Here is a 110,681-nt window from a genome sequence, read left to right as displayed (position 1 = left end):
CCTCTTACTGTGTCACATCGGAGTATACTCTGATCCCAGGATATGGAAAACTCCATATCCCTTCTTACCTTGTAATGAGAACATCTGCAGTTTCCTTGAGGGCTGGAAATTCAAGTACCAGGATCTACTATATTGGGCTATCAAGAACCAACTTACAGTTTCACTAGGCTGATTTAGTGCAGCTGTTTTCCATCATTCCTGAGGGCCTATGTATATATAAGGCTGCATCAAACCCAGCTCCAGGTCTCTCACTGGAGACTTATTAAGACTAATGCTGGGGGAGCACGACTTTAGGAAAATGGCAAAAAAAAGGAGAGATGAAAGAACTATAAAGGAAATGGTTGCACCCTAAAGGTTTGCACTGTATGAAAGTGAAACATGACCTTGAACAGACAGAAAAACGAATGAGGTTAGATGTGCATGTGGTGCAAGTCAGCTATGGGGGGGGGGAGATAGGGATTTTGTTTCCTTTTCACTTGGTATTTTTCAAGGTAGCAACCACTTGTAAAGAAGCACAGTCATAACTACAGACATTTCTCACTGAAAAAATCCTCAGGCAAAGTCGAGGTTCTTCTATTATGTCATACAAGTGGAAAGAACCAGCCTGTATTAAGGAGTCATACTTTAGACAACAGTGTACAGCATCCAGTAGGTGCTGCTGTGAGCTCAGAAATACATAAAAATATGATAGTCACATATCAGAACTTATCAGAACGTAACAGCTATGTTATCGTTTTTTTATTTTAGAGCCTAACACAAAGAACATTTCTTTAGAGTGGTTAATTTACTGATGGCCAGTGTGCAGTCTGATTACTGTACTTAAGATATTACAGAATAACTAGAAATAAGGATGAAACAAGACATTATGATTAAACTCACATTAACAATGAAATCACACAAAGTCTTCCACATGCTGACTTATACCATTTTAGTTTAGGTTAAACTTTCGTAATTGAAGGGTAACCCCCAACAGGTTTACCTATATTTTCTTCTGGGCCAGCTGAGCCCTTTTTGGAGTCTCTTAAAATGGCAAAGTAATTTCGCACATCTTCACCTGATCTCCACCTGATCTTCCACCATGAATTAGGGCAGCTGATGCATAATGGCTGCCATGCGTGACTCAGGTGGGTGCCGCACTACAGTGCAGGATGAAATGTGTCCCTTCCTATATGTAAAGAGCTTTGGGATGAAATGCAAGCCACTACGGTGTTCCCATGTAGTAGAGCATCTTAAGGGTTAAAAGGGTGGTGGAATCAGGATATAGTAGCAGTCTCTATACCAGTCTTCTGTGAAAATAAGTATAATATTGTATTTATTCACCTTAAATATTTTATTTACCCATTGTACCCATTGCCTTTATACCTTACGCTCTGATTAAACACACCGTTTAATAAACGAGGACAGAGGAAATTAAAAATTAATATTCTGAAACTAAATTCAAGCATGGACAATATTGCTGCATATTGATTTATGAGACTTCTTTTGCCACATTCTGTTTCCGGCCCAACGAGTACTGCATCTCACCTAGGGATAGACACTTCCTGTTTGCTTAGGAAGTTACAATGTAACAGTATTATAACAATGGACATTGAAGTAGATTTTTTTAGGTAAAGGAAAAAAGGTATACAGTCTTGTAAACAGCAGTACTTTTCCCACATAGTGAAAAGGTCCTTGTGGGTTCAGTGCTGGGTCATGTGACCAGAATTCCACAAGTGGCTGCGTTCAGCCCAGGCTATAGGGTGGGATCGGAGGGCTGGGGCTATTTCACCGGCACCTGTGGCCTCCCAGGCACTTGCAAGCCTGTGGCACGGTCACTGAAGAACCTCCAGGGAAGGGGTGTGTCTAAGCTTGCTTGTTTCCATTATATACTTCCCAAACTAGCAGAACGACGCCCCTTTAAAATTCATTGTTGTGTTTAAGGTAATCATGGCATCCATAAAGTGTTTTCTTGCTTAGGCTAGGAGTGTGATTGAAAATAGATTTCTATTAATTATTTTTTCCCCTAGTGAACATCAATAAGTTTTAGCACTGTGGAAACGGAATGTGTTCAGATGTGATTCTGTTTACAGAGGCCATGTAACAGAAACCCTGTCGATTAAAGTGACGTTTTTATTATGGTATTTTGTGGCATAAAGAACAAGCCTAAACTATATCTTCTCATCCTAAAAATGTTTCATTAATTTATAAAAAGTGCGTAAACATGTTAAGTTGAATGCATAACATCAAGTTCTCAGTGTATTAAACAAAAATAAATCAAAATAAATTAAAAAAAAACATTGCTGCATTTCTGTTATAACCCAGATTTTCTGCAGTAGGTTTTGATCATTCACCATGTTCTCTTTTCAAGCATCATTGTGTTTCAGCTGAGCTGCTGTTCAGGAGAGGAGTTCTTTCTCCAATAGCGTGAACTACTTGACGAGACCTAGGATCAAGAAAAGCTCACTTATTTTTGACAGACAAACTTTTTACAACACGATTTGTTATTCTCCAAATGTCAGAAATTTACTTTTAAAGGTCGGAATGGCCTATCACTTTCAAGACAAGGAGGCACCCCACCTGCTGGGCCTACTCAGTGAAGTAACTGACTCAAGGGATCAACCCATGTTATTTTGTAACTCATGAAAGAAATAACGATGGTCAACTTCATTCCATGGTATGAAATTAGTAAAATGTTTAATGTTAACAATTAAGTTCAATTTCAGACCAGGGGTGCTATCTGTGTGGAGCTTGTATGGACTCTGCATGGACTCTCAGTTTCCTCCCACAGTCCAAAGACATACTGGTAGGTTAACTGGTTCTGGAGAAAATTATGTGAGTGTGTGTATATGTGTCTGTGACTATGTATGCCCTGTGATCGACCGGTGTCCTGTCCTGGTTGTACCCTTGCTTGCCAGTTTCTTGCCGAAATGGCACCAGCTTCCCTGTGACCTTGAAACAGTCAGAGAACGGATGGGTACTTGATCACTCGTAATTCAACTGTTCCATTGCTTAACAATAATACCTGCTGGACTGGGGCTTTTCAGGGCCATAACTGAATAATCTACAGTATCAGTGTGCAGAAAACATTTCTGCAGCAGCTACAATAAACAGGACACATATTGTAAGATCTCCAAAACTTGTTAATGTGATACAGATTTCCAAAATACATTTTTTTTAAATTACAACGTCCAGTACCCATTCGTTAACCTTTTTTTGTAAACAGACTGCTATTTTGCTTATCTGCCAGCAGGTGGAGTGAGTTTTATTAGTAACACGTAAGCTTTAGTAAGAAACAGGACCTAGATTTCACAGAGAGTTAAACATTGAAAAGGGTATTCTTATAGAATACTCTGCATGCTGGTTAAGTGATTATTTAAATTAAATTAGCATAAGGCTAATAAGAATAGTGCACTGTAACTTGTGAAAACTGTTCAACTGTAGTAGTAAAACATCTTTATGTTTACACATTGGAAAGTAATACAAACATTATTTTCCATGGTACTGTATATCATAAGAAAGATTATATTTGTTGTACTCAAGAGTGTGAGCATCAGGTAAAAAAAGGCATAACAACAGAAGCCAACTTGTGGTCTAGTATAGCAGCTTAAATAAAGTCAGTTGTATTTCAACAGACATCTAAACATGTTACCAAATAATTACTCCCTTTCTCATCCAGCTCACTACATCTTTCATAGTGAATCTTCCATTATAGGATTGGTACTCCTGAATAACACCACTGAACATGCTAATACAAACTGGATAAAACAAATCTTACCTTTTCTTCTTTATTGCCTCCATGAATAAATAAAGTCCCAATAAGAATGACTAAAAAAGCAAAATGTGAAAACATGTTTCAATATAAAAGGATCCAAAAACTCCCAAGTATTCCTTTTGGCATGAAGTTTTTTAAATTGGAAATGAAACATGGACTTCAGGCATCTATCAAAAAGCCCATGTGCTTGTGAACGTCTGCTATGAGCAGCGGTTTCTCCTTTCCATTCTTTTCCCCCTTCCTACCTGTACTCATTTTCGCAACGGACATTTCCCTTTTCCAGTTTTTAGTTTTGTATCTGGAAAAAGTATACATTTTTTGACATCTGGGTAAAATGCAATTAAGCCAATAATCTCCAAATGTCTGGAGTCTTCATAATAATAATAATGAAAACTACTTTATGCATCTGACAGTACACTTTGTCTGGAAATTCAAGTTTGCTTTCTTTTTTTTTTTAAAATGCTTCCCACCAGCTCCTGTCATCTCTTTCCAAAGGTGTTACTTTCCAAAAATTAATGAACCAATCATGATCATCTACACCACTCAATTTCTATAACATTTTGTACTTACAGCAAGAAAGGGTATTCCTCCTTGAATGACCGCAGCCCATTGAAAATTCAGCCTTTGAGTTGTGAAACCACCAAGTGTGGGGCCAATGAACATACTACATGAAGAAAACACATTTAACAATTAGTTTAGAACATTGCTGAATTTAAGCAAAGTAACACTGCATTTTTAATCATTTTGTAAGTTCAATCAATTATTAAGGTACACAGCCTGGACAAAAAAAAATTATATTATAAATTGCAATTGCAAACTTCATTTATGGCTTTAAAAATCATGAATTGAAAACAGAGGGTCCAACAGACTAGACTCATGTTTAAAAATTTACTTTTTCAGTCACACCAATGTCCACAAATACAACTATTAATGCACAGGGTAAAACGGAAATCACCAGAATCTGAATGCTTTTCATTTCTTTATCAACTACTGTAACTGCATTGTTTGTTGTTTAAATTTACAGAAGAAAGCTGTTCTCATTTAAAAACCTGGGTACCTTGTCTCATATCTAAGTAATACCACAATAAGAGCTTAACTGTTTGCATATTCAGATGAGCAAAGTAACATCCAGATCTGTTAATGGCATAATTCATGGAATACCAACATAAAATTAATTTTACCTACCCAGCAGACCACACTGCTCCAAACATTCCTGACACCAGTCCTAAAGTACTGAGGCCTTCCTCAAATCCATTTTCACTGAGAGAGAAGCACAAACAATTTACATACTGCTAAGCTATTCTAATTCCTTAAACCGATCAATGTTTATCTAGTTTTATAAACAACAGTAAATCTGCCTTGCATAACTTTTTATTCCTAATTATGAACAGAATGTAGGTTTTATTGTCCCATAAAAAATGTCTAGAAGCAATCTTGTACACATTTCAAATGTCATGAATTAAGCCAATTACAGTATGCATAAAAGTTCTTTAGCTGAGGATTTCCGCCTGTTAAATATTCCATCATCTCTGCACAAACTACTGGATTTAGAAAAAAGAACTTTCATCTTCAATGAAGATGAATCATGCCAAGCCACCACTGGAATTTGTCTACAACAAGTAAAGACAAGGAATTCCAGCACTTACTAAGCACATGTAAGGACCTCCGGGAATGTTGGAATGCCAGTCATTCCCAGGGAAAATCCAATAATGCTCAGCATCAGAACAAATAACCACAGCTGACTGAAATAAAAAAAAAAACATCTATTAGAAATTCCAACCAAAATAGACCTCAGCAAAACTACAGTACATTGTGGAGAAAAACAACCATAACCAACCTTTTGATGTGCAGAATAGGAGCAGGACCTAGTAAACAAAAGGCAATTGCTGTTCCTAGGCCACCCATGACCATCAGCCATCTTCTTACCAACTGCAACAGAGACATAATTAATGACAGTTAAAAAGGTATTTTCCAAATGTAATTGTTCACTTAAAGAAAGCTAAAGTTATTTTTTAATCATAAATATATTATCGTAACACACCATTGACAAGGTATTGTTACAAATACAGGGGTAAAGAAAACACAAACTGACAGAGCAGGATTAATAGTTAAGTAATTACAACCCTCAGTTCTCAGAGATATGCCAAAATATACCAGACTGGTTGGTAAAGTGAGAGGCACCCAAGTTCATTATCTGACAAAGCTCTGGTGGGAGAGTACTTAATCAGAGGCAAACCAGGATAAACAAATATTAACCATAACAAATACTGAACAACACAGTAAACAGCATACAACATACAAGTTACCCTTTTTACAGATAGGGTGCTTCAGAGGCCTGACCACCCAGAAAAACCCACACCGCTAACCCAGTATTTCTGAAACCCACTATACAGTAATGCCAAAACAGACCAACAAGAAAGTTAAGCCTACATCCTTAACAAAACAGACTACAACCTAGAGCTACACCTCCCTTCCTAAAAATGTAAATGCTGCAAAGTAAATTGGAATCCATCTCCCTGTTCTAGAACTGCATCACTGACAAGGAGAGAACATCTTTAGCCTGGGGATTCCTTTTGAAAACAAATCAGTTTCCTGAAAAAGAGGACTGCAAGCTCTCATGAACAAGGTTCCAACACTAGGCTAGAATCTGTTTTTAAAGGTTGATTCACTTATTCTCTCTGGCTTTTCCTTCTCTGTCTCTCTCCGTTTCTGCCTACTCCTTTCTATTCCGTGTTTCTGACTGATGGAGACCCTTTGTGATTTAACTTGGAGCTGATGAGGGTTAACCAAAAGATTCCCTTTGTTTCATAGTCCCTAAGGCCACCTGCAGCTCAAACAACACCTCGGTTCCTACTTGTTGCTTTGAAGTGCAATTGTTGACACTTCAATAGTAGTAATAGCATTTTTCATACTTACAGGCAGTTTATCACTAACAACCCCCAGTAGTGGTGATGACAGTGCATATGACAGTGCCTCGGCAAGGAACACAAGTCCCACATAACCAGCAGGTAGATTAAACTGCAAGAGAAGAGTGCATTTAAGAATGATACAGAACTGCAACTGATATACAGTAGTGACTAAATGTTTTGTTTACTGAAGGGTTGCTGCACACTTTTGTGTGCTCAACTTCACCCTTATCCTCTGTACTCTTCTAATGAAGTGAGGTATGATTTTTGAAGGTTAAATGTTTTTTTTTATTTTTGAAAGACTTGAAGTTTCCAAAACATACATGATGTACAATTAATACTGACAGTTTGCTTCAGCTGTAAGCAGAAGTCCCCAAGCAGTGTTGGGTTGAGAGGGCTTTCAAATGATAAAGCAGTCATGCCAGGAGTCAGCGTGGAAAGAGAGAGCTATGTAATTCCTGTGTAAAATGCCAAGTCTTCTGCAGTAGCCAACGGGCTTCTACTGCAGTCACCCAGGAGCAGCAGGACACTGTGCATTTCAAAGAAATGAACGGATATACCAGAAGACACAAAGTTTGAATTCAAAGTTCATACTATGACAACTAAAAAAACTGAGTTGATTTAGTGATGCATTTTAGCAACAGATGTACACTTGCTTTTAATTACTACACTGTCTTTTAAATGAAAGGCATATAACAGCTTGTCTCCCGTTTCTGAGGAAATATGATAAAAAACAGAATTACAATAAAGCCACTCAAATATTGACGCTTTTTTAAAAACAATCTGGGGTTATCTACTACTAAGTAGCAAAGAGGACTAACTAAAAAGACAGAGACATTATGCAGAAGCACGATTCCACAATTTAAAATGATTATATTAAATAAACTATATTGGTAATATGATAAAAAATATTTCGTTTAATCAAAATCATATAGTTTTGAAGGACTCCAAGACCTATTTTATTATTAATGATTAAAAAACTGTCTTTCCTACTTAAATCCAAAAACCTATAAAAAGAATCCGTATAAAAGTTATTTGATGCTAAATGGATTTATGGGAAAAAAATTACTTGAAACATCAATTATAGCTAACTTTACAGTGCTATAACAGAATTATATTATAATTATATTATAACAGAAATCATTTGTAATATAATTTTTTTGTTGAAAGTTAATATGAAGAAAAAAGACCTTGCATTTTACCCTGTTCTTCATGACAATTTGTATACAAAAATGCATGTAAAAAATACTTATTCAGCTGATACAATGCATGTACAATTCATGTTTTCTAGATCACAGCACTTCCCAAATTTTTTTTTTCCAGGACCACAACTCACCTTTTCCAAAACAAAGAGAGACATGGTTGGATCCAAAAAACCAAGACCTGAACTCACAGAAAAGAGTATGAAGCAGATTAAAACAATTTTTGGATGAGTGAAGAGTCTCCAGAATGAGTCTTTGCTGGGATTTGCATCTGGAAATGAATAACAAAGCTAATTTCAGAGATAATATCATTATCTCTGGGTAAAGTAGGATGGGTTACTACTGAAAGCACTGATAAAATATTATTACAATTTTTATTATTATTAAAAATTAAAATAAACCTTTTAGGGAACATAAAAAGTGATTCTGAACCACTCTATTCCTAAAACAAGTGAATAACTCTCTCTACACTTTGTAATCGAAATGATTTAAAAGTCAGTTTTTACGATTGCCTCTTGCATTGCTGCTCAAGTGTGTATCAGCTGATCAGGTAATACAATAGCAAACTGTCCTTCACCCTATCATGTCCTTTCTATTCCAAACAGTTTAATTTTATTAATAGCATGCATGCAGTTGTAGTTGCTTTTCCATTTTAGTATACACAAGGGCATTCAAATAGCTTTGAAACTCATATAGACTACCATATTACAATTAATGACTAATTTCATCTTCATATCTCCGTGCATGAATTAAGGTCTTTTGTTCTTTGAATCATGGGGTCATTAAATTAAATTAAAACCTCAGCAACATGGTATCATGAAATGTTTGTGCAAGGAAGAATGAGCTTCAGGCAAATGCATGGACATATCCAATTGTGGAGTTCGACAAAATAGGTGAAGGTGTTTGAATCCTGGTCTGGATGAACCTTGGATGCCACCAGATCAGAAACAACCTCTGCTGAGGAAAGTGTGATATTGTCAGCTGGCAAGTTGCAGAAATAGCATTAAGGACTTTTATCTATGAAAGTCATGTTCAGTGAAATGGTTCAGCCACATGAGAAGCCCCAAATTAAACTAATAAAATCACCAGAGCAGAGTTAAGTCAAGGGTGGCTGGAGCCCTTCTGCACTGATCCAGCAGAGTTTGGTTCTCTGTGCCATGAATTCACCACAGTGACGCTCAGATCATCACTGATTCAATGCACAGACTCAGCTGACAAGAATACAGCTAGCATCTTCTGGAATTTAAAGGCGTACAGCTCATTGACTACAATCATTAATATGTTGACTTGATAGGCCAGATTTAAAAAGCCATCTGCAAAAAATCAGAAAAGGGAATTGATCTGTGGTGTTGCACAACAAGTCACTGGTATGTAAGGGAACAAGTAATAGGTTTATTCCATGCTGAAAAAAAGAAGAAAGAGAACACAACGTTTCGGCCGTGGAGCCTTCTTCAGGTGTGAAGACCTGAAGAAGGCTCCACGGCCGAAACGTTGTGTTCTCTTTCTTCTTTTTTTCAGCATGGAATAAACCTATTACTTGTTCCTTTGCAGCCTACGCATGCTGACGCAGCTACCCACCTGAACTACTGGTATGTAAGGCCAGGGTATACAGTCTAGCATTTACCAGTGTTGGATTAAACAGCTGAAGCATCCATCCACCATCCCAAACCCAGCCTCCATTATCTTACTGTGAAGTTTTTTAGTGTGTGCTACACAGTACAATTCATCAACATGAAGATGCCATCAATTCCACCAAGAAATAAATGCTTATTTATTTCTATATACCTGAGCTGCAAAGCTTTTTGTTTGCCTCTTGTATAATAATTAGAGCTCTTCTTTTTCTGTACTTACTTTTAATCATGGCATCTCATTATAGTTACCATAAGCTAACTTGTTTTCCAAGCTTAAAACACTAAAACTCTGCTAATCACTAACAAGGCCAGCTGCTTTTCATTTATCATCAGAACTGTTAAGCAATTCCCTCATGCATCATTTGCAGGAGAGGCAGATCTCTAATCCTAGAGCCTATTTAACTAATTTCAGATCTGCAGTATCGCAACATAGCCTACAGTGGATGATGTTATGGTTGTTGTTTATTTTTGCCAGCAATTAAAACAAGAACATTTGATTAAATATCCTTCTTGAAGTAACAGAGATAAAGTGAGCAGCTATCACAACCACAATTTTCAGAATCATGATACTTAATAACAAGTACAAATTGCACCTAGAGGAAAATGAATACTTTTCACTACTTTGGAATCAAAGCTATCATTGGTTGCCAATTAGAGCTTAAGCAGAGGAAAGCAGTTTAAAAATAAACAACACAAGAGCCTTATACATTTTGAATCAAATGCAACCAGAGTCTGGGGCAGGGCATGCACCAGCAGACGTCCTGGACCTGATTCAATATTTAAAATATTGCATATGGAATTTTAAAGCAAAATTGTCTGGTTGCATATTTCAGGAACTGACTTCTTTGTCTCTGACAGGACTCAATCAAGCAAAAGACCTACCATAGTTTGGTAAAACACACATGTTAAATGGCACCATCACTAGGAGAATACCCCCCACACCGATAAAAGGAATCTTGTAGCCGAATGACTGATACAAAAATCCACCGATGGGAGGTCCCAGCACCAGGCCTAGCCCAGTAAAAATTTCCAAACTACCCTGAAAAGCAAAAAAAAAAACACTGTATAATGTTTTAACTTTCACAGTTCATTACATCAGAGCATGCTGTATGAAAACACACATTTTGTACAAATATGATTTCTCTTTGTAACAGTGAAGCGGCATACATGGATGGGTAATTCTGAATAACTCTTATGCATCAAAAATTCTTACTGTACATTAATAATGCTAATCCTCAATGCTAATCCTCAACTATCTCATATTAAAAGCTTTTCAGACATCATTTTTAAACCTTGGTGATAACGATAATTAAAACAAGGGCATGAGAGAGTACAGTGGCTTACAAAACAAAATCAAAATAACAATCAGAACCATTATTTCATATTTTAGTAATGTTTTCGAGTACTGTGGAATTTTTCTTTGGCAAATTCAACTTTTTTTCGCCTTAAAAATTGAGAAGTACATGACATGAGTTGGGAACATTTTGCTGGCTATCATTATCTTATTAGGACATCTGACAAGAGCAAGAAAAACTCCCCCCACAATGTCTTTATCAAGCTGGGATGGATTGCTCACTGATTAGAGCTTTCTAGGACAATAAAAATTGACATAATTAGAAAGTAAAGTAACAAAGCCAAAGCAATATGAATGAATAACTAAGGAAATATAAAATATAAAAGGTGGTATGCTGGCGCAGTGGTTAGCATTGCTGCCTTGTAACACTGAGGCACTTCTATTCCTGGAGTGCCCTGGGTGTGGAGTTTGCATGTTCTCCCTGCACTTGTGTGGCTGCTTTGGTTTCCTCCCACAGTCCAAAAACATACTGGCAGGTTAAACTGGCTTCTGCAAAAATTTGCCAATGTACTGTAGGTCTGTAATTGAACCCAGAGCCCCAGCACTAGAAAGCAAATATGCTAAGCACTCCTCCACCCAACTTTATTCATGGCCTTCATAAATACATTAGGTCAAAAACCAAACAAATAGATGTGTAAATTATTTCAGTAAAATATATATTATTTAGAGTATTTTAAGATTAAGTGCATGCACTTAATTTAGACTGAATTTAGTGACAAAATGTATTCACACTTCTGTAACACAGGAACAGTTTTATGTAAACACTAATATCTTAGTAGTATTTATTATTAAAATGATTAAATGATAAAAGTATCCATATTTAGATATTTCCCAGAAAAGTTTATCTTGAAAAGATATTCCTATATCATATGACATTTTTTAGTCATATAGACATTTCATAAGACCTCAGTCAATTTAAGGAAGGGTCTCAAAGTCAACTTTAATTGCCACTGGATATTAATGGAGGCCAAACACAGAAGGAAAACAATCAGGGCCACATCAGCATGGAGAAAAGTACATTGTCCCCCGTCCCCAAAGAGAATTGTTCAAAGAATGAACTAAATTATAACTTTGATCTTTGTGTCTTGTACTGGCAAAATCACAGTCTAAGTAGGAGCTCTATGTTAAGAGCTAAAGAATGGAGATCACAGGTGCAAGACAGACAACCTGGGTTCTGGTAGAGTAGTGGTCAAATATCCCTCATGCGTAGTTTAAAAGAGTACTGCTGGATTAAAGGAAGCACTTTCACAGGTTAATTATGTCAAAGGAGGAATTTACAAAATACCTGCTTCTATGGTATGAATATGTTTTGAGCATCCTGCATTTAAAAATATGTAATCATTTTTAGCAAAACTATTTAGTCAGGCAGGTACTAACTAGCTGTCAGGCAGGCTGCCTCACAGCGCTGGGGCCCTAGGTTCAATACTGGACCTTGGGCGCTATCAGCATGTTCATAAGTAATAAAGAGTTTAAAAGTTTTTATCAAGTTAAGTCTACGTTTCTAGTTCAGTAAATCCTGTGGCCTTGAAGTCCTGGGCATTCTGCCTAGTTCCCAAGTGCGTGACACCTGCACTCTTGTCTTATATCGGTACTTGTACTCTCACGGATCAAGCTCTGCTGCTTAGCAACCCTAACGATGAGAACTTTGTAACCTGCTCATTATAATATATACTGTATATATATGTGCTGAGAAGATCAGCTGTAGTTTGAGCTCCACTTTGCTATCTCGCTAAGTGTCTACTTCTTGTGTACGCAATAAAGACTCCTTTCCCTGATGGAACCAGAGTCAAGTTTCCGATTCAACAATATGTCCTCCCTATGTTTGATTGGGCTTTTTGATTGGCACTCCAGTTTCCTCGCACAGTCCGAAAACACATGGGTAGGTTAACTGGCTTCTAGGAAAACTGGTCCTGATGTGAGTGTGTCTGTCCTGTGATGGACTGGCATCCTGTCCAGTCCTTGCCGGGTTAGGCTCTGGCTCTCCCACAACCCAAAATTGGATGAAGCAGTTAGAAAATGAATGGATGCATTTAAGCCATACAATATTTATTTTCCTTAAACAAATAAATTTAGTGTCAGATTTTACTAAAACAAGCACAAATTGGAAAACAATTTGTTCTTAGGCAACAAAGTGGACTACATAATTCTGGTGCACCTATGACACATTAATGTTCAAACATTATCACATCAAAGGAGGTTAAATATGACTGTGTTCCATTATTTTAGTGAACTAATTAAAAAGCTTGTTTTCTTCTATTGCTGAGTGAGTACTGAGCTGGAGCCTCCTGAATGTACTAGAATAGTAGACAAGATATTGTCACGTGCTGCACAGATACGTGACTGTTGTCTGGCAACACTGGATGTTGACATGCCTGCTTCAGCAACTCAATGGCCCCTTTCCATCTACAGTGCCTTGTAGGAGTCATGGTAATTTGGTTCAAACAAGAATACTGCACATTTCCTTAGCTTTTTGTACCCAAGCTCACAGGCACAGTAATGTGAAGATCACCTCAACCTTAACTACATTTGCAAGTCTAGAAAACTATATGGTGAGTGAGAAATATGCAAGCAGCCATGACTAATTTTTCACATTTGGCCAAGTAATTGCTGAGATGTGAAATGAATGAAACAATATTTACTGATAATTTGTGAAAAGGAATATATGCTTTTGATGAAATACTGGAAACAACTGTTTGTGGTATTTATAATGCCTCTTAATGTAGCTAGATAATAAGTACAATATTACCCTAATTATCTAACATACTGCTCCTGTATACTATATTTACAAATACCGTAGGGTCTTGACTTCTGAGAATTCAGCATTAGCAAATTCACTTATTCGTGATTCAGTCTGGCCAACGGGGTCTTGTATGGAAGAAGAGCAGAGCAGGATGAAACTGCACTGAAGGTCATTATCCACAACTTTCAAATTAGCGGCACAACTGACTAGGATCATGAGACAAATCTAGCTAGTAATTCTCTCCCAGCCGCCTGGCCAAGTACCACCTACCCAGCATCCACATCTCAATGAAGTCTTGTTTTCATATTGTCTTAGACACTCCAGGTTCTATGTCCACAATGGGGGAGTAACAGTCTGGAGACATCTTTACAGGTCTCTGACAGTTTGATTGCCCTGTTCATTGCAGCAGGGTGTCACAAAGGCAGAGAGAGAAATGCCGGCAGGAGGGATTCACGTTGTTATTTTAGCTAATCACTATAAGTTTGTGTTTACTGTTTTTTCTTTTAGTTGATCGGTGGTATTGAACTTGAAGCCAAAACATTAGTACTTTAAATTGTCACATAAGGGAGGGTTACCCACTGTATGTTTTTTAACCATAGATACTATAAACTGTAGTACAGTACATTACGCATTATGTATAGGGGTGGACCGTTGATTAATTTGGCTTTTTGTGACGGTTCATTGCACCGAATCCTCACACACGTCGAGACCCTACTGTATTTCATGTTTATTTCGAAGTGTGAACACTTCCCTTACATTCTTATTCGTTTCATCAATGACACTGCAGGCATCTGCGTCAGGTCACAAAAGTCTCAGCAAGTAAGCACCCGTTCTCTAATGTCCGTGAGATATATCGTGCCAACAAAAGTCTGTCAACCCAAAAATCATTAGTTAATGTCTCAATACCAAACTGGAGCAATGGTCATCAGCAGTTTATTATTGTATGTTGTGTTTAAGCTATAAACAGTATATCTTAGTTGAAATAAGATATAAAGTTGTGCCAGTGAGTTCCCCTAAAACACATAAAGAAATGTAAAGAAACAACGTAGTAACAGAATTCACAAGAGAAAAAGCCCAGTAACAGGGCAACCACTAACAGACACTAATTCAGAGCACAGGGTCCTAAGAATCTATAAATAATTTTGGATTTCCGCTGTGGCTGCGATTCCCCCAAACAGCGATGTGCAAGTGCTTGTGATGGCCATGGGTTATGGCACAGCAGCCCACCTTTCAGAACCCTGACAGCGCTGAGCTGAGCACTTTACCCCTCAGGCATCCCATATGTGTGTGCGTTGAGGGTGCTGGTGTATGAAAATAATACAGTACATCTGTAATTCCAATTTAAGTAAATAAAGGTTATGTAATATATACAGTACACATTTTACATGAAAGCATGGCACATTAAATAAGTAAAAAGAATATCATCGCACCAACATCTCCATGACACTCAGCAAGTCTACTCACCAAAACAGTGGCTATATTGTTAGGAAAGGCTTTTGCGATAATTGCAAAGGAAGATGTCATAGCAGCAGCAAAGCCTATAGCATCTATAGACCGTATGAGAAAGCACAGCACTATGAAATCTGTTTTTCCCGCCACTTTGTCGAGCAAGCTGGAATTGTACAGAGCACAACAGTCAGTCACAAGACTTTGCTAATTTTGTTTAGAAATTACAGCCATTAAAAACAGGGGTTAAATGCATACCTTTAATTCCCACAAAAACAACAGTGTCTCCATTTTTCTGATAATGGTATATGTCTATAAACACTGAAGCACTTTATCATGCCAAGTTCCTTTAAATAATCATCAGATTCCACATTTCAGAGCCATTTACTAGTTTACAGTATAAGTCCTCAGAATCTGAAGCATCATGTATGGAATTATTTTTATTGACATTTAACTATTATCAATACTTCAATAAGAATTTAAAAAAGCAATTACACTAAACAATGTATTAATTAATATTATCAAAACTACACATACTGTATAACCTTGTGCACATTGAAAATTAAAGGACAAATGTCTCTATATATAGCAAAGCAAATATGACTGAGGTAAAAAGAACACAAAATCTTAAGAAAAGGGGTTCTGAATCCTGATCAAAAGCAGTAAAATGACAAAAGGACAGACTTACCCAAAAAGAATTGTACATACACCTGACACAAAAAGGCCAGAAACGAGCATAAATTTTGCTCCAATCTGAACAATCTGAAAATAGATATATACAACCATTTTAGACTTATTGCAGACATCACAAAATTGATAGAGCAGAAAGATTAATAACTGCTAACAGTCTGCAGACAGAATGTAACTTACATATCTCCCCAGTATTAAAGATCCCAACAAATTGAAAAAGGCATAACATCCAAATATCAGCCCAATTACAGTCTGACTTGCCCCCTTTTTCTCTGCCTGCAAGAAAAACACAAGCATCTTTCAAATCATAAAACTAAAATGTTTCATGATACAGCAAGACCAAATGGACACTTTCAGTGCAGCTTCTAATACCAAAAACAGACCACATCACTAGTGGGTATCCAGAAATACTGTAGCTCGTTAATTTGCTTTCCATCTTTAGCAAATGTATTTCTGTATGTTTTGCATGAGCGCTATTTTGTGCTACTATTGTGTTATTTCATTGAAATAAAATCATTTCTACAGAATTTAGAACAAATGCATTGTGCGGTATTGCGATGTTGTGTTCATTGGAAGCTTTGGCAAAAATAAATTGCCTCGAGAGATGTATTCTCTTTTTGCAACACATGGTATAAAAACAATGTGTTTATTGATTTATTTCTTGTACTGTATGTACAAAGTGGTTTTGTTCAGTAAACATCTGCTGACAATCTTTTAACAGAGGTGACTATTCACTATTTTAGTCCAGCAAAACAAAGCTGTTCCCTGATAAATCTGCAGAGCTCTCATCTGAACCTAAGAAGATACAAAACCTACTGTACCTCATTTGGAAAAAATGGTCCTAATATTGAATAGCAAATCATTGAGCTAAAATTTACGGATGCCATTGACATTAGCGTAAAGATCTTCTTTTTTGACATCCTTTGAGGTTCCCTTGTAGATTCTTCTTCATCTGCAAAGAATATACAGGAATACGAGTTATAAAATCTCGGTGCACAAAATTAGAAAGTAATTGCTATTATGCAGAAATAAAAAAAAAATCTAAATGGGTACGATACATTGCTGCTTTGTTCAGGTGGCAGAATAATGTCAAATTAACGTACAGTACACCTGGCCAATATTACACGCTCTGAGTATGCTAAAAACTACTGGATATTTTGCATATTCCGATAACTATATATTATGTATAAACTGAACTGCAAATGAAAGGGGAGAAGCAAAGTAAAAAAAACAAAAAATCCAATAATATCTGTATATTTAGAAAACATGTATCAGAATACAGGTTTATTAATTATTCTCCTTCAGTACTCAACGATTAGACCTAACATTCGTATTATCGTGGTAACACATTTAATAATGTTTCTTATATCATTAGGAACAACAAAGAAGACGCAATTATATTTATGTAACGACCTAAAAACATAAAATAACTGTTTTCAAACAGTATATCCTACGCATCACATAATAGCATCATACAAGTTTTAATATAAAAAAAAACCTCGAATACTGTCGCCGTTAGAGTCCGGATTGTCGTGGTTCATATCTGAACTGTACGGTGGCCGTGGATGCGTCCTCTACTTGCACTAATCTGCCACCACAGAAATTCACCAGGAAGTTTTCTTTCGCGGACTTTAAAGTTCATGTCTAGTTACAGTATTGCATAACTCCTTGCAATATAGTACTGTATTTCCTACGCAACTTGAATTGTCAAACAAAAGTACGGGTTCCTGAAAGGGGAGGGATTTGTTGTCTCTATTCGAAGCAACTCGTGCCTATTTAAAACCTTTCCGGTTGTTTTACCCTTAATTAAATATGTTTCTCTAAGTAGTATGTTTTAATAAAACAACAATAATAATTAACAATACCATTCATTCAAAGCAGTGGCAGTAAAAAAAAACTATCTTAAACTACGAACAAATACATGCAAAGCATAGCAGTTTAATTTGTCAAGGGTTTCCTTTAAGAAAGGTTGATGTAAAATTTAAAGTAAAAGCAGCACGGCCTCTCTACTCCAACACGCCTATATATACACTTGGCAAACCTTAAACTTTAAATGTAAAACCTTGAACCTTAAAGATTTTGTTTTTGATATCATCAGTTTGGTTTCTGTTAAAATTATATTACTGTACTAAATTATTATAAAATAATGCATGTTTTGCATTATAGACCCTTCTCTGATTTCCCATTATCGTGTGAAGACCTCCCTAAGACCAAAACTTTGCTTATGTTTGTTTGACCACCTTCCTCTATTACAGACAGCCATTAGTGGTTTTTTTTTTGTTCTAATGAAGGGTACATGTAACAGACACAATGAAAAGCACAACTTAAGGACATTAAAATCACTCATAATTAATATTTCTCTTGCCATTTCAGCTGTGGTGTGAAGAATTATATCATTAAGGCATCCAATTAAAAAAATAGTTCAGGTGGGTAGCTGCACCTGAAGAAGGCTCCACGGCCGAAACGTCGTGTCCTCTTTCTTCTTTTTTTCAGCATGGAATAAACCTATTACTTGTTCCAATTAAAAAAATGGCTAGCTAGAAGCTTTAGACTTGCTGGTTCTTTAACATGATGCAAAAGGCGAATCTTAAGTTCTACTTTTTAGTCTAATAACTAAAGAAGTTAAGTCCAGGTTTTCTGGGGGTTTTGGTAAAGGAAGCGGGCGCAGATGAAGCAACACTCTGCCTCCTGGGGAGTGGCTAACCTTCATGACGGGTGTTTACCTGCTGATCCCTATTTGAACCTGTTCTACAGCTTATAAGCTGTTTTTCTTCCAAATTTGTTACTGTGCTGCAATGGCTCTGACTATCTACTATTCCAGCGTCAGTGGCTCCAGAGAGGTAGAGCACCCATTCACCTTTTTGTGTACTTTTACTTTTATATAGATACAGCTTTACAGACTCAAGAGACTATACCTTTTCATTACAATCCATAATATGGATCTTGATTAGAAATGTTAGTAGGATACAACTTTGCTGTATTTTAAGAAATAAAGTGCGTGTCTGGTCCCAGTATTTCTAAATTTTTGCCTGTTATTTTTTGTTTAGATATGTGGGGGCATATTACCAGGCTGTTCTGCAAGACTGTCATGTCAAAATTAGTTTTGATGGTACTTAAGTCTCCCTTACACATTGTCTTTTTCCCTACTTACTGTAGGTAAAACAGCAACAAACTGAAATCTTTCAGTATCTGGACTCTATGAAAATGAAATACAAAGCTTTGGATATTGCTGTAAGTAATGACATAAAACAGGAAATGCGTCAGAAGACTGGCAATCCTACAGCAATGCCACCTCAGATCTTTAATGGAGAAGTCTATTGTGGGGTAGGTGACATTTTTTTCATTATATCGACCATTCTTCACAGATTATGCATGGAATCTATGTATCATGTAACCTGATACATACCTTTATTTTTAGAAAGGTGCTGATCTGTCTTGTACATACAGTATCATTTCTTTTACCTGCCACATAGAGTATATGTTAGCTAAAATAGTGAAAACTGAATAAAGACCAGATTATAAAAATGTGAAAGGACAAAAGACTAGTATTTCTTGTTCAGGCAAGTTTCCCATTCTGAGGTAATGAATCATATACCATGTCAAATAGTCTAGCAATGTTCTAAACTCTTTTTTTGTAAAACAGAAATAGTAATAGCTATAAAAATATTTATAAAACAATCTAGTTCTTCCTTAAATTTCCATTTCTTTTTGTCAGTGATTTACTTGGAAATGTACGTCTGCTTAGTATTTTTTTCCTCTCTCTTGTTTTTTCACTATTTTAGTTTTCTTTTATTCATCTGTTTATATAATTTAAACTTACATATAATTTATACTGTATATATATATTTTCCACTTGAAAAGAATGGCAGTATCTTCCCTGGTCACAAAAAATATAGGAATCAGCAGCTGCCAAAAAATCACTACAGTCAATCAATTTCAAGAGCTAAAGTATGGGATCAAAGTCGGGATCTGGTTGTAATACAGAATCTTACTGATTCTATGGGGAGCAATGGATCAGTGTTCCCGTCACACCTCCCATAACCAGGGAACCTAATGATCCGACTAGCAGACTATATTCTAAGAGAAGCTTCACAGGAGAGGAGTCTCGAAGAAGTCCCAAAGCCAAGCCAAGAAACGAAAATCACATCACTGCCAGACCAGCTCTCTAAATGTTGAGGGGCCTGTCAGCAGCCAAGCCACCACATTGAAGTCCTTGCTGCCCACCACACCGCTGTTATCATCTGCCTGCAGGAAACCCATAGGGGAAGAGATGAGGCAGGCTAACTCTCCCTCAAAAGTTATGACCTCTTATGCTAACACCCACAGGCAAAAATAGCCATGCCATCTGGAAACGACTACGTGTTCTAGCATCACAGTGACCGGTGGTTTAAGACTGGTCTTGGTCCATGTGTTGCCAGTCTCTCCAGATGGGGATCAGTGCCGCCCTCTTTGTTCCTGTGGGATGAAGCAAGCTATGCAGCACATCCTAAAGGACGGTCCTGACCACACCACTGGACCGGAAGCTATCGCCTAAATAAATACTGATTCAATACCCTCAATACATACTGTATACTGATTCAATACATGTGCTACAGTATGTGGTGCCTAAGGATATTCTTCCCTGATATCTTAATCTATATAGCCCATTTCATTTTATTTTAACACAAAACAAATTGTTCATAATCAAAGGCTTTTATTTTACTGCAACTATAGCATCTTTCCTCTTTTAAAATGCCTACATCAAGCTCTCTCAAAACATCTCTTGGAAGAGTTTCACAAGCTGGTAGAATCTTCACTTGACATAGAATTTGCTAAGTTCACACAAAACAATAAAACTGGTAATAAACCAAAAAAACGACACAAGTAAAATGGGTTTTTTATTTTATAGCAGTGAGAAGTGCTAAAACAAATTAGGAAAACAAATTTCCCAAATGTGACATTAAAGCTTGAACTGATTGAGTTGTAGGGCCTAGAGCGTCAGTGATTGAAAACTGCATGCACAAAATATATGATGTTTGTTACTTATTGCAGTCATAACAAATGTCTCTTGATGTTCATGATTTTCCTTATGTTGACAATGTAAATTTTAATGGTAAACGTGTGTGATTTCTTTTGTAGGACTATGCAATCTTCTTTCAAGCGCTGGAGGACAGGAAAGCAGATGAATTTTTCAAGCTGAGATCTTCATAAACTTGGCCCACATCAGGCAGCCTGAAAATGTGTTTAATTAGTGTCTAAATACGAGAATAATGTTCTTTCAGTGCAATGTTGCTTGAAAACAACAATACAATCAAATAAAACATTTGTTCATTTTTACTAAGCTTCTTCTTCTAAATCAAGTACTGCATTTTGTGCAAATTTTGAGTGAAATTTACAATAGGATACAATAGAATATTTATGCATGTTGTTTTTGAACATTGAACTACTATTCATATGGTTATGTGCATTACTGCATATATTTCTATAGTATGGTGGAAGATAAAAGTTCCTAGATGTCTAAGATAAATCACTGCAGCTTCCACCCTGGACAACAGAGTTCAGATATAAATGCCTTCAAATTTATGGGAGGGTTAGAAAGGATGAGGGGCTGATGGATTTTTACAAACTTGAAGAAAGGTTTAAGCAAAAAATGACCAAGAACCGAATTTCATAGAATAGATTGACAACATGGATTTTGATGCCATGAACTCTCTGATGGGCGGGATGGCTAATTCTGAATGGTTGCATCTTACTGTATGTTCTTATGCTCTTCTAATGTCTTTGTACAGGGGATATTTGTATACTATATGTATGAAATAAAAAGAGACAGTGTCTGTTGGCAGTGTTGGAAAAATATTCTTTCTAAAAAGTCGTCCATTGGTTACAGATTACTTGTGTAAGCGATTAAAATTAACAAAAAGCTGGGGTAAAATACATTTTAAAAGTAATTTGTCACGATTATAACTCCCTCCTCTTACGGGCGCTCCAGCTCTTTCTTGTTTGTCTTTGATTTTTTGCACCTGACTCCTGTTCCAGCCCCTCCCTATAAAAGCCAGATGCTCCTATCATTCTAGGCTCAGCTTTGGAAGACGGACGCCCAGAAGCCCGCCTACCAGCGGGTCCATGAGTGGCCTGATGTCACAGGCTTCACAACGCCGTCCCGACCATCTGGGTCCGAGGCTTGCAGAGCCTGGCCCCTGTTACCCTTTTTTTATTCCCCATCCCTGCACCCAATCCAGATCCCACTCCATGTCTGTCATGGATGGATCACCCGGCTCCGGACTTTTGCTCACCCTGGATTTCCCTATGGACCCCCTTTGGACTTCCACCTGGAGCACACCCCCCTGAGCACCAGTGCACCATCGACACGCCCCCCTGTTCATCTACCAGCCCCGTTTCTGGTCTTATCTCCCCCGTGTCTGTTTCACTCCCTTCTGGATTCTGCCGTCTGCATAGAGTCCTGATAAAGGCTTCGTGAAATAATTAGTTACAGTGATATGTGTAGTGAGTATATACACTATTTACTATGTAAAGTAAAATTACATCTTAAAGCAATTTCCTGTAACGATGCTCTGTAGAGGTGAAAAGGATCCGATGCAGATGCAGGAGTCGCAGGGAGGTAAGTAAACGTACCGAGCAAATCCAGGAGCTGAGCCGTAGTCCGAAGGCGAAGGTAAGTCGAGATCCGGTAAAGGCACTGGTGGCGAACAATCCAAAACGTGAGACAGAATCGTAGTCGAAAAGAGAGCTACAGGGTCAAATCCAAAACAGGCAATGATAACAAACAATCCAAAGGGCGAGACGAGATCCGAAGTCCGAAGGCAAAAGGTGCAGGCAGAATTCCAGGAAGGCAAAAGAGGGGTGAGAACGCTAGGCTGAGCAACAAGAAGAGAACTCAATACCGAGCAACGGGAATCAGGTACGAATGGTATAAATAACCCGGCGTGCCGCACGGTAGAGCAATTGCAGGTGTGTTAACTCGTGCGGCGGCGCTTGTTAGTAGTAATCCGCTGCTGGTGCCGATTGGCTCGCTTACGTGTTGATCTCCGCTGGCTGGTGGTCGTGACAGTACCCCCCCCTTCACGGGCGGCTCCCGACGCCCGAGACGGCCGATTAGGATAGTCCCTGTGAAAGTCACTGATTAGTGTAGGGTCCAAAATATCCTTCTCTGGAACCCAAGATCTCTCCTCGGCACCAAAACCTTCCCAGTCGACAAAATACTGCAGGGTACCGCGGTTCCATCTGGAGTCAATGATTTTGTGGACCGTATAAGCCGGGCGCCCCTGAATGCGACGAGGAGGTGGCGGGCGATGTTGGGGAGCCGCAAGGGGCGAGCGGTAAACAGGTTTCAGGAGGGAGACATGAAATGAGGGGTGGATTCTGAGGGTAGGGGGGAGAGCAAGACTGAAGGTAACCGGGGTGATCCGGGAACGAATCCGGAAGGGACCAATATATCTAGGCCCAAGCTTTTTGGAAGGCTGATGTATAGGTAGGTTCCGTGTAGATAACCAAACAAACTGTCCTTTCCGAAAACGAGGGGCTGGTCTGCGGTGTCGGTTGGCGAATTTGGCGTGGCGCTGGGTTGACTTAATAAGAGCTGTCCTCGCCATTTTCCAGGTCCTTCGCAGTTTGGCAATATATTGTTGCACGGACGGCACTGCCGTGAGTGGAGGTGTGACAGGGATGAGGGTGGGCTGATAACCTAAAGAACAAAGGAAGGGAGAGAGACCTGTGGAGGAGGAGGTAAGAGAATTGTGGGCATATTCTGCCCAGGGAAGTAGTGATGACCAATCATCCTGTGAGCTGGAGGTGAAGGCTCTCAAAAAGGTCAGGAGGCTTTGATTGGTCCTTTCCACCTGACCATTGGCCTCAGGATGATAACCAGAAGTCAAAGATACATGAGTCCCTAGAGTTTGACAGAAAGCCTTCCAAAAGACCGAGATAAATTGCGGTCCCCTGTCCGAGACAACGTCATCAGGCAAACCATGTATCCTAAAGACCTGTTGTACAAACAAAGATGCCATTTCCTGGGCTGTGGGCAATGCTGGGAGGGGGACAAAATGGGCTGCTTTGGAAAAACGATCGGAGACCACCATGATTACCGTATGACCCTGACTGTTAGGAAGGTCCGTAATGAAGTCAACAGCTATGTGGGACCAAGGGCGGTGTGGGATTGGAAGGGGGTGAAGGAGGCCAGCCTTCCTAGAGCGCGGAGTCTTGCTCCTGGCACAGACCGGGCAAGCCCGGACGTACTCTGCTGCATCAGATCGCATGGAAGGCCACCAAAAGTCCCTGGTGATGAGGTCCAGAGTGCGTCTGCATCCCGGGTGGCCGGCAAACATGTCCCCACTGCAAAACCGCAGAACGTAAGTTGTTCGGGACGAAAAGCTTATCCGGGGGGCAGCACAGAGGAACTGTAGTTCCGTTGAGGGCACGCCTGACCTGATCTTCAATGGAGCAATGAATCGCTGCCACGATTCTGTTAGGAGAGATGATTGGTTAAGGTGTGTCGTCCAGGTCTGGGGGGTCATGGAGCCGAGAGAGTGCATCAGCCCTCCCATTCTTCGAGCCAGGAGTGTAAGTGATAACAAAATTGAAACGAGAAAAGAAAAGTGACCAACGGGCCTGACGCGAGTTGAGGCGCTTGGCAGATTGAATATGACAGGTTCTTATGGTCCGTAATAATGACAAAGGGGTGCTGAGCCCCCTCCAGCCAGTGTCTCCATTCCTCGAGGGCCAGCTTGATAGCTAGGAGTTCCCGATTGCCCACATCATAGTTAACCTCAGCAGGAGAGAGCTTCTTGGAAAAGAAAGCACATGGATGAGGGAGGCGATCCTCTTCGAGGCGCTGGGAGAGGACTGCACCAACCCCATGGGCAGAGGCGTCAACTTCAACAATGAAAGGCCGGGAGGGATCCGGATGCCGTAGGAGAGGAGCGGAGCTGAAGAGACGTTTCAAGCGCAGGAATGCCTGGTTAGCCTCCGGATTCCATTTACCCCGACTAGGACGGTTGCGGGTCAGAGCCGTAATGGGCGCCACCACGGAGCTAAAGTTCCGGATGAATCGCCTGTAGAAGTTGGCAAAACCTAGAAAGCGTTGGATTTGCTTCAAATTACGTGGCACAGGCCAATCATTGATAGCTGCCACCTTGGCTGAGTCCATCTCGACTCCAAGAGGAGAAATAATGTAGCCCAGAAAGTGAATCTTAGAAGCATGAAAAATGCATTTCTCAAGCTTGGCGTAGAGCTGGTTGTCGATGAGTCTGGACAAGACCTCCTGGACGTGATGGACATGTTCCTGAGGGTCGGTGGAAAAAATGAGGATGTCATCCAAGTATACCAAGACAAATTTTCCAATAATGTCCCTGAAGATGTCATTTATGAAGGATTGGAAGACTGCCGGGGCATTAGCGAGTCCAAAAGGCATCACCTGATATTCATAGTGGCCGTGCGTGGTCATAAAGGCTGTCTTCCACTCATCCCCTTCACGGATCCTGATTAAATTATAAGCCCCTCGTAGATCTAGTTTTGAGAAAATGGAGGCTCCACGTAGGGACTCCAGAGCGGCTGGGATTAAAGGCAAGGGGTAGGGATGTTTAACTGTAATGGAGTTCAGGCCTCTGTAATCAATACACGGCCTCAAGGAGCCGTCCTTCTTCCCTATGAAAAAGAACCCAGCACAGGCTGGGGACGAGGAGGGACGAATAAAACCAGAATTCAGGGCCTCCTTGATATAATCCTGCAGGGCTTCATTCTCTGTCTGAGTGAGCGGGTAGATCCGTCCTTTGGGTGGGAGTGCTCCTGGAAGCAAATCTATTGCACAGTCATAGGTGCGGTGAGGGGGGAGCGATAGAGCTTTCCGTTTGTCAAAGGCTTGCTTCAAATGTGCATATTGGGGGGGAATAATAGAGTGTTCTTCCAAGAGGTTTACTGAAGCAGCAACCTTGAGTGGAGGACGACGACAACAGTTGTCACGACAGGCCTGGCTCCAGGCAATGATCTCATTCTTGGCCCAGGAGATGCGGGGATCATGCTTTTTGAGCCAGGGAAGGTCCAGGATCACAGGGTAAGCAGGGGAGTCCAGGAGAAGGAGTGAAATGTCCTCCACATGAGTGGCACCAACAGTAAGGGATAGGGGAATGGTCTGCCAGGAAATACGTCCAGGAGCGATCGGTGACCCATCCAACGTTTGAATGCAAATAGGGGGTGAAAGCGGAGCAAGAGGAATATCCCACTTCTTAGCAAAAGAGGCATCCATAAAATTCCCAGCTGCCCCTGAATCCACCAAAACCGAAAGGGAAAGGTGCATGTCCATCCAGGAAATCTCAGCTGGGAATAAAGGCCCTGAAGAGGATTGTGAAAAAACAGCACTACTGACACTAACAGTAGGCAGTGGGGGAGCTCGAGGTGGATGTGGGGGTCTCAAAGGACAAGTAGCGAGCAGGTGACCCGACGCAGAGCAGTACAGACACAGCCCCTCCTGACGGCGCCTTTCCTTTTCCTCCAAGGACAGGGGTGCATGTGGCAGGGTGGGCGCCACGAGGGGAGGACCCATGGGCCGCACAGGTCTGCTTCCTGGGTGTCTCTCCGCTCTCCGCAGCCGAATGCGAGTGTCCAATTCAACTACCGCAGCGATAGCCGCCTCTAGAGACCAGGTTGGTAAGGACATGAGCACCAGGTGGTCCTTTAGATCCTCCGAGAGACCCTTAGCGAAGAGGCAAACCAAAGCTTCCGGGTTCCAGGCAGACTCCGTGGCGAGGGCTTGGAATTCAGCCACATAATCTTGCAGTGGTCTGTCGCCCTGGCGAAGAGAGGAAAGCCGAAGGCAAGTCAAATCCGGGTTGCTTTGAGAAAAACGCGCCTGGAGACGGTCAGCGAAAAGCTGAAAGTCAGAGAACAGCTGCTCTCCTCTAGCAAGCAATACTGCAGCCCAATCCAATGCTTTGCCTGTGAGCAAGGAAAGTGCGAATCCGATCCTCTGTCGAGAAGTAGAAAAACGCTCAGGCTGCAGCTGAAAAGCCAGGGAGCACTGGGCAATAAAGCCCCTGCAGCCTGCAGGATTGCCGTCATACTTCTCCCGGAGAACAAATGGTAAAGTTGAGGGAGTGGTGGGCGGGGCCGCGGTGGTTGGAGCAGGTGTTTGTAAAAAAGGTGTTGTAGGAATCGGTGCGGGAGCCGGCGAAACAGGGGAAGAAAAAAGCCAGGCGACTTGGTTAGTGAGCAGTTGGAGAGAAGATTGAAGCTGGGCGATGGTCTGGGATTGCTGCGGGAGAAGGGAACGAAGGGTCTGTGCGTCTGCGGGATCCATAATCGGGCTCGGTATTCTGTAACGATGCTCTGTAGAGGTGAAAAGGATCCGATGCAGATGCAGGAGTCGCAGGGAGGTAAGTAAACGTACCGAGCAAATCCAGGAGCTGAGCCGTAGTCCGAAGGCGAAGGTAAGTCGAGATCCGGTAAAGGCACTGGTGGCGAACAATCCAAAACGTGAGACAGAATCGTAGTCGAAAAGAGAGCTACAGGGTCAAATCCAAAACAGGCAATGATAGCAAACAATCCAAAGGGCGAGACGAGATCCGAAGTCCGAAGGCAAAAGGTGCAGGCAGAATTCCAGGAAGGCAAAAGAGGGGTGAGAACGCTAGGCTGAGCAACAAGAAGAGAACTCAATACCGAGCAACGGGAATCAGGTACGAATGGTATAAATAACCCGGCGTGCCGCACGGTAGAGCAATTGCAGGTGTGTTAACTCGTGCGGCGGCGCTTGTTAGTAGTAATCCGCTGCTGGTGCGGATTGGCTCGCTTACGTGTTGATCTCCGCTGGCTGGTGGTCGTGACATTTCCCTTATTGTTTTCTTAAAGTAATCCCTAACATAGGTAATTTATACATTTGTAATGGATTGTTATGGATTACTTTTTAATATTCAATTCCCCATAGTCTGTATGTATTCACTATACTGACACCTTTTCAAAATACTTAAATATTTGAGCAGTTGCTATTATATATCAGCACAGTGGTGCATTTGCAGCCTTGCAGCGCTGGGGCCCTGGGTTCGATTCCAAACTTCACATGCTATCTGTGTGGAGTCTGTATGTTCTCCACATGTTCATGTGGGTTTCCTCTGGGTGCTCCGGTTTCCTCCCACAGTCCCAAAACATACTGGTAGGTGAATTGATGTCTGGGACAATTGGCCCTGGTGGGAGTGGGTGTGTGTCTGAAATTGATAGATGGGTCTTCCAACAATTAGCATGCCTTCCTAATTTTTAAACTCTCCACATAATTAAAATCTCACTTTGGTGTGACAGGGAAAGGGAGCTTCTAAATAATTGCTTATTAATACTTTATTGATCAGAGAGAGTATAAGCATAATAGATATATACAGTACATTAATTCATATAGGATAGTTTCAATGCTTAAATATGGGTACAACATGAATCAACAAAATATGAATAATGAAATTACAATTAAGTAAAAGACTTTTATTCATCTTTTCTTTTTTGGTGGTGTTGTATCTTTTGACATAGAGGCATTTCACAATTCCAACAATCACAGTTCCAGAGATGGGAGCTTCACAACATTAAGCTCCAGTAATTAATTTAATTTCTTAATTTTAAAGGCAACATACAACAAACCTGTTGTATCTCAACGTCACACGTTAATATACAGTATACTAAAGAGAATACCCAGATCTTTAACAAAAAGAGAAGGTTAAAGCTGAAAACCCAGGACTGTAGAAGAAAATTAGTTCCACACCTCTTTTAATCTTTACTGAAGATTTTAAAAAAACTAAGCCTGTGCTATTTTTTAAAATTAAATGGCTATTTCACAGAATAAGAATATACTATATTTATGCTGATATAAGAGCTATAGGAATATAAAACAGAACACATGCATACATGAAAATGTGCACTCAGTAAAAAGACAAGCCTCAAAAACACCCTTTTGCTCTTTGCTCATTCAGAGCAGCTGAAAGAAGTGCATCAAGATCATTCCTTGTGTTATTGGAGAAATCTGGAGGAGTTATCTTCCATAAATTACGGATATTATCAGCCTTGCAGGGATGACCGTGTCCATGGTCCTTAGTCACAGCAGAACAGATCTGCTTACTAAACATATCACAACTCTGTCATTGAATCCTGGCATAATGTTTCATTTTTTATGTCTATAATGCCATCACCACAAATCACCTGATACATGCTTTCATGGACATGACCTTGTGCATCAACATGGCATAGATTTAATACTTTAAATTAGCCATTTCTGTTGAAAAAAGCGAACCATATTACCAGGTGGTGAAAAATAGCATAGTCGATGAAATAGCATAGCAGGGGTCCTGTGATAATACTAGTAAAATATAATAAAGGAACTTTATGTACATAATTAAAAACTTATACTTCATTTAAAGTAGAGCTAACATATTTGTGCTCCATTTCAGAGTCATTTCAGAGCTTCACCAAATTGAAAAGAGATATTAAACCTGATTTATTATTACATATTACGTATAAGAGTGTGGCGGCAGGAAACAAGTAATGTACAAGTGTTACAACACTAGAGAAGTGTCCCTTACAGCACAGAAACAAGAGGTGGCAGCACTGAGTCATTCTTTCAATTCAATTATCATGCTAGAAATCGTTTTTATATAAACGTTTTAAAAAACAGACTTCTATACGATTGGTATTATTAATTTATTTGATTTAAATTTTTATGAAAAGCACCTTTTAATGTTAAAACTACCGATTTTCTACAGCTTGGTTTTTTTGGTAAAAATCAGGGTGAGTGCATGCTTGGGTCAAGCACGCAGAAATGTCTTCTCCTCGCGTTTAAGCCTACATTGTTTCTACGGGTTAAAGCATCTTTTCTGCTTTGCCTTAGAACATCGTGTACAATCATAGCTTACCCTTGTATGTCACTCCCTTCTTTTAGACTTCTTCCCAGTTGCTGCTGGAGTGCTGTAACACTCCTTCAAAAAAGTCTCTTAAGATCTAAGCTCAACATACTAGTTCATCCCTTAATTTTACCATCATGCTGTGTAGCTTATGATGTGGGATAAGACCCTTACATACATAATTCATATACACATTAAATAAAGTATATTCTTTACAGGGCTTTATACATAATTTAATAATGACATTTACAGTATGAAGTAACAGTTACAGCAAGAAGGCCTTTTAAAAAATATATTTTCCCTAAAGAGGGCTGAATTCAATCTGTCATGCAGGGAAATTTGTCCATATCTCAAAAAACTCAAAGATCAATGGTTTACATGCAGTCTCACCTTGACAACAGTTTGCATCCTATATGCTATCCCATAATGTTTGCATAGGTGTATTGACAGTACAGTATGTACAGTAGTTGCTAGTGGTGATACAGTGACATTACTGTTGTTAGTGCTTCCTCTATAGGTTAGCATCAACTTCCATCACCAGACCTATCAGTCAAGGAGTTCCTGGCTGCACTGATAATGGAGAAAAAAGTCATGCAGGAAAAAATTAAATAAGAAAACGTTAATGTGAGATGACTGGCTTACAGATGATTGATTGAAATCCAACTAGACTGGAGGCTCCAGAAAGTGGCTCCAATGCAATGCAAACTTCTCCTTTTGATTTTGAAATACACACATATTATGTGTCATGGATATGCTTAAGTATTAATCACATTTACCATGGTTTCCAACATGTTGCAGGGAGATTCCTTTTGTATGATAAGATGACCTTCGAAGTCTAACCTGATCAGATGACTTGATTGCAATATTTAAAGAATTGTAGAGTTTTGTTGGTTTGCATGATTAAATATTCTTCTCAATCAAGCAATACATGCATGCTGGTATAGTCTGGGTCTTTTTCAATCACTAGAAAATTCATAGATAGGATCACAATTTGTTTTTTTACCGGAAAAAAAACCTAGGGCTGCATTTGACAAAACAGAGGAGTGTCACAAATAAGGCTAATAATCATTGTCATGAATCTGTCAAGTTGAGGTTAACTCCATGCTGAAAACTGAAAAAACAACAAGCAACACCTAAGCCATGTGAAATAAATATTTAATGAGTGCATGAAGTCAGAACACTCAATACAAGCTTACCTGAACAGATACTGTAAATACATCCATTGATTTCCCACAGTGCCTAGGGTCTACTAAATTTTAGATGCCTAAGAAGGAGAGAAACACTAGTGAATAACGAAAAACGAGCTGAAACAACATGCTTGCGATCAACTCCAGGTGCTCCAAATCAATAATCATACGCTATCTAGCGGCTGTTCTAGAAACTAGAATCAAAGTGATGGTCACTCGACTCGCTCCATCAATCATGTGGTTTAGAATAGTTTAAAGTGCACCATGTCAATTGATGTAGCTTAATTGGTGTTCACCCCTCTTTTTGCACGTTTCGGAGTGGAAGTGCCTAGGGCCTACGAAACACCGGCCCTGTCGATCACTCTTCTTGTTTCTTTCACAAAGTCTTGGGTATCGTGGACAGAAGCAATACTATCCTGAAGGCAGCCACTGTATCATCATACAGGTGCAATTTTCCTCCCAGCTGTGTGTCTTTGCCTGGATCATATTCCACTGAATCAATATTACAGTAGACATTTCAGATGGCAAATCAGCATGCTATGAAGTACTAGGGCTTTAAAAAACATCCTCAGCACTCATCACAAGCCCTGGTTACTCCTTGGAATGCTTTGATTGTGCTGTCTAGAATATTGAGAACAGTGTATTTTAGGCTTTTTAAGAGCAGCAGCATCAAAAACCATTAAATGTTGTTTTCATCCCTCGCAGAACATAATGCAACCCTTTTGGACTATAAATATCCATTCATTCTCAACAGTTACTTTGCATTAATAATTCAGCACGGGAAATAACAATTGCTGTCTTCCTCCAAACAAGTGAACAATTCTGAAGTGGGAGTTTTATTGTAGAGGCAGACATTGTATTACTGTATATATACAGTATAATATATAATTTATATATACAGTACATATTGTAAATGAGCAGGAGCAGATTCTGGTTTGTCAGGATAGGGTCTTCACTAAGCTCTGAACATATACAGTAAACATGCCATCTGAAAGCTACAGTACATGACCAGCCCACATTAGTGTCAGTTCAGTCTGTTTTGTCTGGAAAGTTCACAATTTCTTTGATTGAAAGTATAAACTTTTTTTTAAATTAGATCACTCTTTCAAAGCTAATGAAGTATTACGATTAAAAAAACATGTTATCTCAAGAACATTTATGAATGAGAGTAGGCCATTCAACTTATTCGGTATTTAACAGCTAATTCTTCAGTTCGTGCAACTCTTGAAAGCAGCAGGGCTTTCCTTTTATATATCTTTTGTACCTAACAATTCTCACTGCCAGCTAATATGAATGAAAGCATGTGGACTGTGGCATCTAACAAATACTGTTATGTTGAAGTAATGACATTATTTTTATAGTTTTCAGTATGCAAATTCAGGCAGACACTAGAGAAAAACAGAATTATGGTATTAGGTCAACTAAAACGGATAACTAAGACCTGTCATTTTCATGTAGATTTCAGCTCTCAGAAAAATATTTCACCACAGGCAATGTTTACTACACAAAAAATCATCCTTTTTTAGAGTAAAGCATGAGCTTAACAAACTGCCACATTTACAGACATCAAATATGACTGTGCTCTGAAATAAACAGCAGAAACTGCCTCCAGAGAGAAGCAGATGAATAGGAGTGGAAAACAGAGGCTGTTTTACCAGGGGGAAGCATCTCTCTTCCTGTGCAGATTAAAAGAGGCAGATGATTCAAACTAGATATTAAAGTGACAATGCAGTTCACGATCACTTTATCAAGATAAGTACTTATACGCAATGCCCTGAAATATTAATTTAAAAACCACTAAATTCTCAAAATGGCAAACTTCCAGTTCTGAAAGACTTTAACAAAAGTGCCTTGGTCCCCAGTAAGGGCTGTCCTTCTCGTGATGAAAAGAAAATGATGTCATTCTAAATCTTCTTCATACATACTTGTCTCTACACAGCTGCATGTGTTTGATGGAGCTGCACTATTACAATGAACCTGAGTAAACCAGAAGAGTTGAGGATGACTTCTAATACTTGTGTTTGCCACCATTACGCATGCAGATTTGTCCATGAACATGTCAAAGTTAAACACAGCCAACAAACTGGAGAAACTGGACAGGAAATGTATCTGAAAGTTGAGGTTTCAAGTGCATGGATTCTAGCAATCCAGTCAGGTCTTCATACCAATGTGGTCGTCAAGCACAGTATACAAGGAACAGATCATCAAGATGATGAGAAACACAACATTTAAAACAGAAGTGCAATGTTATTTATGTGTGTGTATTATATAATATATTCTGATTTATTTTTTACTTAATTCATTGAACATACAGAACACGTGAACAGTCATGTTAAAAAACATTATGCACATAGGGCTACTATGCTTACTGTGCTAAACACTACAGTACCCAAGATATTGCACTATTTAATACAATTTATCTAGTTTCTATGATACAAGTCCTCCACATTGGCAGTCAGACCATTTACAAAAACATTAGTGGCACAGTACCCAAAGCTAATTAAAATATTACACTGCTGCTGTAATTCAGACAATGACACCATGTTTAAGGCACACAAAACGTTCCCAATATTAACAATGACAATTATGTACCCATATATGTATACATGCATACATGGTATGGACAACGTGAACTATTAAATTAACAGCCATACAGAATGCTGCTTACATGCAACACTGCACGAACAAGCCAAAGAACATTAAAGATACGAACAATTGTATATTGCAACTATTGTATATTAGGATTGCCGCATACAGGTTTTATAAAATCAATGAAATACAAATAACGTGTAAATAGTCCATCACCGTTCACAGCAACAATATATAATGCATTGCATATTGTGGTCTGTAATAAATATACACCACTGTATATATCATTACATAGTTTAGCTACTTTTATCAATAAACATGGAATACGGTTTATTTTTTATTTCTATATTTGTTAAAATTTGCACAGTGTGGTTAAACCATGTCTGGTCTTTGGTATTGTCTACAGGGTTATAAAAAATGTTACTGCTCTCCTATACTGTAGTTTTGAAGTACAGTCTCAGTGTGTTCTACTGCACAAGACAGAGGATTTTTTCTCACAAGAAAGAAATGATTGCAGATTCAAAATGCATCATGCAAACAGGTAACTGAACCTGGGGAAGATGGGGAGATGAGGAGAATGCATGGAAGAACATATTTAAGGCTGCAAATAAAAGGAGGTCATTTGGCCCAGAATGCTAACCAATTGCTATTGCTATTGCTATTAATGGCAATGCCAATACAAGGCTTTGCCCTGTGTGCCTGGACATTTCTCTTGACTACACGGATAATAATATTTATCTTTGAGAGATAAAGCTGCCACAACTGGGGCTCTCGTCTTAAGCGTCTCATAGGTGGGTCTATCAGTTTAAATCTAAACTATATTGAAAGATTTGTCGATGATCCATGAGGCAGTTAAGAGTTATGATCATACAAGTGGGCTGGCACAGCTTTTGGATGGTCCATTAGTTCTGCGCAGCTTTAAAGTTTAGGGGCAACATCTTAATGATCTTAACGACTATATCCATACAGCACAGCGGATAAAATGAGGAAACCTTAAGCACCTTGGAAAATTAAGAAAAACATGCATTGTCACTAACTAACCTGTGATGGTCTGTGATTCTATAAGAGAGCAAAATAACTAACTTTAAAATAACTTTTGTGCCTTATTGCTCCACATCACCACTTCCCAAGCAGGTGTGAGGAAGTTCACAACTCACTGGGACTGATATGTAGCTTTTATCACCCAAAGTACCTCAACATACAGTACTTTCTAGTTTATGGGGATTTTCCATACTTTATAAGTGGATGCTGCGATAAAAAAAACTGCAGGAAGTCATGAAGTGCTGCAACTGAGCGATTAGGTAAACTCCAATTTGGTCTGAAGAAAACTGGTGAGGGCCTCTTCTGTTTGTGGTAATCAGCAGTTCCACTGAGCAACCAGTCTGTACACAATGTGTGAACAATGGTGCTATTAGCGTTAGGATCTTATTATTATATGTTACATGGGAAAAGCTCAGCGGCCCTGAAATGTGTAAACTGAGTCATTCAACCATGACATTTTAATAGGAGAATGAAATAAGATTGATGGAAGCACGACAAGTATTTTCACTTTAATTTATGGCCTCTGTGTTAATATACTGCAGTGTACATTTGATACTGCCTACATTTTTTCAAACTGTTTTCAGTTTATTCACAGTTACACAACTGTGACTTCCTCGTTCAGTTACCCCAGATGGAAAATGCATGGCTACAATTTTGTCATACAAACACAGTTAACAGAAAACCAGAAACAGAGGACTTCATCCACATTCAGAGTAAATTGTAGAATTTGAACATCAGAAAAAATCTTTTAGCAATGTCTTTTAGCACCATACATTCTGTAGGTGACGTAATGGGGAGCTGCATCAGCAGCCAGGCTACAAAGGAACACGTAGACGTTAATTCCTTGCTGAAAAGTAAAAATAAAGAAAAACCAAGTATGAAAGTTAATTTCATATAGTAAATGTAAAGTAAATTTAAATGAAGTAAATTTCATTCAGTAAAATGTTCTTTTACAGTTTTCCCTTTGTGTTTAGATTTTAATCTTTTCATGTTCCAGCTTGTGCTTCTTGGAAACTTTTTTAAAAGGAGCATTAAAAAGATTTGAATGCACTCAGCTTTCAGAAGCAAAACGGACTCTCTTCTTGCCTATTTTAGTCGAAGCCCTGCTAACGTACCCTATAATTAGAGATTACACCACTGATTTAAGTAACAAAAGATCAAAAGATACTTTCTTGAGCCAAATCAGGTCCCTTATATAAGGCATGGCTTGAAAGCACTGGTGTTCAAGTTATCAGCAAAAAGCAAAGGCCAGATTCAAATAAAATAAGTATGAAGATCTGTAAAAAAACTCCCATCATCCATGGCAGAGCTCTGTCTCCCTCGGGCTTTTGGCAGGCAGAACATTGCAATGACATTTGGCAAAGCAGCAGTGGCTTGGTGATTGATCAGGTAGGAAAAGAGAAGAAATGCCGAAATCCCAAGGTCTTCAACAATAACAATTTCAACATCTAAGATTAAGAATCCTGTGGAGATAAAAATAGCATTAGATCAGCATTCATTCAAGCAACACAAAATATTTTCAAATACACAGAGTGGGGGAGGGTCTTGGTTTGGAAATTTGTCCCCCAACAAACCATAAAATATATAGAATAACACACATAATGCAGCACCTACTGTAACAACAGACTATTATTGTGCTTCTCCCAGCTGACATGTTTAACATTTCACGTCAAGTACTCTGGTTAAATTAGTGTTGAAACCAAATAAAAGTAGCCTTTTAAAAATAGGAATACTCACGTTTTTCTTCCCCCAAAAAACAATTATGAAAGATTGCAGTCTTAAAAAGACAAAACAAAAATAGCTTTCGAAAATGCAGCAAATGCAGGGGAGTACTGGGTTTCATGTAGTGAAAAATGTCTTTCTCCTCTACAAGGAAGTGTCAAATGTCAAATGGCTGGAAGTGCATTCAAATCAAATTTGCAGGACACACAATTTTTGTATGGCATTTTATAGACCTACAGTCAGCATATATAACTTTGGTTAATTCAATAGAACATCTTATGTACCCAGCATTGCTAGGATGAATCAGCATTCAACAAACTTTATTTAACAAAGTTTATTGAGAACGTTACATTCAAAAATAGGCATACATTAAAAAACAATTATACTGATAAATTTTAAAAAGTTTATTATACTGATCAATCACTTCACTTCAGATAACAGAGTGCCATTACGTGTCTGCAGCTATTTAGAAAAAAGGGCATAGCAATATTACCTAATTTTCAAAAGTGCAATTTAACATCCAATGCATTTCACATTTTAGTGTTCAGAGTAAAACATTCAAAGCAATATACAGTAGATCTTTTCCAGAGCAAATGCATTTAGGGTATTGGATTAGGGTAAAATAATCCAGAATTTCTGGAAGATGCCCTTTGTTCTCAAATTACTTTGAATGTTTTATGAATATCATCATGGCTCTTGAAATTCTACAGCGTGAAGTTACTGGAAATTGGGATATATAGCAATGAAGATATTGGAAGTTCCTCCACCATTAATTTGCCTGGCACCTTTACCCTAAGTGACATTTGTATTTTATTTATTATATTAACATTTATATAGCTGGACATTTTAGTGGATTAAGTCACGAGAAACACTTTTCTCAAGTGTACAGCAGCAGTGGGATTTTAATCCACAACCTGCCAGTTACAAGACCAAGCCCTTAACCTCTAACCTCTACTCCCACTCCTCTGTCCATTCATTCATTTTCTCAACTACAAATAATAGTGTTAAATGTGACATATACTGAACTTCTCATTCTGAAGGATCCCAAACAGCCAGCAGCTCATTATACAGCAGGCGGAGGAGTGAGAAATTATACGTTACTGTAAATTACACTACAAGGGCAAACTGGAAATTCACCTTCACCGACGGCTGGGAATTCAGTCCTAAGAATGAAAACACAGTGTTGTTCTCTTTCGATTGAAAGAAATCTTCATAGTCCTGAAATGACAGAAAAAATCTAAATCAAATGGCTATTTTTTAATTTTGTAGAATAAGCTAGTTTATTTTCAACGAGCTAAGAATTACACGAATACAAAAAGCTAAAAGGCATGATCATGACTTAAAAAGCCTAAACTCTTCCTACTACAGTAAATGAGCCATGTTAAGCGACTCTTAACTCTTGTAGATCAGGCCACTTTTAAACTCATGAATGGAGACATATTGTCCACCTAAATTGAATTATATTCCCGTCTCTTTAGTTCAGCAGCTAACTAGTCTAACTTGCCTTTTCCAGACACTAAACTCAGACAGGCCTGTTGAAACTGAATCTGGCACCAAAGAAATACCAGAGTTTAACAAGTTAAACATCTGCAGATAGAGTCATGGAATAAAATAACCATGTCCTGTCCTGATGTATTATTTTACAATTTCAACCATTAGGATTACAGCAATGATTTCTGTAAAGTGCAATAGTCTTTGGCACGCAACCACAGGTTGCAACTGTCTGTGCTGCATAAAAAACGCTTTGGGTCTTGTAAGACTGCTACAGATCACTTTTATAGTTGTCAGAATTAATGTACAGCTCCTGTGTTATCAGGGCACATTTGCCTGTCTCTGCATATGGTTTGAATTATAAGTATTCAGGTGAAATTTTACCAATGGATGTTAAGTCTACATGGTTTTAAAGAGACTTCAGAACACCTATAAGATCAGAAGGAGCAATAAAAAAGCCAAGCATGTACTGTACAGCGCCATCAAAAAGCACTGGAACAGTGAAGGCTAAACTGGAATTTTCACTATGAATTAATTTCAGATGAAAAAATGACTGATAAGTACAACGTCTAAGTATTTTATTTTTAATTAAGTCAATGACATTTTGCCCGTCAAATTGTTTGACGTTAAAATAACAGGTTTGACTGTTCAGACACTATCTGGTCTCCAAAAACGGATCAGAACAAAGTCCTCTCTTGATGTCAAAGGCAAATAAAGGTTTTATGACCCACAACTGGACACCTGGACTGTCGCATAATGTATGTATGAATAATTTCAGAATTATTTTCAGATGTTCATACGCTTAGAATCTTTATTGTATGTGTCATACCTGGTGGCATCGACTACCTTTTCCACTTCATTTCTTTTTATTTTGCAATTAAACAGGCTTTAGTACTTCTGCACAGAGGGGGTTAATGTTTTGGTGGCGTGCTCTGGGAATGACACATTGGACAGGACAGCCAGCCCTGCTTGTGCAGCAGCACAGACAACATACTGTTACAACTGTCAGATTAGGCTTATAATACAATACTCTTACTCAGCATTGATTCAGTGACTAATGCGATTCCAGTTCCCACATGGAACTTTTTAGAACAGCTGAAGGTTCATGATGAAAGACCATACTAACACCAAATTAATTAGTGCTTTGAAAAAATAAACAGAAAATATAACCACCACTTGTAGAATGTAGATTGTTGTTGGCTTTTATCAGTAGTTTATCCTCTCTGATTATTTATATGTGTTTTAATGTGGACAAAACGTTTTTATTGTCAGTCCTGGCTCCAGAAGGTATTTTTTGTAGGAGATGTCTGGCAATAAACTGGAAAGATGAACAGATTTAACTTTACATATTTAAGGTCTAGCAGTGTGTGACACTTTGGTATTGTTCTCAAGTGTTGATTTGAAAGATGCCTCTTTAACATTCTGCAACAGTGCAGTGCCATTCCACTGGAGGAAATGTGCTTAAAGTTAGTTTTACTGCTGGAAACCCTGCCACTAAAAGAGCTGACTATATAGGGAATTAAATACCCCCAGATAAATGTATTACTAGGAGTGAGTCTCATCAAGACATCCATTAACAAAAATATAGCTAAAAGATCTAGAGAAATTAATTAAAGTGATTAATGCAGAACTATGTTTTAGAAAGCAGAAAAGCATGACAATTTACCAACAGTTTGGACCCCAGGAATTCATCAGATTTCCTCTATATACTGTAGGTAATAACATTTCCTAAAAATAATAGGGAAATAATTTAAATAACATTAACGTTAAAGTCAGAACAGAAAGTGGCATTCAATATTATTTTTCTTCACTCTTGATTAGAAAAAATGAGCATACGCATATAAAACCCCTGCTTGTCCTCCATCTATAAGATAATTGATCAGGGTTTTGAGACAAGGCCACTGCATTTTTCAGTTCACCCGCTGTCAAACAGAAGGGCTCAGCTTGAAACCTAATCCTATTTCATTCTGGCACATGTCACTGCCTTGATCTCAATACGCTTAACTTCACTGCGGTGCTGGAACTATCCAAAGCAGGGCTCTGGGATTAAAATGTCACAAGAACAAGTCTCGGTTCCATTCGCTTTTCAGCCAATGATGTCTAGCCATGCAACAAGCCATTTATTTTCCATTTTCCTTGCTTACCCCACAGTACTTTTCGTCTTGAAATATCTGAGGTGGGAGTGGGTTCCCTTTCTCTGGGAGCTTCTCTTTGGGAATGTTCTTGTACATCCACAGTCTCTGTTCCTCCACCATGGTTATATCCACTTCTTCAAACACAATCTTGTTGGCCTCCAAGAACCCCACCACATCCTGCTGTCTCTTCTTGATCTGCGCAAACAACACATACAGTTCGGTCTGTAAGAGTTAGAAATTAGTTTCTTCCCCACTTACACATATGAACTCCAGCGTACTCTGGCCCTAGACTGACTTGTCAGCAAAGATATTTACCAACATTTTCATGCTGCATTTACAGAAGGGTGCTTATACAGTCTTATGTCTGATCTGTGTTAGGAATTAGAAAACGCAACCTGTGATATTATACCAATTGCCTCTACGTCAGTGGTTCTCATTCCTTTTCCTAGACAACCCTTGTGTCTATCAGTTTTGTTCCAGCTTTTGCCATTTTTTGGTTCGTGTAAACTAATCCACTTGCTTGTTAGGCCTTTTTTTCTGTCCTCAGACCATAATTTGAAAATTAACATGGCTACATACATTATTGCTAACACCTCCTAAACCTTATGTGGTCTCTCCTCAGGTTATTAGTCAGAAATAAGTTGCTCACTTATTTCTGACTAATTCGGTCTTAAAAGGCATCAGTTATTGATGACTAGACTGTGTTTTTGCTTCTGCTTAAATCCAGTTGGTCACATTTCAGCTAACACATTTCTGAAAGTCACTCATTCATATAGGCCTGATACCAATTACAAATCCCTTTCAACCTTTTAAGAGATGAAAGAAATGTTCAAATTAGACCTGAAATAGACAACTGAAATAAATTAGCAAATACAAAAACTTAAACGGTAAACTTTTAACTGTTTAACATGCTATTAAAAAACAAAATAACAAAAAATACTTTAAAGGATAGTTTAGTGTTACATTAAAGTTCTGGCCACTTCTGGATGCAGTCAACTTTCAGCACAACAAGGGCTATGTGGTTGTCATTACAGTGTCTCAAACTGGCTTTAAAGCAGTGAGTACAAACTGGGGTTGAAAAGAGGACTTCTCCAGATAGAAGAGCCAGTTGCTATTTTCAACTTCTCCAGACAAAACATGCATTTGCTTGTTTAGTTATAAAATCAACAGTGGACTCCAGCTTGAAGGCAATTTCCATTTTCCTTTTTTGGCAAACATTTTAATAAAAAAAAAAGGTCTCCTTTTTTGTAAATTCAAATGGAAATATACTGTATATACTGTATACATATATCTTTGTACAAAGTACAGCATTTTCTCTAATTCTTAGTTTTAGACTTAATGTTTGCCAGTCCATTCATACTTTATTTTTACAAGAGATGATCCTTCGAGATAAGTTCAGATGTCTTTGAAACAGATAGCATGAGATCCAAATAATTTCACATTTAGTCCTAAAACAAAACAGACACGTCTAGACATGAAACCAGTAACACACAGTGTCCTTAGCCTGTAGAGTATTATTTTATTGCTGCTGACTCAAAACAGGGAATTCAAAGATTTTTTTTATGTGGAGAACAGCTTGTGTTCATAAGTCAAATGCAATAAAAACTCTCAAACATTTACTTGCACTGCAGTAATACTGCAGTAGAGTATTTCTTTCTCACAGGTGGGGCTTGTGACAAATACGAAAGCGTTTGCCATTTGCTTTATGTACTGTACATCATGCTACAGATCCATAGAAGAAATCCCATCTTTTCCTTCAGTGAAGCAGTTTTACAGCTCATGTTGAGCTGCAAAATTTCATATCACCTCCAAAATCATAAAAAACAATTTAGCATCTTTCCTCAGCTGTAACAGAGGAAACATCAATAATTATTTGGCTCTATTACCATGACCAATTGAGCCATATTTTCACCCTCAAATAAACCAACCATTTTACTCTGTGGTTAGTATTTATCCTCATAAGGCATTGACAAAGTTTGACAAAGTTTTAATGTTGTAGGATTCAGTACTGTAGTGTATCACTACAATTACACTGAAAAGTTTTGTACATTATGCAGAAAGTTCCATGGTGTCTTATTCACAGTTTTAAGGTTATCATATTTATGAAGGAATTTAATGTTTCTCCAATCAAATTGAGAAATACACCAACAGGCTATACATGTCCCATAAGGCAAATATAATCAGGTCAGTACTTACAGGAACAAAAACTCACACATGCTTCAATTAATCTAGCAATGATTAACTGATCAATTAAATGATCATTTAAATGAGCACCATCGAACATGTTTTCTCCCCAAAACAAAATAAATGTAAAACAAACATTATATTAATAGCTCTTAATGGTGTCTTCGAAGCTGGCACATTCATATGAAAACCATTATTCTGATGCTGAGCGACACATGAATTCAGTGTTTAAACTCCTGAACTGGGTGTGTTTCCTACAATGCCAGTTTCAAGCAGTGTCAGCAAGAGAGTTAAGGATCAAATACAACTGCTTATTTCTGCATGGCTGCTCTTGATACATCAAATTGCAGAGCTCATATTGTGTTATTGAAGCAATCTACAGTGGATATTAAAAGTCTACACATCCTTATTGAAATTGCAGGTTTTTGTGATGTAAAGCCAAAAATCAAGATAAATAATGTCAGACATTTTCCATCTTTTCCAGGGTGTGCACACTTACTGTATGCAACCTGGGTGTTGTAGTTTTTTTTTAACTTCAGTTATTTTTCTTAATAATTATCTATTTGTTTTTCTCTTGAATTTTGTTGGTTGCAAGGTCACATTGCATACAATGTGACTGACCTACTCATATTATACGATGGATAAAACTGGACAATTGTATCCCAAGAAACCAAAATATTTATTTATTGCATCAATAATGCAAATGCTGGCTTACATACAGTGGATATAAAAAATCTACACACCCTTTTTACATTTATTACAGCAGTTTACTTCACAAAAACCTGCAATTTCAATAAGGGTGTGTAGACTTATATATGTAGACTTATATCCACAGTAAGAAAAGCTATTGACACAGATGTGTCTGTAACTGCACCTTCTGGTAGATCTGCACTGGTCCAAGCACCTGTGCTTTACCTTGTTAATGTGGATCTAGCAGATGGTATTTCTTCCCTGATTGGCTGAACCTCCACAAAGTGACTGAGCAATAGAGAGGTAAGGGGTGAGTAGGTGAAGAATTCACTATTCATTAATAATGGTACACAGTCATACACTCCTAAACAAAGTAAGAAAAGGCACTGCTGATCTTTAAATGACACCATTATTAAATCTAAATTTTTAATTTTATTATTTACACATATTGCACATCCTCATAAACTGGGATACATTCTTCATAGTTCTGCTTAGATATTTATTGGCCTTTTAATGTCACAATTCATACAGAATTCAAGGATTGTCAAAGCGGGTAAACAAGACTACCCAGGGAAAGGAGCCCCCCCAGTGTTCAAGCCCACTGTGAAAATATCACACCCCATGTAACGACTGTACACCACTCTCCATGTCGAAATATCTATTCCAGCTCAAATGATAGCTAACGACCTCTAGGCAGAATGGAAAAAAAAACCCACACAGCAGGATATGAAACAAATAAAGAGTTCTGTGAAACACTGTGAATGAATGACACTAAGGAGCCACAAGATATGTTCAAAAACTGTGAACCATTACTGTAAAATACAAAATCCTTTACTACGTATTGCATGGCAGGTGTGAAAATGATATTTTCTTTATGTTATATTTTTACCAGTATGATTCACAATTACTGTGTATTTAATGAGAGTGATTAATGTTTAGGATTGTTTTAGAATTTAACAATTTTGGGATTGCACTAGATGATAATAATAATAATAATAATTGCTTACACTTATATAGCGCTTTTCTGGACACTCCACTCAAAGCATTTTACAGGTAATGGGGACTCCCCTCCACCACCCCCAGTGTGCAGCCCCACCTGGATGATGCGACGGCAGCCATAGTGTGCCAGAACGCTCACCACACATCAGCTATCAGTGGGGAGGAGAGCAGAGTAATGAAGCCAATTCATAGGGGATAGATGAAAGTGTCTCCCTGATAATAATAATGGCTGCTGTGACTAAACGGGCAGGTAGATTTGATTTCTCATACAGCTGGTTGCTTCTCCTCTATACCTATCCTCTACCTCAGGGGTCCCCAATCCTGGCCCCGGAGGACTGTCCGCACTTTTCTACATCTCTTTAAAGTGGAAGAATCTGAAAAACTGGCAGAGGCTGTTAAATAGGTCCAGATAATCCTGGTTAAAAGCACACCACTACAGAAACCAGAACCACAACAACAATAATAGTTTGCATATAAACTAATTTAGGACAGCACTTTTTTCATCTCAAACCATGTTACTCAATCATCAGTCATTCACCTGCTTAATTTGCAGGGAGGTCACAGGGTAAACTGAGAGTTTTGTAAAATGATAAATGTAAAACAGAAATTGCATTAGTCTACCAACTTTGCACACTGGGATGGTAAATATTGTCAGCCATTCGTCTTGTGCTTTGGGTGTCAGCTTTGTGGAATGACCAGGATATTGTTGCCTCATGGACATTTTCGTCAATCTTGGCCAGGGAACTCTGTAGCTCATTAAGAGTTTCCATCGGCCTCATGATAACTTCCACTGTCTTCCTTCCTGGGCTGTACAGCAAGGAGAGTCAACCTGATTTGGAAGTGTGTGGGTGCCTTCCACTTAATAATGACTTCACCATGCTCAAGGGGATATTTAGGGTCTTTCATTTCCTTCTCCTTTTCTTCTGTACCTTTCTACATCTTTATACCCGGGTTGTTTTAATAGCACATGGTCAAATCTTTGCTTGAAATCCACTGGCTGACTGAGGAACCTGACAGAGACAGCCATATTTATTCAGAAATCACTTGACCCACTATTACTGTACTCAGAGGCCACTCAGCTAAATGTGTGACTTGGCAAAGAAATGTTGTGGCTTTGAACTAATTTAGTTTTGCTGTAGCGAAGGGCATGAATACTTATGCAATCAAAGTTGTAGTTTTTGATTCTTCTTCGCTCAAATTGAACACATTTATGGGTGAAAGAAATTAAATGTCAACTTTACTTCATTTAGATTGAACATATTCAGGTTAGAAAAACATTTATACGGCTTTTGCAATTTAGCAAAAATGGGCATTATCGAAAGGGAGTGAATACACTTGCTAGTGAAAAGACAAATTGGATTACTAAATCTCAAAGGTAATCTATGGTTTAGTTGCATAGACAGCAGGAATCCAGATTTCTCGGTGCTATTAGCAGGCACAGAATCTATTCCATTATTGACAACTGCCCATTACAGCTCATTAAGCTGTAAAGCAACAGCACATTACAGCCCCCACTTAAAAATAACCTAAGTCACCCACTAGACTCACCCCTGGTCTTTGCTGTAAAGAACACAGATAAATGCCATGTGAGTGCAAATTGAGAGCAAACAGATTGATTACTCTCTGAAAGATTTTTTTCTTATTGGTGTCTCATTCCCCTTTGAGATCACAGACCACTGGGGAATACCATCACATTAAGATGGAAAATCACAATGATTTTATGCAACCAGTAACATTTCCACTGTACAATAAGAGAAAGTAGAGGAAAGCAGTCTTTAAAAGGTGATTATGAGGGACATACGCTTTCAGTGGTTAAAGCTGATGTTTTTCATGTGGACACACTGCAGGCTCCACTGCTCCTTACAGAAAGGTGAAGCAACACATCCCTGCTAGCCTGCAGTCACCTGGGAAGTTGCAGGACTTGCTGTTTCACGGAGAGCTGAGAGAGAAGGTGCTGGCCAGCTCATCCCAACTCAACCTTGGAGGTGCCTGAAGGAATCCTCTACTGAAAAATGTTGTCTTCTGTAAATTCTCATGATAAATGGACAAACAAGTATTAAACTTGACAAAACTATCGTCTTCAATATGTCATATAACAAGTCTTTAACAGACAATCTGCCGGCAGCGATATCACCCTGCAGCTCACAACTGGCCAACCCACTACAGCTAAGAAGGCGTGAGCATGGTCAGTATCTTAATGGGAGACATCTTGGGAAAAACTAAGGTTGCTGGTGGAAGAAGTGTTAGTGGGGCCAATAGAGGGTGCTCACCCTGCGGTCTGTGTGTACAGTGATGGGACACTATACTGTTGCAACGCTCATGCGAAGGGCATGCCAAGGCACAGAACGGCGTCATGGCCATCCAGTGCAACCAAGGACCAACCAATCTTCAAAACAGATGAGCTGCACAAAGTACAACCGCCATCATCGGACATGACAGACAACCATCAATCAACAGACAATCTGTCAATATTCAAGCAAGAAACTGGGATGTTTTGTTTTTTACAGAATATTTACAGGCAGATAAAAACATGGAGAACTAGTAATATTAATTGCATCTGATCAGGTGAATGGATTATATACTGTCAGTATATAAATAAATAAAATCAGTACTGCTGCAGCTGGTTTACCAAACCCTATTGTTCTACTGTCACTGAAAACCCTTCTTCATCTTCATTCACTCACATCACCTGTTCATGAACACTGTTCCTCTCATTTAACTATGTAGCTACACATTTTAAATGCGTATTCTATGCAGAAATACATATAAACTTAGTCAACCATAGCTGACACCTTTGACACCAACTAACAGTGTAGATCTCTAGATCTGAAAAAACTAGGCCAAACTTAATAGTTGACTCTGGAGGAAGGTTTCCCATACTGATTATGAATCAATATACAGTACACTGTACATACCAACAAAGTCATTTGTCACAGCTCTTCCTAGAGGGCACGGACAGCATTGTTCAGCATCTTAATTAAAGCTAATTAGGTGAACCCATATTTACACGTTTACAAACGACACTGGTCTCTCAAAGGAAATTATGGATTCCATAATGTTAAATGGCCAAAGATGATATGATGTTTGCTTATATCTTTATAATGTATAACACAAAAAACAGCTTTCCTGAAAAGTACTGTAAATGTGGGGAATGTTTGTGTCCCAGGATTAGCATGTTTTAAACAGTATTCAACCACATATCAGAGAACTTTGCATTTCATTAAAGTCATGCTCCTTTGAGTATTCCAAGAGAATTAAAGAAGCTGAGACATAGATTTGACACACACAGCATCTGTTTTTACAGAATGCCGGTAAGCACTGAGCTTTCAATGTGCATTGCCAATTGCCATTAATAGTGTGCTTAAATGGAGGGTTTCAGGTCAATCAAAGACTTAAACTTAATTAAAAATAAAATTAATTACATAGGTTATTATTTTAACGTTGCGTGTTTAAGGGGATGGGCCTTGTCAACAAATTCCATCTCAAAAAGAAAATTCAATATTAGAAATCTTGTGGGATTTCTGCCCAGTTTTCGTATCAAAACATTTCCTCCATAGCCTATTTTTTTCCCTGTACAGAAGAACAGATTAAATCAAAAACAGTATCTGAACGTAAGGGAATTCATAAAAGTTGAACACATCCCAGTGCTACATAGAGTAATCTCAAACCCACAATTGTAAAAACAATATTTATTTTGTTAGATTGTTAGGACATTGAAATTACAAATATTTACCTTTAAGAAAATGTTGAATTAAAACATTTTCAGACAAATGAGTTGCTTATAATACTCAAACATCCAGATTATTTATTAGTAAATTGCATGTTGTTTTTTTCTAGAACTGTGTTTAAATAGAAGAGCCTATCTTAAAATGTGAAATATTAAGCTTTAATGGGGCTTATTTATTTTGTTTAGACTAATTCAAACTAAATGTGTAAACAACAAAGAAAAAGCCTGAATGCACTGTACATATTTGCTTTAAAAATGCTTTCAATTAATGTACAATAATTACCTTTCAGGTACTTGTATTAATTATTTGTAGACATGCTCAGTAAAATGCTAACATTAATGAAAAACAGCATTTTCTGTGGAGGAGCTGCTGTATTTAATGCAGTACCAATTTATAATTCAACATTAACATGAGCATGTCTGTGAAACTGGTTTCTTCAGACACAACCTGGTCCATATTCAAGGCAAAGGTGGAAGTAGTGAATATTTTCATATACTTCTTTTGTAACATATTTTTATAAATAAAATGAGGCAATCACTCAATCGTGGAAAACAACTCTCTTAATATGGAGAATTGCTTTCTGTTCCAGATATTACATGCAACATTGTCCCGTGGATATTAAAGATAACAAACAAGAACAAACCATTTACTGTATCTAGTGTTTGTATAACGCATGTTATAATGTAACGTCTCTCTTGGAACATCAACAAGCTGGCGGCCTTGTGAGGAAAAGGGTAACAAGGAAGCAATCAATTCTTTCTTTGCACACCTCTGATTCTGGTAAGACACCCTTGCAGACCTGGAAGAGGAAACGTTGATGATAGCAAGATCCTCACTATGGTCACTATCCTTATTCCTCAGCTTTCAGAAATCCATCCAGCTTCTAACCCCTTTATCCAATGTAGGGCTGTGGTAGAGCTGGAGCCTGTTCCAGCAAAGCAACAGGCACAAGGCAGGTTATACCCTGGACAGTCCATTGCACACCACTAACACATGCTCACACCAGGGTCAGTTGTCCCAGAAGCCAATTAAGATACCACGTGTCTTTGGACTGTGGGAGGAAACTGGAGCACCCGGAGGAAACCCATGTGAACTCAGGGAGAACATTCAAACCCCGCGCAGCTCCACAGGAATTCAACCCAGAGCCCTAGTGCTGCAAAGGCAGCAGTGCTAAACCCTGTAAGACCAAGCCTCCCTAACTTTCTTGAATCTTAAATGAAAAGGAAATGTATTGCTTTCTGAAAAACAAAAAAATTCCGGCCACAGATTAAAACCAACCATTTCCACCAGGCATAACACTCCAGGGAAGGCAGCCACTACAGCTCATGGACTTGTTGACATAGCCTCCAAAAACCCTGACCCAAACAGAAAAGAGGAATAAGATGATATGTCCGAGCTGAGTAACCGAGTACAGGAAGTTTGCTCATATAAGAGTGTCACTTTAGAGACGAGCAATTAGAAGACCAAAAACATGTCGAGCCATCACATTCGCTTCACTTCCGTGACAGACGTGACAGAATTCTCTGTACATCAACTCCCAGCAGATTACTAATGAAAGTTAATTAAACGAGCTTTTTCCACCCAGGCAGGCTGGAATTATCTCTATCCTGCAGCTAGGAATGGCAGCAAAGGCTTTTTCTCTCTAGAGTTTTGCATAGACACAGGAAGATAAAAGATACCAGTCTTTTCCAAACTGGAGTTTAAGAGTCCTATTTGAAACATTAGCTGCATATTTTTTGTCCTTTAGTAAAATTTCACTAAGGTAACAAAAAGGTTCATTGCCATAACGACTGTGGAAGATTAAAACTGCAGAATTAACATCATGGCATACATCAAATGAACTCAACTACACGGCACACCCACCCATCAGAATAAACTAAAACAGCAGAAAACACGTGCAAGAGAAGCGTGTGCATCAGATTTTTCTGTTTTGTAAAGCATTTAAGGTTTTAAGATAAATGTAAAGATTGGTTTGGAATTTAGAAATGGATTTGGAATAGGTTTCTCATTTTGAACTTGGCACCTTTCACCCTGCATCTTTGCTAAAGAGGTAGAAAATGTTCTGGACATATAGTGATGTGAAAAAGATAGTACACTCTCTTATGATTCTATGGTTTTAGATATTAAGACATACACTATCTGACCTTCACCTAATCCTCACCAAGTCCTAAATGTGGATAAAATCTAACCACCTGTGACAGCACACAGAATTTTGACTTTGTCATTATTTATTAAACAAACAAATCAGCTATTATTCAGTATCTTTGTGGGAGAAAAATGTACCCTCTCATTCAGTAATGTGTGAAACACGGAATCTGGAAAAAATACCCAAGTCACCACCCCAATCTCTCAGTTTCTGATACCAAATCAACTGTTTTATCGAACTGTTTTTCTTGAATTTCACTGTACAACCAAATTCACAGAAGTGTGACCAACTTTTTGTCTGTACAGATACAGGTATGTATCCCAGATTACAGAGCACTTCACTGTCTTGTAAATGTAAAGAGTTTTCATATTTTGCTGCTTTAAAGATGGCACTCACGATACACTCAATGTTGGTGGAGTAGGTCATGCACGTAACAACAAAAAGAAATAAATAATCTGAAAGAAAATTAGAAAAGTCAGAATTGTATGTACATTCACGCAGAATGCCGTGGCAAACCTAAATTAATTTTAAGTGCACAAAAGTACCTTCAGGGAGGGAGGGTCTGTGTGTTGACAGTGTGAATTACATTTTCTTTTTCCTTCATTGGTGTTCTGTGAGAAAATCATTAATAAACCAGTTAAATTACCCTGAAAAAAAATAGGTTCAGTTCATAGCTCAGTGGCTGAGACAGGGGGAAATGACCGTTGGTCAAGAACATCCTAGTCACAAACGAAAGGGGCTTGAATGTAACTGAAAAAATGCATAGGGTAGAAAAAAAGCACCTAAGTGATACTGCTAAATGTTTTATGATGAGACAAGACAAAATTGAAACTTTCTAGTCTAGATTCAAAGCATTGCATCTGACCCATACCCAGCATAATGCAACACTCTATCAACACCATTCCCACTATCAAGTCCCTGCTTCTCATCAGGGCAGGGACTGGGAAGCGTGTCACTAATTGGAAACTAATTAGAACACAGATGAAGTAAAGTACTGACAAATCTTAGAGAACAACCTAATTCAGACCTTTCAAACTACACTGGAGAGGCTTAAGAATAAGAAAGAATAAGAAAGTGAATGTCCTTGAGGGGCCCAGTCAAAGTCCTGACTTGAATCATACTGAGAATCTGTGGAAAGACTTGAAAACTGCTCTCCATGAGTGATCCTCGAGCAAATCTGTCAAAAAGAATGGGCAAAATTGCACCAAGCCAGCATGCACAGTTGACAGAGACTTACTCAAAAAGAAACACGCCAGTAATTGTTACCAAAGATCCTTTAACCAACAAGTTTGAAGTGAATATTTACAGCATGCAATCAACATTTCAGTTTTTTTCCTATTTAGGTCTCGCTGACATTTACTGTAACTTATCTTACCCTTTGAAGTCTTCAGCTTGAGCATTCAGGTTATGAATAAAATATTAAGTTTGAAAAAAAAATGTGCATTATTTTGCCATTTCAAAAATGAGGCCATAAAAATGAGAACCAAACACTTAAACCCCAGGAAGGTTCTAAATACTTTTTCAAGGGTGCTCCAGCTTAATTATTACCTTATACAGTTGCTGCCTAGGGTGTGCATTTGCACAGTAATTGCCTTGAGGCTGACCCTACTGTGGCTGTATCATAATAAGAGGTAGGATTTCAAAGTGGAGTTTTCTGTACACCAAAGAATCAGGAAGGATTGCTAGATTAGGGCAAAGTATTTCCCACAGGAGTACAGTACCCTTGGAGAGATGTGACCAAGAGAAAGGAAAAAAAAGTTGTGCATGTCCCCTGCACAAAAAAACAGAAGAAATTGAGCAATCCATCTCAGGGTACAGTTTTCACTTCCTTTTTCTTTCTCATATCAAATGTCAAATATAGAATGGAAAAATCGAAACAGCTGAATAGATCATTAAACTAACAGGTGCTTATCATCGTCAAAGTGTTTCATGTCTTTTGGGTGACACCCTTCAGTGATGTTCTTCTGCTGTTTCCCCCACTTTACTGCAATTTACTTTACATTTTCATTGGCAAGCAGCAGCGAGTGTAATATTGAAAGAAGAAGAGGAAGAAATACCGGATGAATGACTGGCCATGAGAGATAAACTCCCCTTAACAGACTAAGAGAGCAGAATCTGTCCAGGTAATCTGAGCAGTGGAAAAGTACAGTACTCTTAAGTAAAGGGATTTGTTGTATTATATACAAGTGGCACGTTGGTGTAATGGCTTAGGCCTGTGCCTTGCATGCTGGAGGGCAGGGGTTGCCATGAGCTTTTAGGTAGGAGCGGTGGCACTGTGGTAAGGGTCCACGCCAGTGGCTGGAAGGTTGCTGGTTTGAATCCCGCGGCCGACAGAGGAATGCTACTCCCTTAATCCCAACCGCTCCGGGGGTGCTGTATAAATGGCTGACCCTGTGCTCTGACCCCAAGCTTCTCTCCCTGTCTGTGTGTCCCATGGAGAGCAAGCTGGGGTATGCAAAAAGACAAATTCCTAATGCAAGAAATTGTATATGGCTAATACAGTGATCGTGTATATCTGGGGAAATAGAGATTACCTAATTGTGAAATTACAATAATTGCTTACATTTATATAGCGTTGTTCTGGACACTCCACTCAAAGCGCTTTAGAGTTAATGGGGATCCCCTCCACCACCACCAACGTGCAGCATCCACCTAGATGATGTGACAGTAGCCATAGTGCGCCAGAACGCTCACCACACATCAGCTATCAGTGGTGAGGAGAGCAGAGTAATGAAGCCAATTCATAGATGGGGGTTATTAGGAGGCCATGATTGGTAAGGGCCAATGGGAAATTTGGCCAGGAAGCCGGGGTTACACCCCTACTCTTTTCGAGAAACGCCCTGGGATTTTTAATGACCACAGAGAGTCAGGACCTCAGTTTTGCGAAATGCACAGTATAAGACACCTCTCATTGATTGCATCGCTTGGAAATGGGAAATTGGTTCCCATTCAGTTTGCGTTCTTATTCAGAAAGTAATTCATTCCTGGGCAGAAGTTTTGATCTACAGTATGACACAGGATTCCTCTTTGCCCTATTAAGGAGTTTTGTGTTTCAGTTTTGAGACATTTCTGTCTTCCATGTCTTGAAGGCAGGACTCTGATGCTAACAGTGTAAACAGTAGTGAAATGTTGAAATGTTCTGTTTAGTGCAGTTTTGCCTTATTGTATTATATCTTTTGTCTTCTCAAGGTTTCTGCCAGGCATTACCCAGCTGTACCGGGGAGCCTAAGAACAGTATTCCCTGACTATGGAAGTGCACTTATTATTTTTTGTGCACTTCCATAGTCAGAACACCTGTTCCAAGATTGAATTCGGTTCCAAATCTTGAGATGGGTATGGCTGCCAAAGCTATCCATTGGCTGTGTCTAAACGATTCACCAATGAAGGGTGTAAAGCTACTAACGAGCAGAGGGAAGTACCTTAGGACAATCAGGTGTCCTAAGGTACTAAAAATACTACCTGTTTTTTATATTGATTGAATTCTTAAGTATTCACACACCTTATTTGCATGAGCATCATCCAGTGAAGCAAATTACTGAAGCAAAATGTATTCAAATATTCAATTTGCATTAATGCTACATTGAAAGAAAATTAAAACACATCCCTCTTCCCTGCTCATATGCCATTTCTAACCCCGAAATTGCAGTGATACTGAACTATACTACTACCATGTTTGTGTTTACATCCATAGTGAAGTGATAAATCATGTTTTTACAAAATAATGCCAAAATTATTTTGTGGTCAGGTTTATTTATTTTTAACCGATGAAACAGAAATAATTCAGAAAAAAAAGGCAATGTCCTTCCTCTCTACCCCATCATCATCATTCATTAAAAAACGACATCCTATTTTGGGAATACTTGTATGAAGCACACTTCTTCTGCTCAGTCAAAATAAAAAAAAGCATACAAATAATAACTAATAGTATGTATGAAGATGAGTGTGTTATACAAAAATGCACAACACAGGAGTTATGTGAAAGAAGCTGTGTGCTCTCTGCACTGCTAACCTATTTATCCTCACAAAGGATTAAAAGATCCTTGTCCTACCTGCCATTTTCTTCATCCCTGTAACATCCCCTCCTACTGTATGTTCCTACAGTATATTGGCTCATCTTCTCTGTTCAACTTTTGCTAGTTCTTTAGTAGTGTTTCCTCTTTCACTCTCCTGCCTCATGTCACCTTCATACTCTCCCCTTGCACCCCTCTGATGGAATCGGAAAACTCTGAAAACTCTGGCTAGAGTTGCCTGAAGACCCAATGTCCTAGAAACCAAACCTTTATATTGTACTTTGTGCTTTCAGGCCCTGCAGACTGTATTTTTGGAGTCTGTTAATTTAATGTCTGTACATAGTTTTGGTCATTGTATTTAATTAAATTACTCTACATTCCTTATGTTACAGTCCACATTATCCATTCTACTCCATATTTCCATTCGTTGGTGATTTGCGTTGTAAAATGCCTTGGGGAAAATATCTGTTAAAATACTAAAATGTGGTCAAATGTCTTTACTTTAATTAATTAAGGTAAGACAACAGTTTTGGGGAAATAATAATCTGTATATATTATCTGACATTAAATGATAAGCATTCACTTCAAATGTTTCCGTTTTTTTCACGAAACAAAATACCATGCTAATGTTTTCCATTGGTATCCAAAGAACATAAATCACTAGTACTACATTAAATGACTACTTCGAAAACTATGCAAACAAGCAGACTGTAGTTTACACAACCTTGGACCTTGCTTTGCAAAAAAGGGCGTATTCTGCCACTGCAATTAAAAGACGGTCCTGTTTTGCACATATTTTGTTTCCCGTGCAAAAGGCACCGATGATTTGCACCTTACATGAACAATAACATGAGGGTCTCCAGTCACTTTATAATTATTTCTCAAAAGTGAGCAAAATGATATTTTTTATGTTACGGAATATTAACGTCTATCAAAACAATGACGTCATTTTTTACAGTGGTCAAATTAAAAGAAATTATTATTGTAGAAATACGAATCCGCGAATAAACAAAGCAAATCACAGAAATTTCAAACAATTTCAGATGTGAATTGTATCTACACTAGTTTCAGCGGAACAGCACTTGCTGTACTACCACATACCGACTCCTTGCTAGAATAATGCAATGCTAACTGAAATGTGAAAAGACAACATCTTTGATTAGATTAAGCAGTGGCTAATTGTAGGGAAAGATACAACAGACCAGAGCTATAAAATCAGTTTAGGATAAACACAAAACGTTTTTTTTAAGTGCTTATCATTAACAATGAAGACTTCGTATCCCTTCATGCTGAACTCGGATCACTGACCGGTAACCACCCCGTTGTCGTACCCTTATATTCTGCAACTTACTGTAATTGGCGAGTTTAACTTTATCGTTTCTATAACGCTAAAATAAGTTCCTTTACGATTATAGAGGTTTGTCTAGATCAGTGTGCAAATACATCACATCAGGACAAGGTTTTGAGTTTTGGAGAGAACGACGGACATATTTCTTTACAAATTCACCTTTAACCAATTCGAATTCTACTTTAAAGCGCAGCTTTCAGAAAAATAACAACCTGACATCTATTTCACATTGAAATACTGTAGGTCGAGGTTATTAACGTGGACGTGGATCTTCCCTAAAACACTGAAGTGTTTCAATTCCGTTAAGTTTTCATTTCAAGATGGAATATTAATTTATTAAGTGTAATTTCTGGTTACTTATTCATTTTCTTTACTATTTAAAAAAAAACCTTCTATTGGTAGTACAGTAGTGTCATCAATAAGAACAGATCGCCAGCAATTACTTTATTTTTTCCCAGGACTTCTACTCTGCAGTATTTAGATTTCATAAACGCAATCTTAACTACAGAATGGGGTGTTTATTATACTTAATTTGCATACCTGTCTCTCTCATACGCAAAGCACAAAAATGCGATATCCTATATGCATACATAAAGAAATATTTTGAAGGGTACCACACGACATAGTAGTTAAACAAATGTTGTAGTTCAGCAGACTCCACCATTATGCCTTTATATGCAGGGTCATCCATGTAACTCGCAGCTTTAAAATGATATAACTCCCAAAGTTGAACTAAAGCAAAATAAAAATCCATTTTCTTGATGTTGCACTCACCGCTACAGAGCCAGACGAAGAAGCGATGTAAACTCTAATTACCATCCTATTGTAATCCTGACAGCAGCGAACCGTTTGAAACCGTTTATTTGATGATCTCTTTTTCCTGCCAGTGTGTTGCTTCCCCTTATGGAAAGACCTTGTTAAAATAAACTATACGTGCGAGCCCACTATTTAAATATCATTATAATACTGTAATGAGATCATTTCTCGTGGTTTCACTCCCCCATCAGGCACTAAAGAGTCTAACAGCTTTCAAGTGCATCTGAGACTTTGCAGATACAGTGACAGCCTTCAGAAGTGCTTTATGGGAGTCGTAGTCTTTTTTAGTTAATAACTTGTTGCTATATAGGACGGTGTCAAATTTTAGAACTACAATACCCACAAACAAAACAATTGTATTGGTAATCTCGAGTAATCCAGCAAAAACAGGTGGATTTTGTTACGGGAGTACTATATTAAGGTTTTATAAGAAATCATTGCTGTTCATGAAAAACATTAACGTGTTTAAAAAACATGCGTCAAATACCACACAATATGATAATTAATATTTACAGTACCGACGAACCATTAGAAAAAATGAACCCTACTAAAGAAATGATCGTTCATCTTTCTTATTATATTTGAAAAAAAATAAAATTGAATTTAGCTCTATAAGTACATCATCTGTTTATCCATTTTCTAAACGCTTCATTACGTTCAGGGTCGCGGGGAACCGGAGTCTTCACTGAATCACTTACAATTCTATATTAAAATTAACCACGGACAGAAAACCAAAATGAATACCAGCCATATACTGTATAAATAACGTCTAGCAATAACATAGAAGACCGATGACATTCTCTTCGTAATTACATGAATATGATCTATTTTCAGGATCTATTAAAATGTAATGATCAGACAAGCCAGGGGCAACAGGTGTTCTCTAAATTAGATCTAAAGTTACATTTTGAATTGAGTGATTGGCTTCATAACCACTGACATTAATCCAAATTCATGCAAATGCAAAAATGTTGGTTTTAATTTCCCTGTAAAATTTAAATTGGCATTACTTGTGCCAGTAGCCATATCACCCTCCTACTCACAGCTGGCAGACCACTGAAGTTAAGCAGCTGTGAGCCTGGTCAGTACCTGGATAGGAGACCTCCTGGGAAAAATTAAGGTTGCTGCTGGAAGAGGTGTTAGTGGGGCCAATAGAGGGTGCTCACCCTGTGGTCTGTGTTAGTCCTAATGCCCCAGTATAGTGATGGGGACATTGGATGAGATATACAATATAACTGAGGCCCTGACTCTATGTGGTTATTAAAAATCCCAGGGTTCTTGAAAAGAGTAGGGGTGTTACCCTGTTGTCCTGGCCAAATTTTCCATTGGCCTTTACCAACCATGGCTTCCTAATAATTACCATCTATGAAGTGGCTTTATTGCTTTAATATTGGCTTTATTGCTTTTAAGTTGATGTGTGGTGAGTGTACTGGTGCACTATGGCTACTGTGCCATAGTCCAGGTGGTGCTGCATATTGGTGGTGGTAGAGCATAGCCCTCATTACTTGTAAAGTGCTTCGAGTGGAGTGTCCAGAAAAGAAATATAAGTTTTAAGGAATAATTATTATACTGGTGGGTTAATTGGCTTCTGTGAAAATTTGCCCTGGTGTGAGGGTGTGCATGTTTGTGTCTGTGTGTGCCCTGTGATGGACTGGTATCCCTTCCAGGGTGTGTCCTGCTTGGAGCTATATTGTTTCTCTCCTACAACCTTGTATTGGATGAAGCATTTGGAAAATGAATGGATGAGAATATCAAGAACAGAAATGAGATTTGCAGATAGCAAGATTTCAGATTTACTGCTTCGTCGAAGTACCGTTTGTATCCCATCTAGTGGAAGATGGCAGAATTACAGAATAGCTGATAGCTGTCCATGGCAATCTTGACAAAACCGGAACAATAGAAAGATCGTGAACCTGTCATCTTGATGTACCTCAAAACTGAAACAGCAATGAGATCATATATGAACCCAATTTATATGAATAGCTATCACGTTCTCTACATTCACGTAACACTAAAATAACATTAAACTGTAACCTAACGTCAGTGTTTTTAACAGATACTACATTCAAAATATTTAAAAAAATGCATTTTCACAATAGTCCTTGAATAGCCCTTGAACCTCATTGCCATCAGCAGATATTTCTCTTAATTCACCTCGCTAGTTTTTGTTCGTTCTTACTCACCATAATTGTAAATGATATTGATGTTATTCCCATATCAAGGCAAACCTATACAAAACAGATTGAGGTCTGATAAGTAAAACAGCTGACCCTGGTCGTTTGCTATTTTTTGTAGACAGAAATTAAAAATGTTTTTTTTTTTACAGGAAGAGATACGTTAATATTGAACAAAATAACTTTTGGAATGTTGGTTAAGGGTGTATTTTCGTATCTCGGATTACAGAATAAGATAAAATAGTGTAAACAGGTTGAATTTGTTAGTATGCAGTTTCTGACAGAGTACTGCTTGTGGCAGCAAGTGGGTGATTACGTTAGCAGCGGTTGCCATGGCAGAGCGTCGTTATGACAGGTTAGAGGTTGCGCGCCGGACAGCAGGCAGAAGGCGGGGCCTGGGCTCGGGAGCGCGCACAAGCCGTGGGAGACACCGTTACCGTGGAGCTCGAGCACACACACACGTCTGGCCCCAGACTCGGAGACCCTGGAGTCCTCAGCGCCGATTAGGGCGATCCGCGGACACGACAAACATCAATGAAACATATAGTGCACTGCAGGAGCCATTTTCCTCGCGTAAGCGGATTCCCAACTCCAAAGAAATGAATGCGTGCAATAACACAAAGGTAGGTCGAGATTGCAGTGCTTATTTAAAGTGAAGGTGTAACAAAATCTAATGCTGAATGACTAAGTTATTGTTTTTTTCTCATGCGCCAAGGCAGTCTAATTTGACTCTAATAAGATTTTCACGTATTTTTATGACATTATAAGTAAACTGTCTGCAAAACGTCGCTATCGCCTGTCTCGTTTTTCAAGAAACCTGCGGTTTCTTTCCAGATCCTTGCCGCGGGTTGTGTCAGGTGGTATTTTCTTGGTTATTGTGTCCAGTTCGCTGATTATGCTCAAGTGGTTGCTGTGTACATGACACTTACGGCTCCCCCCCATCTCCATCCCTATCAACCGCGGCTGTTTCGAGAAAGATTGGCATGTCTCTTTCCTCCCCCGCACTGCCCTCTAATAACGTAGCGGGTACTTCCTGGTACGGTATTCCCAAAATAAAGATGTTTTCCTGTAATTATGACGGAGTCTCTAGTTAGGTCCTCTCCACGATGCCTTTAAAGTCGTGTCAGGCCTTGAGCTGCTTGAGGCTGAGTACTGGCCGTGTCTGTGTTGACATGTGCCAATGTCTGATCATCGCATTCAATAGATCGTCTCCTTAAACGCGCCTTGTTAAAAGGTTAAAAGTTTGTTTTGCATCGTGTAATAACTTCTAAGGGTACATTTCGCAGTTACCCAGAAATCTAGGATTCTCTCATAATCGTAATATTTTACAACTGGATCGACACTGCATTTCTTTTTAATGAAAACCTTCCGTGCAGTTGACAAGAATCCCAAACGCAGTTCAGTCCCATTAATCGTAGCTTAATTTCTGAGTATCGGGCTCTTTAACACGACTCTGAGAATGTTGTTACTAGGGTGTACTTGCCAGCTGACATACAGTTTCACTGGGCGTTTGCTTTTAAAGCTCTGGCAACACAACCGATGACATTTCACTGAGTGTTATTATAGATGGGGGCTCTTTTTGAAGAAAAAGTGGTGTGATAATCTGAACAATCCGTAAAGGTCAGTCTTCACGAGGGAAGAGGGAGGAATACTAAAATAATGTCTGAGAGCTGGCACACCATCTTGTGAAGATATGTTATTCTGAATAATATACATGGAGTATTTTCTCCAGAAATTGTGCAGCCTGACCCTTTTCTTATATTTTTCTAGTATTTTTACTATTGTTACAGGTCACAAATGTTTTTGGCATATTATCTGTTCCTTTAAATTGTCATGTTACCCAGAAAATAGGCCATGTTGAGTGACTGTCCACGTTCCTTTAAAAATTCTTGTGGACATATAGTATTGATTTGGGATCTGAGTGCTTAAGTTTAAGTGTCCGCCTTAAGGATAGAAAGCTTCAGTTTTGTGCGTCGGCCCTTTATAGCTTTATGTTATTAAAACATCGTATGCCAAAACATCTTTTACGATTGGTTGGTACAGAGCAGTCTGCTTCCTTGAGTGCTATTGTAATACCTGAACTGCAGTTCTGCTTAATGAAGCAGTCAGGAACAGTGCACTTCTCATTCCAAGGACATAGTGGCGGCACTGTGGCTAAGGATCCGCACCTGTGGCTGGAAGGTTGCCGTTTCAAATCCCGCGGCTGGCAGAGGAATCCTACTCTGTTGGGCCCCTGAGCAAGGCCCTTAACCCCAGCTGCTCCAGGGGCGCTGTATAAATGGCTGACCTTGTGCTCTGATCCCAAGCTTCTCTCTCCCTGTCTGTGTGTCTCATGGAGAGCAAGCTGGGGTATGCAAAAACAAATTCCTAAAGCAAGAAACTGTATACGCTACTAAAGTGATCTTATATTACCCTTTCATGCATCCTGCTTGCAACAGGAGACAGCATAGCTCATCCCATAACCAGCCTGGCTTGGTTTGTGTCAATCCAACACCTGAAGATTGTGTGCATGAAGGAATGCCTGTGTCAACTTGTCTGTGCGTGGGAGTGATTATCACTTGTGTCCTCAAGGTTGCATTAACAGTGGATGGAAGATGCTTACAAGGTAAATGTACAAAGGGTCCCTGATTTATATATCTGGTATAGGATCTGAAAGTCACGGTTTATAGCAAAACCACATACCTAGTGGAATTTTCCCTCATAAAACCATGTAAATATGAAATGGTTATGGACTGTAAGAGCATAATCTTTGCCCCTACGACTTAAAGTTCAAAGCTTTTCCCATACAGATCAACAAATACGTACTTAAGATGTTGATGGGGTAAGTGTAGGAAAACGTGTTGGAGTGACTTCTAACCAGGACGCCTGTACCAGTGTTGGGAAGTGAGTTTTGAATATTTAAATCAACAATCAAGTCCTTGCTCTTCACTGTTAAGGACTAACAAGTCACCATTACATGTACCTCAATACCATTACACTCCCCTTCCACCAAATCAATCTCATTGTACAGCACGGTTCGGTACAAAATCGCCGTCTGTGCCATTGATAAATATGCCATCAGCAAAGCTCAGAATAAGCCATGATTCATCCAAGGAAATGCCATTGTTCCATGGATTCTTTCAAAGGTGTAGGGTCTGTATGAAAAAAGCAAGTTTCTAAGCCATCCAGTGGATCAGGACTTGTTCTGTTGCTTTTTTTGTACACACACTTCAGAATTGTTTAGACCAATGATATGCTGCTTCATCACCCTTAAACCTAAGTGTTTTAAAAATGTTGTGGGAATAGTGGATATCAGTGAGTGCGTTCTGTGTCCTTCCATGTAATAGTAACAAGTAATAGGTTTATTCCATGCTGAAAAAAAGAAGAAAGAAAACACAACGTTTCGGCCGTGGGGCCTTCTTCAGGTGAAGAAGGCCTCACGGCCGAAACGTTGTGTTTTCTTTCTTCTTTTTTTTCAGCATGGAATAAATAATAATAATGTTTCTTTATTAGCCCTATACAATTTCTTGCATTAGGAATGCGTCTTTTCGCATACCCCAGCTTTTTCTCCAGGGAGACACAGACACAGAGACAGGGAGAGAAGCTTGGGGTCAGAGCGCAGGGTCTGCCATTGTACGGCAACCCTGGAGCAGTTGGGGTTAAGGGCCTTGCTCAGGGGCCCAACCGAGTAGGATTCCTCTGCCGGCTGCGGGATTTGAACCGGCAACCTTCCCGTCACCGGCGCAGATCCTTAGCCACAGAGCCACCCCTATTACTTGTTCTTATGATTTATTTACTTAAGTATTGCAGCCAGACAAAAAACATTATTGCATGGAAAAAGAGACTCTTAGAACTGTGTGTCAGGCAAGAGTATCGGGAGCAATAGTAAATGTGACGACCATACATAAAGTCTCCCAGTGAACTGGGAGTTGTTTGTGAAAGACTGTGCCTTTTCATTCTTATCAAAGTTGTTACACTTCAGTGTGTCAGTTCATCTGATTCCAGAAAGTTTCTTGAAATTTAAAAAGTGGAACTACACAGAAGAGGAAATAGGATTCGTTGTGCAGTAGTGAAATGCATTTAAGATTTTTTAAGCTCTGGGCCCTTGTGCAGTGTGTGTGGCTGCAGTAAAAGAGAAATATACTTTATTTTGTTGCTTAAACTAACCATTGTTTTATGCAGAGATCAGGTACACTGGTTTTTATTGTTGCTTCTTTTGAAATATGTCTTCTAAAGTATAAAAAATCCAATTTCATCCTTTTTTATTGTGTAAGAACTCCAATAAAAAAACCTCCTTTTATCCTGGTAGTAGATCATAGATGTGTTGGGGGTGTGTTTATTTGTGTTTCTGAGTGCGCTCGTGCTCTGTGTAGCAGAGCTGGTTTGGGCGCGTTGACGTCATCACCCTCCCTGCGTGTAGCAGGGACCTCAGCCGCCTGGTTGGAGGGAGGTCTCCTTTAGCTCACTCGGCTGGTTCCTTGTTGCGTTATGCAGGAGACTCGGGTTCGTGCCCCAGGTGTTGCGGAAAAACCAGCAGGGTGGAGCGGCGAGGGCACAAGGTCACATCTGCATGTGCAGGTTTTAACAGCAACCATGTACTGGAACAGAAAAGGGAAACTTTCTTTGACCCAAGATTTTAGTGCTCTAACAGCCAAAATGGAAATTCAAACACCTGTCATTCAGAGTCTGGAGGTGGCCTGTAGATGAAATCAGTCTTGTCACAGAGTTGGAAATCTTAGGCTGGGGAGTTTGGGGTGCATCATGTAAACGGGCCTTTTATTGCATTTAACAGATACAGGAGCGAGTACCTGACAGAACGTCCTGTGCTGTTGGCAAGCCTCATTCAGCACTATTACCCCTGCACCTGCCAAAATAAACCTGCGTAATCAAGTCCTTCCAAGTGTTTTAGTGAAAGTTTATAAATATACTTATTTTTCATTCACACTGTACGGGGGAAAACATAGATTTACACTTCATCACGTAATGAATGGTTTTAAAAAAAGAAGCGGAGTGTATGTCTGAATAATGTAGATAAGGACTTGAACAGGATGCTTTTTTTATGTATACTGAGTGACTGACTCATAGGTCATAAGCAGAGTCAGTTCCTTAATGGGCATATGTTTTCAACCCAGAGTTTTATAAAATACATTAATTCTTGAAAGCAGAATTGGCACTATTCGTAGAATTTACAATGCCTTCTCTAATCCTGTACAAGACAAGCCTTTATATTAAAGTGCCACTCTGTTTAGAACCGAATACTGGAGAACTGTGTAATGAGTTATGTAGCTTCACTGCATGTCACACACGTTAAGCAATTGGTATTATAAATACAAAATGTACAAAAGGTGATTTAATCGGGCTGTCCTTTTATTTTAGTTATTTGTTTGTTTGCTTGCATTTCTCCTTCCATCCAGAGTCCCTAGGCAGAGCCAGAGGCAGAATGGAGTCCCAGAACACACACACGTCCCATGGAGATAACAGGGACAGAGAAAGGAGACGGCACTCCCGTAGGAGCCTTGACAAGAATTCAGAACCCCCTTTTAAATCCCCGCACCGCAAGAACAAGGAGAAACCAGACGGTGACAGTCCCATGAGCGAAAGGGCGAGGACCAGAACGCGGGACCCGGACAAAGATCACAACTCCGACGACGAGAGGAACAGCGACTCCTACTACTCGGATGACTATGAGAACGGCTCCTACGTGTCTGACCAGTCTCGCACTCCCAGCTCTCACTCGCCGTCCCCCGGCCCCAGGAGAGAGGGGCGCACCAGGCGCATCTCGAGCAGCCCTCCGTGTAAACAAGGTAAAACCTTGCATTCCACCGCAGAGATCTGTGGTACAGCCTATAGACTTCCTGTTTCCAAAGCACTGTGACACCAAAAATCAGGACCCTCTTGAAACATGGGTAACAGGAGAGTATCAGTTCGCTGCACCAGAAGAAACTGTAAAAAAAGTTTGGTTCTAATACAGATCTATAAAAATCCATAATAAATTGAACACATAGTCCAGGAGACTGAATATGTAGATTATGTGGCATTCAAGAAAAGGACAAATACGCGACCGTGTGGCAGCCTATAATAAGTTGAGTATTAACTTGAGTATTGAAGAAAGTAGTATTGAAGAAACTTAGTATTAAGTTGAGTATTGAAGAAAATGTATTACCTTATTCCTCAAAACTTATTAATACATAATACATACTGTTTGTGGCAAGAGGAGAATACAGGGGTTTCCTGTAGGTGCTGCTTATAAATGTTAGAAAGGCTCTAGAAAGATTACCAAAAGGATAGAACAGAAATCCTTGAGTGTCTAGGTTACAAAACAAAACGATGTACAGTTTAGGAATTATTTTCTGTGACCAACTGTACCTGTAGAATAAATGAATTGTATATTAGCTATATTCATATTATTTGCACCCAATTTTACACAGATCGAAGATTTATTAATAAGATGAGGTTTCAGTTCACTCCTTACGGTTTGAACAAATTCATATGTTGCACAAAATGTTTGATTTTTCCGGAGTGCACGTATTGTCTTTTTAGAGATCTTACTGAATACTTGTATTTATTTTTTAGGTTAATTTTCATGTGAGGATAATATGCTCAGCATGGAGGCTTAAAATTTATCAGTAAACCTTTGCCAGCTTTGGAAAACTAGGCTTTAGGAGTTGAAATAGGTAATGGAGCAAGTATGTTATTTGTTTTTCTCCAGGTGTTTCTGGGAGGAGTTTAGTTGAAGGCTTACTGTAAGATTTCTGGTGCTGATTATAGCTGATATGTCCCTGTAGATGGCAGCATTGGTGAGCTTTCTTATGACGTTCTGTGCTCTAGAGAGCATAAGAAAGGTTACTTAGGAGAGGAGGCCATTTGGCCCAACCAGTGTGTTTTGTTACTGTCCGCTAATTGAATGAGCATCTCATTCAGCCGTTTCTGGAAAGAAGCCAGGCTATCGGGTGTGACCACGTTCATCCACAGCTCAGTGTGTGAAAAACCATTTCCGGTTCTCAGTTTTAAATGCACTTTTCTGTGGTTTTCACTTGCATCCTATGATCAGGGTTTTCCTATTGATCCTAAAAAAGACCTTTGAGTTGAGTTTGTTGATGCCTTTGAGGATTTTTGAATAGTTGAATCGGATCCTTTCATAGTATTCTATTTTCAGTACTGAAAGCCCCTAGTGGTTGATCTGATCTTATTTTGTAGTATGTGTTTGTATGTAGCAAAAATATATTATGGATTGGAAGGGCTGCACATTTGCTTCAGCTGTTATAAAAAGATGTTTTAAGTAGAAAAGATAAATTCACAAGGGAGGCTTTTAAGACAAATCTTAAAATTCACCATTGTATGAAATCGTACAGGCTTGAACAGTGTTAATGATTTTATTACATTTACAGAAAGGTCTTCACTTCTAAAGGAGTTGAATGAATGGATAAATTAATTTTGCAGTACTGTGAGACAATCTGAGAATGTTCTTTTATTTTATAGACCATACTTTATTTGCTTTACAGCCGACTAGGAGGACAAACTAAGCACAAAGTGCTTAGCAGTAATCTTTGAGTCATTAACATGAAATATGTTCTTGTAAACATTCTAAAATAATGACCACACAGTGTGAACTGCACTGAAAACAACTATCACTAAAATATCTGTAGAAGTGTTATTGCAATAAACAAGTACTTAGTCATTTTCTAAAGTAATATCAGTGTTCTAACATAACTTGCCTTCTGAATAATATTTTTATTTTAATACAGCTAAAACCTGATGAAATTTAGATTAATATTTTGCTGCAAACTGTTCACAAACAAAAGAAATGGTTTTGGCTTGCTGAGCTGGTTTCTAATTGATGTGAGAATCTCAGTGAGACATTTTTTAAAAGATCTTCTTCAACAACATGGATGGTTCAGTCCATGGACCAGGGTTTGAGAAAAGTGGCCATAGCCTTCCTCTAGACCAGAAATTAATCTGGTCTTCTCGTTACCCTTTCCAGGGTAGTAACATCCTCATCAGAATGGGCGAACCAACCTTGTACATTATTTTAAATGAGACGTGTTGTTATTGTGTAATTGTAGCATAAATTGATTATGTTTGCATGATTCACTAAACTTTACTCTCTCATCTGCCTTTGTTAGTGTTTCCCAGTATTGTTTGTACTGGGATAAAGTTAACATACAGTAAATACCTAAATCAATTTCACAGGCTGCTTGTTTGAGATCAGTATCCTACATTTTATGTTTATAATGCATGATCTTACTGCCTAGTCATGCACTTGTCTTCCCCGTCCTTAATATGTTCATCTTTCTGAATTTATTTTGCCACTACTACGGTTTTGAAGTTCGTCTTATTTTCTCATGTCTCTGTGGTACCCCACTGATGTCACCTTAAATGGTCCTTTCTCTCCTTATCATTACTTTATTTTATGCATTACCAACTTTTGTAGTATATGTTACTTTAAATACCTATAGTATTGAGTTTTACTATGTCCATTATTTGTAAATTACCTACTATTAAAAATGTAACTACTTATTATTGAAAATCTTTTGACAATCTGATATTAATATATGCTCTGATAGTACTGTATCCCCTACTGATGTAGTTTGTTCAAGTTAGTAAAGTCCTACATCCTGTTATGGCCCAAAATATAGTTCAGTCCTGTTCATGTAACTACATTTTTGAGTAATAGATTTGCACTTTGTCAAAGGAAATTACCTGAATGATACTGAGCTCTGAATGAAGCACTGCAAAATTTTGAGGAATTGCTTAAGAGTTTGGGGGTATTATTGTATTATTATACTATCAGAATTCATAAGCCATTTGAACATTTTGTCAACAGATTTTAAAATTTCTTTCATACGATCACATCCGTTCCCTGACTTATGTAACTGTTCCATTTCTTAAGGCATTACATTTAAATAACTCATAAGCGACCCTTTCTCAGCCTTTGAGTGAAGAAACTTAAGAGAGTTATCATTCACAATACAGTATATTGTAGCACTGGTCCCTCATTTGCCTTTGCTGTGTCTGTAGGTGAGTCAGGAGAGCAGAACTAAACCATGAGTTTATTGTCCTTAAATGATGTGTGTGCTAATCATGCAGTGGGTGCAAAGAGAAATTAGTAATACTTATTCCTTACATTTATAGTATATAGCTCTTTTCTGGACACTCCAACCAAAGCACATTGTACCACCAATGTGCAGCAACTACAGTACCTGGATGATGTAACAGCAGCCATAATGCACCAGTACACTCACCATTACTTACTAAGCCAGTTCATAGATGTAGATTATTAGGAGGCCATGTTTGGTAAAGACCAATGGGAAATTTGGCCAGGACACTAGGATACCACCCCTACTCCTTTCAATAAATGCCCTGGGATTTTTAATGACCACATAGAGTCAGGACCTCGGTTTCACACCTCATCTGAAGGACGGCCCCTTTTTACAGTGTAGTGTCCCTGTCACTATACTGGGGCATTAGGACCCACACAGACCACAGGGTGAGCGCCCCCTATTGGCTCCTCTAATGCCTCTTCCAGCAGCAGCCAGGAAGTCTCCCATCCAGGTACTGACCAGGCTCACACCTGCTGAGCTTCGGTGGGTTGCTATTAGTGAGTTGCAGGGTGATATAGCCACTGGCATAAAGAGAAAGAGAGAGAATTAGCAGCAACCAGCAGTCCATTCTAGAGGAACAGAAAAATTAAGCAATGACAAATACAAAAACATCTTAAGCCCCTTAATTACAATAATCAAACACCAATACCAAGCGTCTAGTGAAAGAAAACCTCCACTTGCCAGTTTTCAGAAGACATTTCCTAGACAGGGAAACAAAAGGATCAAAGCTGTTGGACACAGAGTGGAAGATTTATTTGTTTTCTGGTCTTACCAAGTGTGTGAGATTATTTTCCATTTTACACTTCTAAGTCAGTTTTATAGAACAAGTGTGCGTGAAAATAGTTTCAATAAAGATCCTTCAGTTCAGTTCAGTTCAGTCTAAAAAATATGAATTATTGTAGAAGAACATTGGCAGACATTTTTATTTACTAACGGAACAACCCGGTTTCACAAATCACTTGTCTCTGTAGTGTAATGCCCAACTCTCTCTGTAGGCTTGAAGAACATGGGATCGAGGCATCTAAGTAACAGGGCTATGGGACAGAGGAATTGGGGGGTCCGATCCCAAAGCCTGAACAAAGAGTCTCCTCCTAAGGACCTGGACCTGGTGACCAAGCGTGTCCTGTCCGCGCGGCTGCTGAAGATCAATGAGCTGAAGAACGAGCTGGCGGAGCTGCAGCTGAGGCTGGACGGGCTGCAGAAGGAGAACAAGATCCTGCGGCAGCTTCAGCACCGGCAGGAGAAAGCCCTCCACAAGTTTGAGGACACGGAAAACGAGATATCTCAGCTCATCTCCCGCCACAACAACGAGGCGAGGACCCTGCGGGAGCACCTGCGCAGGGCCCAGGAGAGGGAGCGCGCCGCGGACCGGCAGCTGAAGGAGACGGAGGACGAGCTGCACCGCTGCAGGAGCACGCTGCAGAAGCTGCGGCGGCTGGCGCAGGACCGGCACCTGGCGGAGCGCGAAGAACTGGCCCGCAAGCTGGCGCAGGCCGAGGGTCGTCTAGAAGACAACGACCGGAGGATCAAGGTACGTCGGTTTTCTCAATGTCGACCGGCGTGTAAGCGTTGCCCACTCTACGGCTTGGGCTGTGTGAAAAATAAAAACAAAAGAATTTCTGTCAGTTAAAAGTATTTCCTGTGTTTGAGACCCTGCGATGGTGTGCCATTGCAGCAACCTTTTAATAGGCAGGCCCTAGGTAAAACAGACACATCTAGCAGTAAGGTAAAAGCCAGTGTTCTTTACTCACCATGTAAGAGAACTAAACCAAATTCAACAAAAGAGAAAACAAAAGCCTAGGCTTCTCTTCAAGCTCTAACTAGATGTCTCCCTCTAGTCAACCAGGAAGCTAAGATGCTTATCGGCAACAAAGCATTAGTCTCTCCCCAAGATCGTCAATCCATTTTCTAAACTGATCTATCCTATACAGGGTCACGGGGTCAAGAGCCCGGCAGGATACACCCTGGATGGGAAGCCAGTCCATTGTATGGCACATACAGACATAAACACACACACTCTCACGCTAATGCTAGTACTAGTTTTCCAGAAGCCATTTTACCTACCAGCATGTTTTTAGATTATGGGAGGAAGCCAGAGCACCTGGAGGAAACCCATGTGAACCCATGTTGTCACAGGGAGAACATACAAACTTTACACGACAGAACCCCAGGGATTGAACTCAAGGCACCTGCACTGCAAGGCAGCAGTATTTCCCCTCATCTTTCTAGAGAATTTGGTTCAGGCAAGGGCCGTACAGTCACAGCTCTTTTAACAAATGCTTTTTTGGAAACCACGTAGTAGTACTGTATTTATAGCTCTACCTGCATATTCTGGTCTTCGTTTTGTGTTTGGGGAAAAAAATAATTTTCTTGGTTTTGAAGTTGCATGGCAAACCAAATGATTCAGCATCTAAAATGAATGCATGAATAAAAGCAAAAACTTGATGGCAACGTGTAAATGAAAGTCCATCTGTTATTTTCTGAAATTCTGCCATGGACATCACAGAATTCACATCTCTGTTATATTATAATGGTCATTTTTGCTTTTTTTTTTTTAAAACTTGGTTTTTCATTCTACCCACCTGACCTTGGAATTGCCAGTTATGATTTTCATGTCTTAGCTCACGTCTGTTAACCCCGCAACGACACACAAGAGATAATGAGTAAGTGCAGGTGGACTCGTCTGATGTAACCCCAGGCTGGATCCTGTGGGGTACCTTGATTGTGGTCCCCATGGACCATGTCCTGCCTTTTAATGTTCATTGGAGTAAAAATCCCCCTTACATTTTAACAATACACTGGATCAGGGTAGTATTATATTTAATATCCCAAAATGCTATAGTCCTTATCTATCTTTAAATATGAAAATGTTTTCAATTCTACTAAAAGATGTCTTAAGCATACAGTAATTAAATTCAAAATACATTTATGACCCTTTTTGAAGGTAGCATCAATTTGCATAATATGGCCATGAAAAATATTCACCCCCACCCCCCCTTGGTCCTTGTCAGATTTTATTGTCTTAAAATAGGGAATCATAATGTATTTAATTTGGATCAAGATAATGTCAAAATGAAAACAAAATTCAAAAGATTTTCCCAAATTAATTATAAATACAAAACAGCTGAAAGCTTAAAACAGAGATTTAGGCCATATTTGTCAGGGCCCCCCCCCAACATGGAAAAAGTAATGAATTATTATAACTGAATGCTTTCAAAGCATAACAGTCTTGACCCTTGCATATTGTCATGGGAGCCGGTCCTGGCTCCCGAGTAGTGCGTATTTTGGACTCAATGCAGACAATATAATCCGGAAGTGATTATATCGTCATAAGACGTCAAGGGAAACACAGCAGGAGCAGGACGGGATGACAGATAGGGGGGCGTGACGGCTGTGATCCGGTGCTCAGGGGGGCGTGGCGCAGGCGAACAAGTCCTAAGGTAGTCCAAAGGGGAAACCAGTCCAGGAGCCGGGAGATCCAATCCGAGACAGACAAGATTAAAACCGGAACGGGATCTGGAACAGGGACAGGGAGCCAGGACGATAACAACAGTTACGCAGCAGGTTAGGACGCCGTGATGAAGCCTATGCCGTCAGGTCTCTCCAGGACCCGCTGGTAGTTGTGCTTCCGGGCGTACGTCTTCCAATGTAGAGCGGGGAATAGCGGGAGCGCCAGGCTTTAAATAATAATAAGGAAAACAAGGGACAGGTGCACATAATGAACTAAAATAGGAAAGGGTCAGAGCACCCTTAAGAGGAGGGATGACGATCGTGACACAAATACACTGTCTCTCCAGGATTAGACAGGCCTGCCTGATAAAAAGCATTCCTTAGAGCTCATTAGATAGATGAGAAGTTGATGAGAAAGCTACTTCTTTCACTAGACGTATTCAGGCTTCTCTGTCCTCCCCCCGCCCCCCCCGTTGAGCAGATCGTTTTCGGATGTTTTCCGTACTGCGGGAGGTTCGTCTCCAGTTAGAAACGAGACGCGTCCATCGCAGATGCCACCTGGGCGACTTTCAAGGGTGCAGACAGTTCTGGCCCACATACCCCAGCCTTCCCCCCTGGGGCATGCAGCAGCATCTCGGTCACAGACAGCTGGCGACTTGACTCTTGCTCACGGTCACAGCATGTGGATCATAAAACTCAGCCTGCACTCGGAGTGAGCCACTTGATCCATTGAACAAACTGTATCGTTCTTTCTTAAGCTTTAGGATAGATCTCAAAAGATCTTAATTTCATTTATCAGCTGGTTTGAAGATGATATTCGAGTTTCACAGTACCTTATAGCTGTTACAGTTTTATAGGTAGAAATGTAAATTTGCGTGTGTCAGAGAAATCAGATGAAGTATAGTAGGTTCTGTATTCTTCTGTTTTCTAATGAATCTTCTTGGCATATACTTACATATCCAAGGGAACAGGGATAACAGGGAATTTATATTAAAAGCAGCTAAAACAGATTTGTTGTTTTGGCTACTTGCATTCATCTTGAGCCTCTCTGTCTCTGAAAAAACATATGATATCATATTCTTGTAATTCCATGGAGACGGTTCAGTGTTTCTTTGAGTGCAGTTAAATTACAGTTTTCCAATTAAATTACTAATTTCTGGTAGATTAAAGTTAGGTTGTTCCTTCTGTTTGTTTTTTACTGTATACAGGACATTGTGTAATTGGCTATATTATTGCTGTTCGATGTTTGTGAAATTTAAATGACCTGTTATACATCTCATTATTTCACGTGTACTTAATTTCCACTTACAATATTGATTTGTGGACTGCTGGCCCTCCAATGTGAATTCTAATTAGCTGACATGTAAGACATCCTATACATAATTAAAATGTGAATGTTTATATAAGCTTTTTTTAACTCTCTTCTCTTCTGTAAGGCTATTGTACCATCTTTGTTGGTAATGTTTGTCTTCCTTGTCTTATTGTTGTATTGGACTGTGCCGAAAAACAAATTTGATCACAGGATCATAAATCTTGAATTGAATTGTCTTAAGATATATACTGATTATCAGAAGAAACATGCTACAAATTCACACTGTAATGAAAATGTTAAGACTTTCCCTTGTGGCAGGCGCACTGGCTTTTTATTGAGCAGATACAGCTGAGCATTTATCAGCAGGGGATCTAGTCTGTGACTTTCACAGAAGTATCATGTCTAGCTACCATGGAAGCAGTACAAGCAGTAATTTTTTTACACCAGATTGCAAGACTGGTCTTGTGGGAGTTTATCCCATTACCGTCACAGCGCCTGGACAAGCATGTCTCTTCATTGGTTTCTGACCCCTAGATGCCACATGTCATCTCGGCTCTTTCCAAAAACGTTCGGTGGAGCTGAAGTCTGGCAAGAAAGGTACTCACATCATACCTTCCCCAGTCTCATCTCACAAGAATGGTGTTACATGTGCAGCATGTGAATACTGTATGTGCTGCCATGAGGGAAAGCACTTGATCACTGTAGCACTGTGCACTCAGGCTACCCTCAGTCACTGTGGGATCAGTCATTCTGTAGCAACCAGACACTGTTGCCCCGTATGGAATGAACCTCTATTTGTTTGTTTAGATCTTACACAAGGTGATGCAGCATTCTCATTAAACCATTGGGTGACCTATCGTTGTCAACTGGCGAGACACTCCTCCTGGAAGGAAAGAAGTGCTGCCATGTCGGTGAAGGTGATCACTCAGTAGCAATTAGCAATGACTGCATCTTAAATAAATAGCAAAATAGCAATACGTGCACCAAAACTTTACATTTTGTAATGGTTGTCAGCAGAGCAGGGAAGCCAGAGCCTAGTCCAGCAAGCAACGGGCACAAGGCGGGATACACCCTGGACAGAACGCCAGTCCATCGCAGGGCACACACAGACTGCACCCAAACCATGTCAGGAAAATGTGCAACACATTTAGATTGACGTCCCATATGCACTCCTCTGTTTATCGAGAACATAGTGAAGGATGACTCATATGATTATATCACTTTTCTTCACTGCTAATAGTCCATTGCCTGTGCTCTTTGCTCAGCTGGACTCACAAACGCACACTGCGAGGTGTGATGATGCACCTGGCTATTGTATGCCACTCGGTAGAGGTCTCATGATCTGTTTGTGATTAAGACTGGCTGCCGGCACCCCAGGTTGAGATTTACAGTTGCTTACCTGCTTTGCCTTGCACTTTAAATTACTGTATATTGATCACAATCCCAGAGAATGTGCTTCCACGCACTGTTGCCCTTTGCTGATAGTTTTTTCCTCCAATCTCATGCTGACATCACCCGAGACGCTGTTGCCCGTGAATCATCAGAAGGCGGTGATGCCTTGATCACTGAAGCTCCTGCTAAACGTGTGTGGACACCTTTGCTTTCAGTGTACTTGTTGTCCCTCACTTATCCAGGTGTCTTCATTTTTTGTCCACTACTTGTAGGATTGATTCATCGGTAAAGAGTCACGGAAGCATTGCTGTCTTGATAGGAGGAGCATATCCTCACCATGTTTTTTTGGTCGTGATTTTTACCAGGCTTGACATTCAAGAGGTTAAATCACCTCATCACCTTACCCAATCCACTCTCTCATTACTAAGGTGATTTGGTGCTTTTTGAACAGTAAAAACCACTCAAGCGTACCACGGTCAGTCAGCCATGAATGACTGATTAATCAAAATGATCCGTGTACTTTATTTTTTCCTGAAAACATTCATGCATGCTTAGAGGATTAAGCTTTTCTGATGCTCAGTATATTTTAGTGCTAAGAGAAAAATCATGCATTGGAACAGATATCTTTATTCATATATTCAAACACAACAACAAAATGTATTGATACAACAAGAAACATTCGATTCAAACTTAATTTATCTTATTTTAGTATGAACTTTATAGAAGAACCATACTGTGTACTATACTTTTATTTTTTTAAGGCAGTGACGGTATTACTGATGATTTTGCCATGGCCTTGACAGGGAAAGATATTATTCTGATAAAACCATTTCATCAGTGGTGAAATTGGTACTGTTGATCTAATCTAGCATCTACTAATGGATGTAATACATCATTCTAAAACCATGAACATGTTTTCTGTGACATGGTGCTCTGTGTCTGTGAGCACATAGAGAATCTGTTGATTGGTTTTAGTTGGTTTGTCTTGCTAGAGATGCTCTCAGGCATTGGGATATGAGCTAGAGACCAGGGGCTCCAGCAGTGTGTTTCCTAGCAGCCTTGGTACCAGACGGCATTGTTTAATCAGCTGCTTTCGTGTGCTCCGGATGGCAGGATCTGGAGAGAAACCTGGAGCTGAGTAGCAGCAGCTTTCACAGGCAGCTTGTGGCTGAGAGGAAGAAAGCTCACGAAGCCCAGGAGGAAGTCAGAAACCTCCAGGGAGAGCTTGAGCGACTGGGACAGAAACTTAAGGTACCGTGCAGAGACACCCCTTTATTTACTGGCTAGACCTCAGAAATGCTGTAAGTTCATAAGCGGCTTCCATACACACTGTTGTGCTTTCTTCTTAGCTTAATATCAGTGTGTCAACCAAATCTTTAGTATGGTTACTTAGTGGATGGAACATGGAAGCCATTATATGTCGCCATACCAAACGGCAGTCTCCCAACTGCAAGAAGTAAGGAGAACCATTAAAAGAATATATGTCAAGTTTGATTTTCAGGTGCCTGCAAAACCTACCACAATACATGCCAGGATAAAAGATGAATTTTTTTTAAAAATCACTGCTGTCATTTTACTGCTGCAGCTGTTGGGAATATTCTGAGGGGTGTTAAAGGAACATGTTGTACTGCTTTTGTCCCATAGGAAAAAGAGAGGGAACTTGAAACAAAGAACATCTATGCCAACCGTATACTAAAGCCATCACCAAAGAAAGATGGAGACAGTGCCTCAAGGAAAAAAGGTATGACTGTTTCATAGTTCCCCACCTCATTTAACAGCTGAATCACTGGCTATCTAAGAATGTAATGCACAATGCACAACAGCTTAGTGGTGCAAATCACACATGCAGATCACATAAATAAGAGCTTCAAAACCCCAGTTAAATTGTGCCATGAATGAAAGACTGAATTCCTTTTTGTGAAGAAAAGAGTTGTTTTGAGGCATGACTAGGTATTAAATTTAAGGAAAACAAATGTTTGTTTTTACCATTTTCATATTTGACTAGTTCTAGCTGTTGCTTCACTATAGTATCTCCCCATATCCACAGGGAAATGTGGTGTAGCTGTTGGTTGTAAATTATGCCTTGTGCCACTAAATGTAAAAAAATAGATATTTTCCAAAGATTCATAAATACTACACTGTACAACAATCTCTCCATCTCTGAAGTATTAATTGTGATTGGTTGGTATTCTTTATAAAAATATTGGTATATTACAAAATGATGCAAGTAGAAACAAGTTTATATTTGCTTAATTTCCTGTTTGTCTACCTTTATAGTTTTTTAGTAGCTTGGCATACTTAAAATATGATTGTCATCATAAAGACATTCTCACTTGACAAAATCTTGTTTACATTGGCCTCGTTTGTCTTAATTATCCCATCATACGGTACTTTGTAGAGAGAATAGATTTGATTGGTAGTGTTGCTAAAGTACAACAAAATAAATTGTGCAGGTGCTTAAAAGTGGAATTCAAACAACTTTAAATGGACATTTCTTTGATAGGTAGTTTTTCATTTGTTTTCGAGCACTTTGAAAGATTGTCTGTTTTGTATGACCCCCACTGTGTTTCTCCTCATTGTTAATGCAAATCAGGAAGATAGGAATGTTCAATTTGTCCAGGGGGCAAAAGGCAGCTTTGTGAAGCTGGCTCCCCTACCAACAGTGCAGTGACTCAAAGCGCATTCGGTTTGTGTCGGTTTGCTACTTTTGTTTCTTTGATATAAGGGATTATTTTTTGGGGGAGAGTGACGTCACTCAGCCCCTCATTCAATTGCTCTGGAGAACCAAACTGGTCTAATTTATTTGGACCAAGTTTGTTACCCTAGGTTGGGCTATTTTGTGGGAAGTGCTTCCCCCAAAATAAGATACTTTTCTTCCACTTCAGTTTAACAGCTACGTTGCATGGCAGGGAATGACATCACTCTTTTACAACAAATCTTATGTAAGATCGTGTGTCAGAAACCCAAGAGGCACAGATTCTGGTTTCAAAAGCCCAAACAAAATGATTTACGAATCTCCAAAGTCTATATTCCCCTCCCCCCTACAGAAGAATAGTGAAGAATTTCCCCACATAAAGATCTGCCAATTCCCAGATCAGAGAAATGTTGCTCTTTGGCGATCTCAAGACACAAGCAGCCACACTGGCAGACTTAACCTGCGCACAGGGGAACCCTCATATATTTGGAGATTCCTCTCTGTTACACATACAAGTGTGACAAGTTACAACGTGTCATGCAGCCACAACGCCCAGGCTGAACCAGAACAGGTGTGTTCTACTACTGGTGTGTCAAGGGCTACACTGTATATCACCAATGGCAGGATCAGAGGGGACTCTGGGGAACGTAGCTCTAGGCAATAGCATGGTGGACTGTGCTTTCATTAACCTGGACAACTCCTCTTTTAATACATTCGCTGTCAGGTTCCAAACTACAGCTAAAACACTAGACTGTATCTAATCAAAAGAGCAAAACAGACCAATGGCACACTGACATAGACCAGGAAGCTGTATGATCTTTACAGCTGATACACGTGGGATACAGACCGTCCAGTTGGATACCAGGAGCACAAAACAATCAAGACATTCAGACATTTTTTAACACACTCCTAAACACACTGTAGCAAACAAATAATATAAAATAAATTCATTATTATTATAATGTAGTCATACATTATATTGCACTTAAATTGCACTGCAATTTCCCTCACGGGATCAATAAAGTATCTATCTATCTATACATCTGCCTATATGTAATTGAATTCAAGGAGAAATTAGTCTTGTTTCTGCTGTTTGTGGAGAGAAAACTGCATGGGTAGAGTTACATCACTCCCCCCCAAAAATGCATTATTGTATGTCTCAAAAACCAAAACGGCACAAAACAGTGCTTTTAGAGGCGCAAACCAGCACAAACAGAGCACAGAGGAGTGCGACTGTTTTGGTTCTGTTGCGTGGTTGTAGGGAGACTCAATTACATCACTCCCCACCAAGAAAAAAAATCCCTTACATCTCAAAATTAAAAGTAGCACAAACACTACTTTTAACGGCACAAATTATTGCAGTCTAAGTCAATGTTTTGTTCATAAGGGGTGTAATTTCACAAAAGTGCAAACAAAAGACTTGCTGGGTAATTAACATGTTTCAGAGTACTATTTTGAGGTTGTTAGAATGACAAGGGATTTAATAATAATTCATTACACTTACTGTATATAGCACTTTTCTGGACACTCCACTCAAAGTGCTTTACGGGTAATGGAGACTCCCCTCCACCACCACCACCTGAAGCCCACCAGGATGATGCAGTGGCAGCTGAAGTGCACTAGTACACACACCAGCCATTAGTGGGGTGGAGAGCTGAGCAATGAAGCCAATTGATAGATGGGGATTATTAGGAGGGCATTGGTAAAGGCCAGGACACTGGGCTTTACCCCCTACTCTTTTCGAGACATTCCCTGGGATTTTTAACGACCACAGAGAGTCAGGACCTTGGTTTTACTTCTCATCTGAGAGATGGCTCCTTTTTACAGTGTAGTGTCCCCATCACTATACTGGAGCATTAGGACCCACACAGAGCACAGGGTGAGCCTCCCCTCTTGGTCCACTAACACCACTTCTTGCAGCAACCATCGAGGTACTGACCAGGCTCACACCTGCTGAGCTTCACTGGGTTGCCAGTTGTGAGTTGCAGAGTGATGGCTGCTGGCTATTTAACAGACGTTTACGTGCTTTTAAAAGTAATGCTTCTTCCACGGCAATTTAAACAATTGTTTACCTGATATTTTTTAAACGTCTAGCTCCTAACAGGAACGCAACAAAGAGTGTGCAGACTGATGAAAACCTGTTGCCCATCGAGTTTCCTACACCACCCCCTGCTATCACTGATGGTTCACGGAATTCAAAAGAAGATGATTATCTTTCATCAAAGGCAAGTGACAATGTCAGGCAGTTCAGTAAGATTAGATTCAGAGCTATGGGTTTTGTTTTCTTTTGTTTGTCATGTATCAGTGCTTTTTTTATAACAGTATCAACTGAAACAATTGTCAGCAGTATAAACCACATATGCATCTTTTTTCTTACAATATGTAATTGTTTTTAACATAAAGTTTGACTATGCAATAAAATGTGGGAGAATTAAACGGCCATCCATCAATTTTCGTTATCCAATTCAGGGTTGCTGGGAAGCCACAGCCTATCCTGGCCAAGCAGTAGGCTCAAGGCAGGATACACCAGTCAATTACAGGCCAGACACATAGACACCACTCACACATTCACAGCAGGACTAATTTTCCTAGAAGCCAATTAACTTACACTACCAGTATAGTACCAGTATATCTGTGGACTGTGGGAAGAAACAGGAGTGCTTGGTGAAAACCCACATGAACACGGGGAGAAACTCCACGCAGATGGCACCCCAGGTCTCGAATTGACCCCAGCGACCTAGCACTGTGTGGCAGCAATGCTGACTATTGCCCCACCTTTCCACCCCTGTCTCGTCATTTTCCAATTCCTGATTGATTGCATTTTTCATGGTGTACCTGTTGCTTTATTTGCTGTACCGACCCTTTCAGCAGTTTTGACTACAGAGTAGCCAGGACACTGTGCAGCCAGATTTTAAGTTCTTGATTATTAGACTTCTGGCTAATAATGGCAAGGCAAGGGAGAGGAGTGAATTCTCTTGCATTTTCTCTCTTTTTGTTAAAAAGTCCAACATAAAAATGTTCATGATGTTTTTACTACTGATGTTAAACAGGAACCATTAAATGCACCTATGTACTCAAGCATATATGACAGGATGGTAGCATTCAAACCACCTTTTCAGTACTCCCCATACATTTGACACAAAAAATCCGATCAGGTTATACTGAAATACACTGTACACATAGTCGAATGATAATCTCCGGCGTTTTTAAGGAAGTGGAGGACAAGGGGCTTGAGCAGAGGCTAGCAGAGGAGCAGCAGAGAGCGGAGAGAGACCGGGAGGAACGGGAGAAGGAGAGGGAGGAGAAGCTGAAGAAAGATCAGGAGCTCCAAGCCCTGGAGGAGAAAGCAAGGAGACTGCGAGAAGGTGAGGGCACAATTTCTATCGCTCTTATACTCAGATGATGACCCCATTTCCGAACAAGTTTGAGTTCTTGCAGACTATAAACTTTGATGGGTGCATAAATACAGTATGAACAATGATGAGAAATGCTATAATTAATTTGCACAGCAATCCCTGCTGAGATGTCATTTTGCTTTTTGACTTGATAATCTTTTTGTTTTTTGAAGTTCTCAGCTTTAACCATTCAGCTGTACAAGCATTTTAAAAGAGGACTATAATACTAGGTGAATGTCAAGTGTGCCTTAATCCTCACTTGAAGCCTTTCTTTAGCCCTCCACATTCGGAGTAATAGAATGTTTACATATATGTTCATTATTCAATATGTTTGATGCTTCTAAAAGCAACTTAACTTGTTTGGCTGGGCATTTTACTGAAGCTAGATAACAACAGCAGCACCCCACCCATGGTTTCAACCCACAAACGTCAGTGAGACCCCTGACCACAAATCCACACTTTTTTTTAGAATGTTTAAACCCGCTTCCAAGTATTTGGAATGAAAATGAAAGTTCCTTCTTTGTAAATACCCATGTGCAAATTCAACATTTCTTGGGTTTCCGTGCCTCTCAGTATATTTGTAGGCATCTTTCAGCAATGAGAAGGTACTAAGAATAGTACTAGGAACGGGCTCGAGATGGTTAAAATAAAACCATGGATTCCTGTTCCCTGGTGAACAGTTGCTTCTCTCTGCAATCACTGCGATTGTGTGTCTTGCTCAGAGTGGGAGAGGGAGGAGGAGGAGAGGAGGTGGCGTGGAGACCCCCTGCAGCAGGAGCAGCAGCAGGCTGAGGAGAGGGAGAGGAGACAGTGGGAACGGGACCCGCACAGTCTGGAGCGAATGGCAGAGGAGCGGCGCAAGAAGGAGCAGCTTCTGGCCAGGATGCGGGAGATTGACCAGGAAACTCAAAGCGACGATTTGTTTTCCAATTTCTCTGACTCCAAGCCAGCCAAGCACTCCGCGGAGCCACAGAGTCCAACCCCATCGATTTTCAAGTTCACCGAGCCAGTGGAGAACCTTCCCAATGGCATGCCTTCCCAGGGGACCAAAGACGCTCTCAAAAAGCCCGACTCCTCAGGACGCAGAGGAATTAAGGTTCAGGAGTCCAGTGAAGATCTGACCTTCGGTAGCTACGTGCCATCTTTTGGGAAGGCAACGAGCAGGAGTGGACTTACTAACCAAACAAGTGAAAGTGCTGAACAAAAACACAGAGACACTCTAAATCTTAATTTTGGCAAAGATAAGAAGACTAACCTTATGCAACAGTTATTTGGTTCTACTGCCAATACAGACATGTCCTCCAAGATGGAGATACTGAGTCCTCCAGCAGCCAGCAAGATGTCTCAGGGAAACAGTGTCCCCTTTCCCTGGGGGAAAAGCACCCCAGGCAAGAAAAAAGAGAGACATTTTTTGTTTGATGACATGAAAACCACCACCTCCAACAGCAACGGGCTGCAGGTTGCCGAGAACAAGCCAACTGTGAAGGCCATAAACGCATTTGAGGATGAAATTGAGGAAGTCTCTCTTTAGATAGCAGTGTTCTCTATACATAATACCACTGTTATTATTCTAGTTGAAGGCTCCCATTGTATCTTTCCTATTACTGAAAACTACATTTGCTTCATAAAGGAATAAGCTAGGGTCATTCTATGTGAACTCAGTCAGAAATTCCCACCTTAAGGTTTAGATGTTTCTTATGTCATTTGGACAGACTTTAGATCAAATATGAAATCGGTTCAATTATTTGAGCTTGTAGATAGATTGGCAGTTCTTTTATTAATGAAAGGTTGCAAAATCTGCATAATTGTGATTGATTGATTGTGATAATGAGTGATTGCAAAGACCTAAAAGTGCCATTTTTATTGTTATCCCTAGGAAATAATCAGTTCAACCAAGTTAATAGAATTAAACCAAGGTTTGTAGGAATCAGGGCTTTGTCATTAGAAAAATATAGATTTAAAAAGTGTGACTTCAAGTCCTTGTTCATTCTAAAGTAGTAAATGTATCAACGGCCAGTTGCTTATACAATTTAATTATGTTATTGACTCTCTTTATGCAGATCTCCATCTCCATTGCACGCATTCAGTCTGATTAAAAATCTTCACAAATTCTCGCTAGGAAGAAATGTAACAAACTGGAACATCTGGTACATAAGGATGAATTGCCTTATGGCGTAGGAGTTAACAAACTGATCTTGGGTCACTCTACAATGATATTGAAATTGGCATTTCATGCTACTACCAGATCCTGAGTGTGGTTGAACAACAAAATCAAACTATTGAGGTGGGAATATTCCTGGATTTCAAGATGATGTTTTTTTTTTATTTGAATAAAGGGACATGAATGTTATATATTCTATCAATAACATAATAAATGGTAAAATGTAATTTACTTCTACAGTGCTGAGAAAAAATTTTGAATCCCCTAGGTTGGTCTGTATTCTCCTGTATTTAGACTTAAAACATAATTAGATCATCCTGAAAGTCTAATAAAAAATGAAGATTAAATATAAAATGAAGATTAGACTTTACCGATTAAATGAATAACACAAATAACACAGCCTGACATTCTTCTCCAGTGTTTGCAGATACAATGCCTAATTTGTTGTTCCAGCAAGCCATTCTGGTCTTGGGGCAACAAATCAGTCCCATGTCATGATATTCCTACCACAATGCTCGATAGTTGGGACGAGGTTCATCTGTTGGAAGGCAGTTGGTTGGTTTTCGCCACACGAAAAGGTTCTTATTGTGGCAAGAAAGTCATCTGTTCAGTAGTCTGGTGGATCTTCAAGTTGCTCTTTGCAAACTTAAACCATGTAGCGATGTTATTTTTAGAGAATAGTGGTTCTTTCTATTCTTCCATTCCCATGAAAACGATTCCCACTTAGTCTTCTTGATGGTTGAGGCATGAACACTGACAGTGGTCACAGCAGGAGAGGCTTGCAGGTCCTTAAATGTTACTCTGGGGTTCACTTTGACCTCAGGTGATTTTCTGTTTTGCTTTAGGGGAGAGCTTGGCAGGATGACCGGTCCAAGGTAGAGTCACCGTACTCCTGAATATTTTCCATTTGTTGACTGTCTAACAGTGGAACGATGGAGAAAGTTTTCGAAATGGTTTTGCAACCGTCTCTGGTGTTGAATGTCAGTTACTCTTTTTCTGAGGTCCTCTGAAATCTGTAAAAAAGAGACGCAGCGTTTCAGCTGTGGAGCCTTCTTCAGGTGTGGCAGGATGACCGAAGACGGCTCGACAGCCTCCAAGACTCCAAGGCTGTGAAGGCTCCTCAGCTGAAACATGCCTCTTTTCCTTTCAGCATGGAATAGACTATTATCTTTTTATTCAGGAAGCCAATCCACTGGGCCATTAACCTATTAAGCCAGATAGTTGAGGCAGGATTCTCTGACAGACATTAGAACTTCTAGCATCCAAGCTACTGCTGACCTTTTGCTATAAGATATTTCCTAATTCTTCTACTAGACTTTCTACTGACTAGTAAATCATTCCCCTTCACAGACGGTTCCCTATCTTCTTATTGAAGCCTTAATCTTTTAAAGCCTGCTTCGCTACATCTAGTTACATTCCTCTCTCTCCGTTCTGCCCTGGGGTCTATTGGAAGCCCTGTTCTTGGATTTTGACCTCTCACTGGCTGCAGCTCTACAGTATATCCAGTATAACATCTGTATGATGAAAATGTATTATTAAGAACAGGGCTGCCCAAACAGTCTTTGTGTACTTATTCCTTTATTACTACCTGATTCTATTTACCACCTTAAGCAGGCTAAGTAGCTGTTCGCTTATGAATTCCCATACACTGATTCTTAATTTTTATATTTTTTTCCGAATTGCCTAAATCATTGCATCTCAAAAACGCTGAATTGATAAATATAAATTATTTTGGTTATTTAAGAAAGGTCTGGTATTGATTAAAACAAGGGTATCGTGATAAGACATTGCTATTCATATAATTACACTGGGGGTTCACAAACTTTTTCTTGGCGCTATATAAATGATTTGAAAAAATATCAAGAAACTGAAATCCAGTTTGGAGTATCTTATCTATTTGTATGCACTTCAAGTGAAGTAATGCTTTAAGAAGATACGTTTGAGAAGAAGAATAAGTTGGTTGGATACAAAACAGTCTTCACTTAGCTCCAGTTTTTTTAGACTTTTCTCTGTTTTCTTTATACTGTTCACCTGAGTTTCTAAAAAAAAGGGAAGGAGAAGAGGAAGATGAGTAGTCTGGTACATGAGCCCATCATAAGTGCTTATGGCAATTTTGCTTTTTAAGGTATGACTAATATAATTAGTAAAACTAACAATCCCAACTGTAAAATAGAGCAAATGCAATTCTTAGGGTAAAACAAATAGGAGGTATTCACTGTGGCATAAAAGCCAACAACATAGAGCATCACAGATGCCCAGTATTTTCCCTCTGGTATATTTTGTGCATATTATTAAAATTAATTTTGGGCAGTGACGACAGAAAATATACTAAATTTAGAATGAAATGAGTGTATATTAAAGACACTCTTAAAAGGGAAATGACAAGCACTTGCCTAGTCCAACCGGGCCTTTATAGTTGTCTTAGCTTTCTTAAGACGTTTTCTTGGCTTTCTTAAGAAAATGCAGCAGAATTTATTACCTCCCTCATGAAATTGCATGAATTGGATCTAAGTACTTCAGAAGTCAGGTTAGCTTTATTTAGGCTGGTCAGCTTAATGATGGCTCACCCATATGTGTAAAGTCGTAAATGAACCTCTCAGGAAATAGAATAATAACCTTCAAGTTTCTAGCTAGGAGGGTGTAGTGTTTTGTTTGCTATTATGTACAGTAATTGAAATCGTGGAATAATGGATCCAAATTAGATCATTTTATGGTAAAGTAGAAATGTATCTCTTTAAATAGTTTAGTTATATTTATATAATGTATGTAAAAAAAAATGAAGAATAATGTTTTATTATAAATTAGCACTTGGCACTTATTTCTTCTGAAGCTTGTAAATTAATGGTTATTATTATACATTATCAAGGGTTTGGCTGATTAAAAACACGTTTTGAAAGAAAATCATTGATTTAATTATCTATTTTATTTTATTCTCTAACACAGTACCTATTTTAAGTAAGGTATCTCCAGAAATACACATGAAGGTGACATCTTCTTGTAGATTGGAGTTATGAACAGCAGATGATTTCTCAAATGTATTTAAATATTTTAGAACTTATTTTTTAGTGCCTCTGGTTACTGGAGATATTTATCCATATTTTGTAGCAGATTAAGAACAGTTTTTATTATTTTTATTCCTGTTATGTCTGAACTATAGTTACATATCCTGAGAGAAATTTCAGAAGAGTCATATAAGGTCTATATTAGGCTTAGTATGTATTGTGTCTTGTAAAATATGTTTGATCTAATTAAATAGTGTACATATAATTTTGGTTAAATCAAGTTTACAATTAATATTTTCTCTGTTTAGAAACCAGTTTTCCAAAATCTACAATTAGTGTTAAAAAATCTCTTTTTTGAAAAATGAATAAAATAAAAATCTGATTTAAATACAAACATCTGTGTTTCTTTGTTAAAATCTCCGTGCTTGCTTATCAGGTTTTCACTTAACCATGAAGCCAATAGACCCCAACTCCTGGCTCTTGGAGAGAACCAGAACCAGTGAAGTAAGTGAGGTGGTTTTAGTGGTATTGTAATCATGGGCAAACTACTGGGTAGTATTTCCACATTCAGACATTTGGTAATATTTTAGAGATTTTAAGCATGACAACCATTTTTATCCATCCATTTTCTAACCACTTTATCCAACAGAGGGTTGCAGGGGAATCGGAGCCTATCCTGGTTAGCATCGGGTGCAAGGCAGGATACACTCGGATGGGACACCAGTCCATCACAGACCAGACAGACGCACTCGCACCAGGGCCATTTTTCCTAGTAGCCAATTAGCCTACCTTCATGTCTTTAGACTTTGAGAGTAAACTCAGCAAACATGGGGATAATATACAGTATAAATTCCACACAGACACCACCTCAGGTCCAGAATTAAACCCAGGGTCACCATACCACCCTACTATTTTTAATATAATTTAAAACGTATATTTTAAATTAGAACATCTTGTGAGCTTTCTCTCCAAATGCTTATTAATTTATTGCTTCAATATTGTCTTTCATTCCTATTCCAAGAAGTTAGGCTTCTAATTGGAAGGGAAATCCCTCTCATGTTCTCATAAATCATAGCATTCTTCAAGTTATCTTTTGATAAATTCATTACTTCTTAATATTTTAAGACCATTTCTACCTGCTAGTATACTTGAGTTAATTTTCAGTGGTAGCTAGGCAGTAAATCATTATTAGATTAAATTGTACAGTTAATGTTAATAAATTATTAGTATCCTGTTTTCCTGTTAACTCAAGCACTATTCTGTCTATTCTTCTTTACTAATTCACACCACAGCTGGAAAAGTGGGCAATGCGATTGCTTTCAAGCTACCATTAAAGAGATTATTAATGTATGAAATGATACGTTCAGTTTTGCACACTTTTTGTGACATAAAATTTCCAGTAAAGGTGTAATTTCATCAAATTCTGGAAGAAATAAACAAATGATTTAGATTTTCTAGGTCAATGTATGTACAGTAATGTCTCTCTCTCATCCTAGCGTTAATCCCGCATCAGCAGGGTCCACTTGTCAGCACACCTGTCTCCATTTGGTGGTTTGAACCAAATCTTTGAGCTGATGTTGCCATTATATGCGACCGAGAATACTCCAACTGGCGTGTCGCTCTGCCTGCCGTCGGAGTCGGGGAGGAGAACAAAGTAATGTAGCCAATTCATAGAGGGGGATTATTAGGAGACATAGGAAATTTGGCCAGGACACCAGGGTTACACCCCTACTCTTTTCAAGAAACACCCTGGGATTTTTAATGACCACAGAGAGTCAGGACCTCAGTTTTACATCTCATCTGAAAGAGGGTGCTTGTTTATAGTATAGTGTCCCTGTCACTATACTGGGGCATTAGGACCCACATGGACCGCTGGGTGAGCGCCCCCTGCTGGCCTCACTAACACCTCTTCCAGCAGCAACCTTAGTTTTTCCCAGTAGGTCTCCTATCCAGGTACTGACCAGGCTCACACCTGCTTAGCTTCAGTGGGTTTCCAATTGTAAGTTGCAGGGTGACATGGCTGCTGGCAATGTTTGTAATGTCTGATTAATTCAAATCTGCAGCAAGTTATTTCAAATGATTGGTTAATGTTTTCCGTCTTTTGATTGAACACTGACCAAAGTCATTATTATTTGACTCTGAAGAAGTCAAAGTATTGTGTAGTTTGTTATTGCACCTTGATTTTCTGTTTCCTTTGCCTGCACATATGGAAAACATACATGGATGTGCATGTGCCTCATTTTCATATGGTAAAGCAATGCACATATGCAGTATGTGTAAAGTTTGCATTCATACATCATTAAAATATAGTACAGGTCAACTAACATTGCTCCAGTCTCTTTACATTATGGTAAATTGTGGGTCATATTTTGGAAATTTGGGTTTTGTGTAGTATAATAAAATGTTTTCTGAAGCAGTACTCTAATGTTGGTGTTTGATGCTTGCGCACTCTACTTCTAAAGGCCATTGTAAGCAATTGAGAGTGGAATAGGAAAAGTAGGATTTGAAAAAAACTTTCACTCCTAAGAAGCTTATCTTGTCATAAAGGTGTCTAAAATAACTTCACATAATCCTGGTGCAAGTATTTTAAAAGTTCAATCAGCGTACTGTATAGTAATCACCTCCCTTTCCAGAGAATAGACAGGAATGCAACTTCAAATCCACAAACAGTATGTTTTATGTATTATATAGAAGGTAAGACTGCACATATGTTAACATACCAATCTCCACAAACTTTCAAAATCACATTAATCTTCTAAAACCTACATACTGTACCTTTGAGTACATTAGAAATCTAGAAACCCAGCCAAAGACAGCTGTTGTTATGAGAAGCAGAGAGGTCTCAGGTGTATGGTCTTCAACCATAGCAAATTATCAGACTGTCTTACCAATATACTGTAGGCTTCTGTCTCATATCTGGTCCTCGAAACAGACACACGCCTCCTATTTCACACTGCACAAGGCCTTAAACAATTCCTAACATCAAAAAACCTGGTTACAAAACGAATCGCCAAAAACATTAATGTAGAACAAATATTTAGAACCGATATTACCCATTGCATTTGCAAGTGCTGTTTCAATATTACAGCTCTTATTAATTGTTGTACTTTGACCAAGGATTTCACATTCTTGGGAGTCAGGTTCACCAACAGATGGCCATAAGCAATTAATACCAGTCTCTGTGCTTTTACTTGCTATCATTCAATATTTAACAGATTTTGAAATCAAGTAGGTCAGTATACATTATTAATATCAAATAACCTTGCACATTTACAATATATAGCCAAAGTGATTAAGCAGTCTATGAATCAATATAGAAAGCAAGTACTGTATATTCACACTATCCATTCATCCATTTTCAAAAAAGACACCTTCCTGGTATGGGCTATAGCAACCTGGAACCTTTCACAAAAACCTCTCTCAAGGCAGGACTACACCCTGCACAGGATACCAGTCCATCACAGGGTGCACACCACTGATGCTGTTATAAAGTGCTTTTGATGTTACCTTTATCATTTAAGTCCCGCATAGTGTTTGCTTGTATCACTTACACTTAAACTACAAATAAGGATGACTTTTGCTGTTGATACAAGGGTTTTGGTTGGGCTGGAGTGAGGATTAAGCTTTTAGATTCAGGCTTTATGATTAGGAAGGTTTGGGCGTTTATATGAAATCAAGATCTCATTTGGTGGATTTGTGCTATGAACTCACAGGCCAAATTTACATCTGTGTGTTCCACCTGCAAAGAAAATGATCTGCAACTCATCATTTTTTCCCTCCTGTGTATCACAACATGGTTCAGGAAGCATTTGCAGGAAACCCAGCTTTATTGTTTCTTAGGAATATTCCTGTGATAGATGTGTGATCAACAGTTTATACATGTGTGGTTTCTGAAAAAAAGAAAGCTCGGCTCTACTTACAGAATAAGGCTTTAGAACAAAAAGGTTCTCTGGAAATGAACTGATGTATTGTGCACCTGGGCTTTCTAGCACTTAAATGAATGCACTTTTTTTTTTGCTTTCATAGTGGACCTGTCTGACTGTCAGGATGCTGCTATAGGTATAGGCCATGTTACATGTTTGTTCCTGAATCATCATATTGGCCTTTTTCACAGTGGTAATTGTGTAGCAAAAACTTAAACATGTGGTTTTTGTATTGTATTATTTGGAAAACAGCTCCCATTCTTTTCCATTGTCCTCCTGTTTAGAATTATGTGTAGTAATTCTTCTGTTGGAATACAGCATCTGTTACAAAAACAGGGCACCTTACCATCGGAAAATATATGTAGGTCACTTTTCAACTGCTGGTTGTTTCTGGGTACATGGGTTCAACTATTGTTTGCCAGGAGAGGTAATTTTGGTTTCCTGACATTTTGCAAAAACCCAAAAAGTGGCAAAATGTATAAAACAAAAGAGCCAATATTATAGAAAACAAACCAAAAGAAAGCTGAACCAGAGAAAATAATCTGAATAAACTGAATCTGAATCTTATCCTTCGTACAATATATCAGACACTTTTAACAAGCTACCATTTGACTATACAATCCGTTTAGTGAACAATAATAATGTATATAACAGGAATAATTTCAACGCAATGTTGAACCAGAATGTTATAATTGTGTTTTAATACATTGAATAATAACAGTATTTACTGTATTACTGTATTCTTCTAACAGTATATCACGGTAGAAAAAAGAACTACTTTTTAATAGGCTAAAAGAATTAAACTTATTTAGTATTGAAGAGAGAAAAGCATAAGGGAACTTAATTTAAATTTTCAAAATCTTCAAGGGCACTGACAGAGTGAACCCAACAGCATTATCGTAATTAACTGCAACCAGAGGCCACTAGTGGAAATAGTGCATTTAAAACTGAGAACAGGAGGTATTATTTGTACAAAAGAATATGGGAGTAGGTGAAAAGCAGAAATAACTGTCTTCTTTCAAGAAATTGCTGATGAGATCCTCAGATTAATTAGCGAATAATTACCATACTGGTTAAAGGGTGGCTACTCCACTTCTTATTTCTCTTTTGTAGCCTTACTTGCATTCTCATACATTATAATACAACATTATAATACATTTTCTTTTAAAGTAATATAATTATAATTTACTGTCTCATATCATTATGTTTATTAATATTGTCAAAATTAATCCTGTACATTTACCATACATTTATGCAGCACTTTATTTCTGAAAGTATCTAAATATTAATCAGTAGTTGACTCCAACACACTCAAATAGTTTTTGGAGTAACTATTTTAAAAATTGTGATAGAAATAGTTGGGTTTGTAGTTCTTCCCACATATTACTACCATAACACCTTTCTAGGCATATATGGACATAAACAGTACCGTAATGGAATAAAGCCCCTCTATGCCCTGTTTACTTTACAACCCCTTCCTCCAAGCATTTGATAAGTCATAAGCAGTGACTGAGGGAGTCCCTGAAGACTTCACCACAAGTACTGACATATTAAAGCTGGATCATTAGATCTCTGATTCTCACAGGATTTCAGTTCATTTAGATTCTTCATATCTCTGATGATTCTGATTTTCAGTTCATGGACTTGTTGTAATCCCCAGTGTCATTAAGCATTTGTGTTCAGACAGACCACATCATCATTTCAACATGTTATTGTGTTATTGGGTTTTGAAAAAAAACAATTGCATACTGGACAAGAAATGTGCAAAAAGAATTTCAGCAATTGAAGACTTAAGGTTTCTTGTTTTCTTCTCCTGCAGTACAATTTGAACTAAACCTCTAAATCCTAATGCAACTCCATTGTGTTGTGTTTTAGTCATTTAGACAGTTCTTTTACAGGAACAGGACTGGGGTGTGCCCATTGATTGCACTTTTAGTGGTGAGTAAAATAAGTTTTTGATTTCTTTTATATCAGTTTGGCTTCATCCATGAAACTAAAAAAATCTGACAGCACCTTGTTGCTCTTTTACAAACACATGCCTGATTTTCAGGTCATATTTTACCTTTTCTCAGTGCAGTTATTCATTTTTAAATACCCAAACTAATAGATGTACTGCTGTGAAAACCAGTTGCTTTCTTATTTTTTGTATGATATTTCACCTTGTGCCCCTCTGGAAAACCCTCCTTATTTGAGCCAGTGCTTTCTGTACTGTACTGTATATTAGTGTACAGTGAATAGGCAACACAGTTGTTTAAATATAGTGTTAGATTGAGGAGCAATAAACCAGCACACTCTCAACCAGATGTGAGTTCCCCACTTTTCGCAGATAGTCAGGATCACCCGATTTCTGCATAATTCTGAGATGTGAATGTGCCCATAAAATCATGCCATTCATATAGTTATAGACCTTTAGAAACGTAAAACAAAAAGTGCCTAAATGAAGAAAAATCCCTTCAGCCAGAATCTTTATTTAACTCTTAGTTCATCTTAAAGCTGTGCAGAGTTGGTAAAGCAATATACTGTAACTAGACTGCAGATCCAAATGCTGTACAGCCTCTAGATATATGTCAGCTTTATTTTTTATTTCTTTCACATCCTTTTCAGGTATGTGTCAGCTTTTATCTGTGTGTGGATTTTGAATTAGGAACAGAACTTGCATGGCTGAAAAACATGAAAAGCTGTCTATGGATTTGGAATTTTAAAAAGAAAAGTGAGGGCTCGTGTTCCAAGGATTTTCAAGTTCATTTCAGCTTTGAACACACTCACTGAAAGGCAGATTAGATTTTCTTTGGTATCATGGTGTCTTCCCACCTACTAAAGACAGATCCTGTATATTTAATTGTGCTAGTTAATTGCTTCATTTTTCACCAAAAGAGTTGTGAAAGTATAGAAAAAGCTACTCATGCCACTTATTGTTGAAACTGATACCCTTGGTACTTGGTTGCATGAGATATCAATTTCTGGCAACCCGCTGAAGCTAAACAGGTGTGAGCCTTGTCATTACAAACTAAGTTGCTTCTGGAAGAGGTGTTAGTGGGGCCAGCAGGGGATGCTCACCCTGCGGTCTATATGGGTCCTAATGCCCCAGTATAGTTACAGGGACACTATACTGTAAACAGGCGCCGTCCTTCAGATGAGACGTAAATCCGAGATCCTGACTCTCTGTGGTCATTAAAAATCCCAAGGCGTTTCTCGAAAAGAGTAGGGGTGTTACCCCGGTGTCCTGGCCAAATTTCCCATTGGCCCTTACCAATCATGGCCTCCTAATAATCCCCATCTGTGAATTGGTTTCATCACTCCGTTCTCCTCCCCACTGATAGCTGGTGTATGGTCAGTGTTCTGGTGCACTATGACTGCCGTCGCATCATGCAGGTGGGGCTGCACATTGGTGGTGGTGGAGGGGACTCCTCATTACCTGTAAAGTGCTTTGAATGGAGTGTCCAAGTGCTATATAAGTGTAAGCAATTATTATTATTAATTATTAATTGCTAATTACTAAACAGGCTAGATGGGTTGTTGGGTCTGCAATTTATAACTCTTCTTTCTTTTTCACTCATTCCTTCATTACTTGGGTCCCTGCCTTTAGCCTTTTCTCATTTCTCTATACTTATGGATCAATGTGTGGGACTTCTTAGTGGCTCAGTAGGCAGAGCGCTCACCTGTGTGCAGGGTGAGCTCTGTGATCAAGCCTGGGCTGTCACGAAGCGTTCTTTCAGGATCCTATGCAGACAGCACAATCTGGGGAGGAATGAGGAAAACACGAGGAAAAAAGCATGCAAAAGGGCTGGAAGGAAAACAGGGGGCGTGTTCTAGGTGACCTGGTGTTCAAGGGAGGTATGTCCGAGGCAAACAGTCCAAGGGAGTCCGAGGCAAATCCATGAATGTTCCAATGTCCAAAACCGGGAAATCCATTCAGACACAGACAAACAGGGTTAAAAGCCGGAGCGGGATCCGGTGGATCGGGAAATAAAAAGAGGGGTCACGGGACCAGACACTCCCTAATCCCAGACTCTGAAGGTCAGGACGCCGTGATGAAGCCTGTGCCGTCGAGTCGCTCCTGGACTCGCGTATAGGCAGGCTTCCGGGCATCCATCTTCCAGAGCTGAGCCCAGATTGGCTGGAACGTCTGGCTTTTATAGGACAGGGTGCAGGAACCAGAGGCAGGTGCAGAAGATCAGTACAAAACAAGGAAGGGCTGGAGCGTCCTTAAGAAGAGGGGTTTACGAGCGTGACATGGGTTATGTCACTAGCTGGCTGAGAAAGGGATTCGCCATGCAGGAGCAAACAATGGGCTGATCTGAAGGGGGGGGTGGGGTGGTCAGAAAGGCTCTTTTGGCTGTTAGAGACACAGCAACACCTGCAGCCTCCCAAGAACTTGCACGCATTCCTCCTAAGACCCTGAAACTCAAGTAAGCGGTTGTGAAACCATTGACATGTCAAATATGCAAAATGCTTGAAGGTAGTTGGGTGGGAGGAGTTGGCAACACTTTCACATTCTCTCCCATGTGAGGTCATGGGTTCAAGCTGCAAGCTGAGGCATGAAATACAATTGGCTGGTCCAAACCCAGTGGTTACAATATCAATATTGTATTGTATTGATACAATATCAATAACTGTCGAATTAAAAAGGACACTCATCACTCATCCTAACAATACTAACAATACTAACAATACCTTTTAAAATGCATAAAAAAGTATGCGACACATGCAGACACATTGCAGGTCTTAGGGAAGACATGCACCATATGGCACAAAACCAGTGCTCTTTATTTAAGGTGAATGAAAAAAATAAACCAAAACTAAAACCCTAGCTCTTCCCAGCTTTCATAGCTTCTTCAAGTTTCCGCTCTATAAACAACCAGGCAGATAAGCTGTTTACTGGCTCCAAAAACAAGTCTCTTCTCAAATATATTGTCTCTCCTAATAAACTCACTTGCGCTTTGAAATTTTTTCAGAGTCTGTCTCTAAGACTCTTCTCACAAAAAAGCAAATACTTCATGTCCCAGGCTCATGGGATGGTCACTAACTTGCTCCCTGGCTCCCCTGGTGTTGCACGTAACTCTGTCAACTTCCTAGCTGGGGTCCAGAGCTCATGAAAGCTTCTACTCTCCGGCCTTAAATGTCCCCTGACCAGTTGTCTTCCACCACCTGTTCAGATGACTGAAGACAGCAGGTTATTCCCCACAGCTTTCTCTGGAATGTGGTTTGACAAGTTCCTAATTCATAGAGAGACATGTGCTTTCTGTTCTTTTGTTATACATGTACACATTTATACTTAAATAAAGATTTGTGGAAAATAAATAGAAACACCAAAACATTTTAAAGGATACACCTTCCCAATTTGGACTTACCAAGTGTTTTTTAAGACTACCACCATTAACTTTTCATCAGAACCTTCAGTCAGGGTGAATATTTTTACTAGGTCAGCCCTGTGGAAACATCCAGAAAATCAGAAAATTGAAAGTTAATGTTAAGGACAGCATCAGGGAAAAATGAGAACACTGTACACAAAAAGACTAAATGTTACTTACATTTATTATTGACATTCGGTTTGAATTTTGCTTAAACTAATGAAAAGGAAAGTGATTATTTAAAGATAGAATTTTAGTGGTGCACGATTTACAAATAAATTCCCTTTGTTCTGAAAAACAAACAGATTTGAAAAAGGTCAGATACTGTACCTTTTGCAAAGAATCTCAAAGTATCAACATTTTCAGTTGCTTCCATCTTCTAAAAGTCACTTCAGCCACCTCACTGCTCAGCAGTCTCTAGAGTTGAAGGCAAGAAGACAAGTACATCTGCTGCATACCAGAGAACTGAAAAAAAGTAATTTTTGGCAGAATCGAAATTGAAATCTAATTCAGGACCAGAAGAAAAAAGAAATTCGGCTTCACGACCAATCTGTAATTAAAACCAGTTTTTGCAAAACGGAGCCAAAAGTATGCTGTAACTCTCTCTGCTTGAATTGAGTCTCACCATCTGAACCCTGTGGTAGCTGTTACAGATATCTGACACTTTCCTCAATTGTTGGCTCTAAGAAGAAATGAAAAAAAAACTGCTTGATGGTTGGGGTGTTATGCTTTCCTTGTTTTAGTCTTTTACTTTACTCTCTGAAAGCACTTCAGTTATAATCTTTCTCAGAAGAGTGTTGTGCTGGGAATGCAGATTTAACAGCTCATTGTCATGTCCACTTCCAATCAATCTTGTTGTGGGTTTTCTGGATTAAATCAAGCGATAAGTTTTTTTTAATGTAGAAAGCTTTCATGCTTCCTTGATGCAAAATAAATTATTTGGAAAGAGTTCTAATTTCTCTGTCTCCTAAGGAAATTTACTTTTAACAACTTTTAACTTTTATCTCATCTTGCATTACCTTACTGTAAAAAAAGTATAGGCCATAGTTCTCTCTTAGGCTGCCCAGTCCAGAATGCCACCTTTAAGGGGTTATTATTTTGATTTAAGGGTGTTAAATCATAATCCCACACCAAAAATCTAAGCCTGCAGTTCCTCTTCTAATGAGCAGGATTACCACTGCAACAATACATCATCAGAAAGGGATAACAAACCTGTGTAACGTTCTAAACCCAGCTTATACATCTCTGTATTTTTTAAAAGAAGAATTAGTAAAACACTGGTGCTTCACAATGTATTTTTGCAAACTGAGGAAGGTGTTTCTATACTTACAGTAATTTATGGATCCTGAGGTATCTCAGAAGTCTAATTCAAGAGCCATAGACATGCCTTTGAAGCTGCAAATATTTCCGTAAGAGTGAATTGTCTTCTGACCAGTGTTCCTTTTCCTTTCAATCTTTTACTCTTTCCAGCTTTGACAGCATTCAACAAGCTTCATGATCCCAAATACGTTGTCTGTGGAAGCCCTATACAGGTCCTGATTTTGTTTCTGACAGGTTTTGTCAGATCTGTTGAACATTGGTGATCATGTTGGCTCTCTCTTGAGATGGTTTGACGTCTCAGTGAAATTGTGGCAGCACCTTTTCAGCAAGAGGAAGGGGATGACTCTGAAAGACAGGGGAGACGATTTTCCCTGCGATGGAGAGTGAGGCAATACCCTGGTAATTAGTGCATTCCAGCTTGTCTCTTTCCTTGAAGATGGTAATTATGCTGGTGTTCCTGGGGTCCTCTAGAACTGCTGTTATATCAAAGAAGCTCTAGAAGCTTCTGTACCACTGCTTTATCCTTGACCTTAATGACTTCAGACGGAATATTATACTGTGGTTGCAGTTGCTTTAAGGCTACAACATATGTTGCTTTTTTGATGATGAGAGGAGGTCAGCAAGTCACAATCCCTCAATATCATTGTTGAATTCCTTTTGTTCTGATTTTGGTTGTCTACAATGCAATGAAGGGCACTAGTCTATCACTACAGGTCTTGAAGTTTTGAATGCCCCAGATATATTATTTCCCATCATAGAACCCAGTGCATTACTTCTTTCAGTGAGGAGAATCTGCTACAACACCTGCAAGAACCACAGGATCTTGACAAAGAGAGGTCTGAAGCACAGTGACAAGCAAAATCTGAAGTGACAGAAGATCCACAATTTTTCTGCAGCCCTTCAGCCAACTTCACAGTTATTAAGATTCTTCTTCTTCTGCCTTCTCCCCTGTAGAGGTTTGTAAGTTTAGAACTTCACCTTATACTTATTTGCCTTGTTTGGCCCTGCCAAGAACAGCAGTTCCAGACCCTAGGTGACATAGCCCTGGAGCACATGTGATAAGCAGGCCTCTCGTGCAATCCACCACAATAAGGTCTTAGTTGAGAGGGAAGCATTCTTCTGACATTGAAAGCTCACAAAAGACAGCAATTAGAAAATAATTAGAAAACATGGATTAAAAAATCAAGTTTTTTGCTCCCTTAAGGTCTGTGTACGTCTAAAGTATTCTTAAAGATATTAATCACCAGAATCACCATAATTTACGGTATATGGGACACAAAGCAGATAAGGCCTTTGATAAACAAATTGATCAATTCTTTGCCAGCCTTAATGTGTAAATACCAAAAGTTGTGTTTCTTGATACCATGTAACATATAGGATTAATGACAATGAAAGAACTAGGTTTTAGATTTAAGCCCCTACACATCAGCATGTTGTACAGTATGTAGTGGAACTACCTGAATCACAACCCATTGTCCCACAGGTCAGTAAAGTGTTTAGTAAGAAAGAATTCAGTACAATGTCCATTTGTATTCATAATCTTGTTACGGTGCCCAAATCAAGAGCAGTTTTTATTTCAAAATAATAGAAGGATATAGGAAAAAAGATGTACAAAATAAGTGCTGTATTTTGTAAAAACACCTCTTCCACTCTGGGGTATAAATGATGCAAGTATTTAAATAAATTAAATGGTTTGTAACACTTAGATCATTTTGCCATTTGCCATGCTATTGAATTATTATTTCACAGCTCCAATAGCCTAATGACTTTCTTATTGGTGGTGATAGATTGGCTATGACTGAATAAGACAAAAGCTATGATTTCATTTCACTGCACTGGAAGCTGCTAAAACATCATGTTGAAATGTACCTGTAGGGTTTATATTGTAGTGATCTGATTTTTAAAAAAAAGACTTTAGAAAGACAAAGCACATCAACAAATGTATTCATCTCAAGTCTAATTGTGGTCCAGTACTCAAGTGCTGAATCTGATTGCACAGGCTACTTTGTAGTCAAAACTGCCTGAAATAGAGTCAGTATTCTAAAAACAATAGACTTTTGGCATGAAGAGCTGACAGAAAAATGCATTTAACAAAAAAAACTATCAGGAATTGGAAGATGACATGTTTAGGCACATGCACTGAGGGGCATCATGCCTGAGTTTGTTTCTGTTTTGAATCAGCATGAGTTCCATAGTGCTTAACATAATGGAGCTCATATTATTTCAGTGAAACAATTACTGTCCAGAAGAATACACGTGATAATGTGTGAAAGAGAAAACAACAAAGAATGGCAGAAAAAGATGCTTTTGTATGAACATTACATTTAGAGTAATGTACATAAATGAACTCTTATTTGAATAAACTATGCCCATGCAGCAAGTGACATGGTGGTTAGTGTTTCTGCCTCAGCTTCTGTCCTGGGTTCAGGCCTGACCTGGAGTGGTTTTTGTATGGAGTTCTCTTTATGGCCACGTAGGATTTCTCCTTGTGCTCTGGTTTACTCCCAGTGGCATTCTGACCAGGCTGACTGGTGTCTCTGTTTTGTCCTGCATACATTCTCCTTGAGTTTTGATCAACTTTAAAAAAATGAAAGAGTTAAAGAATTTTCTTCAATACTTTAAGAATGATTTTTTTATAAAGAAAGCCTCATTTCTCAAAACCATGTTTTAGACACATGGCTATCATTCCAGGAACAGAAAACTGGTAGACAGGAAATTCCCGGGCTGCTGAATGTGATGTGAATATTAATGAAGACATTCGAAACACTGGCAAAAAGTGACACAATACTGTACATAAGGCAGGGAAAAAAATTACTAATTTCCCTAAAATTCTCCAACAAAGATTGCTAGTAAAATCACAATTAATGTAGATTAGAATGAAGGTGAATGTTATAGTATAAAGCAAATAATATAATATGATTGTATAATCACTGGAAGCTGAGAAAAATCTAATTGTAGGACAACGTTAGGCATTCAGGTTCAATTTTATTATTTTCAATTTGTGTAGAAAGAGTTTAAAATCTCAGAAGGTGCTTGTGACTTTCCAGGAAAAAATAGGGACTTTCAGCCTACAAGTTTATAGCTTGGATGAAGCCTACTTTCCCAACAGTCTATGTTCTCCTCCTAGACAAGCTACAGTGTAGGTTCCGTTCCAGGATTAAATGGATGCTGAAAATGAGAAATAATAGTATATTAGGGATTTACTGCAGAAATAGAACTTAATTCACTGGATGGGGTTTTGCTTTTACTGTATATGATCAAATACAATACTGTTTCCTTTTATTGGAAGATTGGAGTAAATATTTTAACTTTTTAACATACAGCTATTTAAGAAATCTTTAGATTTAGAAATTAAATGGAAGAAACTGAGCAGGAAGACCTGTAATTCATTTTCTATTCTTTGAAATGATGCACGTACGTAAACATGATGATGGGTCTCCAAGTTAAATGGCAGGAGAATTCCAACTCGTCAAGCTAATTTGCTTGCTAATGTCAGACTCCGGTTAGTACTAAGTCAAAAAATCAAACGATGAAATGAAAGAGATTATTGATTGTTTATTGTGCAAAATCTACTTCTTTAACACGATGCAAAATTATATCAGGCATTTTTGTCCCGCATTCACGAATCTGTGAACTAGGCCTACATTTCCCAGTGAAAGTTTCTCTCTGGAATTAACAAAGACCTAATCGCAGTCTTGTGTCAATGCTGTCGTCAGCGGATTGGATATTTTGTCTTCATGCTTATGGCTTACCAGAACTGTGGAGCACACAGAATGCCCTTTAATTTGCGTACGAAAGACCTAGCCAATCACAGCAAAACGTCCATGCCAGTTAATGACTCTTTAACCAATTCTAGAGGCCTCTGGATTTACATAGTGCAATCGGAACCAATCGGTCTACACAGCATGGAGCAGTGCTTTGCGGACCTAGCCAATAGGCTGGAGGGAGGCAGAGTTTAAGGTCTGCATATTATTAGCATGTTATTATTGGAGGTGTTTAGATATTGATTCCGTATTCCGTGTTGGTTCCAAAGTCGCGTCTTGCAGATCCTCTTTCATCTTGTACTGTATTAAAAAAAAACACTGAAAACATGCCGAAAAGAAAGGTAAGCGCTGGCCATTTTGGTTTACTTTCAATGCCACTTCGGGTTAGGTTGAGGGGAAAAAATAGCGGTACTATTTTGCAGTAATATTCGTAATGTCTAACAGGTGAATGGATAATAACTTTTTAAAAAATGCGCATATGCTTGCTTGAAGCTCATCGAAAGATTGGTTAAATTCATCGGGGGGTTTAGCGGCTTGACGTGTCGTGGATTTAGCATGCTGTTTGTCGTGGGCACTTCTTTCCGTCCATGACCTGGTGGTAAAAGGCATGTTTTATTACCGCTGCCTTTTTGGATATTGAGATTTTCTCTGCCCCGACGAGCACGCTTTGCGCGGGGTGAATGTCATTTGGCAGCCCTGGCGATCGCTACACGCTGGCTGCTGGTCATTGACTACATAAAGGCACATTACGTCAGCGTGAAACCGACGCCGACGCGGATCCGCTCGTTTTTAATTTGATCGCTCCAATTGCGCCTTTTCGTCGATCGATGGAGGACCTCACTCTTTTAAAAAAAAAAGCCATATTTAAAACGACACCCTCTTCCTCCTCCTTCGCTCATGTTTCAGACCCGTATGTGACCAACTAGCGTGTCAATCAGTGTGGAAAGCCCGGGGCTGGAGCGTAGAGGAGGAGGAGGAGGAGGGGGTTGGGTAACAAGTCAATCATACTGCTCGGCACTACAGCGACAGACACGATTATCTTCCCAGCTCACTTTCTGGGTTAACCAAGCGCTTGACCCTTTGTGGGGTTGACTGTAAATTCAGATGACGCGCCTGCCAGCTAGATTACAAAAAAAAGATAAGGTTTAATCACTAGAAAATGCTTTTTTCTTTTTAATTAGTTAAGCACAATCCTGTTGTATCCGATATATTTCACTTTCCACATTGCTGTGCAGAAGGAAATGACGAGAAGGCAGCGGTGATAAATAAAGGAACGGCATGAAAAACAAAAATATTTAGCTCCCCCTACTACAGCTCAACTGACAAACAACCATTTGCATGACATTGTAGCCAGATTGCACACGGATTACACTCGGAATTGTATACTGTAGCACTATTCCGCCATATAAACAGAAGCGTAGCACGGATGCTTGCTTTTTGGCTCAGGCGTGTTAGTATTAGTGAGACACATTTTTAAATAAAACGTTACTACCTTGTTTTCGGCGAATCATTTTATACACCGCTCTGCTGAGGAACACTACGTTACCTTGTGTACTCTTTAGTTAATGATACCTTTTCGGATTTTGTGGGGTTTTATATTTATGTACATGTAGATAAATGTACGTTCCACGCATCTAGCATCTCGAAGAACTAAGGTGATTTGTGTTGATTTCCTTTTAGATTATAATAAAATTCAGGCATTTGACCAGATGAAATTGAATAATCTGTCAACAGCCAATATATATTAGAACATACTGCCTGTGATGTATTTATATGAGAAGTTAACCCATGCAGTGTAGTTTTATTATGTGCATTTTTATTTAAATATGTTAAAATAGGCAATATTTTTAAATGTAATGAGTATAATGCAGAAACAAGTGGCAATAAATTGTAATACAAAGTTATTTTCTCCTTTAATTTTTCCAATATTGTTCTTGTTGCTCATGTTAAACTTTCTAGGGCTAAAACGTTTTTTTCTACTGTGGTGACTTAAACTGAACATAGGTATTCTGAATTTTGTAGTTATACAATGTTAAATTTCTGCATCTTCCCTTGAGTTAAAATCCACACGTTTTGCTATGTACCCAAGCACTCTGTTTGCTGTTTTGTATTTCTTGATGATGACCTACAGTACAAGAATCTGTAACAGACACCCAGATCCTTTTAGATGTAGTCAAGAAAGCTACACGTGAAGTCTCCTGTTGGAGAAGATTGAGTGAGAGGTTTGCACTAAGGTTTTGATTTTCAAAGCTTACCAGTTTACAGAAAATAATTGTGTAAGTAATGATGAAATACACGTGCCTGTGTTTATTACAATAAATAAATGAACACAATAATACAAGTAATTTTAAGTTTGCACAAATGTTTGCACATGTTCATTTTTCAGCGCAGTGTGTGGTCAGAAATTACAGGTTGAAAGTCTGGGATGAGATTCTCTTTTGTTGTGTGAGGGATAGTGCTAGATTTACAAGATAGAGAGGAAAGAGAAAGAAACAAACGTTTATACCTCCACTCACTGTGTTACAATGACTTCTAGTTAACAATGAGTAATGCTGTGTATTGCCTCTGTTGCAAAGACTGAAGTAAAATTATTCTTTCCGAGTTTAAAAGTGTTGTACTTCTGAAGGTGGAATATATATATATACAAGTCCATTCACAATTTTTAAGAAATACATACAGTACCATGGTTAATAGCACTTGGAGGCATCTGTATCTTAAGAACATTACAATTTGGAAATAAAAATGCTAACAGTGGCAAAATGAAATATGAATATATATTTTGTAAACCCAGATAGAATCAGATCTGCAACTCTCAGACTACCCACCCAGCACTTGATGAACTTGAAAACCTTGTTATTAATTACTTTTAACATTTTTATTTGGAGAATGGCTCAAAGTTTTCATTCAGGCCCTAGTCTCATTTAGTTTACCTGTAAGATCCATTTTCCCAGATACGTACTGTGGCAGCAGTATAAGCTCTGCAGCAAATTGTGTGCTTAACTTCACGCACATGAGTTTTCTTCTAGAAGTGACGAGGAAGGAGAGGATGGTCATCTCAGCGTAAACTGAAAGCAAGTTGGTGGCAACAAATTCTGATTCGCATGTTTCTGCTCTGTGTGCTGCCTGCAGTGTTTAAAGATTGGGAATTGTATTTTTAAAAACTTAATGAGGTGGAATTATGATATTGATATCCAGAGGTCTGTGCATTTTATGGGCATTTTACAACTTTTGCAGCCCTGTGAATGTTACAAAGAAGGGAAGATGCTCTGTGTTAGAAAAATTGATAGTAAACTTTGCAAGCTCAGACTTGGGCTGTTAATTTTATTGACCATCCTGTATTTTTTATTTTTGCGCCGCCGTATCAAGGTTTTTCAGGTTTTCGTGGTTTAACTTTGCCTCAGTTGCGTCTCTGTTGTTGATCACCCAAACACAGTGCCCATTCTGCCAGGACGCAGCATTTAAAGCCCTTGGCTTCCTTCCTGTGCTTGATTTGAAAGGTGATCACGAATCGCTGCAGGTGTTTGATGCTAACTGCTGTGGAAAAGGCTCAGCAACTCATATTTCCAATGTTTTGGATATCGTGAGGGTAGTCTTTTTTATCTTATGTGTGTTAGTAACAGGCATGATTGTGGAAAAATTCTTAAGCCCTTGTTTGCTAGTTTTTCTCCGCATACTCTAAACAAACCGCAAACAAGGGCTTAAGAACTTGTATGCCTCTTTGTAGGGCATCTTCACCTTATCTAATGTTGGCGTGTGTTTGTTGGCTTTCCGTTGGATTCATTTTCAGGAATTGGAAGTAGCATGTCGTCAGCCTTCATTAGAAATCTTAAAGTTAAAACTCTTTTCCTAAGTGATCTGTCTGTATTTATACAGTGTATATATAGTACATACATGCCAACCCAGGTATGTGTCAGGGGCTATAAACCTCTTTTGTATTACAAAAGGTAAGTTTTAAAAGCTCGTGATCTTTCTTAAAGGCAGTGTCACAGTGCAACGGGAGAACAATTACTTTACTTTCCATTAAAATAGTTTTCTTCCTCGTTACCATTATATATCCTGTCCCACAACTTTTTTTCTCATCCTTTATTAGTCCTCTCCCTTTATTTGCCACCTTTAAACAATCACAGCAATTGTTTATCCTGAAAATCAAGATCTTTCCGCCCTTCTTCTGCACTTTTGTTTAAAGTTTTTTTACAAATAATACACACCCAGCCAGTAACCTTCACTGAGTAACACACAGCAGATGCATCACCAGATGTTCCTAACAGTTTGCGGTGAGGAGTATTTGGAAATTTAGTTAACAATAAGGATAGCAGAGAGCCACTCCATAAGCTCAATATTTCCACATCCATAATAAGGAGTAGGTCGCTGTATTACTTTTTTGTTTTGTTTTTGGTAATGCATTCTTTATCTTTTGCTCATCAGAACTGGAGTTGATGCAAAATATATGTTTTCAATGGATTGTTCTTAATTGTATTTTCAGAATGTTATTAAAGTCGCTTTCTAGATCACAATTGTTTTGTGTTGCAGAAGATGGGCAAAACAGCCAGAGTTTCAGTATTGATTTAGGTAATGCATTGTATGTGGAAGTAAGAATAATAACTACCCCACTAAGCCTTATTTATTGCCTCTTAATAATTTAGAAGTGGGTTATTCACAAGTAAGTGGATACAAATTCCCTAATAGGTGATGTAAAACATTATGTGTCACATATTGAATTTGCTGCTGAGCAGAACTAACGGTTTGTAAAACCTAGTGAGTAAGTCCGCCTGTGTTTAGTTCCCCAGGTGCCATTGGACTGGTGGTACAGTATATCTGTTCTATACACAGTGCTGCATTTTCAATGCTCAAAGTGAAGTTAACAGTGTGAGAAACTATTATTGCACATTTCAGTAACCACACCAGCTTGGTATTTTTTTCTGCCTTTACACTTATACATCAATTACATCTATGGTAAAAGCTATCATTGAATACTTTAAAACTTTAATTAATGCTATAAACTTGTGCATATATAATATGCAAAAGCATATTTAGTTTAGGTTGTAAATTATTCCAACATGGATAGAAGATGTTTATCCAAGCAATGATATTAATCTTTCATTTCTTTCTTATTACAGTAGGAGGTGGAAAATGTTCCAATTTCCAATTTGCCACAGAACTTAACAAAGCTGCAACACTTAACAAAGATGCAGTTTTATTTTGTTATCAAGAGGTGTGCAGAATGTAGCTCTGTTTGATACTGAGGAAGCTGTCTATAAATCAGAATGTAGAAAACACTTTTTGGTGTTACTGTAATAATGTAGCAGTAGGTGCAGTAGTCTGTTGAAAACCCATTTTTTTTATCCTTACCTGATTTTTTACTTCTAAAACTGCTCTATTTTTAAAAATCCCTTGGTTTATGAACCATGATTTGTGATTTATTTTTTTACGTACTGTAAGTTCAGATCTATTACTCAGTTCAGTCCAACTATTAAGAAACCTTCAACAGGGCCCTGAGATGTTTTTACAGTAACAAGATTTTTTACGGTGTATAGCCTACCTGTCTTTATTCTTCTTGTCCTTTTTTTTCAATCTTTGCAGCTAGGCAAAAAATCGGTTTTAAAGGGCAATAGTGTCACTATTGTAAGGTTAGCTTTAATGGCACCCTAATTAAAATTGAACTGATTTATTTCCATGATACTCCTAATAAATTCTAAAATCATCCAATCAAGTTGACAGTTGAGACAAAATGCAAGAGAAACACAAGTCTTTTGGATTTTCTTTTCTGCTTTGTGGTAGAACTGACAGTATGAATAGAATGGAAACATTCCTTTTGTAATGTTTTCAACGGAAAATCCTGCGATTTAAGAGATGCGGTTCTTAAAACTGTAGACAATGTTTTATTATTGGTAACATAATTCAGCATAATTTGTTCATTGTTTGATAAGGGATTTAAATAAAAGATAAATCATGTAATGTAGCAGGCACTGTTTTAATTTATGCAAATAAACTCCTTTTTTCCATCGGCATACATTTTGGTTGGTGTTTTTGAAATAGTGTCTTTTGTTCCAGCAAGAAGCCTATTGCCGCTTACCTGATATATAGCAGAAACATTGATTGGTTTGGGGGATATAAAGAAAGTTCATTGTCCTGGGCAATAGTTAATAAAAGCCTCCAAAAAATGATATACATTTGCTTTCCGCACTTAAAAAGCAGAATGAGCTTTGTAATTATGTACCCTGTGGTAATCGGTGAATTTCAGGACTGGCTACATTCAGGTGTGCTGTCTGAAAGCTAACCAAACGAACTGAAGCAAGAGGAAAAACACAGACTCACTGTAGGAGTGTTTATACAGTGCCACTCCAACTTTTGTCCATTCGTCATCAATTGAGCCGAAATATGGGAGCAAATTCTTAATAAGCACATTAAGGAGAGACTGAATGAATATCGTATATGCTGAAGCTGCTGGAAATAATGTGTATTAGATGAAGGATTTTTCAAACCAAGGACTGGGGACAGAAAAAAGTCTGAACCAGCAAGCAGATCAGTTATAGCCACCAGTTAGAACTGGTGATTAAGCACCAGTTGGAACTAAAACCTAGCAGACGTAGGGGTACTTCAGAGCTGACCTCAAAAGTGCTGACCTAAATGCAATTTCTGACATTTTACAGCTTGGTAATCAAATCTTGGTATTGGTAACAGGATTGTGTTCCTGCTAGTAACTTCGGAGCTTATTGAAGGAATGTTTATGCATGGCATAGACTGTGCAGTACACTTAGGTTTGCTTCTTAGAATAATGATTTTGCTGTGCAAAGTGCCACCACATTAAAATGCCTCTGCTATTCTTTCCAGTCTCCAGAGGGTGCTGAAGGCAAGGATTCGACGAAAGTCACCAAGCAGGAGGTGAGTGTTGAGGTGCATTCTGAAATCTGACTAAGGGCACAAGTGGAGTGTAAGATGCAATGCATCTTATATGTCCTGCTGCGTGGTGAGTTATAGATATTTCTAAATGCATGGGGGTGTCCATCTCCTGAAGAATGAAGCACTGTCACAGAGAGATTATTTCTGTGAAGTGGAGGCTTTCTAAAAACAAATGTCCACCTCTTCTGACACGGGTGCTTAAAAATGCTACTTGATTGATAATTAATGCTCTTACAGACTAAAGTGTGTGCATTTTCATACTTTTGCAATTCAGCAATTGGTTTTTAATCAAACACGCCCTGGATTAAAGTCAGCTAAATGAATTTTAAAACTTTATCTTGGCAGAGCAAATTCTTGATCTTGTCCACACTTGCCTTTGGATGACTTGCTACCTGCAAATGTTTTGACACCTTGTCAGAAGTTACCATCTTTATGCCCATTAGGAATAGTGTCTGTGGAGATGTGCAAAGGACAATCACCTGATGTAACGAATGCATCAGTTTCTCGTGTGTGTGTATATATATATAACTGAAATTATTTAAATATGAGCACGACATGAAGATGTAATTAGAATTTGCCACGAACACTTTTCCAAGGAGACCTGCACAATCAAGTAAAGCTTTTCTACTACAGTGCACAGTGGCCTAGAGGTCACTCCCCCTTAACAGGTGAATAAAAACCAACTAGTCTGTACTGACGAAGGCTGAAAATAATGTAGTAGATGGAAGCTTGTTACCATTGAAGTGAAATGCACTGAAGCTTTATAAATGTGCTGGACTGGAAAATTTGTGCCCTTTTTTGTGGAGTTTTATCTTTTTTCTTAAGCAATCGTTTCCCAAGGCACGTTACAATAGCTGTATCTGTTCTAAAACCTGACGGGCTCTTTTCCCAGCCACTGTAGATCAGCACGCCCTGGGAGTTCCTCCTCTCTATCTCTCTCGCTGCTGCCACCTCTTGATCCCAGTGCTTGGTGTCTTTTTTGGTGCCCCACGTTTGGACGCCGTGAAGCGGTCGGTTTCTGCCCTGGGCAGTTTATTCATGAAAGTCTGGGGACCAGGAACCTGACGGGCAGCAAAATAAAATACTAAAAAGGTGGCGTGCGAGACCGGCAGGGGGAAAAAAAGGCAAAAGGAGGGAAATCAGACATGTTGAAGACAGAAGGAAAGCATCTGAACTCCCTGCCTGTGTTTCTGCCTGAGAAGATTGTCATTCAACTTCCATCCAAGCTTTTACATTTTTTTTTGCCTACAGTTAGTCCCAAAAAGGCTTAATGCTTAAAGACTGATGGATTCTTTTCCTCTGCAGTGGTGTCTGAGCAACTACTAAGTCGTTGACGGTGTTTTATTATAATGTGTAGCCCTTGGAAAAAGTCCTGAAGCAACATTAACACTTCTGCTTGCAACAAGGCTGTTCTCTGCCGGATCATTACCTGTCCCAGAGAGTTTATGATGAGGAACTGGACATGAGTTTTGGATAAGTTACATTTTGTCTCTCGGTCTCTTCTGTTGTGAGCAGTGTCGGTGTTCTGGTCCACTCTCGGAGTCCTGCACAGACTACAGGGTGAAATGTGAAGCTGGGTCGCTGTCAGTCGACAGGAGTAACTTTTAACTGCTATGCACCTATGTGTTATTCCGTTCCCAGGAGCCATAGTGTTTACTGTAGAGTTTAAACAGTATGGTGTTATCATTGTGAGTACTTGTATAGGATTTTATGCAGTGTTGAACTTTGATGACAACCAATAATACTTCTATGTACAGTGTATGTATATATACACTATAGTAGCAATATAATTAATAGGTAACATTTAATTTTGTACACAACTGCTAACAGTTTGTGAAGTAGTAATTTTCGTTATGTACCCACTTGTTCCTCTGTTTCCATGATGGTTTTTCAGTATGCACAAGAGGACAAAATTTAGGAGGCAAACCCGTAAATATGAATACAATATTAAAAGCAAGTAATCATGTTCATTCATTATTTTATTAGCAGTTTGTTTCTTAAAACCTAAATACAAAAAAGCACACCCATCAGAAAACATTGAAAGCAGATTTAATTTAAACAAACATTTTTTTTGTTGTTTTTTAATTACTGCCTTATGGGTTTAGGCATTTTCTCAAAATGCTTGCCTAAATATTCAGCAGTTAAGAATTTAATTTGAATTTTAGAGAAGTTGTGGTGAACTTTTTCCATTAGTTTTCTTGCTCTTTTTTTGTCATGCTTGTCTTATACTAGATCACTGGTTGGTAGATACGATGACTGTGGACAGACCATGACACAGGATATCATGCTGTTTACTTATTACCTGCCTAATTGTGATGAGTATTTAGGATAGATTTATTTTTTATTTTTTTTGTTATTGTAAAACAAATCCCATGCTAATAAGGAAGTTGTAGACCAGGTAAAAAAATGTTATGAAAGATTTCTGTGGTAACACTGTTGTCAGATTCTATTTCATTTTTTCAAACGTCTTCCAAGAGCAGTCCCTCCAAATCTGGGATAAAATTTTTCTGTGAAACATTCACCATTTCTCAAGTTTTTTTTGCTCTTCTTTCAACATTCTGTTTTATTTGAGTGTCATTTTGTCCATTCAAACCATTTTTTTTGCATTATCTTTACAATACTGTTTTTTTTTCATATCCACATCTCCAGATCTGTTTGTTTACCTGCACAATCTTTGTTGTTTTAAAGGAACACTAAATTCTCTTGTGTTCTGTTCACCCGTGCAGTAATGATTGGCTTCCTTTACATTTCTTAAGCAGGGGTTGCATACTTGCCTAATGACTTTGATCATCTTCTGGCTGACCAATGCTTGTCAGTATTTCTCAAGGACTTTCTGATTCTTAGGGAGGCCATCTCCCAGCATTAATATAGTAATAGGATTACTATTATTAATAACTAGTAGATACCCTCTCTGATCGATCTGTTACCAGGAAAATAATCATCTTTTTTGTAGTTGGTGTACTGCTATTGTATTGAAGAGAAGTATATTTTGTTAGAGAAAATGGATGGCGTAGGATTCCTCTGCCAGCCACAAGATACGAACTGGCAACCGTCCAGCCACAGGCGCAGATCCTTAGCCACAGGAGTGTTCTGGGTCTACTCCTAAATAAAAATAACGCATTTATTCATGTCAGCTATTTATGTAGTATTACAAAAGATCCTTTTTTTAAAATAAATGTTGTTAGTATTGATCAGTTTCATGTAAAACATGAAGGGAAATGGTTGTTAGTGATGGCTGCTAAATGGTGTGGAAAATACACGAGCCTTAATTCTGCAACCATCTTTTGTCTTTTTATTGCCAGACTTTTATCTTTTATATTTTGTCATTTATTATAAAGTCATTCTTATTTATGGCTTTAGCAGATCATTGTGTACCTTTGTTTACAGCAAATTATTAATTGCTGACCATTTATAATCTTTTATTTATAGAATGTTGAGCACACAAGCCAGCATCTCAAAATTATTGGGTGTGCTCATTTTAAAATGTACATTTTAAAAATAATTATCACAAAGAATTTCTCTCCATACACCTTTACAAGAAAAATAAGCATTTCTTACTATTAATGAAGACTTCATTAACAGCACACATGTGTTAAGGAAAACCTGTTCCTTCACTTTCTAGTGCTGCTAATGAAGTTATTTTTGGAGTCTCCAGTGTCCAGTGAAAAAATAACATAATTTTGGCTAAAATAAGGATTTTATTTTTAAATTATTTGCATTGTATTTGGTTTTTAAGGATTTTTTCCCCACAGAAGCTTACTGTGTTTTAGAGTTTCATTAATTTTTATTTGAGATGTATTGACACTGGCAGTATGGTGGCACAGTGAGGAGTTAGCATTGCTGCCTTGCAGAGCTGGGGCCATTGGTTCAATTCCTGGGGTGGTATCTGTGTGTTCTCCCCGTGTTTGTTTTCTTCTGGGTGCTCCAGTTTCCTCCCACAGTCCAGAGACATGCTGGTAGGTTAATTGGCTTCTGGGAACTCTGGCCCTGGTGTGATTGTGTGTCTGTCCTGTGATGGACTGGCATCGTGTCCAGGGTGCACCTGTTGCTTGCTGGGATAGGCTCTGGCACCACTGCAACTGAATTGGATAAAATGGCAAAAAAATGGATGGAGGTCTAAACACAAGGTACAGACAAGAACAATAAAAAACATTTCCTACATTTCTTTAGTGTGAGATGATAATGACTGGAAGTACACAGAGACAAAGACTGTCCAGTTGCCTTTGTCACCAAAGCACTTATCCCAGTCGGAAACTGGGTAGGCACAGTGTATGTTGTCTCAAGCACTCTGTTGAATTGCCTGTTGTTGGTTATGTTAAAGTCTGGTGTGTTAAAGGATAACTAATTTGTCCTAAATGAAGAAATTGTATTTATTTTTGCGGTTAATCCAATAAACAAAAAACAAATAATAAAAAAATGCAAATTGAGAGTGTGTATCTTGAAAACTGTAAACCTTAAGAAGTGTGAACCTTTTACTGTTTTTTGTTGTTGTAAACACAGTACTATCACTTTGTAATCTAAAGATTATATAACCTGTGCTGATGGTTTGGTGTACAGTAGTAAGCAAATATCTCTTTTGACTGCCTCAGTTGTTCATGAACAACAGACTGTAAATTGCTTAAGTAATGATTAATAGCTACAGGAGATGGGGGGGGCATATAATGGCAGAACTTTTGAAGATCATTTTACAGTCACTACTGCATCACAATATAGAGCTTTTAAGCTATGTAAAATGTACGGTGCTTTGCATATTGTTTTTGCAGTCGTACACAGTAAGCTTTTAGCTGTGGGCCAGTTCAATTATGCAATAAAACTTTGTAAGGGATCCCTTAGGAATATTTCCAAAGCAAAAAAAATTATGGGCAGTGATTAAATAAGTTTAACACTATTGAATGCTTATCTGTCAGTGCTTGGACAGCATTATAACAAACCTTGTTTAACTTCTAATACACCGCCTCTAATACTTGTTCTCTCTTTCAGCCAACAAGAAGATCTTTGAGGTTGTCAGCTGTAAGTACATGAGTTCTTTTCTTTTTAATATCCTTAGTGGATGTTAGATTGAATTTATTATGTCATTCGGATGTTCGTGGTTTGCTG

At 38.9% G+C, this 110,681-nt stretch overlaps 5 protein-coding genes across 9 annotated transcripts in view; 3 read left to right on the top strand and 2 right to left on the bottom strand.

Moving 5' to 3' along the window:
- Window positions 1-1,306: 1,306 nt before the first annotated feature.
- slc18b1 (solute carrier family 18 member B1) lies at window positions 1,307-18,365 on the bottom strand. Of its 3 annotated transcripts, none has more exons than XM_069178707.1 (14): window positions 18,161-18,365; window positions 16,542-16,672; window positions 15,901-15,996; window positions 15,719-15,792; window positions 15,049-15,196; window positions 10,373-10,529; window positions 7,994-8,130; window positions 6,668-6,769; window positions 5,589-5,680; window positions 5,398-5,493; window positions 4,937-5,011; window positions 4,322-4,415; window positions 3,755-3,804; window positions 1,307-2,422 (listed from the first exon to the last, which is right to left on the bottom strand). In XM_069178707.1, exons 2-14 carry the CDS (start codon window positions 16,638-16,640, stop codon window positions 2,350-2,352), a joined length of 1,293 nt encoding a protein of 430 aa, XP_069034808.1. In that variant the 5' UTR covers window positions 16,641-16,672; window positions 18,161-18,365; the 3' UTR covers window positions 1,307-2,349. The 3 variants fall into 3 exon arrangements, with proteins under 3 accessions (XP_069034808.1, XP_069034807.1, XP_069034806.1); XM_069178706.1 differs by having other exon boundaries at window positions 18,086-18,175; XM_069178705.1 differs by lacking the exon at window positions 18,161-18,365 and adding an exon at window positions 17,219-17,446.
- A 90-nt stretch (window positions 18,366-18,455) lies between these two features.
- Window positions 18,456-21,568, top strand: LOC102691525 (SH3 domain-binding glutamic acid-rich-like protein 3). Its single transcript, XM_006625893.3, has 3 exons — window positions 18,456-18,560; window positions 18,877-19,044; window positions 20,839-21,568. Exons 1-3 carry the CDS (start codon window positions 18,516-18,518, stop codon window positions 20,908-20,910), a joined length of 285 nt encoding a protein of 94 aa, XP_006625956.1. The 5' UTR covers window positions 18,456-18,515; the 3' UTR covers window positions 20,911-21,568.
- A 6,590-nt stretch (window positions 21,569-28,158) lies between these two features.
- Window positions 28,159-58,130, bottom strand: sh3bgrl2 (SH3 domain binding glutamate-rich protein like 2). 2 transcript variants are annotated; one of them, XM_015347954.2, is made up of 4 exons: window positions 57,849-58,130; window positions 39,754-39,939; window positions 37,256-37,336; window positions 28,159-35,859 (listed from the first exon to the last, which is right to left on the bottom strand). In XM_015347954.2, the coding sequence occupies exons 1-4, from the start codon at window positions 57,879-57,881 to the stop codon at window positions 35,851-35,853; spliced, it is 309 nt and encodes a 102-aa protein (XP_015203440.1). In that variant the 5' UTR covers window positions 57,882-58,130; the 3' UTR covers window positions 28,159-35,850. The 2 variants fall into 2 exon arrangements, with proteins under 2 accessions (XP_015203440.1, XP_015203430.1); XM_015347944.2 differs by lacking the exon at window positions 57,849-58,130 and adding an exon at window positions 55,624-55,871.
- Window positions 58,131-58,228: 98 nt separating this feature from the next.
- On the top strand, window positions 58,229-84,674 carry lca5 (lebercilin LCA5). The gene is made up of 8 exons (XM_006625895.3): window positions 58,229-58,462; window positions 63,233-63,622; window positions 67,915-68,450; window positions 74,187-74,324; window positions 74,718-74,814; window positions 77,863-77,993; window positions 78,980-79,133; window positions 79,886-84,674. Exons 2-8 carry the CDS (start codon window positions 63,259-63,261, stop codon window positions 80,692-80,694), a joined length of 2,229 nt encoding a protein of 742 aa, XP_006625958.2. The 5' UTR covers window positions 58,229-58,462; window positions 63,233-63,258; the 3' UTR covers window positions 80,695-84,674.
- Window positions 84,675-98,892: 14,218 nt separating this feature from the next.
- hmgn3 (high mobility group nucleosomal binding domain 3) overlaps window positions 98,893-110,681 on the top strand; it is an 18,578-nt gene continuing 6,789 nt past the window's right edge. The window contains exons 1-3 of one of the 2 annotated variants that reach the window (XM_015348733.2): window positions 98,893-99,025; window positions 105,516-105,566; window positions 110,565-110,594. In XM_015348733.2, the coding sequence (XP_015204219.1) occupies window positions 99,011-99,025; window positions 105,516-105,566; window positions 110,565-110,594 (96 nt within the window). In that variant the 5' untranslated portion in view covers window positions 98,893-99,010. The remainder of the gene's footprint in view (window positions 99,026-105,515; window positions 105,567-110,564; window positions 110,595-110,681) is intronic. The other variant, XM_015348741.2, reaches the window with a different exon arrangement.

This window comes from Lepisosteus oculatus, chromosome 2 (genome assembly GCF_040954835.1).
Source record: "Lepisosteus oculatus isolate fLepOcu1 chromosome 2, fLepOcu1.hap2, whole genome shotgun sequence".
NCBI classification, from domain to species: Eukaryota; Metazoa; Chordata; class Actinopteri; order Semionotiformes; family Lepisosteidae; genus Lepisosteus; species Lepisosteus oculatus.
This window is presented reverse-complemented; position numbering and strand designations above follow the sequence as displayed.

Coding starts and splice junctions, on each gene's coding strand:
- LOC102691525 (XM_006625893.3), top strand. CDS start 18,516: ATGGCTCTGACTATCTACTATTCCAGCGTCAGTGGCTCCAGAGAG. Junction 18,561..18,876: donor GCGTCAGTGGCTCCAGAGAG/GTAGAGCACCCA, acceptor TACTTACTGTAG/GTAAAACAGCAACAAACTGA. Junction 19,045..20,838: donor ATGGAGAAGTCTATTGTGGG/GTAGGTGACATT, acceptor TTTCTTTTGTAG/GACTATGCAATCTTCTTTCA.
- slc18b1 (XM_069178705.1), bottom strand. CDS start 17,261: ATGAACCACGACAATCCGGACTCTAACGGCGACAGTATTCGAG. Junction 8,131..10,372: donor GTGTGTTTTACCAAACTATG/GTAGGTCTTTTG, acceptor ATTCATTTCCAG/ATGCAAATCCCAGCAAAGAC. Junction 2,423..3,754: donor GAGGCAATAAAGAAGAAAAG/GTAAGATTTGTT, acceptor TCTTGATCCTAG/GTCTCGTCAAGTAGTTCACG.
- sh3bgrl2 (XM_015347944.2), bottom strand. CDS start 55,668: ATGGTAATTAGAGTTTACATCGCTTCTTCGTCTGGCTCTGTAGCG. Junction 39,940..55,623: donor CTTCGTCTGGCTCTGTAGCG/GTGAGTGCAACA, acceptor TTGTTTGCGCAG/ATCAAGAAGAGACAGCAGGA. Junction 37,337..39,753: donor AAGACGAAAAGTACTGTGGG/GTAAGCAAGGAA, acceptor CTGTCATTTCAG/GACTATGAAGATTTCTTTCA.
- lca5 (XM_006625895.3), top strand. CDS start 63,259: ATGGAGTCCCAGAACACACACACGTCCCATGGAGATAACAGGGACAGA. Junction 63,623..67,914: donor CAGCCCTCCGTGTAAACAAG/GTAAAACCTTGC, acceptor CTCTCTCTGTAG/GCTTGAAGAACATGGGATCG. Junction 77,994..78,979: donor ATGATTATCTTTCATCAAAG/GCAAGTGACAAT, acceptor GGCGTTTTTAAG/GAAGTGGAGGACAAGGGGCT.